Raw genomic sequence first — 121,896 nt, forward strand, 5'->3', positions numbered from 1 at the left:
TGAGAGGGATGGGTGCAGTTTTATAGGGAAGGAGGGGGAGCTGCGGATTTAGTCAAACACATGTGCACCTTTGAATTTATTCACATTTGAGTAGTCAAATACATGTGCAGTCATCACACATTTGAGTAGTCTGACAACCATCACATGGTCTGATTTATTCCTTAAGGTGCTGTTTTTCCAAAAAACATGCATTTTCCTAAATCGGTAACGAAGAGTTTTAGCTAGGAATTATTTTAAATTTTTTTTAAAAACTTGAGTTGGAAAAATTTTAGCTCTCCTAGCTCTTGAGTGATATGTTCATGAAAGTTCGAAGTAGTTTGTTTTTTACACATACCTGCGTATGCTTACTCATTACTTGAGATTGTTGGAACACTGAAAGGAAAGAGTAGAGTTGACACAAAATCAGAATACTTGCATATAAAATGAAGAAGAAAGAGGTCCTTAAGTAGGCACCTCATACAAGGTCACTGACATCACTGATGACCTCAAAGCTCCACAATCATCTCCTCAATCTGCTCCTAGATTCACTCAATCATCCTATGTGGCTTTTCCACCACCTAACTGTGCTTGTGGGCACCTAACTGTGCCTCTAGCACTCACACATAGAAACATAAGGTGTGCCTGAGGCATACACCTTGAGATATCCCAACGAACCCCCCCTCAAGGAAATGCCTCAGGCTATGTCAAGGATACATCTAGTCTCATAGTTTCTCATGCTATCTCATGGTGGTCAAGGATAAATCTATGGCTAGGTTCTCATGCTAGCAAGGGTTCCCTTGGGTGTAAGGTAAACAGAAAGGGATACAAACAAACCTTCCAATGGTTATCTCCCCTACATGTACATGCACACAATGTCTGTAGGAGGTACCATGGAACAAAACATACACATGGCCTACATCATAAGGTGACCAGAGGTGTTTACAAAACACACAACACACAATAATTTATTTTCATTCATTTTGGAGGACTATCCAGGCTGAGTACCTTGACATAAAAAGAGAGATCTGGAGCATACATAGAGATGATTTAAAATGCATAATCTTCATGGGATGCCTCATCTTGTGGAGGCAAATTCACTGTAAGTAGATTTGCATTTTCTGTCTTTGCTTTGTCTCTGCAGAACTTCTCACTATGGTTGTTTTTGCCACAGTGCTTACATGGATTAACTTTGAAGCAGTCCTTTGAAAGGTGATTTGTCTTTCCACAGTGATTGCAAGGAGAGTACTTGCCCTTCTGGAATTTCATAACATAAGCAGTGTCATTGCCTTTCCTTAACTCCATGTGTCTTTCTTCTTCTTGGAGAGCTGAGATAATGCCTTCAAGGTTTGGATTGGGAAGATTCTTCAAAGTGCTTACAATGTGATCAAAGCTTTCAGGCATACTCTTAAGTAGTACTGCCATAGCATCATCAGGGGTGATAGGAGAGTTGATAGAAGCTAATTGAGTCATAAGACTCCGCATATAGTTGACATGGGCAGCTAAAGTAGTATCACTTGCCATCTTTAATTCAAAGAAAGAGATTTTAAGTGATAGTTTAGAAATATGAGAGCTTGCACCAAAAATCAAATCTAGCTTCTGCCATGCTTCCGATGGAGACTCCAAGTCAGATATATGATGTATGTAATCATCACCCAAAGCTAAAGCAATTATACCATATGCTTTTTCTTCTCTTGCTGGATCCCTTGTCGGTCGTGTCGGAGCTGAAGATTCCCCAGCATTTGAGGCCGTAGAAGAAGCGGTAGGAGTAGGTTTGACAAGTCCCCATAAGTTCTCCCGCATTAATGCAAATTTTACCTTCATTTGCCATGTATGGAACCCCTTTCCATTGAACTTCTCAAGATTATATAAAGTAGCCATGAGAGGGTCTAACCCAGATATTGGGCAATGTCTATCTCTCTTACAAGGCAAAAAGAAATACTTCCAAAGTATAGCCACTTGATGTAGCAAATAGTAGTGACTAGTTTTCAAACAATGATGCTACTTTTGCATGCTTCATAGGAGTGAATGAAATAAACACTTTCCAATCACATCCAAGTCTAGCAAGTCAAAACAAAGCTGAAGAAACACTTGTAGTGAAGTTATTAAAAACTTCAAAAGACCAGAAATGCTAGAGTAGCATTTTATGTAGCATCATTTTCAAAAGTATGTCAAAACTGTCAAAACTAGAGAGCTGAACTTGGAGGGCTCATATCAAACTCTTCAAAGCAAAAGAAAGAGGGCTTTCTGAGGCAAAGGAAAGCTGGTATACCACAGTAGATCCTCTGGGAAGAAGAGGCGAAAATATGCGTCAGGTCACCTTCACCTTCATGAACAAAGTCGACTGGTTTTTCTCTGTTTTCTCCTTCAATATGCAGCCATTGCTACTCAGATTTCAGCACAAGGTAGCTCTAGGTATGGAGAAGCTTGCCCTGGAAGGAATTAGGAAAAGACAGAGCAGGTGCAGAGAACTTGCAGTAGAGGATTTCGACGACTTTTCTGCAATGGCAACGAGCAACGCGCGAATTTCGTCGATTCCTTCTAGCTCAAAGTTCGCCCCAACCAGAGGGATCTCCAGCAGAAAGGGCGTGGGAAATGGTTGAGGATTGAAGGAGAACAAGCTCAAGAAAAATTTTTGGAGAAGAGGGAGAGATGGTGAAGAAGAAGAAGAAGAAGAAGATGATGATGTGGCAGAAATGGGCTCAAGGAGGATCAAATGGCTCTGATACCATGTTGGAACACTGAAAGGAAAGAGTAGAGTTGACACAAAATCAGAATACTTGCATATAGAATGAAGAAGAAAGAGGTCCTTAAGTAGGCACCTCATACAAGGTCACTGACATCACTGATGACCTCAAAGCTCCACAATCATCTCCTCAATCTGCTCCTAGATTCACTCAATCATCCTATGTGGCTTTTCCACCACCTAATTGTGCTTGTGGGCACCTAACTGTGCCTCTAGCACTCACACATAGAAACATAAGGTGTGCCTGAGGCATACACCTTGAGATATCCCAACAGAGATGCTAGTCTCCTTGACAGCGGTGCCAAATGTTGGCTCTTTCCCACAGCTTCCGCACGAAGAGTAGTGTATTCTCAGTATGCAGGGTTCCGAGGCTTTTGGTCACCTACAGATATATCGGGGTTGTCGTTTGTAGTATACGTGTAGCTTAGGAGCTCAAGTCGTATTTCGATGAGAGACATAGTAACATCATCACACAAGCCATCCCCGACAATAATGAAGTTTTGGAAACCCCAAGTCTTCAATAGTTTGCACCAGATTGTTATGTACTCACTAGCATATGCACATTTTTGCACATATAGTTTGCACTAGGTTATTACACGCGCACTCACTAGCATATGCACGTTTTTGCACATATAGTTTGCACTAGATTGTTACATGCACACTCACTAGCATATGCATGTTTTAGCACATTTAGGAAGACCTAATCAATTTTGTATTAGGGATGATTGAATCTTAGTTTCCCTATTAAATCCCACAAATAAGCATATAGTTAGTCCCTACCTAATCGACATATCACATGCATTCACACGATTTTGCATAGGCACATAATAGATTGCATCAATAATAGTATCACACACTTTCATTCCATACTCTCAAAGCATGCAATGAATTCACAAGCAAGACAAGAAGCTATGCCAAAACTCAAGATGAATTGGCAAAAGAGTCTGCAGCCTCAGCAACAAGACCCCCGCCAAACATCACAGCTGTCTCCTAAATGCAAAATATCAAACTTGCATATAAACTTATCTATACAAGCTCAATGATACAGGTGCAATCGCATCCAACATGTATGCAAAATAGCAAGAAATGCCAGCCTCAACAACGAGACCCCCGCCAAACCTCTTTCCAAGAAGATTCGATGGCAGAGTCCACAGCCTCAGCAACGAGATCCCCTCTAAAATTCACAGCCATCTACCCCTCCTTAAGAGGAGATAAGCTTCCTGACTACAGACCACAAATTGTATGGTGCAAAAGCATAACAGCAGGAATGACTCGCATGCCACAACCTCAACAGCCACTGGGTTATGCACATGCCATCCCAACTCCAAAATCAAAATCAGCCATAACTCGAGGACGGGTAATCAAATGGATCCGGGAGTATGTTGTCTCTGTGCCAACATGGACTTAGGTAGTACAGAATGTGTGTGTAGAGTAGCGGGGGCAAAGCTCCGCTTGTACTTACATAAGGCTAGAAATAACCCTCTTAGAAATCCAACTTGCATGTTCTACATGCAAGTTCTACATATGATTCCTACATGCAATCCTACATGCGAGTTCTACATGCAACTCCTAGGAACATGTGAGTTCTATATGCAACTTCTACATGCAAGTTCTACATGCAAGTCCTACATGCAAGTTCTACATATGATTCCTACATGCAACTCCTATATGTGAGTTCTACATGCAAATCCTACATGTGAGTTCTACATGCAACTTCTACATGCATGTTCTACATGTAAGTCCTACATGCGAGTTCTACATGCATGTTCTATATGCAACTACTACATACAACTTCTACATGTGATTCCTACATGTGAGTTCTACATGCAACATGCAATATGCAAGTTCTACATGCAACTCCTACATGCAACTTGCAACTTCTACATGCAACTTCTATATGCAAGTTTTACATGCAGAGAGAGAATATCTTACAATTCCTACATACAGAGAGAGAAGCTCTCCAACTTGTATAAATACCCCATAATGGAATGAAGCCCACACTCTTTGGGGCATTGTGTTGAGCTCTACTTTGTTATTCCAAGCAATTGTCTCAAGTTTCCATGCTTCCTTGCACTCCACGTCCAAAAGCATGTCCTAACCTTGTAACTCCTCCTCCCCTCTCCTCCAACCTTGCAACCCATCCTCTCCCTCTCCTCCTCCCTTCTCCTCCCTCCTCCTCCTCCTCTCTTCTCCTTCTCCTCCTCCTCCTCCTCCTCCCTCCTCCTCCCTTCTCCTCCTCCCTCCTCCTCCTTCTCCTCCTTCTCCCTCCTCCTCCTCCTCCTCCTCCTCGCTCCTCTCTCTTCTTTCCCCCATGCTCTTATACCTTTTTCTTCTCCCACTCCTATGCTCCCCCTAAACCCTTAGTTCCTCAACCCTTAACCTCCATGATCTATGAGGGAGACGAGTTCTCCACCATGTACTCTACCCTGAACCTTGGATCCTCCTTCTAACCCTGGAACCTCTTCTAAACTTTGGAACCTCCTTCTAAACTCTGGAACCTCTCTATAAACCTTGGACCCTCCTTCAAAACCTTAGACCTTCTTCTGAACCTTGAAACCTCCTTCTAAACCCTGAACTTCCCTGTAACCCTTAAACTCCTCCTAAACCCCTCAACCCCCAATGAAGGCGAAAGCCTTCATTACCTTAACCATGATAATATACGTTCCTTTTACACATGCATGCACTATGTTTGCTTACCACACTTAAGCTTACGTCTCTCACCGGAACACGACTCGAGGCCCTAAGCTACAAACAACAAACCTGATATATCTATAGGTGGCAAAAAGCCTCAAAACCTTGCATACTGAGAATACCTTGCTCTTCCTACGGAAGCCATGGGAAATAGCCAACATTTGGCATCGCTGTCAGGGATCAAACTCAGGTCACAACCTGGTCACCCGCGTGACAGGTGGGTATACTTACCACTATACTATAACGAACATGCATGTAGAAATTGCATGTAAGACTTGCATGTAGAACTAATACAAAAAAGGAAATATTATCAATTTTGCATTCAATGAGGATACTTGAGCTACTTTATTATATCTGATGCATGGGGCATAATTTGGTACTTATGACATCATCGATGCATTTGGAGTAGACCAAAACCCCAAGAACGACATTTGAAACACTGAAAACGAGCACCCGAAGGCCTGAAAAAGGCCAAAAAGGCCCTGCAAAAAAAGTGTAGCGATTTGATAAGTTGGCCGAGGGGGCAATCTATCAAATCGCTTTCTTTAGTACAATTTTTTTGCGGTGGCTTTTTGGCCTTTTTCGGGCCTCTGAGTGCCCGTTTTTAGTGTTTCAAATGTCATTCCGGGGGTTTTGTTGCAATTGTAAACGAGAAATATGCCATTTGTGCTTCTTTAGAGCCACTTTCAACTACCAAAGTAACAACAACAATAGTTTTTGCAATAATGGTACTACATTGAAATTGAAACAAAAGAAATTACATCCGAGAGTTTTTGAGATATTAGTATTACATCAAAATTGAAACAAAAGAGATTACATCCAAAGATGCTAGCACTTTGCCTTTGTGACACTTCTTTAAACACTTTTAGCACTTGTCACCACCACCGCTGTGGTAGGACCTAGTTCTAATTTTTGCCCTTGTTAGCACTTTCTTGTACACTTTTGACTTGGTGATTCGTATGCAGCGAACAATATGAACACCTCGTAGTTAGCACTTTCTTACATTTTTGACTTAGAACTCCTCATATGTAGGGGACAATATGAGCACCTCATAATTGAACATATCCTTCTTCATAGCAACTTCCTTCAAGGCACTGTGAGAGAGAACTGGTGGTGAGCTCCAACACACTGATGCTCTCAATGTGCTAGAGCTCACCACCAAGTTGAGTTCTCCTCCCCTAGTGCCGAAGGTTGTGCTCAAGTACGAGTGACTCTCCACCAAGTTGAGTTTTGTCCCAGTGCCTGATTGAAAAATGATGATGGACATTTGTATAGTTGAGGACGGGATCAAATGTGATGGACCTAAAATCCATTCTACAATCCCCCCCGTAAGACCTGTTTCCCTTGGCTCCCCATCCTACAACTCCCTTGGTCATGGCTATGGCTGGTGGAGTGTTGCAGGATGGAGAGCTAAGGCAAAAATGGATCCCATGACTTGGGCAGCATTATGAAGGGGCATCGAGGTGGAAGGGGGATTGGAGAGCATGGAAGGAGGTAGGAGAGGGATTTTCCTAGGTGGGGTGAATTTTTTCTCTACCTTTAAGGCCTTTATATAGCTAGACTTGCCACTCTCCCACTCTTTTCCCCTTCATTTCTTATGTCAATTTATGCGACTCTAGGTGCCTGTCATTGCTAAGAGCACACAATCCACTGTTGGATTTTGTTGGGAGCCCAACCTAGCATAGGCGATCATATACATCATCATCTAGCCATGACGTGCAATTAGATGGTTTCCATGGGAGAATTTCTCGACCATCGGAGCCAAGATCATAATAATTCAATGGGATGAGGGGTGAGGAGCAGTGGCACATGCACCTAGCTTGCTGACCTAGCCCAGCCTAACGTAGGTGATCATATACATCATTGTCTAGCCATGACGTGTGATAAGATGGTCCATGGGATAATTTCTCGATCATCGGAGCCAAGATCATAATAATTCAATGGGATGAGGGGGGAGGAGTAGTGACACATGCACCTAGCTTGTTGGTAGCCTAGCCTAGCACAGGTTTACCATATACATCATCATCTAGCCATGACGTGTGATTAGATGGTTGCCATGGGAGAATTTCTCGATCATCAAAGCCAACATCATAATAATTCAATGGCCATTATAATTAGAAATTCTAAAATTCTAATAGTCTAATATGTTCTTACAGTCTAACTCCATCTTAATGCTAATCTGAGTGTGTGAATTAGATGGTCCCTCATGCAAGTCATTGTTATTACAGTTTGATTCTGACTCAATTCTGATCTGAGCCTATGAACTAGATGGTCCCTCATGCAAAGTCATTGTTATTACAGTCAACTACTTTGAAGAAAGGAAAGATCAAGACATGACATCAGATTAGCATAGAGTTGGTTCATCAGGCTATAATAACAATAGCTCTCAATCATAAGAATGAGAACTATTATTATTACACTTTGATGAACCTGACTGAATTCTAATCTAAGCTTGTGAACTAGATGGTCCCCCATGCAAAGTCATTGTTGTTATTATAGTCTGATTCTGGCTCAATGCTAATCTGAGTCTATGAATTAGATGTTCCCTCATACACAATCATTGTTATTATAGCCTGATTCCTATTGAATGCTAATCTGTACCTTTAAATTAAATGCTCCCTCATGCATAGTCATTGTTGTGACTAAAACAAGCATGGTGGCTGTTTGGTATTAGTATACTGTTTGGGATTTACATTTTCCCTTGTTTGGGATTCCTTTGAAATTTACTATAACAAGTGCAGTGGTTTTTTGGGATTTACTAAAGCTTATAGTTTGTGGGGGTTGTAATTAATTCTAAACCAAGGAAAATGCATTTCCTTGCTAGTGCCTACCTCTTCTAACCTTAACTATCATACAATTAACTTGTCATATTCATCAATGTAATGTGTGGGGAATCTATCAGTACATGGGTCTTCAAAGATGGCAAAGATATCACTAGATTACATTGTTGAGCATGTCAAGATGGCTTGATTTGACATATTAGAATATGTGAACAATTACAGCTTGGATAGTAAGAGAGTAAACTAAGTTAAAAAACTCGACAGGTCTCGAGTGAAGGAATAGCAAAGGAACTGAGATGGAAAGCTCTATAGCAATGACATTTTTTTTAATGCTTGTCTTGAGCTTGATGAAGCCATTTCACAAGAAGTCCCTCACCAAACCAAGATTGTCATAGATGAGATTGATCGCTTGGAGGAGGAACATAGAGTTCCCAAGAGTGTCATTCACAAGATGGTCATATTGTAGGAGGAATTGTAGGGAGGCCTTCAATATTATAAGAACCCACAGTTTGTGAAGTATGTTGCTGAAGGCTCGCAATGTGTGACGTGTCAAACCCTTGACCTAGAATCCTTGCATAAATATAAAGTCCTTCAAAGATCTCGGACTTGATCTCTTGGAATCTTGGATTTATATTACCCGAGGCTTTTTTAGGGGCTAACCACCCCTCTAATATAGTCGGCTTTTTAATAGAACTTGAGTTAAGTAGTAAATTGTCTTCTTAAAAAAAAAAGACCAGTAAATTGTCTTTGTATTTATCCATCCTTACGATGCTGTTCTCTTTTCGAAACATAGAAGAGTAAAACTTGGTTGTATACTACTCGGGTATATAACTTTAGGGGCTAACTATACATGTGGCTTTTCTATAAACTTCAGCTTTAAAGTAATAATTTACCATTTGTCCGTCCTTGGATACCTCTTTTATGACTGCTTCACTCAGTTGGACTTTATAATTTGAAAAATTTTCTGAGTTAGACTTTATAATTTAATGGACATTTTCCAATAATACACTATGATTCTATAGCTTGCAATTCATTTAGGATTTGTGGTCACCAGCGTGGTGGCTAAAATTTGATAATAGATAAAGAGAACCAACCTAAAGAGGATTGTTTAAGTATATCCCTTTGTAACAATACGATCCGTTTTAGGATAGCAAGGCAACAATGCAGGATAAGTGGTTGCTAGTGCAGTGGTGGTTGGTTGCACACTAGGATATTAATTGCCACAAACATGGTGGTTTGCTTCTATTATTATAAGATGAATTGGTTGGGTGCACACTAGGATATTAACTACCACCACCACGGGGGTTTGCCTCTATTATTACAAGATGAATTGGTTGGTTGCACACTAGCATATTAACTACCACTAGCACGGTGGTTTGCTTCTATTATTATACAAGATGAATGGCATGCAATTCATTCATGTAGGATTTGTGGTCACCCGTGGATTTGTGGTCATAGCCTGATGGTTGAAATTTGACAAAATTAAAAAGAGAACCAACCTGTTTGTGGGAGCTATTTCCATGTGTGCAACCAAGGAAAATGCAATTAGATCCTATGATGTGCGATTAAATGACTAAAAACAAGCACGACGGTTGTTTGGGATATACTAACAACAAGCGTGGGGTTAATCTATCGTTTGGGATTTACAAAAACAAGCACAGTGGTTATTTGGGACACATGATGAGGATCCAAGTGGCCTTTCTTGCGATACATGATAAGGGCCCAGGTGGCCTATAGACTACACATTCATCGAGGAGACATGGTCATTGATCCCTATGGAGCAATGATCCAATACGACCAGATATCATGTCATTCACAGCTTGCTTGCACAGGTCAAAACCTAGGTGTGGCAAATTAGCAATAACAAACATTCCTGTCTTTGAGTTTCTTAATGTACCAAACACTTCTAATGCTCAAAGCTCCTCTATCCAATTGAAATGTTAGGATTCTGATCCATAAAATTGAGATACATTCTATCTACTAACCCAACATGTAGGACCCCCTTTTTGCACTACTATGAGGAAAACAAAACAAAATACAGTAGTGAAAAGACGTTGTCTAATTAAACTAATCAACCCACGAGAAAACAAAGCAAATTTAACCCTTGGGCTTATTTAATATAGTCATATATAATAAGGTACTAGCAAAACAAAACAATTTCAACCACCGTGTTGGTTTAGGATAGTCACAATTTCAACCACTGGGCTAGTTTAGGACACGATCACAATTTCAACCACTAGGTTGGTTTAGGATAAGTCACTAGTTCAACTACCAGGCTGGTTTAGCCTGATGGTCACAATTAGACAATAACAAGTATATTGCTTTTCATTTTTGAATTTCACAATTAGAAAATAAGAATATTTTTCTTTTCATTTCTATACCAATATATTGCTTTTCCTTTCTTTATTTCTATTCAACCACAATTTCAATCAGAAATTGCTATTTGACTTGAAGCAGCACTGGGTTGGCTTAGGACAATCACATTGAGTCCAAGCCATCCCGATCTAGAATTAAGTGGTATATGACCCAAACAATAGGAAATTAAATTTAACTAATTCAAGTACTAAGAAACACAGTAATTTCAACCACCAAGCTGGTCAACAACTAATGTATGTTCAACCACACTGGTGTTTAAGCTGAACCAGCCATGGTTACATGATGTTCCAACTATCGGGCTAGTTTAGTAAAATTACAATATATTGTTGTTTTGTTGCAAAATATATTGATATTACTTTTTGTTCAACCACACTAGTTTAGGACAATCATAGAACTAGTGTTTGAGCTGAACCAACCGTGGTTGCATGATGTTCCAACCACTGGGCTGGTTTAGGACAATCACATTAAGTCCAAGCCAGCCTGGTTCTGGTGTTTGAGCTGAAATAGCCATGGTTGCATGATATTTCAACCATTGGGCTAGTTTAGGACAATCACATTAAGTCGAAGCTAGAGCCTTGTAAACTATCCCAAAGCTCAATCACAAACAACCATCGGGTTGGTTTAGGCAACCATCAACCTGCGTTGTATCAAGAAATGAAACAAGTAAACTATCCCAAAGCTCAATCACAAACAACCATCGAGATGGTTTAGGCAACCACTGACCTGCATTGTATCAAGCATGTGCATGATGTGCTCGTCAAACATCTTGCATTCCGTCCACTTTCTACAGATGTCGTTGTTATTTGGAGAAACTCTCATTTTTTTGCCAAAACGTCGTCACTATTGCAATGAATTCCGCACTTAGGCTGTCTCCTTTTCTTGCATTCTGTTGAAGCCCATAGACGAGATGATCGGACATTGCTTCCACTCCATGCGCATCTCCCAAGGTGTTGGTAGGGTTGTCACTCTCTACGAACTTTAGGGTGCAGGCTAAAGCTTGTGAAGACTCAGGACTAGTATTCACCTGAATGGCCTAGTGTCGCTTCCTCGAATGCTACCACTAATCGTGACATTACAGCTCATGTTCTTCACTCTAATAGTAATGATCGAATGAATGCATCTACAATTACTTCCTGTTGCTACTCTACAATGAGTCTTCTTTCTTTGTGTTGTTTCTCCCTTCGCAAATGTTGCAAAAGTGTCTTCGTTACCATTTTGATACCATGCTATTTCTATCCTCGACACTTGCGATCTATTCCTTGTGCCCTGACCAAGCTTTTCAGCTTTCCTATCTCGCAACCTCTGTCTGCTTCTCTTGTAAGCCATGGTGAGCTACATGTTACCATGGCGAGATGATAAGTGAAAGATGACAATGCCAAACCAAAATAGAGAGAAGATAGCTTGTGAGGCGAGCAAAGAGTAGAAGACAAACTACTCGAAAGATGATAATGCTAAACCAAAGACAATACAAGGTCACATCGAGGTGTGTGCAAGTTGCTGGGCAGAGGTAGGAGGTTGCAAGTACTTAATCTTCCAAGATTTGATAGGTGGGAGGTGTGAAAATTCAAAATTCGTGAGAGTAGCAAAAAGTTTTAGCTGTCGATTTCTCCCTTTCGATGATACACATAAGTAGAATTGGATATCCTAAAACAAGTGCACTGTGGCCTCAAATGCTTCAAAGCACAAATAGGCCAAAGGGCATGCTATTGGGTTTAATGCTGTGTATTATGAAATGTAATGAACTTTGGCATGCTTATGAGCCATATAGCAAGCAAGTGCATGGAAAAAGAAACAATTTAAAATTGTAAATAGTGTTGGATTTATTAAAAGATCTTTGCACATACACAAATTGCACATTTTCAACTTCTTCCATTTTAGGGTACCAGCAACCATCAATGTTTTAAGACCACCATGCAGTAGTCCCACTAGTTTGGATTCCAAATTTTCAATCCGTTTTGGTTTTCAACAAATTTAAAAAAAGTTATGGAGCGTGCCCTCACATGGGTGTGCATCACTTTAGCACAACATTGGAGGCCCATTAATCCATGCCTAATGTTCTCATTTAGGTGTATCCTTGGGTTGAGGAGAAGCTTACATAGTGTACTTTTGAATGATTACTTGGTGGAATGTATGCTAAATAACAAATTTTGATGCTTGTGAATGAATTTCTATATCCTATAGTCTTTAAGATGCATGCTTCACATGCAATAGAGCACTGGTAATGCTTTAACATTCTCATTCCATATCATTATTCAATAATTTTTTGGTTTCATGTTCAAGTTTGGAATGCACTACAACTTAAAGATAAATTTTATCGAATTCCATTGAGCAATGCATAAGTTATGGGTCATGCAAGATACCTATATACAAAAAATTTCCTGAACCTCACCAAAAATGGCTATACCTAAGCAAACAAATGACCCATAATATTTTTCTTATCTCATAATCATGTTTTTTATACAAATGTTTAGAATGGGGCTGTTGGAAGAGATGCATCTAATAGTGTAAGCAAGAATAGATTTTTCATTTCCATTCTTGGAAGAGATGCATCTAACAAACTTTAGGTAGCAAAGAGTGTAATTAAGAAGATAATTTTAATTTCCATTCTTAGGGGTCCTTGATAATGTGCACTATGATATATTCAATACTACAAGAGGTTGTATCTGCGATTTAAGAAACACAGTAGACCAATAATTCATGCATCTGATGTTATTGCCCTTAGTAGAAAAGGGTACTTGGTGGTTTATAATTATGGCTCTTAATTTTCTATTAGACAAATTAATACATTTTACTGACCATTTTTTAAATAATTTTCTATAGAGGTATTTAAATTTCTAAAGTAGATACAAACTACTACAAAAATAAAAAATAAATTGTATATTTTTAGTCTCTTTTGACTTTTTCAAACATTTGATGAACCAAAGTATATATAAATGGCTTAGCATAGCCTTTATCACATTCTTTACTTATGCAATACCTTCCACTTTCTTCATCTCATGCCACCTTTCATTAATGCCTCTGACGACCACCTTTAGTGAAGCATACCACAATTTTGAGGTAGCCATTTTTTATGGTTAGATTGAATTGATTAGGACATTGCTTATGGATGGCTACATCAACCAATAACTTATCCCATTAGACACTGGCAGAGCATAATGGGTACCTTGCAATTTGCTCTTGTAGTGTTAGAGGTAGAATCCTACATTTAGACATAGACTACATAAGATCTTCAAGATTTTAGGTCCCAAGAATTATAGAAGAATACCAAATGAGGAAAGGAATAATAAAATGGGGCCCATAGAAACACTCTTTACACCAATCAAAATGGCATACTACATGGCCATTTTAGAGATGAAAGATCCCCCTACACCTAGATTCATACCAGACGTCCTAGCTTTGCTTGCACCAAATCTAGATGTTGAAGAAAATATCAATGTGGCTATTCAATGAAAATTTTCTCTTCAATGGTACAGCATGACATTGGAGAGATAGTAGAACTAGATGAATCAATAACATTAGAGATGGTCATTTTTCATGTATGGGGAAAATCTCACAAGACAAATGTTGGTAGTTGTTGCTTTGGGTGCCACCTTCGGTGTCCTTGATGCAATGGAGATTGTTAATATATTTGCATTGCCAACTACCTTAGCACCTAGGAGGAGAGATGAAACTCTCACAAAGATTGATGCTGCAAAGAAAGATAATCTAGTGTGAAGGAGAACCAAGCTCTATTTTCATAATACAAATGTATACATTCAAAGAAAATAATATATATGTTTTTTTTGTCTTTACACTATTTTAAGACAATTTAATTTGCATTGCACTTTGTGATGAAGTGAACATAGGTTTCACAATTAATTGTGATTATATGAGGTGAACATGTATTTAATAATTGAGTAATTTAATGAATACTTTTAATTAATCTCACGTGTTTTTTTAAAGTATGTAAAGGCTGAAATCCATTATAATTAAATTAATGCAATCACTAGGAAATTTTTATCATATACAAATATATGTACACACACACACACACACACACACACACACACAATATGTGTGTGTGTGTGTTTACAAAACATATGCAAACCAATTCTCTACACTGTTGAACTTTGATTCAACAAATTGATTCAATACAAATCAAAAGTACAATGCTTCAAATTGTCATGTAGTATTTCAATTGAATTGTAAATTTCTTTTTCTAGTATTGTCTTTACAAAAAAATTCAAAAATGTAGCTATCAAATAATCTTGATAATATAAATACCCCAATATACTCGTGGAACTTTGTGAGATTTGTCATTTAATTGAAGGAGAGATACTAACCTACCACTAATCAATATTACATTTTCTTAGAACAAATTATATTACATTGGGAAGGAAGTTTTAGAACGCATCTCCCCAGTTGTTATCCATGTCACAATTAACTAAAACAAAAAATGCAATTAACAATGTTATGTCTAGTGTAGATCTGTTTAGCTTTTTCAAAGAAACAAAGAGAAAAATACCAACTAAGGTCTAACCCACATAAAACTAATTTTTCTCCAAAGTCTTTTTCTACACAAGAAAGGCTTGAGAAGCAAGAATGCCAACAAACTCATACAACCAAACTCGAAAATTAGAGATCCATCACCAAAAGCATGCACAACCAAATTAAATGAAACAATACATGGACCTCACCCAATATGATCCCATTAAGGAATCATCGTTAAAAGATCCCAAAGAAATAGTCACAATACATCTATCTATTAAAACCACCATCATGAAAGATTGATAGTTAATCAAAAAATTGTCCCAAGACTGACTTAATAATCTTCCCTACTATTAATAATTTACAAGCCTAGCACTTTTTTGACTCACCCCTAAAAAAGAAAAAGGCATACAATTGAAGACTCATAATTGAAAACTTATCAATAATCAATCATTAGTTAAACTTAGGTAAGAATCAAGCATAAGTATATAGAACTATTTTTAGGAACCTACTTTTAGAAAGCTGATTAATTAAGAAAAGTGAAAATACAACTGAACTATATAACCACATCTAAAATAGCGAGACTAAAAACCAACAAAGGTCAACACATCGAACCCGAAGAAAGGGATGGGAAAGCAACTAAACTTTTCATTACCAAAGAGGAACCCCAACCACAAACCAAAAAGCACCCAGAAAATACAAACACAACAAATGACTCTACTCTATATAATCATATAAATCCATAATGCCACCCATATATGACCTCTGTGTAGTACAAAGGGGCATAGTAATATGTATATGAAATACGTTTTTGGAATTATAAATTGTTCACAATGGACATCATGTGAAAATTATATGTCAATGTTGTGGTAAGCATGAAAGTTCGTTGAACTTTGCAAACATTCAAATGGTAGATCTAATCCTTCACACCCCATGACACACACTCGGTCATGGTCTTTTGTAGTAGCATTGTTTTCTCCACATCTTTTCTACATACCATTTTAAAGTTATGATATTATTATGGTATGTTTTTTCTAATTTTATTTGTGTGTGTGTGTGTGTACCCACCATCCGTCCCTCATGACAAGCTATTTCAATTATTTTAATTGTGATGATTTACTTCATTATTGAACCACATTAGGTGTCATTATTCGGGCTACCTAGTTTGTGGGTATGAGCACCTATTTGCTTACCTAGTATTGATTTTGGTTTTTGTGGATCACACTTGGCCTTGGTGTAGTGATTTTTTCACTATTTTTATCAGCCGTGGTATTTGGAAACTATTTGTACGGAATTCTTTTATTAGTTTTTTTTTCGCATCTCTTTCATCATTTCATATTATAGCAATGTATGTGATATTATGACCTTATATCAAAATGAGCAAGGTCTATTTGATTGTTAAGGATTTCTTGTGTGCTTTATATGAAGCAATTATGTATGGAAGAAATTTTTGATACCACTTTGATGTGTTTGTGTTTGTGTTTGTGTGTGTGCGCGCACGCATGCATGTTCATTAATGTGTGTAAGAGTGTAGAAAATGTGTGTGTGTGTGTGTGTGTGTGTGTGTGTGGCCCACCCCCAACCTAGAGGTAAAACCACATGGTGGGGAGTAAGCCCAACATGTGGAACTTACTCCCCACCAAATAGTAAATGCTAGAAAAAGGGATCACTATGATAAGTGTCAAAAAAGTGGTATAAAAGTGAAGCCATTAGTAGAAGCATAATCCCATTTATGGAACCAATGTTTTTGCACATAAGAAGTAATCATTAGTAAACCAAGGAAAGGGACTCAAAATATTTGTAATGGTCAAGATTTAACCATGCTTAAAATTATCCTATGATTATTAATTAATTGTATGGTACTAGCTTAACCAAAGGCTAGTTGGGAGATCAGTATGTGTGTTTAGATTTAATAATCCCATCAGTAAATGAACCATACAATTAATTCAATCATTTGGATAATTATTAAAAGGTGCATATGAGAAATGGATTGAAATTTTTAAGAAAACTAAATTGAAGTAACTTTTGACAATATTGCAATCCAAAAATTTGGTACGGACCTGAGCAAGACGATTGGCAATAGAATTTTTCTTTATATTGAGTTTGCAAACTTAAGCAAAGAAATAGTACAAATCAAAAGTGTCAAATCCATCTGATAGTCTAGGCTCCAAGGTCTGGGTCCACTTACCTACCACCATCCAAACCAACCATTTGTTAGAGCAATATAGTTGAATTTGGGTAGACAGGTAATGCCTGTATTCCCTGGCTTGTTATTGCTTCACCTAAGAAGTTGAAACACCTTTTGGATTCTAGAAGAAAAATGAATCAATTTCAAGGTCTCCCACAACTTCTATCCTCTACCACATGGTGATGTCGATTCCTTGTCTAGCTACTGCATGCATCACTCGGTTGCTCTCTTCTCCTCTCCCTTAGGTGTTGCCTATGGCTTAAACTCTTGATCGGTCTTTTGGTGTTGGCCTCCACGACGAGTTCTAATGCATAGTTGCATGGTCCAATACCAAAGGATTACATTCTCCACCTTCTCTCTTGTTAGTTTCATTTTGATCATCTTATTAATGCATAACATGTGTAAACGGTTATGTGACTACGATCTGCATTTCTATGTCCATCTCTTACCGTCTCTCTTATATCATTAGCCTGTCATCAAGGTCTGACGTTCTTTCACAGTTTCATATGTTGTCAAATTAGCTCTTCTTGGGTAACAATTTAGCCCTACATAGGCTTGAACCTTCCCATCTTCCAAGCCTCAGGAATGTTTTAAAGAATGAGAATTCAAAGGAGAAGTGCTAAAGGTTACACCACATTCGTAAGCATGAGAGTCCCATAGGTATTCATCTTACTTGCTTCCACACTTTATTCCCTAGTCAAATAGACGTGTTTTTAGTGAGCCATTTTGTTGATTTATAATGTCATGTTTTCCAAACTTCAAACCTACTCTATCGCTTTTGTCTATCCACATCCCATTCATTGGTTTATCAATGTCTTTTGTTAGGAGAATGTATTTTTTCTTTTTTGTTTTGAATGCTAATGTGATTACTTTCTCCATTGCTTCTTGCAACCCATTCTCTCCCATCAATGAAATTGCCTCATAGCATTTTGTTATGTCCATTAATATGACATTGTAAATATGCTTGGGCAGATTCCGTGTAAAATCATAAGTATTTATCATCCAATAAATGCAAGATCTTTATCCATTACAAATTTCTACTTGTAAATCTTTTGCAAGCTTCTAGAAGTGGCATTAGGAATGTTTTTAGAAGTGACATCATTAGAACTACCATTTGAGAGAAACAACAACTATTGGAATTCGTTATCCATCTAAAGGATTTTTTGTGTGCTTTATATAAAGCAATTATGTATGGAAGAAATTTTTGATACCACTTTGATGTGTCTGTGTGTGTGTGTGTGTGCGCGTGCACGCATGCCTGTTCATTAATGTGTGTAAGAGTGTAGAAAATGTGTGTGTGTGTGTGTTTGCATGTGTCTGTGGCCCACCCCCAACCCAGAGGTAAGACCACATGGTGGGGAGTAAGCAAAAGTGAAGCCATTAGTAGAAGCATAATCCCATTTATGGAACTAATGTTTTTGCACATAAGAAGTAATCATTAGTAAACCAAGGAAAGGGACTCAAAATATTTGTAATGGTCAAGATTTAACCATGCTTAAAATTATCCTATGATGCGATGTCGATTCCTTGTCTAGCCACTACATGCATCACTCAATTGCTCTCTTCTCCTCTTCCTTAGGTGTTGCCTATGGCTTAAACTCTTGATCGGTCTTTTGTGCTAGCAACGTCATGGATTTCTTCTCTTATGCTCTTGGTGTTGGCCTCCATGACGAGTTCTGATGCACAGTTGCATGGTCCAATACCAAATGATTATGTTCTCCACCTTCTCTCTTGTTAGTTTCATTTTGATCATCTTATTAATGCATAACATGTGTAAACGGTTATGTGACTACGATCTGCATTTCTATGTCCATCTCTTACCAGCTCTCTTATATCATTAGCCTGTCATCAAGGTCTGACGTTCTTTCGCAGTTTCATATGTTGTCAAATTAGCTCTTCTTGGGTAACAATTTAGCCCTGCATAGGCTTGAACCTTCCCATCTTCCAAGCCTCAAGAATGTTTTAAAGAATGAGAATTCAAAGTAGAAGTGCTATAGGTTACACCACATTGGTAAGCATGAGAGTCCCATAGGTATTCATCTTACTTGCTTCCACACTTTATTCCCTAGTCAAATAGATGTGTTTTTAGTGAGCCATTTTGTTTATTTATAATGTCATGTTTTTCAAACTTCAAACCTACTCTATTGCTTTTGTCGATCCACATCCCATTCGTTGGTTTATCAATGTCTTTTGGTAGGAGAATGTATTTTTTCTTTTTTGTTTTGAATGCTAATGTGATTACTTTCTCCATTGCTTCTTGCAACCCATTCTCTCGCGTCAATGAAATTGCCTCATAGCATTTTGTTATGTCCATTGATATGACATTGTAAATATGCTTGGGCAGATTCCGTGTAAAATCATAAGTATCTATCATCCAATAAATGCAAGATCTTTATCCATTACAAATTTCTACTTGTAAATCTTTTGCAAGCTTCTTGAAGTGGCATTAGGCATGTTTTTAGAAGTGACATCATTAGAACTACCATTTGAGAGAAATAACAACTATTAGCATTCGTTATCCATCTAAAGGATTTTTTGTGTGCTTTATATGAAGCAGTTATGTATGGAAGAAATTTTGATACCACTTTGATGTGTTTGTGTCTGTGTGTGTGCGCACATGCATGCATGTTCATTAATGTGTGTAAGAGTGTAGAAAATGTGTGTGTGTGTGTGTGTGTGTGTCCCACCCCCAACCCAGAGGTAAGACCACATGGTGGGGAGTAAGCCCAACATGTGGAACTTACTCCCCACCAAATAGTGAATGCTAGAAAAAGGGATCACTATGATAAGTGTCAAAAAAGTGGTATAAAAGTGAAGCCATTAGTAGAAGTATAATCCCATTTATGGAACCAATGTTTTTGCACATAAGAAGTAATCATTAGTAAACCAAGAAAAGGGACTCAAAATATTTGTAATGGTCAAGATTAACCATGCTTAAAATTATCCTATGATTATGAATTAATTGTATGGTACTAGCTTGACCAAAGGCTCGTTGGGAGATCAGTATGTGTGTTTAGATTTAATAATCCCATCAATAAATGAACCATACAATTAATTCAATCATTTGGATAATTATTAAAAGCTGCATATGAGAAATGGATTGAAATTTTTAAGAAAACTAAATTGAAGTAACTTTTGACAATATTGCAATCCAAAAATTTGGTACGGACCTGAGCAAGACGATTGGCAATAGAATTTTTCTTTATATTGAGTTTGCAAACTTAAGCAAAGAAATAGTACAAATCAAAATTGTCAAATCCATCTGATAGTCTAGGCTCCAAGGTCTGGGTCCACTTACCTACCACCATCCAAACCAACCATTTGTTAGAGCAATATAGTTGAATTTCGATAGACAGGTAATTCCTGTATTCCATGGCTTGTTATTGCTTCACCTAAGAAGTTGAAACACCTTTTGGATTCTAGAAGAAAAATGAATCAATTTTAAGGTCTCCCACAGCTTCTATCCTCTACCACATGGCGATGTCGATTCCTTGTCTAGCCACTGCATGCATCACTCGGTTGCTCTCTTCTCCTCTCCCTTAGGTGTTGCCTTTGGGTTAAACTCTTGATCGGTCTTTTGTGCTAGCAACGTCATGGATTTCTTCTCTTATGCTCTTGGTGTTGGCCTCCATGACGAGTTCTAATGCACAGTTGCATGGTCCAATACCAAAGGATTATGTTCTCCACCTTCTCTCTTGTTAGTTTCATTTTGATCATCTTATTAATGCATAACATGTGTAAACGGTTATGTGACTACGATCTGCATTTCTATGTCCATCTCTTACTGGCTCTCTTATATCATTAGCCTGTCATCAAGGTCTGATGTTCTTTCGTAGTTTTATATGTTGTCAAATTAGCTCTTCTCGAGTAACAATTTAGCCCTTCATAGGCTAGAACCTTCCCATCTTCCAAGCCTCAGGAATGTTTTAAAGAATGAGAATTCAAAGTAGAAGTGCTAAAGGTTACGCCACATTGGTAAGCATGAGAGTCCCATAGGTATTCATCTTACTTGCTTCCACACTTTATTCCCTAGTCAAATAGATGTGTTTTTAGTGAGCCATTTTGTTTATTTATAATGTCATGTTTTTCAAACTTCAAACCTACTCTATCGGTTTTGTCTATCCACATCCCATTCGTTGGTTTATCAATGTCTTTTGGTAGGAGAATGTATTTTTTCTTTTTTGTTTTGAATGCTAATGTGATTACTTTCTCCATTGCTTCTTGTAACCCATTCTCTCTCGTCAATGAAATTGCCTCATAGCATTTTGTTATGTCCATTGATATGGCATTGTAAATATGCTTGGGCAGATTCCGTGTAAAATCATAAGTATCTATCATCCAATAAATGCAAGATCTTTATCCATTACAAATTTCTACTTGTAAATCTTTTGGAAGCTTCTTGAAGTTCTTTAGGCATGTTTTTAGAAGTGACATCATTAGAACTACCATCTGAGAGAAACAACAACTATTGGCATTCATTATCCATCTTAAGGATTTTTTGTGTGCTTTATATGAAGGAGTTATATATGGAAGAAATTTTTGATACCACTTTGATATGTTTGTGTGTGTGTGTGTGTGCGTGCACGCATGCATGTTCATTAAAGTGTGTAAGAGTGTAGAAAATGTGTGTGTGTGTGTGTGTGTGTGTGTGTGTGTGTGTGGCCCACCCCCAACCCAGAGGTAAGACCACATGGTGGGGAGTAAGCCCAACATGTGGAACTTACTCCCCACCAAATAGTAAATGCTAGAAAAAGGGATCACTATGATAAGTGTCAAAAAAGTGGTATAAAAGTGAAGCCATTCATAGAAGCATAATCCCATTTATGGAACCAATGTTTTTGCACATAAGAAGTAATCATTACTAAACCAAGGAAAGGGACTCAAAATATTTGTAATGGTCAAGATTTAACCATGCTTAAAATTATCCTATGATTATGAATTAATTGTATGGTACTAGCTTGACCAAAGGCTAGTTGGGAGATCAGTTTGTGTGTTTAGATTTAATAATCCCATCAATAAATGAACCATACAATTAATTCAATCATTTGGATAATTATTAAAAGCTGCATATGAGAAATGGATTGAAATTTTTAAGAAAACGAAATTGAAGCAACTTTGGACAATATTGCAATCCAAAAATTTGGTACGGACCTGAGCAAGACGATTGGCAATAGAATTTTTCTTTATATTGAGTTTGCAAACTTAAGCAAAGAAATAGTACAAATCAAAAGTGTCAAATCCATCTGATAGTCTAGGCTCCAAGGTCTGTGTCCACTTACCTACCACCAGCTAAACCAACCATTTGTTAGAGCAATATAGTTGAATTTGGGTAGACAGGTAATGCCTGTATTCCCTGGCTTGTTATTGCTTCACCTAAGAACTTGAAACAGCTTTTGGATTCTAGAAGAAAAATGAATCAATTTTAAGGTCTCCCACAGCTTCTATCCTCTACCACATGGCGATGTCAATTCCTTGTCTAGCCACTGCATGGATCACTCGGTTGCTCTCTTCTCCTCTCCCTTAGGTGTTGCCTATGGCTTAAACTCTTGATCGGTCTTTTGTGCTAGCAACGTCATGGATTTGTTCTCTTATGCTCCTGGTGTTGGCCTCCACGATGAGTTCTAATGCATAGTTGCATGGTCCAATACCAAAGGATTATGTTCTCCACCTTCTCTCTGGTTAGTTTCATTTTGATCATCTTATTAATGCATAACATGTGTAAACGGTTATGTGACTACGATTTGCATTTCTATGTCCATCTCTTACCGGCCCTCTTATATCATTAGCCTGTCATCAAGGTCTGACGTTCTTTTGCAGTTTCATATGTTGTCAAATTAGCTCTTCTAGGGTAACAATTTAGCCCTGAATAGGCTTGAACATTTTTGGAGTTATAATAATTAGGTGTTATTTAGTGACTTTTTTCAACCCCCTCCTCTCTTTAAGTTTATTCTTTCTCTATTTAATTTCTTAGATGACTCTACAAACTTATAGTTTCTCTTTTAAAATTTAATTAATTCTTTCCTTGGACTCCAAGTTTAGTTTTTTTAGTACTTTTTCTTTTGTAGATTAATTTATTGCTTTAGTGCTTCTTTTGAAGTTGCCTTATATATATATACTATATATATATATATATTTGTGGCTTTACTGTCTATTCTTTAAAGAACTTTCTTATCCTTTTACTTTAATGTAGACCTTCATATATCTATATACATTAAAGTATATTGTAATTTGCTTCTTATTTTACTATATATATTTGTATTCTTTAATGCTCTCTCTCGCTTTCTTTCCCTTCTTTTATATATTTATATATATATATTTGCAATCTTAACTTTTTTTCTTTTTTCTTTTTTCTTTTAAATTTTCTCTTTTAACATTTAATATGTTTTTGCTTATTTATTACCTACAGTTTTCTCCCTCCCCCTTGGGCCACAAAAACCTTTTTTCTAGTTACCACTTATTACTTCTTAGTATATTTATTATTTTAGATGACTTCATTTTCATTTAATTTTTAATTACCTTTTTTTTAATAGTGTTGATAAAGTATATGTAATTCTTTGTGTCTAAGGGTGTGGAATACCCCCCTTCAACTAATTCTTTTTTTTTTAATTTCAAAAAAAAAAGTGTCTTTGTTAAGGCTGTGGATTACCCCCTTGAAAGTTTTCTTTAATTTTTTATTGATCTTAGCTCTTTGAAAATTTTTCAATGGTCTGATCAAGGTTTTACACTTTCCTTTCCATAGGTTAGGAGACTGTATTGCTTAGGGTTGCCTCAAACCTATTTGGTGTATTATTTCCACCTTGTTGCAGCTTCTTCGGCCTATCTCTCGTTTATTTTCTACTCTCACCTTGCTGGATGGGCAGTTTGGTTCTATGGTGATGTTTGGTTGACACCTTACCAGTGGGATCTTTCTTGGCCTCCATGTGCATTGCTTCCTTGACTTGCCCCACTTCCTCTCATGCAAGAGAGGCAGTCTTGCATTTGTTTTGGACCTATGCTTTTGCGCAGGATTTCTTTTTCCGATAGATGATAGGGCTTCAAGCTCATTTTCCATCCACTTCCTTTGGGAAGCTGTTTTGGTTGTTTGGAAGATATGCTTCTATCTCAAAGTATGATAATTTCTTCTCCTAGTGTTGCTATTGGGCTATATGGTCGTTGTATCATGCTCATACCATTCGACTATGGTGATACAATCATCACATTCAATAATGCTTGTCTTTTTATACTTATTTATCCATCAAAATTAATTGTACATCTTATGTTATGCAAGGCTATTAGTGCAATCGATCGCTTCCGCACCCACAATAAATAGGCAATAAACACTCTCGCCCTCACCCTTGTCCTCAATTGGGATCCACTATATCCAACATACTAGCTATAGGAGTCATTGACTATAATCTTACCGAATCAAGAGTGCTTCTGGCTCTCACAAAACTTTTGTAAGCAAGAAACTGATGGAGAAATAGGAATGTGACTGCTAGTACAGGATTAATACTCTCACCGATGTTATTCATACCACAATAGTAGTATTGTTATTGTTGGTTGTAATATTTTGTGAGATTGCTGATACAAATCATGTTATTGCTGATGTGCATTTTATCGTTGGCGGTAACCTTTTTCGGTTTTCCAATATTTTTTCTACTTGCTAATGTCATGATGTCATCCTCACACTATTTGTGATAAAAAATGATGTCCGTGTGAATGATGCATTAACACAGACATAAAAACGTTAAGGAAATCCTTGATCAAAGCACAATAAGCCTCATCGTGTACCCTTTCATCCCTTAGAATTGGCACGTTTTGTGAGTGATGTTTAAAATTAGGCATTATCTATGCTAAGTTGATCTTATAGCTAAATACCTATAAATAGTTGAGGTTATGTCTCAACATCTACGAGGATATTCAAGACTACAAAAAGGTTTCTCACAAATGTTTCCCATTTTATTATTTGAAGGACAATTGTGCGGAATTCTCCTCAAAGAGAGGTTGTTTAATATGCATATAAAAGGTTTGGAAGAGTGATGCAAACTTGAACTAGCTCATTCATGTAAAAGGTCATGTTCACAAACATATAGTGCATATCTACTTTAAACTTGGCCTCTCACATTGGAAACAATTGAATGCATTATCAACGAGTTAAAGAACCATCATTGCTCACGTTAATTGTAAACAACTTATCTAAAATAAATGGACAATAGAACGATAAATTCTTATACGACAACCTAAATAAGGGTCTTAAATAGCATATCCAATGAGACTTGCATCATTAAAAGCAATTGCATTCCATTGTGCTACTAGTGTTTTTAGAGTTTAATTAAATACATGTAAATAATTAATTAGATTTTTATTTTAAAAAAAGTTAGCATAATCTAAGTACCATTGCTAAGACATACACACCTTTTTAAAGAGTAGAACAAGATATGGAGAAGAGCACAAAAAGAATGGCACATGGTTAATCAATCATCCCAAAGTGACCATCATGTTGTTAATATGTGACAAAAAGGGTTTAATGTTTTTCAATGGGCTTGGAAAAAGTACAAGAAATTATGTTGCTAATTGAAGCAAAGAGTTGTCTTAGTGTGAAGTATACATGTACAATAAGTTTCGTGTTGCCTAAACACCATCACTCAACGACGAACACATTGTTAGGTAAAATGAAATACGGAGATTTAAACTTAACAGTCACTTTTTAGCAACAATATCCCAATGTTATCAATGAGCAATATTTCCTAATAAAGCTATTCAAGGATGAGAAGGGACACTTTGACATGATTGTTTTCGCAATGCTAAACATGAAGCATAAATATATTTATATATAAGATTAAAATCATGTCCTTTAAGGAAATCAAGGATTGGATAAATGCTCACATGTGATTTCCCATGAGTGGAAACCAATATTGGATAAAAGGGAATGTATGTATTTTGTGCTATGATGAGAGAATGAGAGGAGAAGAGATATCATCAATACTTTATGTATCTGGAAATCTAATAAGAATAAGTAGTAGGTTAAACTTGTAAAAGGGTTTGCTATCCTTTTGTGATCATTCATCAAAAGGCTTTCCTAATGTATGGGAAGTTTTCTTCCTTGGATGCTCATCATGCATATATATATGTATCACAATCCATGTGTGGTTCTCCTTGCTTCTTATCCCGATTCTTGGTACCTTCATTGAGATCCTTAAAGGGGGCATTTCCAAATATTTATTTTTTGTGCATTTCAAAGTGAAGCCTTGCATGAGAATTTACATGTAGCATGTATCAAACTTGCACGAGTGAAATTAAGAGCACATTTTTATATTATTGGATGCTTCAATACACACGAGTTGAGCACCATTATTATTACTTGACGATTTTGAAGTGATATATTAAATATATTCTTTACATTATATAAGTTTGTTGCAGGTAGCATAGAAGGAATTGGTATGGCTTTACGTGAAGTTGATAAAGTGTAGAGACGTGTGGAGTTGCTTTGAGAGGGTGGCGGCGACTCTAACGAGGGCGAGGGCGGACCACTCCATCACCTTCCTTCCCACCTTGCTTCACCCACCGCTCGTGTTCCCACGACATTCACAATTCTCTCACACGACATACAAGGACCGATGTCATAGCCAGGAGCTGCCTCAGATTGACTCAGGGCGTGTGGAGCGACGATGACTAGATTGAGCATGGATCCGCAGTTGAAGTCGCTTTCTTCGACGATGCAAGATAATACAACGGCGATGAGAATGTTTCGCTATTCTAAAAGCTTGCCATGCGTGGGATTGTGCTGGATAAAGGAAAGGGCCGTATTCGAGAGTCATACTTACGGTGCTAACTCTTGAGAAGGCCTACAAGTTCATTAAGCGTTGGATGCAAGGACGGAAAGGTCCCACATCAATAATGGGATGCCTCCAGTCTAAACCGCCCACTCGTTCCAAACAGAATGCAAGCAACGTCACAGAGTCTATGAGAAACTCAGTTTCGAATACAGAAACAAATGCTCACGGCCAGATATTCAGAAATCCAACTTTGGACACCAAGGTAGGCGCAGAGGAAACGCTTGAAGGTGCAGGGAATGGACGAAGAAAGAAGAGTACATCCAAATACTTCCAAAACGCCACTGTTGACGCTGCAATAACATCTGAGGAGGATTTTGACAAGAGGCCTGATAAATACATGTTGCGAGCACACAGTTTAAGCAATCCACCAAAGCGTGTCGAGGGAGAGCAAATTGCTGCTGGATGGCCACCATGGCTATCTGCAATTGCAGGAGAAGCGCTTGTAGGATGGATTCCTCGCAGAGCAGACTCTTTTGAAAAACTTAGCAAGGTGAGTGCTCCACGCTTTCTCTGGACGTGTGACCGTTGGTTACAAGGACTCCTTCCCACTCTAGTATTAATAAGTCGGAAAATCAGATATGATTGCTCTTGATATATAAGTTTCTCCTAGCTTAGGCGTGGAAACGTTCAGAACTTTGACCACATTCAGATTTAATGAACTGACCATCCAATGCGCTATGCCTAAGGCACCATAGCATTTCTGTCAACAAGGCATTTGGGGAATGCCTCTAGATCTAGCTTACGACTTCTGAGCAAGCTATTTCATGTCACGCTTTGGCGACTGCTGCTCCTCTCCTAAAAAGCAGTGCCTCACATATGACATTGTGTACTGATGTATAATATCTGATGGTCAGACCCACACTCTTGTAAGTCAAACTATCTGTGTTTGTATTTGTTTAGATTAACTGGTAATCAGGGTGTGACCACCATCATCGCTTCAGTTGTGATACTGTCGATTTTCTATCAGTTGCCGAGCAGAGTCGAATATTGTCCTTTGAAATGAATGCATGACTTTCTGCTGCATCTTTCATTGTAATCACTAAGCAGAAATGCTTTATTCTTAACATGTTATAGAAAAGGCCCGCTAAAAAGTCACACAAATTTCTTTATATCTATCGAACAGAGGAATAGATATCCACGAACCCACAAACTGTGAACCACGTGATACTTTTTAAACATTTGAAATTGAAGTTCTCAATTTAAAAAGGCCGATTAAATTTCATATTTTTCAGATGATAAGAATCCTTTGTCGCTGGCAGATTGGTCAGGGGACATATAGTAACGTTTATAAAGCTCGAGACCTTGACAGTGGAAAGATAGTTGCATTGAAGAAAGTGAAGTTTGACAACTTAGAGCCAGAAAGTGTACGATTCATGCTCAGGGAAATTAAAATTTTGAGGTATCTTGACCATCCCAATATTGTTAGGCTTGAGGGATTGGTCACATCAAGGATGTCATGCAGTCTATACTTGGTATTTGAGTACATGGTGCATGATCTTGCTGGACTTGCCTCTTGTCCTGGAATAAGATTTACTGAAGCACAGGTGCGATGCTTGCCTTCTCTCATTGTATTAATATATATATGAGGAAATTAGTAGATAGTTTTCATTCAGGTAAAGTCTATCAGGGACTACAACAAATTTAACATTCTTTAGCCCTGTGCATTTTTAACATTCCATAAATCTTTTATGCGCACATTAGCAAATTTCTGACTTTAAGGCTTACTAACACGTGCATTTATACATTTTGCAGCTTGTTCAATACGATCTTACTATCATAGCATTTGGATGTAGAACCAATCCTTATCTTTAGTATCTGTACCCCAAAAGCAAGCTGATATCCATAAGATCTATATACCCAGCATCCTCTGCCGTAGCTTGATATGCATTAGGAAATAGTACTGATTTCCTGTAAGAAATCTATGGAGTATCCGTAGTCACATTTTAAGCAGCCTAAAGTCCAAAGAGGAAAATTTCAGGCCTTTATAGATCAAATAGCAGGATTCAGGTTTGGGTTTTTTTCTTATACCTTGAAAAAATCATGGGAGAAGCAACCCTTATCAGTAAAAGGCGAAAGCCCTGAAGTAGCCTCCATGTGAGATGATTCCCGAGATTGACTGATTTTCCGCAATTCTTGACGAGCTTTTAACCCTAGCAACATCTCCTTGACAGTATGCATGTAATGCTTGCCATACTCCCTAATTACATGTTGCATATGGGTGACAAAAGCAGTCCACACATTATCCATTATGCGATAGTGTGCCCACAAAGGAGTAAAAGCATCATGCACCATGTTTCTTTTTTTCCAAAAAAGAGACTTCCATTGAGTATGGAAAAAACCCGTGAGAGCAAACTCAAAGTGGAAATGCATCATGCAATGCACCAGAAAACTCCTCATAAAGAGGTGGAAAATAACCAAGGTTGAGGCTGAAAATGCCATCTCAACCTTGTAATAGACTCAAAGAAGAAGGGTGAACCCCTCCATTCTCTAAGGAATGCAGCTCTCTTTTGTAGAAGCTACACGAGAAGACCCGTCCAGATGGTCATCAGTGTATGTATAATGTCAATCCATATACTAGCTAATGTGTGAGAGGGGTGAACTTGGGATCCATCCAATGGGTCTGTACATTTGACTCGCCAGATATGCCACGGTGCAATAGTCGCCAGTATCTTCCAAGAAGTGTCCACAGAGGCATGCACTGCTCTATATGATGAAGCAAGAAATCACCCAGAGAGCATAACTCTACTAAGTGGCGATGAACCGATAAAGCACATGAGGAGTCATGTCTCTCATAAAAGACCAAAGGCCTTAAAAGAGAGAGCCATGTAACGGAGCCCAAGGTCATCAAGAAGGGGGAATGGACAAAAATACTGAGGATCTTGGCTACCCCCTCCAAATAATCCTTGCCTGTCTGCAATCCCATAAACAATGCTGAACTGACTCCAAAGTAGAAAGCAACGAGGACAGGTAAGGTCAGTCCCAAACTCGGATCTCCACAGGTTCATTGCAATCCCACCATGAATAGAAAGCCAAAAGAAAAGAGTGATTTTTTCCATTCCTGAGGGATTTTCAGAGTCTCTTTCAAAAGTTCTTCTATATGTTAGCAGAAATCTCAAACCCCTCCCAATGGGAAGCTTTGGATGGCCTCTAACCTCTACAACTCAGCTTATATCTCCTGGCATTACGAACAGTGTAACGAAAGAAGAGGAGGCCCCACTCTTGGTGCCCTTCGTCGATCCACTCTCACGAGGATCCCACAACGAGAACTTTATGGGAATAGCACCAAGCCATACTCTGAGTTTGAGCCATGATCCACCAAATCAATAATCCTGACAGGCTAGAAAGCATTCCAAGATTCCACGGTGGAGGCAGCCTCTCCCACCTAGACCACTGCATATAGTGAGAGGTACCAAGTGGTCTGCCATGCTCATCAAGTATGCTATCATTCCACATGACAGGCTGCCAGTCAATCTCTTCATGAGACAAAGGGAGAACTCTCTAAAAGGTACTCTTGAAGGTGACCCACGCCTTCAGGATAGCAGCCATAAGAGGGAAGGAAGAAGACCTGAGATGGGCTTAAGTAAAAATCCATCTGGTACTCTCCATCCAGTCTCCTCTCGATGTAGGTGTACAGGATTGTCTGCCATGAATAAAGAAGTCTTGTCATGGCTCTTGCCCAGGCATAAGTCCCCTCACCACCATCTTGCAGACCAAGGTCCTACACTGTAAATCCAGATCAATGATGTTGAGACCCCCTTCCCGTGTGGGGAGAATCAAGGTCTCCCAAGTCACGCTGGCAATAACATTTGCTATGCCATCAAGTTCACCCCATAGAAAGCTCCTTACAGGTCTCTTGTGTTGACTGACACAATCCCTAGAATGATTACAACACCACTCTTGAGGCAAGGTGAGCTTGACTGAACTTCAAAAAAGGAGCTTTCTACTATGCTCTCCAACACATGAGCAAATTGTTGTCATGGAGAGATACCCATACCTATCTGGCATCCCAAATAGCTGATAGGAATACCTCTCTGAATCCAAGTGAATCCAATGTCATTCCCCCAATCTGGGGTGTCCTCGTCACTGAACTAAAAGCCATTGGATTTATGCCAATTGATATGTGCTCCTGCAGCAGTACAGAATACACCCAAGGCTAACCTGAAAGAAGTGAGTGTTTGTGGTGTGGCATCCAAAAAAATAGCGGTCTCATCTGCCAGCTCACTATCCAGAAGCTCTTCATCCCTTCTGAGGGAAAGTCTCAACCTAAAAATATCAACTTGAGATCTAATGTAGATACTCATAGCTTCTGTCACAAGAAAGGAGTGAGAGAGCATCCCAATGCCCAAATGAGGGGCGAAGGCCACCTCCAACAGAGTCTTTGCACAGCTTTATAAAGCATACCTCTTATTGGGTGTGAGAGGTAGTCTCTTGCACTAGCTTGCTCTGCTAAGTGGACATCAACCTCACACGAAACCATCCCTAACTCAAATACTTAGCAATACTGAAATACCATTGTGATACCACATCTACTACGAACAAGGAAGCATCACAAAAGTCATTTGACACACCCTCCTTATCTTTATCATCCTTAATCCCAGAGAGACGACCAATTAGAAGATGGGCCTTCCCGGGTTTCAATACAATCCTTTCTGACAGAGCAAGCTTCAAAACAAGATACTTGAGGGCCTAATGATTGACATAAGAGATGAATAGTTTAGCTAGCAGGGAGTGTGTATACTTTGAATCAAAAATACCATGCCAAGAGTTTCCATTTCCATGGTAGAATAGGGGCAGAATGGTTTCTTTTTGCGGCCACTAGCTAATGGCGAGCATAACAAATTGGATTTGTGGTCACCCCTACTCCCCCCCACCCCCCTCCCCCCCAGATTCCTATCCCTCTCCACTCCCTCCCCTTCCTCCTGAGCTCCCCCTGTCCCCTCCTCCCCCCCTCGCTCCTCCTGCTATGGTCATCCTCACCACCCGTCCCCCTCCCTCCGCCTTTCCCCCTCCCCCTCCGTAGCAGGTTCTTCAACCTCCCCCCCCTCCCTCCCTTGGACCTGCTGCCTCGACTCCCTTGCCATTGGGCAAGGGTAAGACAGCCCCCCTTCTGCTTCCTCTTTGCAGTGTCCCATCCCCTCCCTCCATTCAGGGGGGGGACCAGAGGGAAGGGGCTCATCCTCCTGATCAGCAGCTCCCAAACTTCAGCCGGGCGTCCCCTACCACGGGACTTTTGGAGATTGGGACCTTGGAACTATCTAGAGATTTCGGACTCTTACCTTCTACCCCTGGAGGTAACGCTTGTGATCTTGCAACCCCGGAAAGGGGGTTTGATCAGCATAGTAGGCTCCCAGACGCACGCAGTTTGGAGATTCCAATTTGCCTTCACAGGTTTGGAAAAGTGGTCCTGTTGGAGGATTGATCAGGCATACTATTGGTCACTCTAGAAGTGTGCTGATTTGTTCGGGGTGAAAGTTTCCTTCATGATGAAGTAAGCACGGAAGATTGTCATTGAGCCGGTGTCCACCCTAGTACGCCGTCGTACGGACACGAACTACTTGCCCTCCAAACCCCGACAAAGTCACAAAAGGCAATCTTTCTGGAACAGGCACCCACTCACAGGAGAGCCTTGTTTTCTACTTACCCGTACTCACATGAGCTGGACCATAGTGAGTTGGAACATGCATGGGCTCCACGACCGTGCTCGTAGTCAACCACAGTACTTATCCTTCGGCAGGAGTTGCAAAGGGCAGTGGTAGGGCGAGTAGTGGACATCCTTTTGATACAGGAGCATATGTTCTCAGCATCAGACAACAAACGACGGCACCATCTCCTTCCAGGGAGAGGTCCGGAGGTGTGGTCCCCTGCCGTAGGACGGAGCGAAGGGGTCTACATCTCGGTCTCACAGATGGTGGCCCCAGAGGTCTATGATCAGGGTGAGCTTATCCTAGGGCGGGCAGTTTGGATGGGAGAGTCCAATTGGGATCCTGAACGTGTATCCCCAACATGCAGACTGCACCGTCCGGCCTTTTGGAGGAGGCTAACAAAGTGTCTTCCAGATGTTGACTCCTCGATCGTTGGAGGAGACTTCAGCAACCTGGAGTTTGGGGAGAACAACCAGGGCGGTGCCTCATTCTCTGAGATGCCAGCTATGCAGAGGAGAGCACCTGCGAGCAATTCATTTTCATGATCAGTGGTAGAGACCCTTGGCGAGAGCCAGAGTTCAACAGGATACCTGAAAGCCTCCTCTTCTCTTTTGGCCAGAGGAGACATGATGGACTGCTTGAGAGGCTAGACCGTTGCTTGGCAGGCACGTAGTTACAACGTTTACGGGATCCATAGGGCATTATGCACATTGATCCACAAGACATTCTAGACCTGACCACGGTTTTCTACAGTCAACTCTTTCAGAGGGAGAGAATGACTCCAACTTGCCTTGTGGCCCAGTAGTCTCGCGGGGGTCTGGGAGGAGCCTTTCATAGATAAGGAGCTCTGGAAAGCCCTCACGGCCCTCCTGAACTAGAAGTGTCATGGCGAAGATGGCTTGACTCCGGTCTTCTTTCGAAACTTCTGGGAGATCATTTCTACCCCTTTTCGCCTAGCCTGCCAGGAGATCTTCGACACGGGCTCCCTTCCTCGGTCCCTGAGCAAGGGGTGGATTTGTTTGATCCTGAAAGGGAGAGATAGGTCAAACATTCGGCAGTGGAGACCAATCACCTTGCTTGATACCGCATACAAGATCCTTGCTAAGGTCTTGAGTTTGTAGTTATGGCCTAATCTCACCGACATCATCCATGACACACAGACCGGGTTAGTTAAGGAGCGCAAGGAGAGGGGGTTGAGGAAGGGCGAGAGGAGGGAGGGAGGTGAGGAGGTAGGAGGGCTAGGGAGAGGGCGGAGGGAGGGGTGGAGAGGCAAGTAGGGGTGAGGAGGTAGGTGCGCTAGGCAGAGGGGGGAGGACGGGGTGGAGAGGCAGGTAGGGGTGAGGAGGTAGGTGGGCGGAAATGAAGAAGGGAGAGAGGAGAGGAGAGCAACGGGTTGGGCAGCCTGCAGCCTAGGAGAGGGGCTAGAAGGGGGCGGTGGAGCAAGGCCAGTAGGGGAGAGGGGCTAGGGAGGGGCGAGGAAGCAGGGCAGGGTAGGGAGAGGTCAAGGGAGAGCAGGGCAAGGTAGGGAGAGGGGCTAGGGAAGGGCAGGGGAGCAGGCTGAGGAAGGGAGGTGCTAGGGAGAGGGGGGAAGGATGACAAAAGGTTGGGGAGAGGGGGGGGGGAGGGGGAGAGAGAGGGGAGAGGCTGAGAGAGGAGGAAGCAAGGGAGGGGGAGAAGCTGAGAGGGGGCAGCAAGGGAGGAAGCGGGGAGGAGCAGCAGCCTTCCTACTATTACTTATCAAAAGCAACCTTTTATCGGGCAATTTGTCATGCAGGATGGCATAAAATGACAGCTGCAACCAAAGAGAGGCATGATCCGAATATGGGAAGGCATAATCAGCCCACATATGACAAGTGAAAGCACTGTTCTGATGTGGATGAAGCATAAACCAGCAATCTAATCGAGCTCCCATTGCGGACTGTGCATTATGTTGATACGTAAATCAGGAAGCAAAGGCCGTGTCTCTTTCTAGAGTTCAGCAAGACCAAGCTGGAGAAGTAGTTAATTCCATTGCACTCGCTTAGAGGCAAGGATATTGCTAATGACCGGATGTATAGTTTCCTAGTTGTGGTGCATTATTGAAATCCCCACATAAGAAAGCATTTGCCTCCAAGGATATTGCTACATAGCCTGCCAAATTGATGCTCTACTGTGTGATGATTGTGGAACATAAAGCAAGGCAAACTCAAAACCTCTCCTTGCAAAAGACATTGCATAACAATCAAGTGACCTTCCCGGTCATTAAAAGCCACAATAGCATGAAGGGCATGTTTCACAAGAACAACCACTCTAGAAAAGTTGTCACCCACAGAGAAAATATCATATCTGACAAAATGCCCAATCTGGCCTGCATAAGCATGCTGATTATGCTCTTGTAAGGCCAATATATTATGTTTCAACCTCCTAATATATGCCCATACTATCTTCCATTTGCGAAGTCACATAACCCCTATACATTGTAGGTCAAACATTTTTTTATGACAGCATATTTACAGATTAACAGATATATAAACATACTAGATCACAACAAAGAGCAAGTCAAGACTGCATATCAACCTCAGGATCCAAGGCATGATCCGGAGGACTAGGCATCAATAAAACAACTTCATTTTTTAGAAACTAAGTATGACTCGTAATCACTGCAGCCCATGTAATGCCTGTGCCAGAATTCTCAGCAGGGGTATTCCCATTTTGAGGGTGCACCTGTCCATGTACGAGGTGGAATGGGCCTCCTGGCTGTGACAATTTTCCTCGGGGTTTGCCAACTTTCATTCGAGGCTTTATCCTTTGCTTTACATGAGTTGCAGAGGGCATTTGACCATTACCAATGCTAGTAGAAGTGGCTTTGGCTTTTCCTTTATCCTAGACCATAGGAGACACTTTTGATCTCAGAGGGGTAAGTCAAAACATCGAGCGACGCGTTCGAGCGAGCCCAAACTTCGAGCGATGCTTATGAGGAACTTTGTCTAAACCTATAGGAGCAATAAATTTTTACTAAAAATGGTTGAATCTACATGACACTATTACAGATTGTTTTTAATTATCTTTTGTATGATTCTTGGCAACTTACAAAGATTAAACTTACTATTGGATAACTCATAAATCCATGCAAGTCAGCAATCATTACCAAAGGGAAAATTCTTGGCAACATACAATGAGAAAACCTATCATTCGATAAATAATAAATACATGCAAGTTAGCAATCATTCAATAGATACAAAAGGGGAAATGCTACAATGTCTACACCTCGAGGTGATCACTCAGAATTATGTAAGGCAGTATGTGAGTTGAAGGGGTTTCTTTATTTTATGGAGTTACATACATGGCAACAATAGTCCTACCAATGATATAGAAGCTCCTTCTAGCAAAATCCCTCACAAACAGCTATTTGTAGCTCATCGATTTTTATGCTACCGACATGATTTAATCCATTTTGTACACAAAATGATCACATGAATAAAATGTTTAAACTATGGAACGAATAAATTATTGATCACCTTATGACCATGATGATGCTAACTAAATATGGATCACCTTCATGTGTCCTTGACCATGTATACACCTCTAGGATGGAGGGAGGAAACCAAGGACCCAAACTCTAAATGAGAAAAATCCATGGTCATAATTAAATATAGAGTTTGATAAGGTCCAGCTCTCATGAAACAAAGATAAGTATAAACTTTCTAAATATCTAGAATTTTGACACTTTAACGTGATAAATGTATTCATTCATATCATTCCGATCGTTTTGACTACAAACATGACCATATTTGGAGTCCGATTGACTAAGTTATGGCCCAAATAAAATTGGCAAGAGGAGCCTCCTAAGAGGCCGCGATATCGCGGCCTCTAGGGAGAATCCTCCTCCCATTATTTTTTTGCCTTGAAAATGGAAATTGCACAAGAAAAACACATACTTTGACCCCTTTCTTCCACCCCTCCGTCGTTGACCCTTGAAAAACATTGCCAAACATTTTTAGAAATTGTTGTTTGTCTATAAGACAATTGATTACTCACATAATATCATGGGTAGGACAACAACCGTAAAAGTAAGCAATGCATGCTAATTTTTAAACATAAAACATCACACTAGAATGTCAAAATTTATGAAATTTCTCGCTCGAACTGTCGCCTCGCTTGAACGTAGTCGCTCGAATTCTAGTAATCCTCATCTCAGAGGTCCCAGGGCATCCTTATTTTGTAGAGAAGTAAGCATTGCTTCTGAGGGATTCTTGTGCAAGGCCAAGGGGCCATATGGTTAAATCTTCTACATTGAAAACACACACTTGCACTGCCCATTGCAACATTATTGACAGTGATGCAGTAGAATTCATGCGTGGGGACTTCCATGTACACAAGACACAAAATCGGTTAGAATTTCCGTGCTGCCTAGGCGGGTAAACCACCTTGCACAAAGAAGATACAATTTTAGGCAAAAGTTTCTCCAAGCTTTGAGGGAAGTCCACAACCTCAACCCAAAAAGGACAGCAATGCCTAATGAGTGATGGATAGTCCCGTGTGGGAGACCAAGGCAATACATGCAACATCTACTGCCCATAAAAGAGAGGAGAATGCTCTAGAAGCATCTGTTAATGCTGCTCATATGCCATGATAAATTGAAAGAAACTGTTGGCCGCATATTGCATTTTGTGGACAAAGCATCCTCGCAAAGTTTTGGTCAATTAATTTCCCACACCTATAGCAACAACATTCTACCTAGGAAGAAGATAATGACCGTATTTTTACTGAAAACTCAGAAAAGAGAAGTATGAAACAGTGAGATAGAGAGGCCCTAAAAACTCAGAATTTCATAAAAATTGAGAAACCAAAAAAGACAGCTGTGTATAACAGGTAGAGAAAAGACATGGAACAGGGTATTAACGAGGCTGAGTGATATAGACGCAAGCCCTGAAGTAAAAAGGCTGTATAAGCAATGAGATAGACAAAGAACTTCTATGCGAAAAAGAACACAGACAGACCCAATCAGAAATGTGCAGAAAAGGAAGCTTAGGCAGCCCACCAAACACATGCACATGGACTGACACACCCACACACAGGAGGCTTCTGTAACAGAGAACAAAAAGAGGGCGATGGAAGAGTTGCAGGCAGGTCACATAGCATGAATATGAGGCGAGGAAAGGGTTGCAACTGCAGGGAATGATGAAAATGGGCTGCACACAGATCACTGGAGCTCTAGGAGAAATCAGAGGAGAGCGCCTTGCTTGTGGATAGGAATTCACTGACAGTGAGAGAAGTCCTGGCAGCCAAAGTGCAAGTCGTAGAGGTTGCTAGAGGTCCACCAGATGACTACGTGCACCAGAAGGGGATCACTATATCCAAATGGCCTGGTCTGCAAAATTTGCCATTCCGGCACCCAAATTTTCAGAACGTTCCCGTTCCCTGGTAACTATGATGCACGTGCGCGCGCACACACACACAGAGACATGTATATATATGTACACACACACTTTTTTTTTGGTAAAATCCAGTGCATTGTATTTATATTGTCATAACTTTACAAGAGGGAAAGTCTCCAAGATGGAGAGTATCCCAAAGATCAGAAGCATAAAAAGAAAAGCTCTATGCAAGAAGCATGTATATCACCCTCATGGCAGGCATCATATAAAGATTGCCGCAATGAGGCTCTAAAAGATTCATATGACTTGTGAAACTGGCGGCCCAAGTATGCCAAATTATGCTCTTCCCAGATTGTCCAAAGAGCCCAATATCTCACCCATGAGAGAGAGTGAGTATTGAGATAATGACCTCCTAAATGTGCCAAATAACCAAAAATGTTTCCCAAATATGTGACTCGGGAAACGGAGGCGAAGATGATCTGAAATTTTCCCAAGGAGGTTCCGAGAAGACAGGCAGTGCCAAAGCAAATGAGGGACAATCTCTGAAGGAGCCTGACACCGTAAGCATGTGGGTGGTGCAATGTGATGTTTGGCAAGTGTGATTCCCACTGACAATGTGCCGGTCATGCATCTCCAAAGAAAAAGTCTTTGTTTCAAAGGCATCTTACACCTCCATAATATTCGGAGATTCTTCCGCCACCATGAAAGGGGCTGCCTGATATGCCACAGAGTATTAGCATATTGATGAATCCATGGGGCAGGCTGAAGAAGCTTGTAGACTTTGATGGAGGTCAAAACAGGCAGAGGAATAGGATGAGAGCATGTAGCAGAGGGGTACAATTGCCAATCCATAAGCCTGTCTGTGTCAGCCACAGGAGAAATAGGTAGAAAAGGATGCAAGAGATCAGCAATTTTCTTCCATATCAACCTATGATGCATTTCCAATGCATAAGAGGCAGTGGCCTGAGGAAAAGATAAGACATGGCCTTGATCATCTACCACATCATTGATGTATCTAATTCCCAATTTCATGAGATTATATGCCCGAACAGGTTCCTGTAAAGTAAGTGGAATGTCAAAGATGGCACTCCAATGAATACTTTCTTTCCTCATTGAGTTTGTCCCCGAGCGATTATCAGGAGCCCATTTGACCTTAGAAAGTACTTGTTTCCAGTGCAGTATCAGAGCAGTAGAGAAAGGGCAGCCAGGAATCTTCCCTACAAATCTCCCAATGACAACCTCCCAATGATCAGTAGTCCAATGGCCATAAGCAGATGTCCTCATGTTGACACACATGGATGCTATCATACAAGTCCATGGCTGTTGTTGACGGAAAAAAGTATGGAGCATAGTCGCCTTCCTTGCAAGTACATGATATCTGATATTGAGAACATTAAGTCCTCCATGCATCCTAGGAGAGCACACCATTTCCATCTTCAGCAGTCTAAATGCTTTCACAGCAGTTTTTGTCCTCCATAACAGCTCCATAGCTTGAGACATAAAGGCTGAGATATCTCTAGAGGACCAATGTAGCAAAGGCAAAAAGAACTGAACATAAGACATTACAATAGACTGTACTATTCTGAGCTTGACATGAAGTGGCCAAGTAGAAATTTTCCTATATTCCAATTTATGTTGAAGTCTTTGAAAGATCCATTTTAGCTGCTGCTTCCTGGTGATATGCCATCCTATAGGATATCCCAAATGCCTGACTACATCTTTGGAATGCACTACCTGACCTGGCCAGAGAATAGAATGCCAGTCACATTGTTTCAGGGGAAGCAATTTGGATTTGTCAAAGTTGACATGCAATCCCGCTGCTAATCCATACAATGATAATGTGGTCATAAGCATGCGGACTTCCCGGGGAGAGTTCTGTGGCATAAAGAAGGAATCATCAGCATATGCCTGTGCCAAAAAAGATGCAGCCCCAGAGATTTTAAGACCAGTCATCTGTCCTGTGTTTGTAAGATGATCAAGATACATCAAGAGGGGATGAGTCGCAATGGCATAGAAAAGAGCACTAAGGGGGCAGCCCTGTCTGACTGATCTACCCAATATCCATGACCGAGATAGATGACTTCCAAGAATGCACTGGGAGGTAGAGCCAGAATAAAGCCAATAAATTGCATTTGCTATCTTGGGACCAAAGCCCAACTTTGTCATGGTTTGAGAGATAAAATCCCATTGAACAGTGTCAAATGCCTTAGTGATATCTACCTGCAATATGAGCACATCTTGATTCGAGTACTTAGCATATTCAATTGCAGTCAATGCATTGGAGATACTGTCATGGATTTGTCTTCGCGGCACAAACCCATACTGATGAGAATGAAGGCCCGCATTCAGTATCCTATGAAGCCTATACACAATCATTTTGGCAATGAGTTTGTAAACTACAGGCATCAAAGTAATAGGCCTCCAATCTGACATATGATCACAGAGATTTTTTTTTTGCACAAGTTTGATTATGCCATGCTTCCAAAGGTGCGGCAATTGATTTTCTTGCCAGGCAACATTGATCATTTGTAAGAGAACATCTTTCAAATCATCCCAAAAAGAAATATAAAATTCCACCGTAAGACCATCCCAGCCAGGGGACTTGTATTTGCCGAGATGGGACAATGCATTATCAAGTTCTGTGTCAGTAAAAGATCTCTCGAATATAAGAGCATCATCCATTTCCACTATCTCAGAAACATATTGAAGAAATTCAGTCCTCGCATCAGTCATTTGATTTGATGGGGAGCCAGGGGTAGAGAACAATTTCTGGAAGTAATTTTGGCATTCATCTTGGAGATCAGAGAAAGAGTGCGTCCAAGAGCCATCTAGCTTCCTTACCCTTAGACATGAGTTTTTCTTTCGAGTAGCATGCAGGCCCTGGAAGAAGGCTTTTGATGAGCAGCCCTTATCCATGAGGGGCTTCATTCTTGCTCTAATCTGCCATTTGTGCAATTTCCTCTGATCATTATCAGTCAGTTTGATCCGGGCTTGTGAGAGGGAATCATTTTCTGATTCACAGAGAGGCCTTAAATGTGAAAATTCAGTCAATGGTTGTGCTGTCCTTTTTGCCCATTTGACCTCATTCCTCCATGTAGCCATGTGCCAGTTTCCATACACCCTAATGACATACGAGAGACAAAACTGTCCCAAGCATAATTCATGTCCTCTTGGGCATGCAAAGGCAAGGGATGAATTGCAAATCTGATCATTTGCTGGAAATATTGATGTCGGAGATAAGCCTGATTAACATGCAGTAATCTGCTGGAAAGAAAGAGTCGGCAAATCATCCAGTGGCATACCAAATTGCAGATTTATCCATAATGGGGCATGATCTGACAAGCCCAATGAGAAATCTATGAGGAGATGAAGGCTAAAATCTGCATATTGTTGTGGATAAAACAAATACCATCTGTCAAGCCTTGCCCAGTATGTTGTAAATGCATTATGATGAAAAGTATATCCGGGCACTAACCCTTGTAGAAGCAGCCATAAATCTTCAGCCTGCACAGAAAGAAGCATGTTATCCCATTTCTGTCTTTCCGATGATAGCATATGAGATCTTGAAGTGGTGTTATCTCTCGGCAAGGGGAATTATTAAAATCTCCACAGATAAATGCATTGGATCTCCATGGATATTTGCTTAAAGAATCCCATAGAAAAGCCCTCATGGCAGAGGTCTGGGAGGCATAGACTGATGCAAACTCAAGAATGTCACCATTGACATTACATTGTATGACTATCCATCGGCCACTGCTGTCATTGAATGCTAATTGAGGCTCCAGCTCATGTCTGACCATTATGCATACACCTGAGTAGGTAGTGGTACCAGCATAATATATATCATAGCCGCCAAAGTGATCATGATGACCAGCCTTAGAGTGTTGATTATGCTCTTGCAAACAAACAATATCTGGCTGCATTTTATGTACATAATTCCAGAAAAGCCTCCACTTTGAGACATTGCAGAGGCTCTGTACATTGTATGTAAAGCATTTAAGTGTTTGATGCATGAAAGAGATATATACAAGAAAGTATAAGTATGAAACAAGATATCAGAGAGGCAAAGCCTCTGCCTGCATGGGTTGCATGCTTTCATGATCCCCACACACACACACACACACACACACAATGCACACACACACAGAGACATGTATATATATGTACACACACACACACACACATTTTTTTTTTTTGTGGGAAGAAATCTTTTATTGCTGTAAAATAATTACATTCATAGTTACTTCGAAAGTGGAGTAACTACTACTCAACTGAAAATCTCAGTATAAGCTGTATATACATCCTGATCAATCAAACGAGTCTGAATGCAATCATAGAATGATTGCTGCATGCTGCAGAGATCGTTTGAAAAAAACAAAAGATGAAAGAGGGGATCACCAAAGACTCTATGATTTCTGTCCATCCATAAAGTCCACAATGCCCAGTAGCGTACCCATTCAAAAAATAAAGTCAAAACCTTGTCTAGCTGGATGAAAACCAAACAACCAGAAAAACCTGCCAAAAGTAACAGTAGGAAATCTCGCTCGAAGCCTCTGTCGCGGATGAGAGCAATGAAGTCACAAGTGTGTGGACAGAACCAGAAGATGTGAAGCACAGATTCAGCATAGTGTAGGCATCTGTGGCAAACAGCCGGAGCAATATGTCTATGTGCGAGTAACTGGCCAGATGGAAAAATGCCAAGTAGGACTCGCCAAAGGAAAAGCTTTGCCGAAGAGGGACTTTATAATGCCAAAGGAGACACAGTTGCTTTCTCCACCACTTTAGTGGGCGATCCATATGCCAAACAGTATTTGCTATGTCAGAAATCCAAGGCGAAAATAATAACACTTTATACAGAGATGACACTGTGATATGTGAGAGCTTCAAAGGACGGGCTGCAGAGGAAGAAGAATGTAAAATCCAATTCTCAAGCCTATTCTGAAGTTCCAAACGAGGTACTGGCAAGAACGGTTGAAGCATTGCTGAAATCCTATGCCATAAAGGACGATAATGAGCTCCCAAACCGTATTTGCTAGCAGCCATAGAAAAGGATAAAAGAGTGCCATCATCCTGAAGTACATCTGCCACAGAAGAAATGCCTTTGAAAGAGAGAAAATAAGAACGTCTGGGTTCTTGTATGGCCAAAGAAGGGTGGAATACTTTAGACCAATAAATATTCTCAGCCCTCAAAGAATTTCCCGACAAAGGATCCCGGCCATTCCATTCCAAGTGGGATAAAATATGTTTCCAATCAAGAAGCAGATGAGAGACAAAAGGGCAGTCTCTGATCTTGCCTTGGATAGAACCAAATAGGAAATCCCACTGAGTAGGCTGCCAATGCCCAAAAGCAGAAGTATGAATATATGATAAAAGAGAGCGGATCATGAAAGCCCAAGGCTGATCTCCTTGCATAAACTGCAACATCATTTTCCCTTTGTGAGCAAGTAAATGCATTTGAATATTGAGAATGTTCAGACCCCCGTGCATCTTTGGAGAACAGAGACCATGCATAGAGAGTAATCTGAGACTTTTCTTGCCATTTTTTGAACACCAGAAAATTTCCATGATAGCTGACATAAAGGAAACCAGATCTGCCTTAGTGAACATAATGAGAGGCAGATAAAATTGTATGTATGCTATCAAAATGGATTGTGTTATTCACAAACGAAACACACACACACACACACACACACATACAATGCACACACACATAGAGACATGCATTGTGTGTGTGTGTGTGTGTGTGTGTGTGTGTGTGTATTATGTCAAGAGAGCTCTCTCTCCTGAACCCAAAAGACAATCAAGGGAAACCTCTTCCCCCATATCTCCTTCATCTGAAAGATGCTTCCTATGTGTTTGATATGTTGAATGATGATTTTCAACAAAGTAGAAGGGAATGGAATCAACCTGCTCCGGAACTCACTTACAAAATGAAGTTGCCCTCTCTTGTACATCCTTTGAAGAAGCTTTCTCAAACTGCAGTTATCATCTTTTTTCCAGGCAAAATTCCTTCTGCTAATGATGTGGGTCAATGGGTGAATTCTCTCCTAGGTGGATGCTATGTAGAAGGAGTCTATTTTGCCTCCCGAGGATTTTATGAAGTTCATCTTTTGGATGCCCTGACAAAACAAAAGATGCTGGAAATGTCCCCTTTATTTTTTGGTCGACAAATGATGCATATCATGCCCTGGTCCCCTAATAAGGACTACCAGAACCTTATCAAGCATCATTGTCCTGTATGGGTTGAAGTGGTTGATTTTCCAGATTACATGAGAACAGAGCTTCCAGGTTTAGCCATGACATTGGGACAAGTCATCTGTCCCCCTCGTCCCACAGGTAATAAAAATCGTTTTTGCATCTTATGGGATACTGATAGACCAACCCCCTCCTCTATTGCAGTTGAGATTGAGGGTGTTAATTTGGGAAGGAAATATTTCACTCTAAAATGGGGCATTTTTGCTGGAGCTTGTTGTTCTTGTCACAAGTTTGGGCATCTTGCTTCAGAGTGTCCCTCTATCCTTCATCCACCTCCTCCAGCAGCTATTCCTCTGCCTTCTAATAAAGGAGCTCAGAAGACATATGTGGAAAAACTTGAGGCTAAAGGAGCAAAGCCTTCACTGCATACAGGAAGCCAAGCCAATTCAGCTCAAAATAAGGAAAAAGGAAAAAGCAAGTTAGGGGAAAATAACACATCTTCTCACGAGGGATGGCAGACTGCAAAGAAGACAGTGCCTCTCAAACAAAGACCACTCCAATCTCATAATTGGGATGCCTCTGCTCCTTCTCTAGGACAATCTTCTACCTCTCCAAGCAACCCCATCTCGAAGGCATGGGTTAATGCAGTCAAGAAAGGTCTTCCCCTTTGTGAAGAAGATGATATTATCAGAGAATTGGATGCTGAGGGTCAGCAAGACCCTGTGGCAATGGCAGAGGCTTGAGGCCTCCCGTTCTTTTGGAGGAATGATCATGTCTTTATATATCTTCATGCGTGCTTCTCTTAAATGTTTTTCCTATAATATACAGGGCCTTTGTAACCAGAATAAATGGAGGCTTCTATGGCATAATCAGATGTTGTGTGTTTACAAGAGCATAATCAGCATTTTTTTGCTGGCCAGCATGGGTTTTTTTCTGGATATGATATATTTTATTCAGGATCTGAACAATTTTCCGGGTTGTGCATTCTAGCCAGACATGAACTGCAACCTTGGATAGCATATAATGATCTTAGTGGACGATGGATGATCATCCAATGTATGGTTAATGGAGAGATTTTTGAAATAGGATCTTTGTATGCCTCTTAGAATTCAGCTTCCAGAGCTCAAATGTGGAACTCCATCAAGCAATATCCTTGGTCTTCAAATGCTTTACTTTGTGGTGATTTCAACAACTCTCCTCATTGGACGGACAATACCACACATAAATCTCATATGCTGCCCTCTGAAATTCAGCAATGGGAACATATGACATCATCTCTTCAATTTGCAGATTTATGGACAGCAACTCACCCATCAGTTATGGGATTCACATATCATCATAATGCTTTTACAGAATATTGGGCCAGGCTTGATAGATATTATCTCATTCATGCTCAGCAATATGATGGATATACATGTCAAATGTGGACTGATTATTCACAACAATTATCTGATCATACTCCGCTTTGGCTAGCCCTTTCTTTTGGTATGCCTTTGGATGATTTGCAGCTCTCCTCAGTCAGGTATTTACAGGTCAATCAAATATATCTCACACACGAAAAATTCCAGCAAATGATCAGACTGGCTTTCAGGCCATTGTTATCTCATGCTCAGGAGGATCTGGAATTTGCTTGGACCTCTTTCACACATCGTATTCAAAATGTCATAAAGGAATATGGAAGATGGTACATGGCAGAAACTAGACAGCATATCCATTGGGCAAAATCAAATAAGCAGTATTTGGTTCAGCTTGGTCATCAAAGATCTCTATCTGCTTCTGAGCAGCATTTATTGTCCTGTGCTTCCTCTATAATAGATGCCAATGATAAACGCAAGCTGTCCAAATGGCAGATCAAGGCTAGAGCTAAACCTATGCTAGATAAGGGCTGTTCCTCAAAATATTTTTTTCGGAACTTACATGCAAATAGACAAAGCCAATCTATCATGAGGATCAGGAAATCAGATGGCCTTTGGACTCAGACTCTATCTCAGCTGGAGAAACAATGTTTGGATCATTTTCAGCTTCTTTTTTCTCAGCCATCTTTTTCTACGCCTCGGGTTGTTGCAGCTCGAAACAGATTTACTGCACTTGTTCCTCAAAATATTTTTTTCGGAACTTACATGCAAATAGACAAAGCCAATCTATCATGAGGATCAGGAAATCAGATGGCCTTTGGACTCAGACTCTATCTCAGCTGGAGAAACAATGTTTGGATCATTTTCAGCTTCTTTTTTCTCAGCCATCTTTTTCTACGCCTCGGGTTGTTGCACTCGAAACAGATTTACTGCACTTGTTTCTCCTATTGTCTCTCTGCAAAAAGCCTCAATGCTGGAAATGTCTTTTACAGATGTGGAATTGGATGAAGCTCTTCGGCATTTGGGTAAACATAAATCCCCTGGCTGGGATGGTCTGACGGTTGAATTCTGACGCCTTTTGGCCTGAATTGAAAGGTCCAATTCTGCAGTTTATAAATGTAGCCTGGCAACAGAAACATCTTCCCTCAGCTTGGAAGCATGGTCTGGTTAAGCTGGTGACCAAACAACCTCTATGTGAGACTATGGATGACTGGAGGCCCATCACTTTGATGCCGGTCATATACAAACTGATTGCCAAAATGTTGGTACATCGGATAAAGGATATCCTTCATGATGGACTTCATCCCCGGCAATATGGTTTTGTTCCAAGACGGCACATACATGACAATATCTCTAACGCTCTCATTGCAATGGAATATGCAAAATATACAGATCAAGATGTAATGGTTATGCAGATGGATGTGGCGAAGGCTTTTGATACAATACAGTGGGATTATGTCTCTCAAATCATGTCAAAACTTGGTTTTGGGCCAAAGTTAGTTAATGTCATATATTGGCTCTACTCAGATTCCACTGCACAATGCTTTATAGGGAATCATTTGTCTTAGTCTTGGACTCTTGAACGTTCAGTTCGACAGGGATGCCCTCTCAGTGCTTTGCTATATGCCATCGCTTCACATCCTTTGCTTCTTTATATGGATCACATGGTTGATACTGGACAGCTAGAGGGGCTTCAGATTTCTGGTTCACGACCCTTCATTGCTCAGGCCTATGCAGATGATTCATTCTTCATGCCAAAGAATAGCCCTTTGGAGATTCGCCTTTTGATCAGATTTTGGGTTGGCAGCTGGTCTTAAAATCAACTTTCAGAAATCAAAACTCTTGCCTCTCAAGCATTGTGATTGGCATGCTACCCTGTGGCCAGGTCAGATTATTTATCCGGAAAACATAGTAAGACATTTGGGCTATCCCATTGGCTAGAAAATCAGCAATAAGCAACAAATGTCATGGGTGTCAAACAAAATTCAGGACAAATTAGAATATTGGAAGATTTCCACTTGGCCTCTGCATGTTCATCTCCACTTGGCCTCTGCATGTTCGGCTTCGAATATTTCTCACTTTTCCAGTAGCATGTCGACAATACAATCTGGGGATGCATCATAGACCTATATGGAAAGCTATTGCTGATCTCTTACTCCCTCTGGTTCCGATACCGACATTGAATGTCAGAGACAGGCTTCAAGATTGGCACCTTCAGTCTTCAAATACAAGCATCTCCTCTAAGCCTTTGCATTTATTGACTTCTATACAGGCTTATGGATTGATATTACCTCCTCCTTGGATTGCCCATCATGCTAATTCTCTATGGCATTTGAACAAGTCATTAGCCTGGTGGAAGGGAAAATTGCAATCGATATGGAAGTTGAAAATGCCATTGAAGCAACGTCTATTTTTCTGGAGATGTATTGTCGGTATTCTTCCAGTAGGGGTGAAATTGGCTCAAAGGCGGATAGCTTCACCTCTTTGTCCAAGATGTCACCTTACTTCTGAGAGTATTCCGCATCTACTATGGTCTTGTTCACATTCCAGAAACCTTCTAGACAGAATCTCCTATTTCTTATCTCTCAGATTTCCAGCACACAGGTTCTACAGGTTTTTCTGGATGTATGGCAAACTATCAGCATCTCTGTCACAGTATTCTCTTTTCTTCCACTGGATCAGATACTGGGCCTTATGGACCCTCTGGTTGCAGCGTAATCAAGCATATCTGAATTCTCCCCTTCAGCATCCATATGAGTTCTTTCGAGCCTCATTACGGCAATCATTATATGATGCCTTACATGAGGAAGATTTGGATGTCTCTTGTATTCAACTTTTCTTTTACTGCTTCTGATGCATAGGGCTTTGGCTCTCTTTTGAGCACTGCCCAGATGTAAATGAAAGTTTCGTAATATAAGTATCTTGGTTTCACAAAAAAAAAAAAAGTGTGTATACATACATACGTACATACATACTTACATTCATATATAAATTATAACAAAGAAAGAAACCAGCCTGTTTCAGGAGAACCTGGCTCACTACCTAGGGAATTTCTAGAATAGGGACTAATAGCGAGGTCTATACATCCAACAAATGCCTCACCCAATAAAAGTGTAGAAAATGCATGTGAACCAAGCCTTGTAGAAACACTCCCCCTGTCGGCAGTCGCTTTCCATCCTGGAGTCCCAATGTCCTGCCAAATGGCGACAAGAGTGGCTACCGGAGAGACCTGTTGGCCTCCCATCACCAAGGTGCATGCAAACATTCTAGCTATCATCTCTCAAACACTATCCTCTAGAGACTATAGTAGACGCCTGCCTGATGCCAATGAATCCTATAAGCTGGGGACAAGATCAATAGAGAAAGGATGGCCCCCCTCTATCAGGCATGTGACCACCCCCCATATGAAATCCCTCTGCATCCTCTACGCATTGGAACAATCGGGAGGGCACCCACCCAGATCCTCTATGCTGTTGGGCAGCCTCAAAGGCAATGTGGGATCATCTCCAAGTTTTTATATGCACAGCGGTGGCGTCCACACATATCTGCTCCACCAACCAAGGCCCAATGGGCAAGCCTCCATGCGCTATCATCCAAAAAAATAATATATCTTCCGTGGCCTGAGACTAGATCACACACGATACCAAAAATATCAGATGACCTCGTGGAGAACCTGCTGCTTTACCCAGTTTGTCTCTCGTGAAGGGTTTCCTCCATCTGAAGACGTCAACCAATGTGAGTGGTGTAAGAGAAGGGCAGCTCCTTTATCCTGTCTGAGTGCCCTACTCGTGCTGGCTAGAACCACTCCCCTAGATCCCACCGAATCGCCACCGTAGCCCTGCCCACCTCTAGGTCCCCTATCATCTCTAGCTGAAGAAGGCTCCCAGCCCTGATCGTATAGCATCTACGGTGGAAAGAGCCAAGGGACTAGTGCAAAAACTGAACCCTAAGGGGTACTCCAGTCCTGGACAACTGCCCATACTAGTGGGGCGGGTCTGTTGTCTTACGCAAGTCCTCCCACCAAGGCTGCTTCCTTGATCTCTGCCATCCTAATGCCTGCTCCTCTCAAGTGCAAAATTGCCTGCACACATGCCTCTGCCTCGGCAGGAAGGCGGCACCAAGCTCCAAAGGACCTAGCTGATCCCATATCCCACTGATCCCATCCAATGTGTGTCCTCTACTCGAGCATGAATCCCTCTTGATCCTTGACCTCTAGGTGCTAGATAAGAGGTCATCGTTTGAACTCCTTAGGGCAAGAAGAGCTGCCCCAAACGAGGCCTCCAGATAAGTGTTGCCAAACCCTTAGAGGGCTGCGCATAAGGGGGAGCCCTTCCATATGAGGGGGGCATCTGAGAAAATCCACCTATAGGACGCCTACCGCTGACCTCCTATACGGGGGGTGTTCTTGAGAAGTCCTCACTAAAAGTACATGGAATCCATATGAAGCCTCGTATGGCCCCCAAATCCTAGATCTCCTAAACCTCCTCAATCGATCTAAGAAAGCCAACTGATATAGCTTAGTTGATCTTAGCTCCCAAGTCCTCACAAAAAATCTCCAGTGCTCCCTGACCCCCTCCAAACTCTCCACTGAGCCTTTCACGGAGAGTGCCGTGCTTGTCTGCAAACTTAGAGTTGAGAAGCTCCTCCTCGAAAATTGGGAGGCGCATCCCCACGAGGCTTGTTGTCTGAAATCTCAAGAAATACCCGAGAGCCTTTGCCAGAAACAGGAAGGGAGCTGAAGGGAAGCCCTAGCAGCCTGAATGGGACAGCGCGAGAAGCTCCCTTGTGTGACCAATTAATGAGCATCTGACTGGTGCTCCGTACATACAAGGCCACAGTCCCTCAGAAGCCCAACATCTGCATGGTCCCCCCCAGAAAGGACTACTCCGCTCTATCGTAGACCTTCTCAAAATCCAAGAGAAGCATCACATGAGGCTATGACTCCTACCAGGCCCAATCAGCACCTCCCAGAAAGTGAAGATCTTATCCAGGATGCTGCTCCTGAACAAAACTTGGCTCAGTATCATGGATGATGTCTGTGAGGTTGGGTGGCAACTGTGTCGGGATCTATCTCCTCCCCCTCCCCTCCTTCCCTACCCTGCCCCTCCCTTGCCTACTCCCCCCCCCCTCCACCCTCTTCGGCCCCTTTTAGAAAAAGAGAGAGAATCTCGCTTCGCAGCAGTAGGTTTTCGGACGGACTGAGCATCTTCGGGTTTGCATCGGCCTTTCCACCTTGATTGACGAATGGGTTCCCATTCAGCCAATCCTCAACCGCTTCCATCGGCCGCAAGAACGGTTACATTTTCAAAAGACGAGCTTCAGCAGCTCAAGACAAATTCAGAGCATGAGTACGCTACCTCACTCTTTGCTCGCATCCACGGTTCCCACCCTTCCAGGCTACAAGCTAGGGAATGGATGCTTTCGGCTTTACCTGGAGACCTCGTAGAGCACCTCACCGATGTTCTTATACTTGGATGAGGGTTCTTCCAGGTGGTCTTTGATTCTCCAGAGTCAGCAGGTTCAATATTCAGGGCTAGTCCTTTGGCATTGAGCTCCAGGAGGACCTTTTTGACACCCTTCACTTTGGGTTTCACTCCGGTAGAGGAAGATAGCAGGGTTACCTTACTTTTCATCAGATTCCCCAGCCTTCCTCAAGTTTACCATCGACTCTTACCGTCCATAGGAGCCACTTTTGGGTTGGTTCCAGAGATCCCCCCCCTCCCTGGCATGCCCTCTTCAACGGCAAAGGCTGTTAGATCGGATGGGGTGCCACGAGTCAAGTCATCGTCTCTGACCCTGATATTACAGATGATCACATTATGCTTCAGCGATCAAATGGTTCCTTTTTTTGACAGAGAGTCAAGGTTACTGGGAGACAGGATCAGTGTAGGATTTGCAGGACCCTCGGGCACTTCGCCAGAGATTGCCCAAGGAAAAAGAAAAGGCCCAAACGGTTTACTCTTGCTTCTCGTCCTACTTCTACACGCGCTACCAGAGCCCCCCCTTCTCGCCCAAGACCTTCGAGACCAACCCCTAGACTTGGACCCTCTTCTTCAGCGCGCGCAGAACGATCAGCACATCTTGCTCTTATCGTCCCCCGTTGGATGCTTGTGAGGGTTGCTGACACTCCGTCACCTCTATGAGGCACCTCGGACCATTCTTAGTTACACGCAAGTGATATTCCTGTAATTGTTTCAGGCGTAGATGTGGTTGTCCCAGTCTCCCCACTTGCTCATCAGGAGGGGCAACCCATCTCTTCAGGTCCTATCACTGATGTTCTTGATCAGCCCCCCTCCCTCTGTTAGTCACACTTCACCTCTTGATAGAGGTAAGGGGGTTATTTCTCCCACTCCCTTGAGTGCAGGGATTCTTCACACTCCTATGCCAGTTCCCTCTTATAGGAACTCCTTTGCAGTACTGGCAGATTTGACAGAGTTTGAGACAGAGGAGGAGTTTGTACCCTCTACCCTGGGGGAGCCGGTTATTGGGATTCTGTTGGACAGGGCTTCCCCCTCTGCTTGAGTGGGGTTTCTTTCACCAGTTGATTTCCCTCCGCTTGACAGGAGGACTCTTTCACAGGAGAGGATTTTCTCCACCATCAGGTTGGGTAGGGCCTTTCACCCGGCCTCCTCCTCCCATCGATGAGGATCGTCAGTTGGAACGTTCAGAGCCTCAGTGGTATACTTCGTCGCCGCCGTAGGCCACTGATTCGTAACCAACTCCATCCAGGTGTTTCAGGTGGGCCCCATTGATATCCCTATGCTCCAAGAGCATAAGCTGGATGGTAGAGATTGTGCCAAGTCAGGTAAGCTTCTTTCTGGCCATACTTTTTGGTCACCTGCCTTGGGCACCAGGGGAGGCATTTGCATTTCTATCTTTTCTTCGATGCTCCCCTTGGTCATTGGACACGAAGTCAAAGTCCCCTCCAGAGCACAGTGGGTTATTTTGCTGATTGGTGGGCATAAGGTTGGCTTTCTTAACCTTTATGCACCCAACTTGAGAGGGGATCGTGTCCTCCTTTGGAAGGAGTTGCTCTCTTGGTCCCATATTGCAAATTCTTGGATTATTGGGGGCGATTTCAACATGGTTGAGATGCCTTCAGACAAAAGAGGGGGTAGGGAAGGTGGTGTCACGGGGACGTGAAGTTATGAACCGTGACTAACTTTGGCTTAGGGGGCTAGCCCAGGGGAAGCAACACTTCCTAGAAGTCCCTAGGTGCACACACTAGGCCTACTTGCTAGGGGCAAGGCAAGGTTTAGAGGGGTCTTAAAGTTAGAACCAAGAAAACCAATGTTTCATTGGTTTGAAGGGGTTAGGAGTTTAATGTGAGGGGCAAACCAATGTTCCATTGGTTTGCAAGGGTTAGAGCTTTAATGAGGGGCCACGTGGCATTCCCTCATGCATACCTACCCTCTTCCCCTCCTTCCAAGGCTAAGGTACGTTTTCTATTTGATTATTCATTCTTCACGCATCCCGAGGTGAAGGGGCACGTCGTACGAATTCCAAGGAAGACTTGACTCCTTGCATTTCTTGGCCTGCACGCATCTCGAGGCAGTCTGTACGGCTGTACAGACTGCAGGAACTGCATTGAAGAGTATGTACCTGCTGTACGGTCCTTTCAACGCTGTTGTATGGGGTCTTTATTGCTGGCTGTACGGACTCCTATGCACGCTGCAGGTTGTACGGCTATTGCACGCTCCTCAAGGCCATCGTACGGCTGTACGGACCTGCTGTTGGTGATTTGAAGCAGCCGTACTGCTGTACAGGCTGCTGGTGGGGCCTTTGTGCATTTGTACGGTTGTCTTTTGCTGCAGACACGCATTTCCCAAGATGGGTGGTTGGCATGCTTCCCAAGATTAGCTGTACGGGGCTTTTATGACTGCTTTCTACGTGGATCGAGGCTGGCTACAAGTGCACAGGCTGCTGCACGACTCCCAAGGCCTTAATTGCTGATGTACGGAGCCTGTTGTACGGGGTGCTTTTTTTTTTTGGTGCAAAAAGTAGTGCTAGTTATATTGCTTGAAAACGAGAGTACAAGAAGGCCTATAGGCCAGCGGGCTGTAATCACAAAACGGATACAGCCCGTGGTAACAAAATAATTACAAGCCTCTCAAGGCATAATCATCTGAGTGTGGACAAACAGCCACGGTGGGGGGGAGTAATGCCACTGAAGACTTTGAGTAGAGTGCTGGAAGAACAGCTCTTGATGGTCCCAGTCGCAAAGGAAGCGCCGTCGCTTCTCCTTCCCTGCCCGGGTCTCCCCTTGAATCTGATCCCACTGACCCTTGAGCGTGTGAATGATCGTGCTCTAGATGTCCGCTAGGGTCTGGGTAGCAGAGGAAACCTGATCTCCTAGGGTCTGCGCACATCTGGAAGTCCAGATATGCCAACCTACAATACTCCCTATGATCTCCCAAACTGGGTGTCAAGTCATCGCTCCTGCATCTGTCTTTGTCAGATGCCAAGGGAAACTGTCCATGTATGCCCAGGTGGCCTGCGTGATGAAGAAAACTAGATCCTGCCGGGATAACTCATAAGCCAAGTAATGTCCCATCTCGGTGCTGCACCAGCAAACGGCTCCCCAAGTGACCGGTCCTGCCCTCACTAAGATCCCCATGACTCCCTTCCACACTGTCTGAGCATGCGAGCAGCTCCAAAGGCAGTGCTTCAGGGACTTCTCCTCCTGAAAACACATCTGGCAGTGCCCCTCCTGCCCCATCTGCCTCAGCCATCTCCCAACTGGTAGCCCCTTGTGGACCACCATCCAAAGAAAATAAGAGATCTTCCTCGACCGCCAACTTGCCCAAAGAGTCTTCCAAAATGTACGAAGATATCCCTTGGGCGTACCAACTATGTGCCTGGGTGGGTAGCCTATGCTGGAGAGCCCCAAGAGCACGCCTACCGGTACGTGCCCTGTATGAGAAGAAGGGGGTAGGGTTCTCTGAGGTCTCCAGTGGTGGCCAGCGCCACTCCCCTGGGTCCCACTCCACCTCTGTCAAGGAGCGACCCTCCCAAATCTAGAGTCTCCAGTCCTGGTCGTGAACAATCAGGGGGTCTATATGCCTCGCTTTCCCTTGCAGCCCTATGATGCGAAGGCGCTACCAGGGAAGCTGGGGGTCGATCACGGCCTCTTTGCTCTGGAGATGGCTACCATCGGCGAAAGAGAAGAAGTGGATCGAGGAGTCTGAGAAAAGGCCTGCAACCACCAAAGGAATGCCGCGGGGTGTGAACTGCCCTAGCCACCTCTCATCTCCTGGGACGAGCTGTCTGGTGATCACTGGAATCCTCCAACCTGCAGGAATGGCAGCATCGATCTCCGCTCACCGAGCCTGGATCCCACGTGCTGTACCTATTGCTGCTGCCAGCTCACCTGGGCCCAACTGGCTATAGACGTCCCTCCAAACCTGGAGCGAGCGCGTAGGCCCACGCACCCAGAGCGCCCATGGGATATGGGATCTCTCTCCAAGCTGGCGACCTGTATCATCTGTCACCTGGCTGCTCCAGATCAAGGGCTGTCTGTCTACCTCCTCTCGACAGCCGGGTGGAACCTGAGAGAGGCTGTGCTGCAACTTCCTCCAGTCCGAGACGAGGCTGCGGAGGAAGGGGGAACGGGGCTGAGTCAGCGGGGCTGGAGTGAAAATCCACCGGATAGACGGCTGCCAATCGCTCCCTCTCTCGGGGATGCACGCACTGAGACCATGCTGAAGCAAGAGCTTCCACGTCTGCCCTCTTGGGGTCAGACCGCGGATGACTAACTTGCCAAGTAATGCCTGACTCTGCAGTTCTGGATCTATGATGCCAAGACCGCCCTCTGTCTGGGGGAGAATGACCGTCTGCCAGGCGACCCGGGCTCTAGTGGTGCCGGAACCATCTGAGCTAGACCACAGAAAGTTCCGCACCAGTCTCCTCAGCTGGGCTACGCACGATCTCGAGAAACACCAGCAAGAAGCCACGTACCAAGCGGTGGCTAGAAGGACCTGATTGACCACAAGGGCCCTGCCTGCCAGAGATAGCCGAGCCGTGCTCCAGAAGGCTAGCTTCCGTCGTATGGAAAGTAGGACCGGTAGGAACTACTGAGCCGGCGTGATATCCAGCTCTACCTGGAATCCCAGGTAACGTGTCGTCTGTCCTCTAGGGATCCAGCGAAACCCCAGGAAAATACCCCACTATGAACTGGCTCCTGGATCCGTAAGAAAACCAACTGACTTATGCCAGTTGATTTTTGCCCCAACGGCTAGGCAAAAAACCTCTAAAGACAGTTTCACTCGCTCCAGTGACTCAATATCATCTTGCACATATAGAGCCATGTCGTCTGCATACTCGGAATCCAGAAGTTCTGCATCATCCCGAACAGGGAGACGCATCCCTCAAAGACCAGTGGTACGGGCTTGAAGGAAGTGAGTCATGGCCTCTGCACAAAATAGGAAGAGGTAGGGCGCAAGCGGGCAGCCCTGACGTACCGAGCGCTCGAGGGTGAATCTCTCCCCCATCCTGCCACTGATGATAACCCGACTGGAGGCCGATCTGTAGAGGCTAGCAATACCTCTGATCCACTCGTCCGGGAAATCGAACCAAGAAAGTGTGCCCTCCAAGAAGGACCATTCTACCCTGTCATACGCCTTCTCAAAGTCAAGAAGGAGTATGGCAAGGTGCTAGCCAGTGTGCTGGGCCCACTCCGTCGCCTTTGAGAATTTAAAGATGTTGTCCAAAATGCTACGATCTTGCACAAAACCGGTCTGGGTGTCATGGATCAAGTCATGTAGCAAGGGTTGGATGCGGCTACTGATCATCTTGGCGAGGATTTTATAGGCAGCCGGGAGGAGGGTGATAGGGCGCCACTGTCTGATCTCCTGACGGTCCCCCCCTTTGGGGATGAGGCAAATCAAGCCTGTCGCAAGGCTCTCTGGCATCTGTCCGCTGGAGAAGATATGCTGGAAGGCTGCGAGCAAGGGCTGGTGGATCTGCTCCCAGAAGGTGTTGAAGAAAGCTCTAGAGAGCCCATCCTCACCTGGGCATTTCTACCCATCAATATCGCTCACAGCATCCTGCATCTCTGCCACGGTGAATGGGGCGAGAAGGGTTTCACTCATGCTAGGTTGCACGAGCAACGGCGTATACCTCCACACCTCCCTGCATCGGCGGGCACGAGGGTCTGGGGGCTCCTGCTGGAACAGGGATCTGTAAAAATCTGTTGCCAAGTCCCTGACCTCGTATGGATCTGTCCTGACACTACCATCCTGCGCTCTAAGAGATCGGAGCTGTTCCCCTGCTGACCTCTGGCCATGAGTCCTGAAGAACTCTCTGCACATCCTATCGCCTTTCCTAGCCCAAAAGGACTTGGAAGCATGAAACGAGAACTCTGAGCGTCGCTGGGTGATCTCCTCTAACATGGCTCGAGCTCTAACATCCTGTTGTTTGAGCTCCTCAGAGCCTAGAGAAGACTGCTGCATCCGCTGTATCGAGGCAAGGTCTCGTCTGAGACCCCTCTCCTTCGCCCACCACTGCTGCCTCCTGCTGACATATGAGACTAGACTCGGCAAGAACCTGAGCTACCTGAGCTGCCATATCCCCCATGGGGTCCCAATCCTGCTCCCACAGGTCCACTATCCTACTGCGAACCGCTACTCTGGAGTAGATGGAGTCTGGGATCCGGCACGAGCGGGGAGGTAAGGAATGAGAGGCTGAGTCCAGGACTAGGATGACTGGGGCATGGTCAGAGAGGGTCGTCCCTGGAACCACCCCTGACTCTCCACCTCTGCCTATCACCCAATCACTGACATAGAAACGGTCCAACCGCTCCAAAAGTCTGCCTCCCTCCCTCTTGTAACCCCAAGAGAAGTCCAGGCTCCCTGTCCATCTGCAAAAGGAAGGCTCCCTCCAACTGTCCCGTCCTCCCACAGCGAACAAAGAGTCCCATTCCGCCTGCTCCGCCTGAGCTATACTGAGGAACTGTGGGCCCCGTCCCTGCTGATCCTCTAAAGTCTCAAGGTTATTGAAATCCCCTCCTACAATCCAAGAATCCATCTCTTGCAACAAGTCTGTCAAAGAGCTCCAGAAAGTGGCTCTCCGTCTAAGGTCGATCGGGGCATAGATATTGAGGATGCCTATGCGGGATCCCTCAATATTCAAGCCCACCCAAAGCGCTCGTCCTGGGATCAAGGTGCCAAAACCACACACATGCTAAACTAGAGAAGCGTCGATGGAGGTACAGACACCCCCGCTCCTCCCCTACTCACCAATCGAAGGTTCCCAATAGGTGTGGGAGCGTCCTGTAAGAACCTTCCCACACTTACTGGTCTGAGAAGCCGAAAGCTTGTGTTCCTGTAATAGGAGCACATCTATCCTTCCCACCAAAGCTGGCTGGAGCTCCTGTCTGAGCACCATCTTCCTGGGGCCACCGGTTCCTGATGAGTGGAACCCGTTGACATTTCAAGAGATAATGCATATACTCATGAAGAGGAGAGATGGGCCACAAACAGCTATCTGCTTGCAGTCAATGTCGAGGTGGTAGGAGGATGTTCAGTGTAAAGACGAAGGCGCTTCTGTGAAGGTTTCGAAGGAGAGGCCGGTTTATCGGACCCATCCTCTAAAACCTTCAGCAGAGGGGAAAGGCCCTTCGTCCCATGGTGGTAAGCTCTCTCTAACCAACTCGAAGCCTCCACCAGGAAATACTGTAGAAGCCCACTACCTCTGAGGTCCTCTAAGGGCGGAGCCCTTCCGCGTAGATCCACTCCAAAGGCGGTCGAATGATGACCAAAAGGCGGAAGCGTTTGTGGCGCCATCTCAGACGAACATCACCCTCCTTCCACTGCTGCTGAAGAAGCTCCGCTGCTCTGCTACCGATCCAGTCCTGCACCTGCTCCTGGGACTGATCACGAATCGTCTCCCAAACATTTGCATTCGTCCATTGCTCATTCCCATCACTGGTGATAGTGAAGGAATAGCTAGGACCATCATGAGGGGCAAGGACGGACACCTTACCCTCCGCCCCCTTTCGGAGGAAGAAGATGCTGATGTCTAGGCATGCAGGGAAGGAGCCAATACCAGCTGCATCCAAGTAATCCCAAGGTCCTGCTCGGTAAAACTCCCAAGGTAGAGCTCTAGGAGCTGCCCTTGGGTGGGGGGACAAAGATGAGGAGTCAGAACTAGAAAGAGGGGTGCTGGCTGTCGAAGGAGCTGGAGTAGTACTGGCTGTCTGCAGGGAAGGGCCTCTCCCTCTAGGGGGGGGATAGATGCGGAGGAGGTCTGTGCTGGCTTCGGGGCCGCAGGCGGTGCAGGCGGATGGGGGGGTTCCCGCGGGAGGGGGGGGCTGAAACCAAAGGTGCCGGGGGGGGTCCCGGAGGGAGGGGAGATAGAGGAACCGAGGAGGAGGGGGGAGGAGGGGGGGGAGGGGTGAAGGATGAGGGGGAGGCTGGCTGACCTTCTCCTTCCCTTTCTCCTTCCCCTTACCGGGCTGCTGCTGACTGGTGACCACAGGGGTCTCTTGCTGGAGAGGGGGGGGCTTTTTTGTTACTGTTTTGTTTCCTTTCCGTTTAGGAGAAATGGGGCGGAGGCGGGGGAGGAAAGAGGGAGGGATGGAGATGTACGAGGAAGCGAGGGGAGGAGAGGTGGTAGAGTGGGGAGAGAATGGCGAGGGAGGGGAGGAAAGGAGGAGGAAGGGGGGGGTGGCAGCGCGGCGCAGGACGGGGAAGGGGAGGGAGGAGGGCGAGGGTGTGGCAGCGCGACGCGAGGGGGGGCGGGGAAACAAGGAGGAGAGAAGGAGGGGAAGGGGGGGGGTGGCAGGGTGGCGCAAGGGTGGGGAAGGGGGAGGAAAGGGGCGGGGGGGTGGTAGCGCAACGCGAGGGGGGGGAGGCGAGGAAGGGTGGAGGGGCGGAGAAGGAAGGAGGGGGGGGGGGGGGGGGGGAGATGGCGGGCGGAGAAGGAGGAGAGGGGGACGGGGGGAGGCGCGGCGACTCCGAGCGGAGAAGCGGCGGAGAGGGAGGAGGGGAAGGGGGGAGGGGGCCGCGCAGCGCGAGGGAGGTAGACGGGAGCGGGGAGGGGTGGGAGCATTCGCAGGAGCGGACTTTCTGGCCTTGGATTTGTACGGGGTGCATTGATTAACGTACGTGCAGTTTTCCAAGTTGTACGGCTGTCCGTACGATCCTCTTGCATGATTGGTGGCGCTCTTTGCTGGTTGATCGTTTCTCATCTCCTGCCCGAGACTTGCTTGCTCTTTTTCCCCCCCTTCTGCCTCCATAACTTTCTCTCTTTCATTCTTCTAGCTGCCCTTTGGCCCTGCTAGCCTCCACTCTGGATTTGTTGCCCATGGAGGTTTCCTAGACTGGATTGGAGTTCCTCGGAGCTGATCTGGAGCTGGATTGAAGACAGTTGAAGTTGGTTTGAGTTCTCTTGTCGCTATCCCTTTCATGTGATTGCATTTGGTGATTTGCGGAAGCTTGTTGTTGCTCCATCTGTTGTTGGGAGCTTCCTCTGGACCTTGCAAGCTTAAGCATACACTCAGTTACAGAGGGTGTGCCTTGGAGAGTGCCAGAGGGGCAGTGTATTGCATTTTTGTAGCCTTGAGGCTGCTTGAGCATTTTGGGAAGTGTATGAATGCCTTAGCTTTGCCTTGGCACTTGGGTACTAGTGTGTGCACTAGGATGAAATGCAGGTTATAGCAAAGGTTTGGCTTGGACAGTAGAATAGCCCGTGGGGTAGAGCACAAGGGTGAGCCCTTGTTGTATGCCTTTATGGAAATCTTCTGGCGATCCAAACATGACAGAAAAAGTCTCAGGCTGCTTTCGATGCATCACATTTGTTCTCCCAAGATGCATGGTGGATTGAACATCACGGATATTCATGTGCATATTCTTGCCCACAGGGCAAAAATGTTGTTGCAATTTCTGCAAGGTGATCAGCCTTGGGCTCTTATGATTAGGACTCTGGTCACTCATATCAGTATTTCTCCGTGTGGTCATTGGCAACTCGATCACTGGGATTTCTTTTTTGGTTGCACTAATGGCACTTTGCCTGGATGCCCTTTTGTCTCCCGCTTGCTTCTTGACTGGAAGCATGTTCTTTCTTAGCTAGATGGAATGGATGGCAATCTTTGCTTGGGAATTCTTCGAGAGCTGAAAGCATTCATTGGTCGAAAGTCTTTCAGCCTCCCTTGGCTCTACAAGAACCTCGACGTTCCTACTTTGTCTCGTTTAAAGGCATCACCTTGGTTGTTGATGTTATAGATGATGCAGGTATTGTGCTCCCCTTTTCTCTAGCAGCCACTACATATGGATTGGGCTCTCATTATCGTCCTTTGTGGCGACAAATTACTTCTATGCTTTCGCCTTTTGTTCCGATTCCTCCTTTGGAACTCCAGGACCGGCTGAAACATTGGACTTTGACTTCTCCAGGGTCCTCTTCTCATCCTTTGAGGCTATCTCAGATTACTGTACCTGCATTGTATAAAATTCTTTTGCCTCAACCTTGGGTTTCAGAGAGAGGTGGTTCTGTTTGGCGAATGCATCGCCCAGCCAAGTGGTGAAGGAAAAGATTACAACAAGTTTGGGCCTATAAAGTACCGCTTCGGCAACAGGTTTTCTTTTGGCGAGTTCTTTTGGGAGTGTTTCCATCTGGACAGCTATTAGCTCATCAACACATTGCTCCTGCACTTTGCCACAGATGTTCTGCTTCTTCGGAGATTGTGCCTCACTTATTTTGGCATTGTCCGTGCTCTCGTGAGTTTTTTGATCTGCTTCGACAGCGCCTATGAGCGAGATTCCCATCTATTCCGTTTGGGAAGTTCTTATGGCTATTTGGGTTTCATCCATCTAGACTGGAGTTTCATCTTTTCTTCGTTTGGGTTCGCTACTGGGCACTATGGGCTTTATGGACATATAGGAATTTTAAAGTCTTTGGTGATCCTACTTTCTCTCTGTTTGGCTTTTTTAGGCGTTCTCTGCAGCAATCTTTCTTTGATCGCTTGCAAACCCGCTGCATAGATCATGAGGTCTTTTTGGCATATACTGAAATTTTCAGTTGATGTAATTGTAGCACCTTATTTTGAGGTTGCTACTCATATAATATAATCAATCAAAGATTTCACCCAAAAAAAGTATGTGTGTGTGCGCGCGCGCTTCGATAGCGCTTACGAGCGAGATTCCCATCTGTTCCGTTTGGAAAGTTCTTCTGGCTATTTGGGTTTCATCCATCCAGACCGAAGTTTCATCTTTCCTTTGTTTGGGTTCACTACTGGGCACTATGGACTTTATGGACATATAGGAATTGTAAAGTCTTTGGTGATCCTACTTTCTCTCTGTTTGTCTTTTTTAGGCGTTCTCTGCAGCAATCTTTCTTTGATTGCTTGCAGACCCGCTGCATAGATCATGAGGTCTTTTTGGCATATACTGAAATTTTCAGTTGATGTAATTGTAGCACCTTGTTTTGAGGTTGCTACTCATATAATATAATCAATCAAAGATTTCACCCAAAAAAAAGTGTGTGTGTGTGTGTGTGTGTGTGTGGATAAAAGATGGCACTCTTTTATCTTTTTCTGCGACTACTAGCAAGTATGGTTTGGGAGCTCATTACCGTCCTTTATGGCACAAAATTTCAGAAATGCTTCAACCTTTCTTGCCGGTACCTCGCTTGGAACTTCTGGATAGGCTTGAGGATTGGACTCTTCATTCTTCCTCTTCTTCAACCTGTCCTTTGAAGCTCTCACATATCACAGTGCCTTCTCTGTATAAAGTGTTGCTACCTCCGTCTTGGGTTTCTGACAGAGCCAATTCTGTTTGGCATATGGATCGCTCATCAAAGTGGTGGAAAAAGCGGCCGTGTCTCCTTTGGCATTATAAAGTCCCTCTTCGGCAACAACTTTTTCTCTGGCGAGTCCTACTTGGCATGTTTTTATCTGGGCAATTACTCGCGCGTAGACATATTGCCCCGGTTTGCCACAAAGGTCTACATCCTGCTGAATCTGTGCCTCACATTTTCTGGCACTGCCCACATACTTGTGATTTCCTCGCTCTCATTCGTCAGGGGCTTCGAGCGAGATTTCCTACTGTTACTTTTGGCAAGTTCTTCTGGTTATTTGGTTTTCATCCCGTTAGACAGAGTTTTGATTTATTTTTTGTTTGGGTGCGCTACTTGGCACTTTAGACTCTATGGATGGATAGAATGTAAGAAAATAATACAACGTCTGTGCTCAACAGATAACAGGATCTCGTACGCAAGAGAGAAAACCAGATAGTATGGAGAATCAAAATTTTGATTACTGTAGATCTGATACAATAGATGGCGCTGCCTCCCAACCATTCACTCCTGTGAGAGAAGCTTCGATGGCGTGCTAAAAATAGTAGAGAACCGAGACTGGATGCTAAGGAATCAGGTTTGTTGTAGCCAGTGATGAAATGGGCTTCATGGGCTTGCTCTTATATAGCCATCAGTCGTAGTCGGTTAGGCTCAATTGGGTGACCGACCCAGTCTGCCCAAAACGGTCGACTGGGGGTCGGTCCCGAAACAGGCCACCAACCACACGATAGAACCGGTGCGCAAAACAAAGCAACTAACCTAGGGTGACCGTTCGGCCCAGAGCCATCCGAGATCATTTGAGGCTCCAAATGGGCCCCGCAACCCGAGAGTGGGCTGCCTCGGAAAATGCTCCATCTACCCTCAATGTGGTCAGTCATGGGATGCCTTCCCGCACTTACATGTAGCCTAGTTGACAGTGTACCAACTCTATCTGAAGCCGTCCAGCCATTAGGCGACACATGGCCCCCATTTGGTGTCCAAACCAAGACCTACCGGATAATCGAGCTACTCAAATGCCTTCTCCTCATATGGGGGGCTTACAAGTAGAGTTAGCTGGTTTCCGCGTAGTTACATGAGAGTAGAGCATTGATATCTAACACCCCCCCTCAATGTCTACCCGCAAGTGAACTTACTTTTTCGGCCCAATGCCAAGTCGATGAAGATGCCTCTCCAGCAAGTCTCTTCCAAGAGCCTTCGTGAAGATGTCCGCAGCATTCTCTGTAGTCGGACAGTACACCAAGTCGACCTCTCCATCCATGATGAGCTCGCGTATAAAGTGATATTGAATCTCAATGTGTTTTGTGCGAGCGTGGAACACCGGGTTCTTTGCGATCGCGATGCAACTCTGATTGTCTAATGATAACTGCGTAGGCTTGTTCTGCACTACACCCATGTCTCCTAAAAGCCTCCTCAACCACACTGCCTCGCAAGAAGCAAAGCATGCACATTTGTACTCGGTCTCGGTAAGAGAAAGAGCAACTGTGGGTTGCTTCTTGCTGACCCATGATACAGCTCTAGATCCAAGTGAGAAACAGTAACTTGTCACTGACCTCCTGCTGTCCACGTCTCCTGCCCAATCCGAGTCACAGAATCCGATCAAGATATTGCCCTTGGTATAGGTGATGCCATAATCAAGTATGCCTTTAATGTATTTCAGCACCCGTATCCCTGCCCTCTAATGGTTCTCCCGGGGCTTATTGAAAAACCTGCTTAATACACCAATCGCAAAACTGATGTCCGGCCGTGTGTTGCACAAGTAAATCAAGCTGCCCACAAGCCTTCTGTACATCTCTTCCTCCACCAGTGGTGATGAATCCTCGTTTGAGAGCTTCACGTCAACCTCCATAGGGGTACCAACTGTCTTGCACTCAGCCATGCCAAATGCCTTCAGTATCTCTCCAGCATACTTCAGCTGTGAAATGAAGATCTGTTTCGGCTCTTGCCAAACTTCAATTCCCGAACAGAAATGCATCAATCCGAGGTCTGTCATTTCAAACTCTCTTCCTAGCAAATGCTTCGTCTGCGAGATCTTCTCTTCATGGTACCCTGTTATGACAAGGTCGTCCACATAAAGGATCACGATCATACATCTGCCTCCTTCTCTGAAGATATACAAATTTGCAATTGATGGGCTCCTCCTGAACCCGTTTTGCAGAAAGTAGGCATCAATTCGCTGGTACCACGCTCGTGGGACCTGTTTCAGTCCGTAAAGTGTCTTCTTCAGTTTACAGACTTTACCTTTTGAACCGGGGATCTCAAAACCTGGTGGTTGTTCCACGTATACCTCCTCCTTGAGATCTCTATTCAGAAAGGCGGATTTGACATCCATCTGAAACACGGGCCAACTTCCCTGAGCAGCTAAAGCCAAAACACTGCGAATTGTGATTAGTTGAGCTGTGGGAGCAAAAGTATCCTGATAATCAAAACCATGTACCTGTGCGAATCCTTTTGCCACGAGCCGAGCCTTGTACTTATCCAACGTGCCGTCGAACTTATACTTGGTCTTGTATACCCACTTGGTGCCGATGACCTTGCGTTTTGATGGACGATCCACAAGGTCCCAAGTGTTGTTCTTCATTATGGAGCCATACTCCGACTGCATAGTCTTCATCCACCTATCATCACCCTGTGCCTCTTCAAGACACTTGGGTTCATCAGCACGGATCACCTCTGTCATCAAAGCGTAGTTGACCAAGTGTTCCTGCGTCCTTTTTTGCTCCTCTAATCTCTTGGAACGACGATGTTCGGATGGTTCCTCCTTAATGGCTGGAGGTTCTCTGCCGTCCAAAAGCTGCTTTACCCACTTCGAGAATGACCGTTGCCGTTGTGGTTCTGCAGGCTCTTCTTCATCTTCTTTATCTTGAATCCTCCCAAGCACCGTTGGGGGAGTTCGATCTGCTGTTGGTGGTGGTACTGGATGGATATCCTGGTCCTAGTTGTCTAGGAAGGAAGCATCCTCCTCCAATTGATGCGGCTATTCTGAGAAGACCACATCGCGACTTACTATTACCTTTTTGGTAACAGGGTTATAGAGACGGTAACCTTTCACCTCTTCACTGTAGCCCAAGAAAATACACTTCCGGCTCTTCGGTTCCCATTTGGTCCTGGTAGCATCAGGGACATGTACAAAACAGTCACATCCAAAAACTCTGAAATGTGCAGCTGAAGGTTTCTTACCAGAAAAGGCCTGTAGTTGAGTCATCTCGTTCACAGCCTTCGTGTAGCTACGATTCACAACGTAAACTGCAGTGTTACATGCTTCAGCCCAAAAAGTCTTTGGCAAATCTTTCCCTTTCATCATACTCCAACCCATTTCGCAGATGACGCGCATCTTGCGTCCTGCTACTCCATTTTGCTGTGATGTATGTGACGGGGGTTTCTGCCTCTTGATCCCGTGACTTTTGTAGTAACTTTCGAATTCAGTCGATGTGAACTCTCCACCTCTGTCTGATCTCAACTTCTTCACCTTCCTCCCCGATTCTTTCTCGACCATTACATGCCTTTCCTTAAACTTACTAAAAGCCTCATTAAGTATATCCATATCCTTCTACTGTAGTTGTCGATCAGCGTCATGAAGTAGTAGGAACCACCCAAAGCTTCCGTCTCTATCTTTCTGCAGAGGTCCATGTGAACGAGCTCTAGAGAAGCCTTTGCCCTACTGGCCTCTTTAGGAAAGGGATGCCGATGCTGCTTGTCCATCATGCAAGCTTCACATACATCGGACAGATCTGAAATTTCTGGTAGGTCTGCAATCATTCCACTTTTATGCATCTCCTTCAAAGAACTAAGGTTTAGATGACCAAACCTCTCATGCCACAGCTTAGTGTTCTTCATGTCGGCTCGAGCACTGAAAGCTGAGTGTTCATAGATGTTGTTGCACCGTGTACCTTTACCAACGACCTTCCCTTGAAAATCGAGAATTTGTGCACCATTCTTATCGAATTGAACTTTGAGGTCCCGATCCGTGATCGCAGAAACAGACAACAAGTTCCTCTTGATATTTGGTACATAAAGAACATCGGACAACTGTTTTACAACTCCATCTGACTTGAGAGAAATCGTACCTTTTCCTTTTGCTGGACATTTTGCGTCATTGCCGACTACTACCAAGATGTCATTCCCTACCAGCTGTAGAGAGGTATACCAATCCTTCCGACTGGTCATGTGACGCAATGCACCACTGTCAATAATCCAAGGTTCATCTGCAGGTACATGAACTGCCTCCGTGCAAATATCCTCAATTGCTACGAACAGCTCTACTGGTACTGCCTACGCGCTATTGCTGGACTCTTTATTCACTCCGTTCTTCTCATCTGCAATCTTCTTCCGGCACTCATTCTGCTTGTGCCCTGCCTTGTTGCAATAGAAGCACTTGATCTTCTTCTTTCTCTTTTTATCATCAGAAGAAGATGGGTTACCAGAGTCCTTACCCTTATCTTTCTTTGATCCAGTCTAGAAAGCCGAATCTTCTCCAGTCCTCGTCTTTTGACGCATCTCCTCCTTCAGAAACATCGCGCTGAAATCCTCAAAGTTGAGGGGCAGATTTCTGTTCTGCGTATTCAACGTCGTAACAAGACCATCGTACTTTGGTGGGAGAATCCGTATGCACTTTTGTGCTAGATTCTTGCTGGTGATGGTGATGCCAATCGCAATCATCTGATCGCGCACATTCTTCACCCTGGTGATGAACTTCTCTGCCGCTTCAAACTCAGACAATTTCTCGTTCGCGAGTTGAGTCTCCAGATTCTGAATCCGCGTCTGATTCGTGGTCTCGTACTGATTTTTCAAGACCGTCCATGCCTCCTCCGCTGTGGTGACATGTTGAATTAACGCCATGACGGAATCACTTACACTGCAGACAATAGAACACAGCGCATCTGCATTTCTTCTTGTCCACGGGAGAATCTCATCCGCAGTTGGTACTATCTGTTGTCCTGCATTGGTTGGATCTCGCAAGCGGCCTCACGTCCACCCCAGTAGCAGTGTCCCAAGGCTCGTATGCGCTTAGGATGGTCTTCATCTTGAACTTCCAAAGAGGATAGTTAGAGCCGTCCAACTTTTCGCTTTCGCCGAACGGTGGGATTCGCAGTCTTGCAGGATGGGCCATCTCTCACAATCTGCTCGCAAACAGAAACACACCACCAAATCTTCTTGCTAGAGTCCAAGCTCTGATACCATGTAAGAAAATAATACAACGTCTGTGCTCAACAGATAACATGATCTCGTACGCAAGAGAGAAAACCAGATAGTATTGAGAATCAAAATTTTGATTACTGTAGATCTGATACAATGGATGGCGCTGCCTCCCAACCATGCGCTCCTGTGAGAGAAGCTTCGATGGCGTGCTGAAAACAGTAGAGGACAGAAGTTGGATGCTAAGGAATCAAGGTTACTGTAGCCAGTGATGAAATGGGCTTCACGGGCTTGCTCTTATATAGCCACTAGTCGTAGTCGGTTAGGCTCAATTAGGTGACCGACCCAGTCTGCCCAAAACGGTCGACTAGGGATCGGTCCTGAAATAGGCCACCGACCACACGATAGAACCGGTGCGCAAAACAGAGCAACTAACCTAGGGTGACCATTCGGCCCAGAGCCATCCGGGATCATCTGAGGCTCCAAACGGACCCCGCAACCCGAGAGTGGGTTGACCCGAGAAATGCTCTGTCTACCCTCAATGCGGTCAGTCATGGGATGCCTTCCTGCACTTGCATGTAGCCTAGTTGGCAGTGTACCAACTCTATCTGAAGCCGTCCAGCCATCAGGCCACACATGGCCCCCATCTGGTGTCCAAACCAGGATCTACCGGATAACCGAGCTACTCAAATGCCTTCTCCTCATATGGGGGGCTTACAAGTAGAGTTAGCTGGTTCCCGCGTAGTTACATAAGAGTGGAGCATTGATATCTAACATAGAAATCATAGAGTCTTTGGTGATCCTACTTTTTCATCTTTAGTTTTTTTCAAACGATCTCTGCGGCAATCGTTTTAAGATTGCTTTCAGACTCACTTGATTGATCATGATGTCTATATGGCTTATACTGAGATTTTCGGTTGAGTAGTAGTTACTTCGCTTTTGGAGTAACTATGAATGTAATTATTTCACAGCGATAAAATATTTCTTCTCACAAAAAAAGTGTGTGTAGAGAGAGAGAGAGAGAGAGAGAGAAAGAAAGAAAGAAAGATATATTAACGTCTTCAAAAGTCCTCGCAGGACTATGAGACAAAGCACACACACCAAAAGTGTAAACACAAACATCAGTTATAGATAAGAGTCTCTTAGGAGTGCATATAACCACTTCCAAACTTATTATAGATACATTATACTAGGTGAGATAGTCAGCCTGTATTACATTGGTTTAAGACTGAGAGTCCTTGGGTTTGAATTTAAAATCTTTGATAAGTGCTTTTCCATCTCTGTAGACAGCCTATTTCCCTTCTTTGCGAGCGTCCGTCACTTTGTTCAATTCTATGGACTTCATCTTGAGCTGAATTGGGGTGAGCTCCTTTGATATCCATACCTTGGTGCCTCTCAACTTATTTGTTTGCATGATCTCAACTTATTTGTTTGCATGAGAATCTTGATTCTTGCTTTTGTGTCATTGAGTACCAATTTAGCTTGTGTCCCAATAGGAACCATAATGGTTATTTTCTTTAGGTCCCATTCAATCTGAGGGGTTGCTGCTATGATATTGTCAATTTTTTCTGCCAGGCTCCCTTCATGCCAATCTTCAGGTAATCCTCCAATGTGTAGACATCGAGCATTAGCCGCCCTCTTTTCTTGTTCTTGCACCTCTCCATATACTTCATTTTTGTTGCTTTTGTTGTCCATTATTGCTGAGATTTGCTCTTTGATCGATTTGACCTCATTGGTAACCATGTCATGGACTTTGGTTACCAACTGTGGTGCAGGTTCCGCTTCCATGTGTATCTGTAGTACGTCCTGTATGATATATTGTTTGCCATTGTTCTCCATCTCCTTCACTTTCTTCTCGAGAGCTGCAACCATAAGTCTAAGCTCCCTTACTTCCTGCTGTAGAAAATATATCTGCTCCTGTGGGTTTGAGCCAACCCTCCGCTTGTAGTGCAATGTGTATGGGCTGGGTGTTGCTGCGATGTCGGAGTAGGAGGGTTTTCTGATAGGGGTTGAAACAAAGGTCTTCACCTTTGGGGGCTCCATGATGGCCTGTGAATAACTGGGGGCCCTCTTGCTATCTCTAACACCCCAGACTGAGCCCAGGGCTCAGCTTAGCCTGGGGGCTGAAGCCTGAAGATAGGTTGCTCTTGCACCTCTCTTAGGCTGATGATGTGCGAAAAGAAGGCTGTCCCCTCCTGCGCGACCTGGGTTCAGGACGAACTGCTGCTGCTGATGCTTCTATTGCTGCGAGCTGGTACTGGGGGACGCCCCTTTGCTGCTGTGTGCTGTGCTGTAGTGACTACAACAGCCCTGCTTGGCGAGAGCGGGAAAGGAGACGGGAGGAGCCGGGGGATCTAGGCGCTAGGCGGAAGGCGCAAGCGCAGGTGCAGGCGGGAAGAGATAGGCATGAGGATGACAATTTGTCCCACAGCTAGGGTGGATAGTAGTACCTGCTTGCTGTACTTGCTGTTTGTACTCAGGAAAGAGGAAGATCCAGATGGTAGCTCCTCTGGCTAGACCAAATGTTCACTTATTTGAAAATTCTCTCCTTAGGCTAACCATATCTCTGAAACCTGCGAGCAAAACTGGAAGGCATGAGGGAGGAGAATAAGTGAGTCTGGACTACTAAAAGGACGCAAGAAAAGAAAAGAGGGGGAAGAACAGGCTGAATGAGGGAAGAAGGAGACCCAGGAATGGGCAGACAAAGCCAAGGAAGGGCTGAGGTGAGATCTCTGTAGGCACAAAGGGGGCAAACTGAAGGAAGGGCTGGGAAGGCGGAGTGAGAACCTGGTTAACACCTATGAGAGCGTGCTGTGGCCCAGACTCGCAAGTCAGTGAACACACAGAATATTCATTGCAACACTCTTACTATGCTGTGCCCACCAAGTATCCTGTATCAGGAATGATCCTTCACATGTAAGACAATTGTTTTGATGATATGGCTAATCAATAAATGATGCCACTGCAAAATATTTGCATATGTTGTTGCTATTTTACTGCAGTTGATCTCACCCTCTCTCCGATTTAATAATTCAAGGAAGCATTCAACATCGCTTCCAAAGGTTGTATAGCAAAGTCCTCGAATCAAGGATGCATTCTGCAGAGGCAAGGGTAAATATCTTATAGCACAAGGATTTTTGTTGCATATGTACACTTATTAATGAGTTCTATTCCCACCACAGAAGGTAACGACAGCAATTCAGAATTAAAATACAGAAGTGGCCAGTCAGCTGAATTAGAGAACAAAACTGCCTACATCAGCCTTAGCTTTGCTAACTTCCCTAACGTTTCATTTGTCTGTGCACTTGAAGCAGCATAAGCATTCCTGGAAACAAACCCTGAAACAAAACAACAAAAAAACAGCCACAACCCCTTTGGCAAAATTACTTCAAAGAATGGACTGTATAGTGCCCAGGAGAGAAACATGCACACACTCAATTCAAAAAAGGTCCTCAAACACATCTGTAAATAGTCATTTTGAATAATAAGCCATATAGTATTCTTGGAGGTGAAAAATTAGGCAGGATGCAAAACCCAGATGTGTGCTTTTTTTTCTAAGCTCGTATACACACAAGAAGTCAACCCAAGCAAGGAGAGGCCGGCAAATCGAGAGCTTTTGGTTTAGTGCAACAAACAGGACCTTGGCTACATTGTGATTATTAGACCAGGTCTGATGTACCGTGTACTTTTTGTGCTCTGAGGATTTGCGTTTACAGCAAGTCAAAGACAAACTGACATGCTGTTTCTTATGCCTTCTCATTGTCCAAATAATCCTAACATCAAAGTGCATTCAAATTGCACATGTACAAAATTGCAAATGAAGGAGACATACTGGAGCTCTGTTAAATGATAGTATTCCATGTGTAATCATTTTTTCAATAAACTGCATTACCTTTTTAATTTCTACTACAAGTCAGTGCTTGAAGTTCATTTGAATCGTCAAGTTTCTACAAAAATGTCTCTGCAGGTAAAATGCTATTTGAAGCAACTACTACTAGGACTTGACCTTGTCATGAAAACCATACACCATATATTGCATCGTTATAACAAAGGTTTAAACTTGCTGCTGGCTGCATTGTGATTAACAGACAAGCTCTGATATACCGTGCACTTTTTGTCTAGGCTTACAGCAGATCAAAGATAAACTGATATTTGAAGTGACAACTGTTTAACACTGACATGCTCTTTCTTATGCCTTCTCAGTGCCCAAAGAATCATAACATCAAAATGCATTCACAAGTACAAGATTGCAAATGATGGAGACATATTGTGAAGTTGTCAAATGACACAATTTCATGCATTATGCCATGTGTAATAGGTTTTTTCAATAAACTGTGTTACCTTTTTTAATCTCTACTGCAAGTCAGTGCATGAAGTTCATTTGAATTGTCAAGTTTCATCACTAATGTCTCTGCAGGTCAAAAGCTATTTGAAGCAGCTACTACTAGGACTTGACCATTGTCATAGAAACCATGTATTGCATCGTGATATCAAAGGTTCAAACTTACTGCTAGATGACAAGGGTAACTTGAAGATAGCAGATTTTGGACTGGCAACATTTTTTGATCCTGAACAAAATCAATCTTTGACCAGTCGGGTGGTGACACTCTGGTATCGCCCACCTGAGCTTTTGTTGGGGGCCACAGTCTATGGAGTCGCAATTGATCTTTGGAGTGCTGGTTGCATACTGGCAGAACTCTTTGCAGGCAGACCAATAATGCCTGCTAGGACAGAGGTAAGAGCAATTTCTCCTTTACCATAATACTCAGAAGTTACAAAAATTAACAACAAAATAGAAAGTGTGGCTCTGTTTGTCATAAACTTCGATCTGGTTGGCATCAGGAAAATTATACTTTGATTTTCAGAAAACCTATCACTTGGATTTCAAAAAATCTGACATAGTCGGGAGACCCCACATCACATTTGTTGTGGCACTGCTCTATCACTTTGCATCTGCACTGAAGAAGATAGAATGGAAAGCTTGCCTTTGTGTGCTTTTGTACTTGAAAGATACCACCAAAAATTGAATCACCTACTGAAGTGGAATTAACTTCCACGGGTATTGTGATTCGGACTAGGCCGGAGACATGGTCACCTGGTGATCCACTTCCGGATATTGCTTTGTTTTAGGAGATTTCACCATCTCAGGGTTTAGCAAGAAGCAACCAGTGTGGTGAAACATGCGGGGACATGCTATGCGGAAATAGATAAATGTAAATGGAGAACTCAAGCATGAAAGACACGAGATCTTCCTAACTATTGTACACTGCTTTATTTATGTAGCTGGCGAAAATTCCCTAACTAACGTATGTACATGAGTGCCAAATCGGCATACAAAACTGAGCTGAAAACCCACCTATCTGTGATTGTGGGAGAATGAGCTATGCTGCTGAAGCAGGCTGCCAAACCTCAACCTTGTTGCTATCCAGCCCTGCTGGAATGCTGCGTAGAGTCACCTTAAATGGCAATCTCTTTGGAGAGGATTCGGGGCTGGTCCTGGACTGATTTGGGGCGACAAACCTGGCTGGAACAGAGGCTGGATGATGGCTGAAATGGATGCCAAAACAAGGGGGAAATCAGCCCCTTTTATAGACCTGAAACAGGCCGACTAGTTGACCGACCTACTGGTGGGATCAACCAACTTTACTGGTTAGGTCAAATGACCCGACTTGGTCAGCCTTACATGCAGACAGCGGACGACCCAGCTGGCCCTTGGTTGGGCTGCTGGAAGGCCCACAACAATAGTTGGACAAACTGCATTTAGTTGCTTTTGCAAGGTGCTGACTATGCAACAAGGTGTCACTGCCACCTGTGCCTGGCAATGGTGCATGTGACATTCCCCTCTACTGGACTTGTATACCTTGCAACATTTTGTCCTGGCGAGCCGAAGTGCTTTGCCGTGGCATGTGACCTTGGAGGATAGGTATGGACCCACATAGCACGTGCCTAACTCAAGACAAGTGCTCACAAAGGGGAATGACATACAACAAAATATCATGGGTCTAAATGTGTGTCACAATGACCCTAGTGCAGAGATGCATGTGAAATTCCCTCCTACTTAAATTCTGGATGGTGGTAGTTGCTAAAGGACTAAATGAGCCTGCCCAGCTCATGATGACCGCTCGAAACTTGATTGTCCTCCCAAAGAAATGGGAAATAATAGTCTGACACTGGTACTAAGATGGCACTGCTCCAAAAAGATGAGGAACGAATGCTCTGCTATGATAACACGACGGCTCAATAAAAACTCCTGAGAACCGGTACTGCCACAAAGAATGGAAGCCGAACTGCTGTGTCCAATCATCCCACCATGCCACTACTACGAAATCCTGATCACGGGGAGGTATGGATAATGGCACTCTAATAGGGTCATGGGAATATGAACCGCATGCAGTCCTCGTGAACTGTGGCTGGATTATTGATGCAGAGACACTGTCCTCTGGAAGGCTAACGGCATGATACTAGCTACCAATTGCTACCATGCACCCTTCCCCACAGCAGAAGAACCACCCTCATAGAACTACTAGTGATACTCCATGTATGGCTAGGGTAATGACGTAGCCACTGAGACGAGGCAACCAAAAGTGAGCACCCGAAAACTCCATAATAGTCAACTGCACTCCTGGAAACTGAGGCACTACTGTCTGCATGTCTGCTATGAGAGAAAGATGGTATACAACTTCCTTCTCCTCTGGAGTGCTGACTACTAAGGGAAAGCTCTTTCGCCCTCCTAGAATTTGGAACTATGGTTGTCTCCCTGAGAAACTAAAAGAGAGATGGAATTGTGGGTGCATCCCAAAGGAGCTGAGAGGACACTAGCATTGCGGAGCACCCATCTAAGGGATAGACTGTACTGAATGCTGCACGAAGGAATGAAGGATCTGCTTCGAAAGAATTGAGAGATGGATGGCATAGCTTCTTCCCGGAGGAATATTGGTGCTGAGCCTATCCTCCTAAGGTACTCAGAAAGAAACAAGCTTGATGAGCACCCCTCCTATGAATCGACCAAACTGTTGTCCTCACCAAGGCAACTGAGAGTGTGGACACTGGTCACGACTATTGCTGTTGGCTCGTGATCTGATGAAGAGGAAACTGCCCCACGGAGTGAAGGACACAAGAATGGTATGGTTTTGTCAACCTCTCTACTAATTGGTACTGCTACTATTGCCTCTGTAAGAGATTACAAAGATATGGTGCTATAGGCATAAAGTCAACCTTATGGTTGACCAGTAGTACTTGGGTACTATAATACCAAGTACTTGTATTGTTTCATTTGAACATTTCTATTGGAGCTTTCTTGTGTGTGCACTCTTGCTCACTTGTGTTCACAACCTGTCTCCACTTTGTTCCTACATTTGGTATCAGAGTGCTTCCGTCTCTAGAGCCCATTCCCGTGCTTGCTTTCAAACACCTGCAAGCTTCATGCTCCAATGCGTGTTCCTAGTTCTCACATTCAGCTCTCCAGCTTTCGTTTGAGAGCAGGAAAACAAAACAGTCCAACGGCTGTTTTTTGACCTTTTGAGGTCCGATTTCAACGTTTTTTGAAATTTCTGAGCTGCCCGCATACAAACAAACCTTTCCCGCACCATTTCAGGCGGGAAAAAAAAAATATTTTGACTTTTTTGTCCTTACAGCAGACGTCCGTACTGATCTATTCGTACAGTTGCGCGACAATGCTGGGAGTCCGTACAACTTGTCGGAAGGTGATTTCGAGTCCGTACGACTTGTTAGAAGGCGATTCAAGCAGTTTTTGATTGTTTTTCTACGTTTTTGCTCAGATCTGGACTCTTTTCAGCTCCAGCCTCTCCCGGGTGTGTTCCAACAGCTCCACGCGTCTCCATACTTCTCCAGGCTCTTCCCTACACATGTATTGTGTTCAGAAGTACTCTCGACAGCTTCATTCAGCTCCAAGTAGCTCACTTCAGCTCCTTTGTCATCTCCAGCTTGCCCACACAATTAGTGGACTGTTTTGCAGGTAGTTCCAACCAAGGTGCGCTTTCAGTAAGTGTTCTGAGCTGTGTATTTCGCTTCGGGACTGTTTTTGTAGGCCATACTCTTGCACTCTCAGGTGCATTTGCAGATACTCTGCATTGTTGGGTGCATTTGCAGTTACTTGACAGTTGTGGATACCTTTGAGCTCCGTTGGATAGATTGGCAAACATGTATCATGTTAAGAATGAGGCAAGGACCATTGCCTTGACGAATCAGCTCAAGGATCTCAACATGCAGGAAGGCCAGGACATCACTAATCATATTGCCAGGATCACTGATCTACGTGATCAGCTCGCAAGTATTGATGAGGAAATAGAAGACAAGAAGCTCGTCTCTATTACTTTCAATAGCTTAGCGCCCTCATATGGCACATTCGTCAATTCATTGACCATTCTTCTCAGGGCAGCCCTACTCTCGTTCAATGAGTTAGTTGGGCTTTTGTAGCAAGAAGAGGAGAGATGCTCAAATTTTGCTGAAGCCTCTCGTCAGGGTAAGCAAGCGCTTGCCATGGGTGGAAAGGACAAATTTCAGAAAAAGTTTGAGCCAAAACACAACCATACAACTCAGCCCAAAGAGGGGAATGCAAGCAGTTCAAGCAAAAATCAGAAAAGGGGCAAATGCAACTATTGCAAGAAGCTAGGACATTAGATCACAGAGTGTCAGAAAAAGGATTGCCAATGAAAAGAAAAGGCAAAGGGACAGCTCTAGCAATAATTTTGTTGCCCCCACTGAAACTCGTGCTTCAGATGCACATGGTGAAGCTCATCTTGCCCAAGGTGATAGAGATTTTGTGTTTGCAGCATTTAATGAGAAGATGGATGCCAGGGGGGATTTGAATACCGAAAATCAATCAAGGGATGCTTCCCTTGTTGCAAGTGATACATGGTATATCGACAATGGCGCTACTAAGCACATGACTCCTCACCAAGAGTGGTTTGAGAACATCACACCTGTTCATGGCAGACAGGTTACACCTGCCAATGATGCTTCTCAAGACATCTGCGGAGTCGGGCACATTCCCATTCAGCTTGATAATGGGAAAGCTAAGTATATCCGAGATGTTTGGTATGTTCCAGATTTGAGGCAAAATCTGAATTCAATTCCAAACATTGCCCATGATCAACATATGCTGGTCGAATTTTAGGATAACCAATGCAGGATCAAGGATCCAAAGAAAGGGTGTGAGTTTGTAGCAATGGGCACATATGACAAAGGCTTATACAAGATTGATGCTCATCCTTATGATCAAAAGGTATTGGCTGTAGCAAACACTTGCCAGGCTGATTTATGGCATGCCAGGTTTGGACATGTCCATCATAGGCCATTGTCCTACTTGTACAACAACAATATGACTCAGGGAATGCCAAAATTGCAGCAACCAGCAAATGAAGTGTGTGAGGGGTGTGCACTTGGAGAATTGCATTGCTTGCCATTCAGTAAACAAGGCAAGAATCGGGTCAAGGCAACCAGAGTGTTGCAGATAGTGTACAGTGATGTATGTGGCCCCATGACTATTCCCACGCATAGAGGAGCAAGGTACTTTGTGACCTTTATAGATGACTTCTCCAGGTTCACATGGCTTTTTCTCATGAAGGAAAAATCTGAGGTGTTCTATTGGTTTCAGGAGTTCAAAGCTATGACTGAGAACCAAACCAATTCTAGAATTAGAACACTCAACTCAGATAGGGGGGGAGAGTACATATCACATGCATTCCAGGGATTTTTGAAGCAGCATGGGATTAAACATCACTTGACATGCCCTTACACACCACAACATAATCCACTCTCTGAGAGGAAGAATCGTACTCTCATGGAGATGACGAGATGCATGCTGAAATTCAACGCTAGTGCAAACTTGCCACCATACAATGACACCCCTTTGGACATCATCCAGTTTAAGGATGATGAGATGGCTTGCCACATGTTGAGGATGGCTCTCCCTCAAATGTTTCAGATTTGCAGCCAATTATTGAGAATAGACAGCCTCATGTTTGGAGACATTATCAACATCGTGAGGCCACTAAAGATGTTGATGCAGCCCCGAGTGGTACAGCAAAGAAATCTATTCCACGTTGGGCAAGGTTGACCATTCAAGATGCTAAGGATCAGCCTACTTTGGGGAAAACCAGGGCCAGTACTCAAAAAAATCAGAAAAATGTCAATTTTGCTTTGATGACCTCAGTGATGGAAGCTGAAAATGAGCCTCAAAGCTTCAAGGATGCTAAAATGAGCCTCAGAGCTTCAAGGATGCTCAACATAATCCGGCATGGCAGAAAGCTATGGAAGCTGAGATTAAATCCATTGAGAAGAATGCCAAATAGGACTTGGTTGATGCGCCCATTGGGAAAAATGTGGTTGGCACGAAATGGATTTATAACGTGAAATACCATTCAGATGGCACAGTTGAGAAATACAAAGCCCGTTTGGTTGCCAAGGGGTATGCACAAGAGAAGGGGATAGATTATGAGGAGACTTTTGCTCCAGTGGCCAAGATGACCACCATTCGTTCTGTCATCTCTCTTGCTGCGTTTTATGGTTGGTCAGTGTACCAGATGGATGTCAAGACCGCTTTTATCAATGGAGATCTTAAAGAGGAGGTCTATGTACATTAGCCCCAAGGTTTTGAGATGAAGGGACAAGAGCACAAGGTATGCAAGCTCAGGAAGGCTCTATATGGGCTGAAGCAAGCACCTCATGCGTGGTATCAAAAGATACATCAATTTTTGATGTCCTAGGGCTTCGTAAGCACTCATACAGAGCCAAATCTGTATGTTCTGCAGTCATGTTGGTACTATATGTGGATGACATCATACTCACTGGCAATGATTTGCAGCAAATTACAACAGTGCAGTCCGCTTTATGTCACAACTTTGACATGACAAATTTGGGCCTATTGCATTATTGTCTTGGCATTTAGTTTCAGCAGACCCATGATGTCACAGACAAAGTATTCGAAGGGGTTGTTGCAGAAATTTAAAATGGAGAACTGTAAGCATGTGGCTACTCCATTGGAAAAGGGACTCAAGCTGAGTAAGCATGATGCTGCTGAAAAGTTTGATGGCACTTTGTACAGAAAGTTGGCTGGCAGTTTGATATATCTATGCTCCACACGGCCTGATATTGCCTACGCCACAGGGCTTTTGAGCTAGTTCATGCATTGTTTCACGATCACACATTTGAATGCAGCAAAGAGGGTTCTCAGATATGTCCATGGCACTCTCTCTCTTGGCTTGCATTATGCTTCACATTGTGATCTAGACCTGAGTGGTTTCACCAACTCAGATTGGTCAAGGGACATTGACGATAGACGGTCCACTACTCGCTATTGCTTCTCATTGGGTTCAACCTGTATCTCATGGCTCAATAAGAAGCAAGAGCGAGTCTCTCTTTCCTCCAATGAAGCACAGTGCAAAGCTGCAAATTCAGCCACTACGGAGTTGATGTGGTTAAGGAATCTTTTGCATGATTTGCATCATGCACAGGATGGCGAAGCAAACTCTATCTTCTGTGACAGCCAGAGTTGCATTGCCATAGCCAACAATCCTATTTCATGCTCACATGAAACACATTGAAAATCATTATCATTATGTACGGGATTGTATTTTTGATGGCTTCACTAATCTCATCTATTGTCCATCTGAGGATAATGTGGTGGATATCTTCACCAAAGCCCTGTCAACAGATCTTTTCTTACGACATCGACATGGCTTGGGGATCAAAGACATTCTCACAATGTCAAGGGGGGTTGTGAAGTGATTCACAATGACATTGTTTTCATGTACTCCCATAGGTTGCATATCCATCTGGATGAATTTGTGCAACCATGGTACTTTAGGTACTGCAGGGTACACTTGAGACATTTCCAGGGTACTTTCAACCATAACTTTGGGGGGAATGGTGTTGTAGGCATAAAGTCAACCCTATGGTTGACCAGTAGTACTTGGGTACTATATATACCAAGTACTTGTATTGTTTCATTTGAACATTTCTATTGGAGCTTTCTTGTGTCTGCACTCTTTTTCTTTTTTCAAAAAATTGTGTGCGCACTCTTGCTCACTTGTGTTCACAACCTGTCTCCACTTTGTTCCTATAGCCTGCCTAAAGAACTAAGGAAGGGAGCTGTGAAGGACATGACTATCCCACTGATTGCCTACCAAGGAATGATCAACATGACTATCCTCTCCAACTGTTGAGGACACATCATTCTCCATACTACTGATTGCTACACCCGCTACATCCTCCGTGAGGGTACTCCCTCTTGCTAGGCCTAAAACGGGTTTGGTGGACTCTTGAGGCGCTTCCTTTTGCTGAGGTTCAAGGCCAATGGGACTGAAAAATTTGAGATCAATAGTCCTAAAAACTGGTGATGAGAAGGTGAAATGTGAGTCATGCCAACTGAAACTGAGGTGGCCAACAAACCTCCATGGGTGGAGGACCCATAGGAACTAAATGTAGCTGATGGAGAATCCGGATGGGTGGAAGACACATCACAATTGACTACTGCAACTGGGGTGTCCCCTTGGACGTAAGTCCCAAGAGAACTAACTATGTGAATTCTATAATCCCTCCACAAGGCTCATCTATTGTAGTTGTTGATGAGGCTAGGATGTCTCCACAGATAGAAGGCACATCAAGAATGATTGTGAAAACTATAGGTTCCCCAAAACTGATGCTGAGTTCCCTAGGTGGCAAACCCCTAGGAATGGAACTAGCTACATATGATGATTGCTAGACGAGTGGAAGACCCATCTACAATGACTGAATGATCCCCTCAGGGTCTTTGCAAAAAAAAAAAGATCCCCTCGGGTGAGAAACCCAAGAGAATAAATCGCTGAAACAAGATGATCCCCATGAGTGGTAGATCCAAGAGGCTCATCATTAGTGCATGCTACCTAAGCAGAGATGGCCCCAAGAATGGAAGACCCCTAAGAGCTAAGTGGAGACACTGGAAGACCCCCTAGGATGGTAAATCCAAGAGACTCAGCCTCCACCTCTACTGACTGTGAGACCAGGATGGTAGACCAAGAGACTCAGCCTCCACCTCTACTGACTGTGTGGCTCCAGGGAGGGAAGACCTTGAGAGCTGGTTGTGACATTGGCTGCAATAACCTCATTGGTGGAAGACCCTAAGGCACTCCATGTAGCTACTGCAAAATTGAAGGGCCCAAAGAAAGAGATGTCTACGCTGATTGCAATTTTGTGATGGGACCATCAAAGGGACTTGTGCTCTGAGGTGGAAGACCCCTGAGCTGATGAACTATGATAGCATGATTTGGATTTGGAGTTGCTTGTAAAGGAAGCGATTGTGCTGAAGGATACGATCTTGCTACATGAATGCTCACATGAGAGCTACTATGATGCATGGGTCCATGATGTAAGACTGGTAGACCCATCAGCTGCTACAACTTCCCCTTTTCCACTAGGTTGCACACGGATGAAGGTGGGAGACCCAATGCACGATGAAGGGAGGGAGGGAGAGGCTAATGGAGTATGCTACTACCACTAGTTTGGGATAGATGCAAACGTACTACCACTAGTCCAAGATAGGTGCAAAATACAAAAATTGAAAATATCTTGATTATGCCCCCTCCTTTGCCGACTGCATTGCCATTACTATGATTTGCTGCCAAGACTCCCTCAAACCTCCTTCATATCAAAAGGATTCCAATGTAACATGCAGGGCCTTGCTGTGCGGAAATAGATAAATGTAAATGGAGAACTCAAGCATGAAAGCCATTAGAGATCTTCCTAACTATTGAACACTGCTTTATTTATGATGCTGGCGGTAATGCCGTACCTATTGTCTGTACATGAGTGCAAAATCGGCATACAAAATTGAGTTGAGAATCTCCCCTTAATTGCGACTACGGGAGTACAAGCTATGCTACATGGAGGAGTCGCCTCAAATCACTGTCTGTTTGGAGAGGATTTAGGGCTAGTCCTGGACTGATCTAGTGCAGCAAACCTGGCTGGAGAAAAGGCTGGAAATGCCAAAACGAGGGGCAAATCAGCCCCTTTTATATGCCTTAAACAAGTCAATTGGTTGACTCTGACCTGTTGGTCGAGGTCCACTAACCGGATTGGTCGGGTCAAATGACCCGACTTGGTCAGCATTTCATGCTGACTGACCATGGGAGGCCCAGTTGGCCCTTGGTTGGCTGCTAGAAAGCCCTCAAAAATAGGTGAAAGATTGTGTTTGGTTGCTGTGAGATGTTGACTGTGTAGCCAACTGTCATTGCCACCTGTGCGTGGCACTGGTGCACGTGGCATTCCCCTCTACTACTGAACTTGTTTCTAGGTGGATACCTTACAACACTTTGCCCTGGCGACTTGAATTGCTCTACCACGGCCTCAGACCTTGGAGGCTAGGAATGGACAGGGGCTCACAAAGGGGCAACAACATATGAAAAAATATATTGGGTCTGAATGTGTGTCATAATGACCCTAGTGTAGGGATGCATTTGACATTCCCTCCTGCTTAAATTGTGAAATGGTGGTGGATGTTGAGGGACTACATGAAATTGCAACCAAATGTGATCATGATGACCCTTAACTACGGCTCAAAACTTGACTACCCTCTTAAAGAAATGGGGAATAAAAGTTTGGCACTGGAACTGAGCTGGCACTGCTCCAAAAAGCTAAGGAACATATGCTATGCTATGATAACATGGTGGCACAATAAAACTCCTGAGAACCGGTATTAGAAGCCAAACTAATGTGTCCAATCATCCCACCACGCTACTACTACTAATTCCTGATCATGGATCGTATGGCACTCTGATAGGATCCTGGGAATATGAATTGCATGCTGTCCTCGTGAACTGTTGGGGACTCACTGGACTACAGATGCAAAGGCACGGAGATCTGGAAGGCTAATGGCATGATACTTGCTACCAACTATTGACATGCACCCTCCCCGTGCCTAAGAACCACCCACATAGAACTGTTGGTGATACTCCAAACCAAATGCCCAGAATCTCCAGAATACTCAAATGCACGCCTAGAAACTGAGGTACTACTGTCTGCATGACTGCTACCTCCTCTGCTAGAGTGAGAACTGCCGAGGGAAAAAGAACTGTCACCCTCTTGGAATCTAGAACTATGGATGTAAATGCCTCCCAAAGAACCTGAGTGATGTTAAGTGTTGTTGAAATTGTGGCTTTGTCCCAACATGTGGAAACTGATATGCGCTCCTCTAATGAATCACCAGAAAAAGATGTTGCTTGAAGGAACTGCGAGGTGACTACAATTGTGAGTGCCTCCCTGACGACCTGAGAGAGGGCTCAAACTGCTCAGTACACCTCTAATGCACTGATTGACTGGTATGTCTCTTGTAAGAATTGAGAGATGGACGGCATAGCTTCTTCCTGAAGGAATACTGGTACTGAGCCCATCCTTTTGAGGTACTGAGGGAGACACAAGCTTGTGAAAACACCTCCAATGAATCAACCAAACTATTGTCTTCACCAAGGGGACGAGAGTATGGACGCTGGTCACAACTGCTGCTGGTGGCTCATGTTCTGATGAAGAGGAAACTACATGACTAACCTCACAAAGTGAAGAACACAATAATATGGTAATGTGTCGTTAACCTCTCTACTGACTGGTACTGCACTACTGCCTTCCTAAAGAACTGAGTAAGGAGAACTGTGGAGGACAGTGTCTGACTATCACCTACTAATTGCCGAGGAATGATCATCCTTACTATCGTCTCCAACTATTGAGGATGTGTCATCCTCAGTATTGCTGACTGCTACACTTGCTACATCCTGTATGAGGGTATTCGCTCCTTGGATCCATCTCAACACAGTCAGTAGAGGTGGAGGTTGAGTCTCTTGGGTCTACCATCCTAGGGAGTCTTCCAGTGTCTCCACTCAGCTCTCAGGGGTCTTCCATTCCTAGGGCCATCTCTACTCAAGCAACACGCACTGATGATGAGCCTCTTGGGTCTACCACCCATGGGGATCATCTTGTTTCAACAGTTTATTCTCTTGGGTTTGGATGGGTCTTCCACTCGTCCAGCATCTTCATCATATCTTGTTGGTCTGCCATATAGGGAGCTCAACCAATTGCATCAGTTTCATTAGGCTAACATACAGTTCTCACAATCATTCTTGATGGGTCTTCCATCCATGCAGACATCTCAGGCACATCAGCAGTTGCAGTAGATGAGCCTCGTGGAGGGGATCATCCAACTCAACATTGTTAATTCTCTTGGGGTTCCACCCAAGGGGACACCCTAGTTGTAGCAGCCAATTATAATGGGTCTTCCACCCATCCGGATTCTCTGTCAACTACATTAAGCAGTTTCAGTCGGCATGACTCACATTTCACCTTCTCATCAGGAGTTTCCAAGAGTAGTTGGCTCAGTTTCTATTGGCCTCGAAGATCAGTAGTAGCAGGGGGCTTCTCAGGAGTCCGCCAGACTAGTTTCACGCCTAGTAGGAGGGCTCAGCATGATGCATCTATGCCTTAATTTCTTCTCTCGGCTGTTTCTCTTATAGTTAAACTAGAAGTTTTTTCTAAGGGGGGAAAAAACTTAACCCTTTGTAAAATATAATTGTACAACTTTCTTTGCCGTCTGTTATTTTTTATTTGCAACTATATACTAGAAAAAATGTTTTAAGTAGTTAAAAGAATTTGATTGGATGCAAAGACAATTAATGCTCCATGTACTGTATATGTGAAACTATACACCAGAAAATATGATCCATGTAACATAGAAGGATGTACGAAGAAGACAAAAGGTTTTGTTGAGCTGCCAAATAAATTAGGCATGCACTAATTTGGATAATTACTATGTCCAGATCTATAAATTCATAACAGCACCTCTTGTGAAGACCTTATCGTGATTTCTACCTCTGTCTACAAATTGTTAATGTATTGCATTTTTATAAAGCAATTCATCCTTTTTGTGTCATCAAGACAAATTTTGATTGACCAACTTCTGGTTTTCCAGGTCGAACAGTTACATAAAATTTTCAAACTATGTGGATCACCAACAGAAGAGTACTGGAAGACCTCAAATTTGCCTCATGCAGCCATGTTCAAATCACAGATCTACAAACGCTGCCTCTCAGACACATTCAAAGATTTTCCTGCGTCAGCATTGGCTCTTTTGGAAACTCTTCTAGCCATCGAGCCAGCTCAGCGTGGAACAGCTTCTCAAGCACTTGAAACTGATGTAAGAGTTTATCTTTTTACAGTGCAGCTCACAGCAGCTAACAATTTTCGGACCGAAGGACACAACGAAACTGGACATACTTAATGCTCTGATTGGAAGGCAATATACAGTTGTTGTCAGACTGAGGTGTAAACAAATTAACTATCATAGAAAAAATCGTCGATGACTTAGCTGCCAATGTCCTTGATTGATGGTGCTTTCTTTGACCACATACTGTGGCATTTGATTTTGTAGAACCTGTCTCTCTGTATTATTTTCCCATTTGCCACCATTATGGGCTTATGTTCAAGTATCTAACAAGGCATGTATCCTTGAAAACCTTACGTTCATGTTTTTGTTTTATTGACAGATCAAGTAATATGAAATTATTTGCCGTTCAAGGCATACTGCACATGGCTACCAGATTTGATCCCACTATTATTATACATTTCAATAGGCACTTCCCCAATTCATTTCAATATAACATGCCATCTACTAGCTCTATTCCTCTCCCTTTTCCCAAAGTATTTAACTTGGAGTTTCATCGCTTGTTATTGTCATACAGCTAGCTGTTTGACCGTCTATCATGCACCTTGGGACTCATCACTTGAAACCAAAGTAGATCTAGCAAATGAATGCTCAATGGGGACACATCAGATCCTTAATCTTCATGATCCTTACCTACAGCATTGGATTATTACTCTCTCTCTCTCTCTCTCTCTCTCTCTCTCTAGACGACGGAGGATGATGGCAGATTTTCGGAGGAGATTGCTCCATGGAGACTTGGCACCGCCAGCAGCCCACTTGACACTCGCCCAGATCTTCACACTCATGGCAAGAGGCATGGTCGATGGCCATGACTTCCATCATTTCTTTGGATCACAGACCCCTTAGGGAAGACGATGTTCCTCATATTTCATATTTTACATTTTGTATCTAGGCATTTTTGGTAGGATTTTTGTAGCCATTTTTGGCATCTTAGCTGTATTACGATGAGGCCACCTAGTTGGCGCATCGTTGATGATGTATTTCCCTTTCGGATGATTTTGTGTCCCATAGGCCATGTATGGCCTTCCGTGGACCTTTAATAAAATTTCTTTCTTTCTTTCTTTCTATATATATATATATATATATATATATATATATGTATGTATATTACTAAGAAGTTTTTTCCTTGCAAGTCATGTGCATAATGCCCAAGGCCTTTTTAGTCATGGTAATTACCTTTCTTTTGACCGCTATCTTGTCTATTCTGATTCCCAATCATTTGTCGACTTACACTTTTATTTCTCTCTTCCATCTAGCATGGCCCAAAGCCCACCTCTAGAAGTAAAAATTTTCACTCTACTTTTTAATTCTACCTTTACCTTTTTCAGATAAGAGTTCATACCTTCAGACTTGGAAAGTTCTCGTTCCTTTTCTCTCCTTGCAAAAGGAGAACATTACTAAATCTAACAAAAACTCACGTTTTGAAATTCAATGGTTGGCATTCACATAATGGAGACATGGAAAGAAAACAATGAAATTTGCAAGACAACACAGGATTGGGTGTGAATAAGAATCACCTCTGTTGGCACATATTCACCATGGGATATTCTATCTTGTTATAGGAGATACAAGATTGTGTTTCAAAAATGTATTTGTAGTTCAAGAAACATATAGGATGTGTTGTGTGTACATCCAAAACGACTCTCAACATTGAAGTTCTAATAAACTATATAGTTTTACAAAATTGGATGCCAATGGGTGAATCAAAAGATTAGGAACATTAATCACCAAGCCATGTGGAAGGAGAAGGCATATCATCACATGCCTCTATCCTAACCACATGTTAGCCCTAAATCCGGTAGGCTAGAGAGGCTGGATCAATGTAGAATGCATGGTCCCCCTCTATAAGCCACAAGACCATCCCCCAAATAAAGTCCCTCTACATATTGGCCACAATCCTGAGAGCCGCTAGCAAAATCCTCTATGCTGCTGGGCATCCCCATAGACAATGGGGGGTTGTCCTTAACACTCTGTCTGCACAACAATGGCAACGACCCATCCACCCCACCTACTCTAGCCAGAGGCTGATGGGAAAACCTCCATGTGCAACCATCCAAAAGAAGTAAGAAATCTTTCGTGGTCTAGAGACGTGACCAAAAGTGAGAGATGATATCCTTGGGAACCTCTTGCTCTACCAACCATTGTTCTCTCAAGGGGGTCCATGCTGCTGCCTCCAGCTGAAGATGTTGACCAATGCGGGTGATATATGAAAAGAAGGCACCTCCTCAACCCTATCTGAGTGCCCTAACTGAGCGTGCCCGAACCACTTGCACGAGTCCCACTGAGTCTACCGAAGAGGCCGGCCCTCCCATAACCAGAGCAACCAATGTGCACCCTCCTATGATGCAATTGTGTCGGGGTCTACAGTCTACCCAAAACCCTCCCTCTCCTCCTTTTTCTCAACCACCACCCTCCTTGGCTACCTTACTTTCTCTCCCTTGGTACTACTATCTTGCCTGCTCTAATGTCGCCTATTATCTACCAACTCCCTATTTCTTGGTCTCAGCCATGAAGCCTATCGTAGCTAGCCATTATTTCATCTATTAGCACGTCTCCCAAAAGAGTAGTTGTTCCCCCTCCAAGGAAGCAAGCATCTAAGGTGGCCAGAAATCAGCAAGCCCACTGCCTATTATAGAAAGATAAATAAGGGCTTCCACATCTCCTTCATTGCCTCACCGGGGCTGTCCTTTTTTGGTAACCTCTTCTTGATCTTTGTGGAGTTTTTCCCTTGACCCAATGCTTGCCCATGTGTTCTTTAAAGACTCCATGCCCTCTTGGGTCTTACCAATGCAACCCAAGCTTGTTGCCTAGGTCTAGGATTTCCCCTAGAACCTATCCATTTTATACTATGACAAGCCCAATAAATGGCATTGTCTATTAACATCCCATCTATGCAAACATAGCCAAGCCCTCATGGTTTCCCGTCTTTCCATAACCAAGCTGTTGGCTTCTGTAATTATTCTTAACGCAACACTCCCTTCTCTTTAAGAATGGTTTACGTCCTCGACAATAAAATTGGAAAACCTCCTCTGGAGATTGCTCCCCTTTTCCATATTTAACTCTCCTTCGGCCTATCAATTTCCTACCCTCATTGGACTCTCTGTCGACGAGCTGCCCTTGTTTGTGGACAATCTACGACGGGGGTCTAATTTAGCAAAGACTCTCATCCAGAATTTTCTCTATACTGAGGACATGCTGTTAATCTCAGATACAGCAAGGGGCTTGCAACAACACTTGTCGGCTTCATAGGCATTCTGTGACTGCTGTAGGTCAACCTTGGTACGACCAAAGTTACAGCTAATCGCCCCTTTCACATGAGTCATTTACCCCAAGGTGTTTCGATTGAGATTTTCATGTCTATGTGTGCCTCAAATGCATATTCACAGCAACCACATTCAGCTTGAAACCAGTATTGCAAGCCCACTTCTAGCATTTCAACACAAATCTCTAGTTATACCAACAGAACTATATACAACGACTTTCTAAGGGGAAAATTTCAGGTGAGTTGGTCAAATTTGAGCGGTTGCACTTCATGATTTGAGAAGTTGGATATCCAATGCATTTGTGTGGAGGTCAATTCAGTCTAGAAGGCCTACCTTATGCTTATTTCTTTGCATGAACGTGCATTTATATTACACAACAGTATTTTTTGGGTAAGTTTATATTTATTCCAAGACAAAGATCATTTCGTTTAGATTATTAGCATGGAGATACGATTTTTGAAAGTTTTAAGACCCGTTAGGACTCTTTCGAAAAGTGCAGCAACTAAGGTGCTTACACAATTAATCCACATTACATAGCATAGTCTGAGAGGAGGTGAGGAAGAAGCTACCTCAGAAGCGTCAAGGTCAAGCCTCCCATGTGGCACTAATACAATGTGCCCAATCACATTGTACTAACACACATGCAGGAATGAGATACTGACATCTGATTAGCTGCCCTAGAGAGGTGATGTCTAACCACCAATCAACTAATGAACTAAATCAATAGTTCACCACTTGCTGTTGCAAAACTCCCCCTTAATGAAAAATAGATCTGGCTTAATGCCCACCATGTTGGAAAACTTCTATTGCTTAACCCTCGCCAGAGGTTTGGTTAGAACATTTGCAGCTTGATCTTCTACCGAACAATACATTGAATCTACTGCTTTGCTTAGAAGTTCCTCGCATATGAAGTTATGCTGAATTTCCTTGAAATACTTGGTTCTTGGCTTTCTTGTTTAGAGGACCTTTTTTGCTCAAAAAAGAAGAAAAAATCAAACGAATTGAGGATGAAATGGAGAGAACTGTTGATACTCAAGGAGGAATAGAAGCAAGGCCAACATCCTGCACAAGAAAAGAGGTAAAGAGGGGAATTCAGACAAACTTGAAATAATCCCACTTCCATGGGTTGCATCCCCACGGGCCAGTCTGTACAAGTGGAAGGGGTTGAGAGAGAGGGTTGGATAGATAAAGCAGCACACAAAAATTTAAAAAAAATGAGTGAGGAGAAACTGAGATGGAAAGACCCATTTCTACTCAAGAAGAAGAGCAGCAAGGCCAACGTCCTGCAAAACAACAGAGATAGGGAGGGTAAGTCAGACAAACTTGCAATTACACTGCTTCCATTGGTTGCATCCCACTGCCAAGTAGGTACAAGGGGAGGGGGTGAGAGAAGGAGGAGGAGAGTCCTGAAGAGTTCACACACAGGGAGAAGGAGAGCCCTGAAGAGCTCACATACAGTAGGAGTGCGCAACAATGTACACGAGGTTCTGAAACCTATCATTCTTTGAGCATTGATGCTGATAACTGGTTGTACATCTTGCATGCTTCATTGAGGATAATAAAATATTTCCTTTTCCCCTTTTACATAACATTTGATAGAAAGGATATTCAAGTGTGTTATTAATAAACATGTTAGATAAATAAATAAGGCAGCCGGATTGTCTATATTGCCATACTGAGTTCCACTACTTGGACTGTGCTAGTAAACACTCTCAGCTCCTGTGATGCCTTGCAGTTTTTCAAAACGAAGCCATTTGCATGTGACCCCTCAAGCTTGCCAAAGTACCCCCCAAGCAAAGAACTCGATACAAGACAGCGTCATGAAGAAGCACGGCGGTAATGTTGTGTAATGTTGCATTAAAACATCTGATACCTAAATATTTGGTTGAAATTCAAAATATGTCCTTCGTTGTTGGAAGCTCACAAATGCATGGAAATCATGTGAAGAGAGACGATTTACTATACAGTTTGATGCTGGAAGTTCCTCATGGTCTGCTTTCTGCACAGATTCAAAAGTTATCTACGCACATGACGACTCATGGAAAAAGAGGAATGCATCTGTTAGGTTTTGACACACCAAAATACCAAAAATAGAGGAATTTTCAATCACAAAAAGGAGTCCTTTTCAAATATCAAGCCTGTGAATCTTGGGCATATAAAGATACTGAGCACAGGATAGCATTTATTTCCCACAAAGACATTATTTATCCTGTGAACTAGAGAAGGAAAATGTCTCTGTGTATTGTATAAGCATATGTTGTCAAACATGCATCAGACTTATATGTTGTCAAACATGCATCAGATCACACCCACAGACACATGGGCACCATCAACACATCCATGCAAGACCCCTACCATACTAATAGATTCAGTGGAGGAGCTTCACCACTACCAAAATCTAGCCAACCAAAGAATTTTGAGATCTGTTCCAATGATCTTCTTTAATGAACGTGCACAATTCTGAGAAGCCATAAAAACATTTTACAGGCAACATCTTACCATTTTCTCTTGGTAAGGTATCTATAACTTTAGTATTCTAATGGAAGAAAATTTTTGTAATTGTTGGCACAGGCAAGCTGCACTTGAAGCAAGAATGGGAAGGTTCCAATCTGGCATACAACAGGCCACAACAAATAAAATCCAAAGAGAAGTACCCTTGCAGGTAATGCTAACTAGATTAAATTTGAAGCTGGTTGGGAACAAATGAGCAGAAGAACAAATTGTATCTCATCTAAACACATGTCGAGATTGCAAATTTATTGATACCTGGATCAGCATCTAATGCCTACTATCCTGGGATAAGGCTGCCACCACAAAAAGAAATCTTGGACGTACAATCTGAATAATTATATTTCATGATGGAAATGTGTCAAGATTTAAATAAACAGTGATATATTCCATTCAAAACAAATCATACAATAGGTGGGAGAGAAAGTACTCTATCCCTAGCCTCAACAATGTGGCAAAAAAGCCATGGAGGTGGTCTAAAATGCCACGACATCCCAAAAGGGGTCAAGTGAAAAAATAAAGAGCAGTCCCATGTCCTCATGAAGGATATAAGTTTCCCACGAGCTGCCAAAGAGGTGCCTGTACACCGCTCCCACTGACTCCTAAGAGTGAAGATAATCTCTGCCCAAATGGAAGCGAGAGTGTCAGCCTCCGTGCATAAATGGTCCCCAAGGACAAAAGAACATCGCGAACACCATATCCGCCATAGGGTAATGCTGGAAATCACCTCCCAGGCTGACCCTGCAGCTGAAGTAGGCATGGAATCCTGTGCTGGTACCGGTACCAAAAGTAAATCCTGCGGCTTCATGATGCTGACCTCCGTGGGACCCCGTCTCTGGCAACGCTGCATGAAGAAACCAAGGTCTCCTTGCTCTGACTCAAAGAGAGTAAAGGCTCCAAATCCTCTCCCCCAAAGAGCAGCGCCCCAAGTCATCAGAAAGGACTCAGATGTAACATATGAGAACAACCTGAAGATACCTGTTCATACCACTCTAGAGCTGGTGCAACTCCATAAACAATGCTTGCTAGATTCCTCTGCAAGCTGACAACGCATACACAAGGAGGGTCTACCCATCTGCTGAAGCCAAGTACCCACAGGTATGCCCCTATGTATAGTGAGCCAAAGAAAGTAGGAGACTTTCCTGGCTCTACTGATGCCCCAAAAGTGGGTCCAATAGCTCAACAAGAGCTCTGCAGTAAGTCCCTGTGCGTGCCAATGCTGGGAGGCAGATGGAATGTGATGAGAGTCTCTCTGCTGAAGCCTGTAACCCGCCCTCGTCGAGTATTGGAAAAAAGAAAGAGGACGAACGCCTGCCACCGGAGCAGGCCATGCCCACTCACCTAGGTCCCAGTCAAGCTCCACAAGAGGTCGACCCTAAAAAATCCAAAGTCTCCACAATGGTCAACCTGGAAGGATCTGTGGCCCATTCCTTACCCAGGCAACCAATGACCCTAACTCTCTACCAAAGAAGCTCCTGACGATCCAGGGGCTGAGTGGGATACAATCTGTGAGAGGAGTCCGTCTCAAAATAAATAAACGGTGCCGGTCCTAAGCGAACTCCAATACATAGCCCAGCCTCACTAAAACAACCTGACCAAGTAGAAATGGGATCAACATAGGCTGGATCTGTAAGTACATCCCTCCACTCCTGAGGAATAGCTCTCATGATCAGTAATCTGGTGGTAGCAATCTGTCCAAGTGGCCCATGTCTATCTTTGATCACCTCCTCTGACATCTCCACACCTCCCCTGAACCAATCTCCGACTGTCACAACCCCCTGAGCATGCCATCTGGCCAAGGGAGTCCTAAGTTCTGTACTAAGGGAAGATCCCTAGTACCGAACTAGGGGGTTATGGTAAAGTAGCTATCGGGCAATTTTCTCTCTGGAGGAGGGAACTGCTCTAATGAGGTGCTGTCGAAAATGATCCCATATGTGAACAAGCCTTTTCACAAGTGGTGAGGAAGGCTGAGAATGCTGGTCCGTCAGGAAGATCCAACTGACTCTACCTGCCCACTGACCTGCTGCTCTAGGGGTGCATTGGTGAATCCCATGCAGTAGGAACTGCTTCCACGGCTGATCTCCTGGAGTCAAACCTCTAACAAGAAGTTTGACTAAAAGGGCTCTGCTCTGCATCTCCGGATCAAGAACCCCAAGTCCTCCCTGCGAGAAAGGTAAAGTGATAGTATCCCATGAAACTCTGGCCCTAGTGTCCTCAGAACCATCACCACCACTCCACAGAAAGTTCCGAAGCAATCTCCTCACCTGACGAATCAAGTCAGCATGAAAGCACCAACATGACGCAACATACCACATAGTCGCTAGTAGAACCTGGTTGAGTACTAGTGCTCTTCCGGCCAAAGATAGTCTAGCCGTACTCCAGTAGGCTAGCTTTCTTCGGATACTCTCAAGAACTGGGGCAAACTGTTGCATCGGGGACACCTCAATGCCAACCTGGAAGCCTAGATATCTCATGGAGGTGCCTCTGGGTAACCATACAAAGCCTCTGTCTCCTCCCCATGCTGGTGGGGTATCCTGCTGAGCTCCAGTCCAGATGCCTTTTGATTTGTTCCAATTGACAAGTCCCCTGAGGCTAGGCAGAACTTGTCAATTGCATCCGCAGCAGTAGCAAGACTATATGCATCTCCTCTGACTGTCAGTGCCGTATCATCAGCAAACTCAGTGTCCAGAAGCTCCTGCTCCTGCCGGATAGGCAGATGAAGGCCCAAAGTGCCATGACTGGTAGCCTGCATAAAATAACCCATAGCCTCCGCTACGAAAAGGAAAAGGTAAGGTGCAAGCGGGCATCCCTGTCGTGACCTGCATGCGGATGGTCCTCTGTATCTCCCCTTTCCGGGGTCTCCTGCACATGTGTCTCAACTCTCTGCCAACTGTGAGCTCGTACCTGGGGCTGCTCGTACTGCTGACTCTCCCTCTGTCTCCGTCTCCTTCGAGCTCTCCGTGAAAGCTGTTCCGCTGGAGACACCTCCAAGTCCTCTGAGTTCACTGGAGGCTCCCCCAAAGAAGTCTCCTCTCGCTCTGCTGAATGAGTCGAAGCAGGCTCAGAGACCCCTGGAGGCTGCTCGTACTGTTGACTCTCCCTTTGTCTCCGTCTCCTCCGAGCTCTCCCAGAAAGCTGTTCCGCTGGAGGCACCTCCAAGTCCTCTGAGTTCACTGGACTCTGGAGGCTCCCCCAGAGGAGTCTCCTCTCGCTCTGCTGAATGAGTCGAAGCAGGCTCAGAGACCCCTGGAGGCTGAGCTGTAGGTTTTGGGTCACTCGGAGGATGAGATGTATCCGGAGTCTCTGATCAATGCCGACGACTGGGGCAATCCCTAATAAAGTGACCTCTCTTTCGACAGAAAAGACACTGATCAGGAAGACCCTCGTACAAAACCCTCTGCTGCATCTGGACCCCATCTCCAGTGGAGTAGGCAAAGGTCGAGGAGGGGGGAAATCTGAAATGAATCTAACCCTCGTAACACCTGTACCAGTGAGTGACTGAGCATAGGAAAGTCTAGCACCTGAAGGGATGACTGTACCTGCCACGCTAGCCATATGCTCCACAACTCTGCGACAAGAGCTGACCTCATCAGGAAGTCCAGGGAAAAGCATCCAAAAGGAGGCCTGTCGCGGTCCCGGGGAAGTAGAACTGAAGTGCTTCCGCCACGGCCACAAATGGATGACTCTGCTCTGAAACTGAATCGGTGAGCTCATAAGTACTCTTTGAGCCTGCTCTGCTGACTGAAGGCCAAAAGAAAAGTACCCTCTGCCAAGCAGTCGAAAAACCGTAACTGAGACACCCAAAGAGGCCATGCTGGTGTACACCCAATCACGTAACTGTTGGCCTGTACCGGGTAGAAAGCCAATGATGTGTGTCGAACGAAAACCCTCCTCTACTACCTCAATCATCTGCACAATGTCGGGAGGAAAGGAAACTGTGACTTCAATCTCCTCAGGTTCGGCGACGGGAGTGGCATTAGTGTCCTCCATTGTCTCAGCTTGCGCTGTCCTGAGGGGAGGAGCTACCTCTGCTGAAAATACCCACCAAGAACTCGCAACCAACCACAAGTAAATCCCCCAAAAGAAACCTGTATAATGAATGCTCCGATCTTCAGCCTGCGTGGGATGCAAACAGGTCGCTCAGTGTTGAGGCAGACAGCTCCGCCAATGCCTGGAAACAGCAGGATCTCAGCTCCCCGGAACGAGTCGAACAGTCCCGGAGAGGGCCCTGAAACTGCCCAACCTGAAGCAAGGGAGGGGCGGGCAATCAGCAAGGGAGAGAGGCGGCCTGGCGAGGCCAGGACAGCAGGCTGAAGGGGGGGGCGCGAATTTCAGGCTGAAGCGGAGGGGCAACCTGAGCAGGACGCTGCCTAGGGTGCCTGCGCAGCCAAGGCAGCAGGGCGACCTGGGCTAGGCACTGCCAAGGGGCCTGCGTGGCCGCGGCAGCAGGGCCAAGGGGCCTGCGCGGCCGAGGCAGCAGGGCGCAGGGCGACCTGAGCTGGGCGCTGCCAAGGGGCCTGCGCGGCCAAGGCAGCTAAGGAGCGAAGTGCTGCCAAGGGGCCTGCGCGGCCAAGGCAGCTAGGGAGCGAAGTGCTGCCAAGGGGGCTGGGTGATGGCGACAGGCGGTGGGGCCAAGCCTTGCAGAAATGTTGATTGATGCTCAGTTGTCTTCCTAGAGCCGTCAATAGCTCATTCTTAGATTAAATGCAAGGTATAAATTATGTTTGAGTCATAGGTTGACGATGGTGGAAATGGATCAAATTTACCATCCCCCCATCACCAAGCTTCAACACGCATCCTAGATATGCCATGCTGTGATGCTAATGACTATCCCCCAAACATCAGGGACCGGCAGAATGTCCTCAATCTCCTGGCTCACAGATGTCTCCCCACTCACCAAGAAATGGATGTTGCCTCAATATGGAAGGCATGCCTAGATCTAGTGGACTGAGAGGCAGCTTCAGAAGCAATGTGAGATCATCTCTTGAATCTATTGTACAGTAAATGAGATGTACCATCTTCCTCATTCGATCAAGCTGGGGACCTATGTGAATCCCTCTTTGTAGCACTAGCCAGAAGTAGGGGCTGGTGATATGTCCAGAGCCATGACCAGAACCTAGAGAGTAGTGTGTCTGATACATGCTGCTCAAGCAAATGCCTACGTATCAGGTGGTGCCTACATTGGGAGATCATGGAGAGAGCATGCATAAGTGTGCCACACATCCGGATCAGTGATGGGAGTAGTTGGCTTCCCCTTCGATAGAAGTATCCATACAGTGGTCAGATCTCCTCCTTGAAATGACCTGGTAATCTCATCCATCTTGTGTGAGGAAGGCCCACCTCTTATGATGTGTCAATCATTTGAAGATTAGATGTGCCTCAAATGATGTCAAATCACCCAAGTCTCGCCCCTGTGTGAGGTGAGATCTCACCTCTCTACACTCATTGTCACGAACCAAGGGTTTTGAGGCATCTTCCCATCTCGAGCCCGTGTGGATCAGGTTGTTTGGAAAGATTTGGCATAGCATTCTATACCACTAATACAAGAGTGTCCGAGGTATAGGTGAGGTCTATCATTTCCAAGTAGGATCGAAAGCTCCCTGGTTAAGTGGCACACATATACTAGGTCAAGGGCACGGTCAAAGCGGATCTAGACACGAGTAGGTGTGGGATGGAATCTCTCTAAGGCTGGCGTAGTAGCAGAGATACATAAGGCTAGGTATGAGTGATCAGCCCAAGTGGGGGAGGGGGTACAATGAAGCCATGTACCCGTGAGGCAAAAGGCTAATGGACCCAGCAAGTAGTCCACTATACTTGTCCCCCTGCCATGTGGGAAACAAGTGAGTCCCCCAAATTATGGCCATCTCTAGAGACCATTATAGACGATCAGGTCATGGAGTGCCCCCAAAATAAAGATGTGCACACACATGTCTAGGTCCTAGGGGCAACAGGAAAGGGAAGGGTGCATTAGAGTGCATTGAATGGTAGATGCGTGGGTCATAGGATAAGGGTAGGTGTAAATGGGAAGATGGAACTTGAGTGATCGCAAGGGACATTAATGAAAGGGTATCACCTTTCATTGTGAATCTCACGTCGCATTCTCTCTACCACATTGCATTCATCCACCTTCTCTCTCCAACCTGGCATGTGGGTCGAAATAGAAACAAGTACTCTCACGAGAGCGCTCTTCCGCATTGGAGGGCCAATTGCATTCAAATTCTGCATGCATTGCACACATTTGCATTCTCGAGGAGCCTAGTTCTTCACATCATTGACCCGCCAGGGTATACTCAGATCCACCTACCACACTCGCTTAGGATTGCCATTGGGCAGTTCCGTGTTTCATCACACCGACTCCGTATCGAAAGTGGACGAGAGGAGGGGATCCCCTGAGAGAGTCATCTCTACACACTATGTGTGACTAACATGAGATCGCGTCATAGATTTGCCTTCCATTGCCCAGACTACTACGAGATCCATGGATGATACCACTGCCTCTTCAGAAACGGCTTTGGGCCCCTTTCTAGACTTCTCTCATACCCAGACCAGAGGTGCCTCGCAGCTTTCATTCACGAGGCGGTCTGACATAGACAGCATCTCATCAAATCATAGAGACAAGGGCGCGAGGCCTTATTAGAGTCATCTCAGAGTGTGATCACGGAGTTCTTCCAGCCAAACATACTGTCCCCTCTAATCACAGATAGCAGGCGAGGCAGAGACCCCGAGACCGAGTCATGACTCATGGCACATTTGACAGAGGACAGACACACAGATCACACTAGCCGACATCCCATCTATGTTCAAACCTAGGATACAATCGACAGGGAGTACTGTGGCGCTTGTCAAGCGCATAGCCATGTTAAAATTCGTGGTTAATGCCCCACATGTTTTGCCCCCCCATTTATGAGGAGAAGGCAAAGGGGCTTAGGCGGTTAGAAGGGGGAGTGATTGAGAGGGGGTCGCCAATTGGTCAAAGTCAATGGTCGGTGGCCGAGGTCAAAGTCAATGGCCGGTGGTCAAGGTCAATGGTCGGTGGCCAAGGTCAATGGATGGTAGTCAAGGTCAATGGCCGGTGGCCAAGGTCAATGGTCGGTGGTCAAGGTCAATGGTTGGTGGCCAAGGTCAATGGTCGATGGTCAATCCACCACCCCATTGTGGCCTCTCCCCTCTATTATATAAAGCCCCCTTCCCCCTCACTATCATATAGCACTTAAGCCTTCAGCCTCTCAGCACTGAAGCTGATCCAGCAGCGCGCACTTAGTAGGGAGAAGGCGACTTGTCTAGCCCACCGTTGGTGGAAGAAGATTGCAGCAACTGCTGCCCTTTGTAGCTGCTCCTCTTGCAGCCTGTTGCCCTTCATTCTAGAAGGAAGAACTTGTTCAGTTTTGCCATCTCCTTTGTTACTTTGTTGCTGCACTTTTGTTGAGTTGTTTTCCAGCAAGTATTCGTCCCTTTTGCTTCTGTTGTACCGTGATTTCTAACATGGTATCAAAGCCCATGTTCTGGGGCTCACCTAGGAGCTTGGAGGAAGGGACTTCCATGTGAGAATCTTCGCCGAAGACAGTCCCGGTTCAAGTATTACTTGCTGCCCTTGCGGTCCGAACAGTAAGGAAGAAGATTTCTGTTTCCAGACATGTTGACAAAAGCCTCATCCACGACAGCCCCTCTCCCTCTTCTTCTCATCTTCCTTCTTCCTTCATCCCCAACTTCGGAGAAAGCGGGAAGCTCGATGGTACCAACTACCCGATATGGAAGGTGAAGATCCGGAGTCACCTCATGGCCCAGAAACTATGGAAGCTCGTCACGGGAGGTGATCCAAGGCCGCTAGACACCTTGGACAGCAAAGGAAACATAGTTATCCCGGCGGATCCGGATGATCTCGAGTACTGGGAGACCGAGATACTCAAGCTCTTGCCATGCTTATTGGGATGACGGCAGACACGGTCATCCCGCATATCCAGATGGCAAAGACTTCTATAGAGGCATGGGCCATTTTGAAAGACCTCTATGAGACGGACAACACGGCCCGCATCCTCACTGTCCAGCATCAACTTCACAACATGGATATGAGTGAGGGAGACAAAGTACACGACCACCTGACGAAGGTGAAGGTTGTGAGAGACCAACTTGCGGCAGTTGGTCAAAAGGTGGATTCAAGCCAGTTGGCACTGATGGTGCTACATAAGCTACCCAGGAGCTTCAAAGGTTTCGTGACAACGGTCACCGCAGGTCAAAGAACAAAGCCCATGACTTTTGAAGAGTTTTGCCCTCTTCTCATCCAGGAGGAGGCTAGAGAGGATTCGTACTCCCAGGCATACGAGAAAGCCCTAACTGTGAAGGACAGGTCCGGCAAGGGCAAGTCCAAGGACTTCCACAAGAAGACTGACAATCAGGAGCGCAAGGAGAATATGAAATGCTTCTATTGAGAGAGGTCTGGTCATATGGCGAAGGAATGCTGCAAGAGGTGCAACCTTACTCGTAAAAGACAGCAAAGACATTATCATTTCTCTCCCTCTCTCAACAGAGACACTAGGGCCCAGGACAACAGTCGGGCTGGACCCCCCCGAAGGATTTTATTACTTGAGAGAAGAAGGAATACATGAGTTCAGCGTGGAAGCTGTACATACAAAATTCAAACGTGAATTTCAATTACATGAGCTCTCAGACTCCCCCTCTTGGCAACAAGCCACTTGTCAATTTCTACTTTACTTTCCTAATTACATGCCACTAAGGGCAACTCTGGAGTCTTCGAAGCACTTGGTCACGCGAACCACCTCCTAGACTCTTGGTAGGCTCCACTGCGCTTAGGAAAATCACTCTTCCTAGTACCTGCAACAATTAATTAAAGCGCACTACCATGGCACCCATTAATTGTTAGCGCTTTGCATGCAAATAACACAATGTGGACTAATTCTAGCCACGCTGGGTGTCCCTACTGAACACATGCGCACACATAACAAATATAAAAATATATATTTATATTTATTCTCTGGTTGACTGGAGTCAACACTCTTGATTATAATTAAGAGACTTTGACCAAGGGTCGAGGCGCCTTAATTATAGTCAAGTCTCTCCAACCGAAGTTGGCACATCTTGGTTAACCATAGTTAACCCTCTTGGCAATAAACCAAGTCTCGTTGACCGAAGTCAACACTCTCTAACCGTAGTCAGCTCTGTGGTTCTCTGGTTAATCGTAGTTAACAGAACTCTTTGACCTTTGACCATAATTAACACATATGAAAACTCTTTAATTATGATTAAATAAATGGTCAACTAGGATATTTACATGATGGTGACATCTCCTCGGCTTCTATTCAGTTGACCTCAACTGAAAAGCTTCCTTGTAAACATCCAAAAGCTGTGGATGATCGGACAACATGTCTTCATCCATCCACTTGGCATCTAATGCCATATAGTTCTTGAATTTTACAAGATACCTGTAAAACTCCTTGCCCTGAGGGCCTTTGTGTACAGTATGGTACACAATCTATTCTGGCTGAAGGACCTCCTCCAGCTCATCCACTTCTGGTGGATCCTCTGATACGGGCTCTGTAGGCTCTGGCCCCTGGAATTTCTTTAGAAGACTCACATGGAATGCATTGTGAATCCTCCAATGCTCTGGCAATGTTAGTCTGTATGCAACCTCATTTATTCTTTCTGTAACCCTGAGAGAGCCATAGTACCTGGGAGATAACTTTGCATACACTTTCTGTTCGCCTTTAAACTTACGGAGCCTAGCTTTCTTGAACTTTAAAAGTACCCAATCCCCTTCCTTGAGATCTAATTGTCTCCTATGCTTATCTGCAGCTCTTTTATGTTTCTCTTGAGACCTTTCGATTGCTGTTCGGACTTGGCTGTAAGCTGTCTGGAGGTCTCTCACAAACTGATCAGCTGCAAATATTTCGTCCTTGGTCCTCAGGATAGGTGGCAAAATCACCTTTCCATAGATGACCTCAAAGGGGGCTTCCCCTGTAGAGCTGTGTACTGTATTATTGTAAGCAAACTCTACCAATGGTAGGTACTTTTCCCAGTCTGAACCTTGGTCGCCCACATAGCATTTCAGCATATCCAATGCTGTGGAATTTGCTACTTCACTTTGACCATCTGTCTGAGGATGAAAAGAAGAAGAAAATTTCAAATTCATCCCCATGTTATCAAATAAAGCTCTCCAGAATAGATGGTCATTCTGGGATCTCGATCACTGACAATGGACTTAGGCATACCATGATGCTTAAAGATTTGTGCCATGAAAAGCTTAGCCATATGATCTGCCTTTATGGTTTTGCGAACCGGAATGAAATGAGTGAGCTTGCTGAATCTATCAATGATAGTCCAAATCCCATCATTCCCTGACTTTGATCTTGGCAAATCAAAAATGAAGTCCATTGTAATACTTTCCCATAGTGCCTGAGGCACGGGAAGAGGCATAAGTAGGCCAGGTGCCTTTCGTCTATCATACTTCACTTTCTGACACGTAAGGCATTCAGTAACAAACTGATGTATATTTTTCCGCATCCCTGGCCAAAAGAAATACCTCTCTAGTGCTAGAGTTGTTGCCGTAATTCCTCTATGTCCAGCATAGGGAGATGCATGGCATTCCTCCAAAATCTTTTTCCTCATCTCCTGGGTGATGCATAGGCAATCATCTTTCATTAGATACCCATCTTTCAGGGAATAGTGACTGGTGGATTGCCCCTCTTGCATTTGCTGTAAAATCTCACCAAAATCTGCATCATTAGCATATTGCTCCCTCATGCCTTCCAGGTCCCGATGATAAGCAATAGTCACATTATTGACCTGGGGTCTTCGGAACAAGGCATCTGCCACTCAATTCCGAATTCCTGGGGTATGGACAATCTGAAAATGATACATTGACAGCATATTTGCCCATTTTATATGCTTCTCGGAAAGTTTTGTCTGAGTTAGAAAGTATCTCAGACTTTGGTGATCTGTTTTAACAGTAAAATCTGCACCCAAAAGATAATGCTTCCATGTCTGGATGGCATGGATTACAGCCAATAACTCTTTCTCATAGATTCCCAAATCTCTCTGCATCCCGGAGTCTCCTGCTCTCATAGGCCACTACATGACCATTCTGATGCAATGCAGCCCCAACACATTCCCCACAAGCATCACAATCCACATCAAATGGTTGATACAAATCTGCGATTAAGATTGGCTCTGTAGTCAGCCTCTCCTTGAGTGTGGTGAAGGCTGTCTTTTGAGGAATTCCCCATCTGAAAGCTGCATTTTTCTTAGTAAGATCGTGGAGTGGAGCGGCTATATCCGCAAAATGCCTGATAAACCTTCTGTAGTAAGAACACAGGCCCAGGAAACTTCAAACTTCATGCACAGTTTTCAGCTCTGGCCATTCATGAATGGCACGGATCTTTGCTGGATCCATCTGTATCCCATTCTTGGATATTATATGCCCCAGATAATGGATTTCTTCCAGGAAGAATTCACTTTTCTTGCTGTTTGCATAGAGCTGATAATTTCTCAGCTCTTGAAACACTATAGCAAGATATTCCTTGTGCTCTTCTTCGGACTTAAAAAAGACAATTATGTCATCGAAGAAGGTACCAGTGAACTATCTGTAGGGTCGGAAGATACGATCCATCATCCTATTGAAGGTAGCTGGGGCATTTGTTAATCCAAAAGGCACCACCAGATATTCATACAACCCAAAAGTAGTGCGGAACGCTGTCTTGTGCACATCCTGAGGCTGTATCCTCACTTGGTGATAGCCACTCTTTAAGTCTATCCTGCTGAAAACTGAAGCTTTATTTAACTGATCCAGCACATCATCAATGCGCGGAATAGGGAATCTGTTCTTGATGGTCATTTTGTTCAGTGCACAGTAATCGACGCACATACAGAATGAGCCATCTTTCTTCTGTACTAGCAGTACAGGGGAACAGAAAGGAGAAGAACTGGGCTGAATCAACCCCTTGGACAACAAGTCCTGCACCAGAGTCATAATCTCTTCTCGCTGAGTTGCACTAACTCTGTATGGGGGCCTATTGGGTGGCTCGCTTCCAGGAATGAGTTCTATGCCATGATCCTCAGGTCTCTCAGGGGGTAGCTCCCCTGGCAAAGCGTCGGAAAAGCAATCTTTAAAATTTTCAATAAACTGAAATTTATTCTGATCTGCCTCACTTGTTTCAGCATGCATTTCCACATCTCTCTCTTTTACAAAAATCATGTAAGCTGAAACTGCTGACTTTATTTCTTTTCCAACAGAACTATTTGATACAATTGGAATAGTTTCCCCTCTATTCCTAGCAACCACACGATATACTTTGCCCCTATGTACAAACTCCAGCACTCTTTCAGGAAGAGTCAACTTCACTGCCTTGCGATAAAACCAAGGCATACCCAAGACTACATCATGATGTTTCAGTGGAGAAATGAAGAAGTCTTCCTGATCCACATAACTCTATACACGAAGACGGAGCTTCCCTATCAAGGGAGTGACTGGCACAGGGTTTCCACAGAACATCTGATCGGCATCCAAAGCCCTGGCCAACTCCTCTGTCTTTATTCCCAGCCTCAGGGCTAGGTCCTCTGATATGAAATTATCAGTAGCCCCTGGATCAAATAAAATTAGCGCTTGCTGGTCTCTGACTTTGCCCCATGATAGCAGCAATTCTCGTTCTTTTGGGTTTGAAACATGACCCAGTATGTCAGGAATTCCTCCTGCCATTGGCTTTTGCGGTCCCTGCGGCTTCTCTGCCTCTTTTCCCTTCGAAGTTGAAGGCTTTTCTAGGCGCTGGGCAGCCACATGCCCCTCTTTGCCACACTTAAAGCATTTCCCATCTCTGCGAAACTAAGCTATCTGTTCAGGGGTGAATGGGGATTTGCCTTTATAAGTCTTTGAAAACTGAGTACCCCTCGCTTTTGAGGCTGAAACCCTTTCTTTTCAACCTTGGGGTACTCTTTCTTTTCTGATTTTAAAAAATCAGTTTTCTTTCTTTCAGCACGTCCTGCATGCAAGGATAGTACTATAGATGGATCTTGTAACGGCACAAGACTAGCTACTGAAGCTGAATGCATAAGGTCTTGAATGTTCTTTGCTCCCAAAGCATTTACTACTGCCTGAATTCTTGGACTGAGACCTGCTCTGTACTTTCTCATTTGGGTTCCTTTGGAGATCTTTTTGAAAGGTGCAACCTGCAAATAAGCATCCCAAAACTTTTGGTTGTACACATCCAATGTATCTCCTGCATCCATATGCAAACTGTCCGAATCTTGAAGAACATGGTCTCTAAACTGTTTAGGCATAAACTGTTGGTAGAAGGCTTTTTTGAAGTCCTTCCACCTTGCTTGAGGGGAGGGGTTCCTATCCTTCCGAAGGTGTTACCGGAGGCCAAAGGCCACTGGCGTGAGAAGCATGAGTGTTGCAATGCTCTAATGCAATGGATCGCGCAGAGTGCACCGTGCAGTGGTGTGCGAGTGTCGTATGCTATACTGCAGTGAACGACGACGTACGAGTGCACTATGCTAAATGACAATCACCTGAGAACTCCACAACATAAGCAGAATAAGAAAATCTCGTCATACACTGGTGAACAATCCCCATATCGAGAAGAGACAAGAGAAATGAGAAAGTGACCAAGTTGGCCAAAGTACATATCACTGGACTAGTGTCTCCAGGTCACAAGTCGCAAGTCACAAGAATACACAGGTCTATCCCCATAGTAGACAGAGGGTACACACAAGTCTCTCCACACTCTCTCCTTGGCGAGCTCGTAGCTCTAGCCTCTATCTCTCCTCACACTCTCCTTTCTTCCGCTCCAGTGCCGAATGCTGAATGCCCTCTCCTCCCATCTCCCTTCTCCACCTTCTCCTTCATCCTCATCCCCCGCCTTGGAGGGTCCCTTCTTCGCTGAGAATCTCCCCCTTTCTTCCCATTGGTCATCCTCGTATCTCCTTAGCTGTTGAGGATAGCCGTTGCGCCGCTGGCTCTCTTGATGGCTACGGCGACTTCTTGACTCTCTAACTCGCCAGTCTCTTCTAGTCAGGATGGTGTAAATTCTCCATGTGCCAGTGAGCTGGATCACCGCACCACTACACCACTGTCTCACTAAACCACTGTATCATTGAACCACTGTGTAAATGTAAATACTCCTTACTGCTCCATGTGCTAAGCTCACTCTCCATGTGCGCAGCTCTTGATGAGATCGCTTTCGACATGATACTCCTGGTTTACCTATGGTTGACATGTGTCGACCTGTGGTTGACATGTGTCGATACATGGTTGCCTCGTATTGTACTCCTGGATGAACCCATGTGATCATGTCGCGTGGCTGCCCCACATGTTTTGCCCCCCCATTTATGAGGAGAAGGGCAAGGGGCTTAGGCGGTTAGAAGGGGAAGTGATTGAAAGGGGGTCGCCGACCGGTCAAAGTCAATGGTTGGTGGCTGAGGTCAAAGTCAATGGCCGATGGTCAAGGTCAATGGTCGGTGGTCAAGGTCAATGGCCGGTGGTCAAGGTCAATGGTCGGTGGCCAAGGTCAATGGACGGTGGCCAAGGTCAATGGTCGGTGATCAAGATCAATGGTCGGTGGCCAATGTCAATGGTCGGTGGTCAAGGTCAATGGCCGGTGGCCAAGGTCAATGGTCGGTGGTCAATCCACCACCCCTTTGTGGCCTCTCCCCTCTATTATATAAAGCCCCCTTCCCCCTCACTATCATATAGCACTCAAGCCTTCAGCCTCTCAGCACTGAAGCTGATCCAGCAGCGCGCACTTAGTAGGGAGAAGGTGACTTGTCTAGCCTACCGTTGGTGGAAGAAGATTGCAGCAACTGCTGCCCTTAGTAGCTGCTTGCAGCCTTTTGCTCTTCATTCTAAAAGGAAGAACTTGTTCAGTTTTGCCATCTCCTTTGTTACTTTGTTGCTGCACTTTTGTTGAGTTGTTTTCCAGCAAGTATTCATCTCTTTTGCTTCCGTTGTACCGTGATTTCTAACAAGCCGCTGCCAAGAGGTCACAACATATTACATTTCCGGACATAGACAACGATCTATCACAGGATTTTTACCTACACAACCTAGCCCGTCACTAGGCACACTTTGACGTTTCATGCCGTGTGTGTGTTGTATTGTACTATATTGGATTAGGCTGTATCTGCTTTGATGATGATGATGTTAGTGAGGAATATGACTATGATGACATTGATAATGATGGCATTGACTTTGTCCTAAACAATTTTCTAGCATGCTTAGGATGCTCGTTTAGTGGCTCCACCCTTTTTGATCATTGTATCAGGTTTACATCCCCAACAACAGAGGGGATCATGTCCTTTTGTGGAAGGAGCTGCTCTCCTGGGCCCCCATTGCAGATTCATGGTTCATTGGAGGTGATTTCAATATGGAGGAGTTGACTTCAGATAAGAAAGGGGGTAGACAAGGTGGTATTCACTCGTTGGAGAGAGCAGCTTCGCATGCCATCTTGTTCCGATGCAGTGGCAGAGATACATGGTTTGATAATTCCTTTCACACCTAGCCACACTCTCTCTTGTTTTCATGGTCGAGCAAGAAACTACAGATGCCCATCCATGCACGGATTAATAGATTTTATGTTGATGATTGGGCTCTAGATAGAGGGTGGATCTGTATGCATTTCGGTTGAGTATCCACCTCATGGTATTGATTATTTCAGAGCCTCAATTGAGAGGACGCTCTGCTATCTCAGATTCCAGCTGCATTATATGCAAAGGAGGGCCTCACAGAGACAGTATTGGAGATTGGGTTTCTCACGCTCAAGGTGGACGGCCGTCCCCTCCACATGTGGCTGCAGCCCTCACTGGTGTTCGTGATTTCTACCAAGAACATGAAGTCAAGTTGAGTGTGTTTTAATGTGTTCTACTAGGAGTTCTAGTAGAGTCTTATGTGTGAGTGGTGTCATATTGGGAGATATCACATATACACTTTGGTATTCTAGTGTGTGTCTATCCTATATATGATTACTTGTGTGTCACATCAACATCAAGGAGTCTTTCCATTTTGGTCTATTGCTCATTTCCATTTCCTTTCACTTTCATTATGTTTCCATTTGAGTATTATCTTTTCTCTCCCTAGCCTACCCTCTCTCTCTCCCTCTCCCTCTCCCTCTCCCTCTCCACCATGTTCCTTCATACCACTCAGTTGCTAGCACCAGGAGACATGACATTATCATACAAGAGATTGGAGTTCACCGGTAGTCGGCAGCCCCGCAGAGGGAAGAGCAGAAGAGGCCTACAGAAGTTTGGATTCAGGAGCGCCTTGCTGCTGAAGCAAGGGCTCATCAGCAGACACTGCTAGATCAGAGAGTAGAGTATGTCTTTCATGTATGAAAGTCTTTTTGGACTCAAACGGGAGGTAGAGTCAAATAAGCACTTCTTCTCTAGTCTTGGCCCCAGATAGTAGGGAATGTGTTTCACAGCTTATTGACTCAGACGAGGTTTTACGGACTAATCCTGATGCCATCATGCACATAGCTATAGATTTTGATGCCTCCCTTTGAACATCAGATTCTGACACACAGGCCAGACATGATACCAGATATGGTGTATGGCAGTGTATTTCTATGTTGGTCTACGGGCCTCACTAGATGCACCTTTCATCAACGTAGAGTTAAGGACTGCACTTCTTGCCCTGAATAAATGATAGTTCTCAATTTTCCTACTTTGAACTCACACTTTCCTCCTTCAATACCATCCTATACACCACTACCAATACTTTTAGATAAGCTAAGAGAATTTTGCAAAGGATGGGCAATGATAGAAGGCTTGTGCGATACGAAAGCATATCTCGAACTCCCCGGCAAACCGACTCCAAAAATGTGTAATCTGTTGGTGACTCACGTGTTGTGGGGATCTTGGAAGCAGGCCATCAAAGCCTCTACTCCCGAAAAACTCCTTGTGGGAGCTTCGTATGCACAAGCCTCATGCTTATGTCACCCAAGCATCTACCAGATCGTGTGCAAGTGATTCCACGAGGGGAGAAAGAGAGAGGGGAGAGGGCAGAGGACAATGAAGAAAGGGATGAGAGCAAGAGGGGGGGGGTCGACAGAGATCATCCTTGAGAGAATCCATACAGTACCACCACCAGTCCCCCAAGCCACGAAATCCACCTGTCTCTTGAGTCTCATCACGGTATGTTGACTCCCATGCGCATCCACAAACTATGGGCGAAGGAGGGCGCTCTTGGCTTCGATGGGTCTCTGTGTAAAAAACTATACCTCGTCTTGTGAATGACTACGAGAAATTCTCTGAAATTGACCATCAGGTACGATTATAGTTCCAAATAGTGCAGTCAAGATGTGATGCTTCAAGTCTCATAGACCCTGTCCCCCTATGCAACAAGGCCGCCAAATGCCCATTGGGGGCATCTCTTGGGGGCCTATCAAGAGATGCCCATCCTCGAAACATTGTCCACTTTCCCTCCTTGCAAGTAGTGTCTCGATGTTCTAGGAGGTTATGCCCCTACCTATAGGGGTGTGAGGTCCTTGGTCACGTAGCGTTGTCTGCTTCTGTAATGTTGCAAGGCATGCTAGGATTTCTCTGAAATGGATGACGCATCATCATCACCCAACAGTGGGTGTAGACCATAGTATAAACATATGCTCTTACACATATGAACCCATACACCCACACATACTTGAGCTTAATTTTTCTTGACCAAACATTATCTCACAAGGTTCATTATGTGAGTATAGGTCAAAGAGAATTGCAGTCCATTAGGGGAGAAATAGGGTCTCAAAAGGGCCTCCAATTAGTGTTTCCTAATTTCAAGGGAGTAGAGAGGGATTTGAGGAGTACTGATGGGAGTGCTCCTTTGCGTGGGGAAATCGTATGTTGAGGTGCCATGTTGCATTTACTATGCCTAGGTCATAGGTGGCTTCAGTTTGAAAAAGGTGGTTTCTATTTGAAAAAGGGGGGGGAAAAACCATGGATTTGGGGAAGAAAACCACTAGGACTATGGAGGGAGCACCGTGTGCTGCCATGCGTCCCAAGATTCAAAAAGTGGGGAGGGGTTGCATTGAAGGAAAATGTAAGTGGGGCTCCAAGTGGGCTGGAAATGGTGGCACATTGGGCGTGGCCAGACGTACAGGGCAGGTCGTGGGTCGTGCGAGTGCGCCATGTGTCCAGGCACTCCCACTTGCACCCTCCAAAAAGTAAATGCTCTGTGTAGGCATGCAAGGAATGGAACCCACAGCCTCATGGCCTCCACCCTTAGACCCTTACCACTAGGCCAACAAGCCAATCATGTGGCTGTATGTGAACGTTACTCATGGCTTTTTTGACTCCTCCCCTTTAATTGCTTACAAAACCATCTCTAGCCTACCAAAACCTTCTAAGCCTCCATTATGACCCCTCTGCATAGGATTGGATTAAGTTTTTAATCCCTCCCCTAATCCATTCCTTACAAGGCCCTTTTGAGACCCCATTTCTCCCCTAATGAATTGCTCCATTCCACAAGCTGCATAGTTGAAAACCTAGAAAAGATGGACTGATCTTCCCACCTCCCAACAGTGCTACCTTTACTAGGTTGGAGGAGTATCATTATAATCTCTAAAGCGAGTTTGGAATTTCTAAGTAATTCCAAGGGCTCAAGTGTGATAATGTAGCTAGGAGTGGCCGCCCTAGGCAAGGATTGGGACCCATATTTTGCAAAGAGGATCATATGGTAGAGGCTGAAGTCACAGGTGGGCCCCACTAGATGTCCAATCTCCCTTGAAGCACTAACCTAGTAATCTAGGTCTCCAACATCACCTTCCCAAGGAGAGAGTTTGGATTCGTGGCAATGAGTCATACTCTAATAGCCCATCATCTACCATGAGCATGGAAGCAGCTATTGTAAGAGTCTTCAAGGCTGTGTGAAAACCTATATCAATGGAAGGAAGAATAGCATTGTCCTCCTTAAGGAGGCTTGGAAAATGGTAAACTGACTCGAAGTGCAGGCATGTGGTCTTTGAGTCTACGTTTTAAGTGTATGAATGGCCTCCGATGAGGTAAGCTAGAGATAGTGATCCTCTCGTGTCAATGGCGACCTCGTGTACATGGTCCTTGTCTAATGCAAGGCTCACCTGGGCCCAATCTCCTATACATTATGCTCCACCTGTGGCTTGTCCTGCAGGGAAAAGAAGATCCAAATGGCACGGGGTGTCAAGGCTACTGCCATGTGAACTCCTTTGGCTAGTCCTATCGGTCAACTTTTGAAAAACCTTTTCATTCTCCTTGGTTATTCTCCCATCTCCCTTAGCCATTCCACCGCTCTCTCAACGATTATCATTGTGCCATCCTTTGACTTGTCAGTGTTACTTTAACTTCTTCATGTGCAACTCCTGGTACTGAGTTGGATTGGATGTTGGTTGACACAACTTGCCATCCTCCATGTGCACCTCCATATTCACCACTCAACCAAGTGGCCTCCGGGTCACAGCACCTCGGATGTCAACCTTGTCTACTGTCACCTCTAATTGTCCTTGTAACCACATGGTTGCTTGGTCGCCTAGTCACTCCAATGCACTGGAAGCAATCCTTGCACCATAGGTTACATGTCATCCCTTGTACATGGTCCACTCTAGTCAAAGATTGTAGGTTATCCTTGTACTGGGATTCAATGATGAAGATCTTAGGTCGTCCTTGTACTAATGAGATCTATAACAGCTGCCCTGCCGCTATCATTCACCATTTTGGGTGAATAGGAAGGCTAACGGCTGGTTTACAATTGAGGAATGGTAACTACATGCATTTTTCTATGCTTTATGCTTCATAAAGATACAAAAATTAATTGAAATGTCTCTTGGTGTTAAAACTGTGTGAAGAAGCATAGATAAAAACCTTTCATATATACAATAGCTGCTCAAAGAGCTCAAACTGCAGAAACTAAGTAGAAAGTGTGAAACTGTCGAGGAGCTAATGCTTGCTAGACCAAAGTGAAAGAAAACCGTCAGTTGGAGTACATTAGATGAACATTGTCATCTTTGTTGATTCACTTCCACATTCCCTACTTCCTCCATCCTACTACTATCCCTCACTCCTCCTTTGGTTTTTCTTTTTGTTTTTTTTTGTCTTTCATTTTCCTTCTTTTGTCTTTTTCATCGCAGTAAAGTGTATCTTTAACTTTTTCTTTTATAGGGTAGATAGGAGGGCCTCCGTTGGATCCACCCCCACACACCAAACTAGGTCTACTCTGGCTCTTGTAGAATGGCTACAAGCCCTTAGTGGATATCAAAAGTCACTTCGGATCTAGAGCGAGAATACTCAGAAATGCAGTCAAGAGAATATGAAGAACCAAGTACAAAATCTATGAGCTCATGTACCGACACATCCAGCATGCTGTCGCTGAGGTAAGTTCTATTGAGGTAGAACTCGTCTCTGCCACACGCCTTCCTGTAGGCTTCAGTAGCTACAAAAGTGAGTCCTCCTGCTCACCCTCCTGTATCACAATAGGCTCTTCTACTGCAGTGTAGATCTGCCTCAAGGTGTGCTCCTGGAAAGACCAAAAACTCTGCAGAATGGCTGCCTAGGCTGCATTCAAAAGGGGCCTTAATGCCCTCTGGATTCGTCTGGATCAGCCAATCTCATAGCCTCTTCTAGTTCCTGTAGTGCTGACTACATCTTCCTTGCTACCATGTGATTTATGTCTACCTCCCTCATGATCATAATGCCAATCATCTGCATTATCCAAGAATTGGGGAAAACCTGACAATTTATCTGGAGCCTTATCTAGCTTTTTAGATGAAGATTTAATGATCCTTCAAGTCCTCAACTAAATCCACCATGCATCAATACTTGTATTTATCACCCTTTCGACAAAGTTCACACAACTACGAGCCTTTTGATGTGCTATGACCCTGCTTTAACAAATTTCACACTTTTTCTTCCCCATTCCATCAGAAACCAGAATTCTCTGATTGAGTATAGATCTTGAATGCTTTAGATACAGGTTGAAATCAGACTCTTCTAACTGAAGATTCAGAATTCTGAACTTTGAATACCAGCAGCAGCAACAACAGATCAGGTCGGCTTTGCACTCTGAACTCTACTGGGGCCCAGATTGACAGACCACACCCTTACTGCCAATCTATCCTGCAGCTTGTGCTGCTGATGGCCTCCTGCCACCAGGCCCTGTGGTCTCTGTCCTGCAGCCAACCTGCTACTGCAGATGACATGGGGCCAGGTGTATAAATGGCCCAGCCTCTCCTCTCTATGTTGCTGCTTGTGCTCGCCTTTGCCCATCCCTTTGGCCCTATATATGGCCCCATGGCAGGCCTGTTTCCAGCCCCACAGACAGCACTAACTGTGGGCTGACAGTCAGCCCAGGATGCTGACAAGGGTGGCCCATCTGGCTGCCCTGAAATAAACCTAAAAAGGACATGTACTTGCTACCCATGCAGCAGCCAGTCTGCTGGCAGCCCTAATTCTGCCCTCTTTCTCCAATCCCTTGCTGCATCCCCATGTCCTCATCATATGGTTGGCTTCACAGGTGGGGAAGTGACCCCATCAATCCAACACCCCTCACAGACCCACTGTGGGCCAACACCTACCTGTCAATGCAGATGCTCCATCAACCCCTGCAAAAGCTCTCGAGAACAAGTCTAAGGCATCCTCAATTTCTGGCCATGGATCTGCACTTCCAGGTCCGCCTCCATACAAGCGAACCATGCATGCAGCACCAACCATTTATGGCACCACAATTCCCAAACACAATATGCCAATGTGGGTGAAACTCTGTATGAGCGCATGAAGAGGCAGAGCAAGAATAAGGACAGCTTGTTGCAAACCGAAAAAAGTTCCTCTATTGGGTGGGAATAAAGGCAATCAATCCGATAGCGGCAGGAATGTGGACAGCACGCTGCAAAGCAAAACGAATTCCTTTATGGGTGTAAAGGCAATCAGTCCAATAGCAGCAGAAATGTGGACAGCACACGGCAAACTAAAATAAATTCCTTTAGGGGTGGACGTGGATCCAACAGTGTCTTCGTGCACTCCAAGTATGTTTGAGGTGGGGGCTCGTTCTCTTCCCCGGAAGTATTACCGGAGGCCTAAGGCCGTCGATGCCAGGAGACTACTTCCTACTTCATGACAGCATGAAACAAAGAGCTGTGCAGCACGTGTGATGACTGCATAGGCATGAGAAGCGACCCAATATGGATGAGTAGGGATGCTGCTGTATGAATGCACAAAGAAGGGATACAATGGGAAGCACACTGATACGAGTATATTGAGTGTTGTGGTACGAAGACAAAGAAGAATGCAACTGGCAAAGAAGGGATGCAATAGGCAAAGGAGGGATGCAATCAGAAATGCATTGATACGATTGTATAAGGAGTGTTGTGGTACAAGGAGTATGAAGAACATATAGAGAAAGAAAGAAAGATGTATCAACGTCCGTAGGAGGCCTCGCGGGCCTATGGGACAAAGTATGGAATCAAGTAGCTCATACAAACCACTGTGGGCCGGGGCAAAGGCCTCACGAAGGCCCTTGCTGAGTACTAAAATGCTATACTAGTACAAAATGGCAAAAAAAATAGAAAAATAGCATGAGGGTGGCATGAAAATATCAAGTGCTCAGAGCTAGAGTCCCAAGTGCATGAACCGGCTCCACGTATTCACCATTACACGCCATTGTCTTCGTGCACTCTGAGTATCTCTGAGGCAGGAGCTCGTTCTCTTCCCTAGAAGCATTACTGGAGGCCTAGGGCCATTGATGCAAGGAGACTACTTTGTACATTATGACACCAAGAAAAAGAGAGCAATGCAATACAATGTGTGGTGAATGCATAGGCATGGGAAGAGACTTGGTAAGGGTAAGTAGGGATGCTTCCTTATGATGTGCAAAGAACGGATAAAATGGGAGGCATAGTGATATGAGTATATAAGGAGTGCTGCGGTACAAGATCACAGAAGAATGCATTGGGCAAAGAAGGGATGCAACATGCAAAAGGAGGGATGCAATCAGAAATGCAATGATACATTGAAAAAGGAGTGTTGTGGTACAAGGGTATGAAGAACATACAATGAGAAGGATACACCCAATTCCTACAACCAATATAAAGAACCAATGCTTCTATAGACACAAGTTAGTCCCATTCACCTATACAATGCTACAACTTCACCAATAAACTAGTACATAGCGAGCTTGTAGCTCCAGCCTCTCTTCTCCTCTGTTGTATAATCCTCTCCTCCACCCTTATTGTTTCCTTTATCCTGACTAGTGTCATCCTCGAGGATTATCTAAGTCTTCTCCCATTGGTGGAACCTCTCCTTCTTTCTATTGGTTATCATCCAATCTCCCTTTGCCATTTTGCCGCTTTGTTCTTGATGACTTTGGTGACTTCTTGATTGTGCCATCCTTTGACTTGTCGGTGCTACTTCAACCCCTTCATGTGCACCTCCGATTCTGAGCTAGAGCAGGTCAGATCATGTCGATTGACACAACTATCATCCTCCACGTGCACCTCAATGAAGTGGCCTCTAAGTCAGATCACATCCTTGTCTTCATCTCGTCGCTTGGTCAAGTAGCAAGGTTGCCTAGTCCCTCCAATGCAATGAAGTAATCCTTGCACCATAGATCACATGTCATCCCGTCTACATAGTTGCAAATTTGTGTAATGACAACGATGGTTTGTGCATATGGTAGTAAGTGATAAATGGGGCAAGTAGTGAAACCTAAGACCCAAAAAGCATTATGAGAGGCAATAAGGGAAAACTTTAAAGTGACTATCCTTTGTTGAAATTCTTACGGATTGTGGACATAGAAGAAGCTGCCACAAGAATAGTCTCTGAGTCATGGATATATATTGCTAACCATTCCTCATTTGTAAACCAGCCTTAGGCTTTCTGTTCACCAAGACGGTGAATGATAGTGACAGGAGAATTGTTATAGTGATCTGAAAGGTCATTAATACAAGGACAATCCAAGACCTCCATCATACAGTGTACAAGGATAACGTGTGGTCTTTGACTAGAACATACCACAATGTAAATGTATCTCGTGTCACATGGCTTTAGGAGCTCATGGGTACTATGCTTTCAAATCTAGGCATGGGTCTTCTCTTTTCTTTTGACAAAATTCACAACCTTCTTTGCTCGTTCCAAAACAATGTGCAACATGTATAGAAAAAATGCAGAAAATCCGCTTATAATCGTTAGAATTACCCATTATCACCTCCATCACATTGAGAGCCCTACTTTCTCAAGTATGTCTTTCAAACACATGTATATAAAACTCTTCCCCTTTGTACATTTATATCCACAAACTTTATGAAAATATTCCTAATGAAAAGTTGTCAATATGAGACCATCTGTGAGATAGACTCATATTTACTCTACTTCTCCCTTACTCTCTCCAACTCAATGCCAAAGTATGTAACGTCCTCCCATAGGAGCGAGACTTGAATGTCGAGCAAACCTCTATTATAGCCCGCATCAGATCTAAAGAATAGCTTCTCCTCACAAGATTATGTGCAATGGAATTAGGAAAAGGCCTCCTTGTGACTCAATTGCCTTGTCCCTGAGGTAGCTTTTCCAAGCCTTCTTTTTCCCCCCCAAGCCTTTTAATAGAGGGCCAGCTTTGCTTCCAATGGTCTCTTTGGCATCTACAGCACTTGCCTCTTCCATAGACGCCTCCCCTCCTCATATTGCAGAGAACCTCCACCTCCATGACTCATCTCTATCTTTAGGCACATCTATTTTAGGGATGCAAGTACAGATGGCATGCATTAACTCCAATCTCGGAGTTAGACCAGATCTATGCTCTATCCCTTGGAATGCATTATTACAATAAATGCATTTCCATAGTGTCATTCCCTGAGCCAAAAGCTGTGCCCTTTGAGCTTCCCACGTAAAAAAGAGCTTGCAAATCACAATATACTTTTTCTAAAGAAGTCCTTGCAGAACGAAAAGCCTACAAATCAACATGGCGAAAACTGCCTATGCACGAAGAAATCTAGGGTTAAACATAGATCCAATAAGCTAAATCTCCTTACTAACACAGAAATGCAATTGATCGCTATAAGGGAAAAAAAAAAACAAGACAAATGGAAATTGATGGCTATAAACAAAGGAAACTAAAGAACTTAATTCAGCTTGGCAAATGCAAGCGAGGTGCAAGCTAAAGATGCAAACAAAGCGAACCAAGGAAATGGCAATCGAGCGAAATAGGAAATCCGATTACAAAATAGCAATTGGTCGCTATCACAAATAAACATTGGAATTTGCCTTAGAGATATAGGAAATGCAATTGGCAAAGAAATGTTAGGAACATCCGAGATGAAAATGCAATTGCCTAGCGTAATAGCAAATGCAATGGACGAGTTACATATCGTTCGCGTAAGAGTTGAAAGGGCGTCATGCAAGCAATTCCGACATTGCAAATTGCGAGAATGCAAGCGATACAGGTTATGCATGGATATGTGATACGTGAATTCCAGGAGGTCGAGATCAAGGACCATCTTCAGGTCCAGCCCCTATAATGGGATCAAAGGATGGTTTCCGCCTTTTCGGACTATTACGAGGCCGCATTACCACATGGAGAAATATTACACGAACACTTATAACCTCTTTCTACAAGAGGAGCTTGAGGAGGATGTCATCCATAAGGCATCATGCAAATTCCACCTCAGATACATGTGGCCAAGGTCTCCATTCCCCGCACGCTTGTCAGAGGCAGGAGATCTAGTAGGGCAGAAAGCCGCCGTCAACAAATGAGGGTCCAGGCCGCCGCTCTACGTTCTGTTATCCTCGACATACATACTACATATAGATCAGGCTCAGAGAGACGTAGACACATTACGATGTACACAGCCCCAGTTCTCTTGCAGTGTGAACAAATCGCGCTTGAGTACCTCACAGACAAGGTTTTTTGCACGTGAAGTAGAAAGGCTAAGTTTACAGATCATATCTCAACAGTTTACAAAGGACGTACTTTCATGGCCAATGAAATGAAAATATTTTGTTACCGTCCCCATCAAGGATCTACGGGTCCCGGGATATCATTGCTTCTTGGTTTAACTCCTTTGATTGCTTGCAGATGAAACCTTCTCAAACACTCTCGAAGAGTAAGAGTCACGGGTCTGGCCCCTCAGATGATACCGTTGACGAAATATTCAAACAAGCGCAACATCTTTCTCCTCCAGTGATGCTTTCCAACAACGATAAGCGCGCAACTGCACCGCAATCAGGACCTGCATTGATCGACAATACAGCTAAATTAATGTCAATTTGGAAGAATAAGCCACTGGAAGACGACGGTTTTATGGCACCATCTCGCCCGCTCTCTAAGAATTTAAGGTCTTCCTCGATCCATAACATTCCAGCACACCAAGCCAGCAGAGGTTAAGGTGACTACTGTACCTGTGCACGTGCAATAATACGATTGAACGAAAGTAAACAATGTGCAATAGTAAGCTTGAACGAAAGTAAATTACTCCTTCAGGGAGTCACGCTGTAGTTAAAAGTTAAGCCAGTTGTGTTTATGAAGATCATGGTACAAAAATTGCCTACTAATAGACCAAAAATCCCAAAAGAGCTTGCTTTACCACTATACTATGCACTCTTGTTATCACTATCTCATGCGAAGTTAATGCGGCTAATTGTGGTTTAATGCCTTATTTGCAAGGAAACATTTGTATTTCCTAAGTGAGATGTCCGCATGGTGTAGTTATTCCATGGCTTGGCAAAGAGCATGGTAGATTACATGCTTTTCTTGTTTGGCTTTTTCCTCAAAAACTTGTTTTTTATGCTTTGTTAAGCATAAATTTGTGTTTGAATCTTATAATAATTTTGCATGTACAGGTCATGCTACTCTTTTTCTATTGCATAATGTAGCCTTTTGTGTATATACATGCACGTGCCCGCACGTGTGTGTGTGTGTGTGTGTGTGTGTGTGTGTGTAAACTTTTTAACAAAGGTAACACTCGCAATTCAATGCAAAACAAATAAAAGCTTTCTAGCTTAGCGAATCAACCCATTAATCGCAATTCCAATGTACAATAAGGATTGAGCAAATTCAAGGGAACATAAAACAAAAGAAAAGCTACTAGTTGGATTAAGAGGCAATCGTTAAATATTCACAGCTCTTCCTTATAAAGCCGTAATAATTAAGAATCAACAATCCATGATTCATGCTCCATCATAGAAATATCAATAGATAAATTCAACAAAAAATATGACACATGTTATATGTGACTTTCATCTAATACTTTTATGTAATTTAAGTGTATAAGGATGATGACTTCTTATACTTCCCTTATCTTCATGCATGTAAGCATACTTCATGATTTACTTTTAAGCATATAAGGATGATGCCCAAATGATGGCTTCTTATGCTTCCCTTATCTTCATGCATGTATGTATACTTCAACTTAACAATAAATATATTGCTAGCATTTATGATTCAAATTCTCAATTTTCCAGAGACGTCTTTTAGTTTTGTGATTGCTCCAACACATTATTCCATTCATCCATAGCTTTCATTCTATTTCTCCTAATTGTTAAAATCTATACTCCCACACTTGCCTATCGTTCTCGAAATGCATGTGTATGTGGCAACCATCGAATGGAAGAGACCCAATACTTAAAAATGGCAAGACCTTCTCCTTTTAAGGTCTCTCTTTGTTTATTGTCCTTTGGAGGTTAGGAAGGGTAAAATATCTCACTTTCTATGATGGGGAGTAAGATATCTTACTTTCTATGGGTATGCCTAAATAAATATGTGTATGTCAATTGGTTAAAGAAAAGCATATATAAAAATGAGATATCAAAGTGTACTAATCAATAGATTTAACTTTTAAGGCTCCTTGTGTGCTTTATTGGCATCAATACGTAGGTCTACAAATTAAATTTGACTTTTATTAAGCTGAACTAGGTTCTTCAACTCTTTGGGCATCAAAAAAGTTAAGGCAATGGTGTGCTAAGATGATGAAAAACGGTGTGCTAAGATGGTGAAATTATTACATAGTGCATTAAATAAACCTTTAATGTCTCACAAATGTGATTGCTAAAAGCCTTGATATATCTTTTGAAATCTTTTAAAACATCATAAATCATTCATGTGATGTTCCACTTTTTTTTTTTTCAATGAATCATCTAATAGTACTGTAGCTTTAAACGAAGAACATTCTCATTGCAAAGCAATCCATTCACAATCTTATCAGATTTACCTCTTTTATGTGTGTCCCTTAATGATTATGTAGAAGCCAAGGTGGAATAATTGGAAAGCTCCATCATTTGATAGGTATTAAAGTAAAACAATGCTTTTGGTGGAACTAGGATGCCATGTCGCTGGAAGAACAAGAGATCATCTTTTAATTTCATGCCACTATGCTACCTACCTAAGAGAGACAAGCAAACCAAAGTGAGAAAAAGATAGCAGTGCATCCACCATGTAAAGAGACACATCTATAAAGTCCATGCAATAACCAACATGTTGAAAGTAGAATCCAAATGTCACCAGAGCACTCCCTCTAAGGAGATACTGCTAATGAAAAGGAAGGGAAGGAATGGGACACATATAATAGAAGATCTAAAACGACCAACATGGAGGAAAATAAAAGGTGCACTACAATTCTGAGAAGGGTTTTTATAAAAACAAGAAGGGATAAATGCAACGTGTACAAGGCCTAGTTTTAGAGATTTAGAGAACCAAAACCATATTGTATTGAAAGTCCTATGCATCTATCTAAGTATGGCTTTTTATGTAGAAGAATGCAAAGATTTCATAAGGTTTTTAAGTCTAGGATGTGCCCACAATTTTCAAAACCCAAGAAGTTTTTCAAAACTCAAAACTACAATTGCCAAAAGGCTTTTGAATAGGTTATTGTATCATTTGCAAGGAATGTTTTCATTGCAAAGGGCTATATCATCTAGAATTAGCAAAGTCCAATGAGGAATTGCATCCAAAATTCTAAGATTAGAGAACTCATTGGGGAAAAGATGTAGTTTTCTATTTGTCTTGTAAGCGATTCAAAGGTAATAAGGACTTGTCCTAGATAACAACCTAGGTGAATAAATCATATGTAAACTCAAATTAGACTAGCTCAAACTAGACTCATGTTGGTGAGGTCTTCACCTATTTAGATTCAAGGGAGCATTAGCTAGATAGAGATTTAAGATTTGCTAGTCTGGAGCCCTTAAGATATAAAATTTTGTGCTCATTAATATGATAGTTTGATCATCGTCCCTTTAAGCATGAGTATGATATTTTATTTTATTTTTTTACGTGTTGTTTTTCAATGTTCTATTTCCTCATCATAGATATAGAGAAAAGGAGAATCATATAATCAGGTCTATAATTTCATTAGCAATACTAGTATTCCATTGAAACTAGTCCTTGTGTAATTTATAAAGGGTAAAGAGGAAACTTAATTTATTAAATTGCATTAAAAAACCAAGCTCCCTAAGACTACCATTCAAAGAATCAATATAAAGTGGAAAACCAAGTTTAGTAAAGTCAAAATTGTTGACTCTTTCAAAAGCTAAGAGAGAGGCCACCTTTTATAGGGCAAGATTGGATTATTGATGGCTTCATCAAGACCAAAAACATATAGAATGTGCTAGTAAGGCCCTCACCATGATTTATTCATCCATGATGATTGATTTGATGAAGATTTTCTAGGAAGGGATTTGATCTTATTAGAAAAAATCTAGTTATATTAGTCATATCCTATTGGAATATGTGGTTTTGTGGCCTAAATCACGTGGCACCAAGAAATAGCTATGTTAACTAATGGAAATGGGGGCTGAAGGGCCTCATGGATGTGTTGAATGGCATGTGGCATTGGAGGCTTGAGTAGTCCTATATAGAATAGTCTAATTGTGTGAACCTTTAATATATGGAAGAGATGGAACCCATCCTCAATGTCTTGCTAGCTTTTTGGGACTTGAGGTCGAGGTATCTGCATGGCTAAGAAGCAAGGACTGGCACCCCTTGTACTAGGTTAGCCAAGTAGAAATCTAACCACCTACAAAGGGCCAAATCAGTCAATCAATGCAATGACCACCCACAAAGAGCTATGATGGCCAATCTATGGGATAGTTGTGCATCCACCTTACACTAAATAGTCACCTTAGTTTAAGCAAACGAGGGTCACCATATCCCACAAATGTTATTAAACCACACAGAGCAACCACCGCCAATCCACATGCAAGTGTATAGTTTGTAGGTGGTCCCTTCTTTGATACTAATTTTAGGGCAACCATTGAAAGCTGCCCAATGTCATAGGAAGGGTTCTTAGTATAGAAGCTATCACAACTACCTACATGAAGGAGATTCAAGCTCAAGCATATGAAAGAGAGCCTTAATGATTTCATCTTTGACCACAAGTTGAGCCCCATGAAATGCATTGATCTTGCATTCTTTTGGCTTACCTTTCAAACGAAGAGATGAGACAATGTCAAAAAATTTTAAGGACAATAGTTTATGACCCACACCAAATGAATCCAGACTAGAAGAAAAGGGTACATTTGGAAAGCTAGCATTTATGCTATTTAAAGAGTATGATATTTAGTGAAATCAATCATTCCCTCTATGCATATTGGCAAGCCTTTGATATGAACTTTAGAGAAGAATCAATTCCCCAATACAAACTCATCAAAAGCTTCAAAAAATAATAATATAAAGTGCATGGCAAGGACATGTAGTATTCTTTTATGTAAGTACCAAGGCCTTGGCAACATCTCTTGCCCTTGCCTTAGGGATAGCAAAACCAAGCCCTTACATTTCATCTATTGCTCTTCCTTTCTTGTTGACCTACCTTGCCTCCCTTTGTATCCCTTAGTCCTTACTTTCTTGCCTTTTCTTGGCAAATGGGTTGTCTTAACCCTTGTGCAAGTTATCACAACAAACTTCCTTTGAATATTGTGTCTCATGTATGTGATATTATCACTTTGATCAGCTAAGTTCACGAGAAGTGATGAGATGATCAATGGTGGATACAAACTAGATGGAATGGAGGGACATGGGTAGATGAGAAGGTGATGTATGATACCATACACCACATGGAAGCAATGAGCTATTTGATGGAATTAGAAAAGCTTTGGGCATATAAGGAAGCCAAGATGCTCTGAAAGATGCATTATTGTATAAATATGGGTGTATAGTCAATAACACCATGAAGGAAGAAATTATTGATGCTGTGCCAAGTGTGGAGTCCATCCACAATCGTAAAAACACTAATAGTGACTCTAATAAGTAGGGAAACAACAAAAAAAGTCTATGGAGAGCTATTTTGTCACTGAATGTATGATTCTAAATCTTTGTGGACGTATAGAGTCCCTGTAGTGCATGTAGGCAATGTTGCTCATTGGAATAAGTCTGCTTGCATTATGTTCCTTACTTTATCGTGTTAATAACTTGGATTAATGTTGATTATATTATGCTCCCTACTTTATTGTATTCCTTGCTGAACCAGTCATACATCG

The 121,896-nt window shown here is 43.6% G+C and overlaps 1 protein-coding gene across 2 annotated transcripts; it reads left to right on the plus strand.

The window, feature by feature from the left end:
- Positions 1-27,027: 27,027 nt before the first annotated feature.
- Positions 27,028-116,991, plus strand: LOC147899787 (putative serine/threonine-protein kinase At1g54610). 2 transcript variants are annotated; one of them, XM_087376811.1, is made up of 7 exons: positions 27,028-27,529; positions 28,299-28,583; positions 71,927-72,244; positions 84,461-84,685; positions 89,711-89,811; positions 90,547-90,637; positions 116,507-116,991. In XM_087376811.1, exons 1-7 carry the CDS (start codon positions 27,071-27,073, stop codon positions 116,813-116,815), a joined length of 1,788 nt encoding a protein of 595 aa, XP_087232937.1. In that variant the 5' UTR covers positions 27,028-27,070; the 3' UTR covers positions 116,816-116,991. The 2 variants fall into 2 exon arrangements, with proteins under 2 accessions (XP_087232937.1, XP_087232938.1); XM_087376812.1 differs by lacking the exon at positions 28,299-28,583.
- The last annotated feature ends 4,905 nt before the right edge of the window (positions 116,992-121,896 follow it).

Source organism: Dipteris shenzhenensis, chromosome 7, assembly GCF_047967505.1.
Source record: "Dipteris shenzhenensis isolate YYH24624 ecotype China chromosome 7, Dip_SZ_1.0, whole genome shotgun sequence".
NCBI classification, from domain to species: Eukaryota; Viridiplantae; Streptophyta; class Polypodiopsida; order Gleicheniales; family Dipteridaceae; genus Dipteris; species Dipteris shenzhenensis.

Bases quoted from the DNA above. Each gene is read 5' to 3' on its own strand.
- LOC147899787 (XM_087376811.1), top strand. From the start codon at position 27,071: ATGCAAGGACGGAAAGGTCCCACATCAATAATGGGATGCCTCCAGTCT. The intron at 72,245-84,460 runs GTAAGAGCAATT...CTGGTTTTCCAG, and splicing joins TAATGCCTGCTAGGACAGAG to GTCGAACAGTTACATAAAAT. The intron at 90,638-116,506 runs GTAATGCTAACT...GATTGCTTGCAG, and splicing joins AAAGAGAAGTACCCTTGCAG to ATGAAACCTTCTCAAACACT.